Source organism: Hyperolius riggenbachi, chromosome 9, assembly GCF_040937935.1.
Source record: "Hyperolius riggenbachi isolate aHypRig1 chromosome 9, aHypRig1.pri, whole genome shotgun sequence".
In the NCBI taxonomy this organism is placed as follows: Eukaryota; Metazoa; Chordata; class Amphibia; order Anura; family Hyperoliidae; genus Hyperolius; species Hyperolius riggenbachi.
Window position 1 is genome coordinate 22,484,342 of NC_090654.1, and position 144,179 is coordinate 22,628,520.

The 144,179-nt window shown below is 46.2% G+C and overlaps 2 protein-coding genes across 2 annotated transcripts in view; both read left to right on the forward strand.

Annotated features, from left to right (window-relative positions):
- Positions 1-12,829: 12,829 nt before the first annotated feature.
- Positions 12,830-85,274, forward strand: TAB1 (TGF-beta activated kinase 1 (MAP3K7) binding protein 1). The gene is made up of 11 exons (XM_068252112.1): positions 12,830-12,875; positions 24,764-24,897; positions 28,160-28,313; positions 29,230-29,316; positions 32,696-32,834; positions 50,982-51,095; positions 64,437-64,548; positions 74,432-74,576; positions 75,508-75,730; positions 75,813-75,963; positions 80,700-85,274. Exons 1-11 carry the CDS (start codon positions 12,843-12,845, stop codon positions 80,908-80,910), a joined length of 1,503 nt encoding a protein of 500 aa, XP_068108213.1. The 5' UTR covers positions 12,830-12,842; the 3' UTR covers positions 80,911-85,274.
- Positions 85,275-139,495: 54,221 nt separating this feature from the next.
- MGAT3 (beta-1,4-mannosyl-glycoprotein 4-beta-N-acetylglucosaminyltransferase) overlaps positions 139,496-144,179 on the forward strand; it is a 93,040-nt gene continuing 88,356 nt past the window's right edge. Inside the window, exon 1 of the mRNA XM_068251419.1 lies at positions 139,496-139,911. The gene's annotated coding sequence lies outside the window, so the exon portion shown is untranslated. The remainder of the gene's footprint in view (positions 139,912-144,179) is intronic.

A 144,179-nucleotide genomic window follows, 5' to 3' on the forward strand; every position in this document is an offset into this window, starting at 1 on the left:
ATTTCTAGGTTGCATGCACATTTAGTTTGCGTTGTATTGCAGCTTGCTGCACGCTGTTTGCGTTCAATTTGCACACAATCCAGAAGGATGAGCGTGGAGATGCAAGACAGAAAATTCAGGGCAGCCATTTGTAAACGGTATTTATCCCAACAACCCACAGACCACTCACAGAATACTTGGATGAGCGGTGAAATGGCAGCGCACATGGGTGCTGATGGGACAACGCTTTAGATGTTGCTTAGGCTAGTTAAAAACTTGCTAGAAGCAATTATTAAGGGACCACTGTCGCAAAAAAAATGATAAATACATGTAAACACAAACAAATAATAAGTATGTTTTTTCCAGAGTAAATGAGCCATACAATACTTTTCTCCTATGTTGTTGTCACTTACAGTAGTTAGTCAAAATATGACAGAACTGACAGGTTTATGAGTAGTCCATCTCTTCGGCCCAGTGCACACCAAAAACCTCTAGCAGATCAGCAAAACGTTAGAGGTTTTTGAAGCAGACTTCAGAGCGATTCTAGGCATGTATAGAGAGATTTTCTAACCATGCCTAGAGGTTTTTGGAGCGTTTTTGTGTAGCAGATTACAAATATTATTACAGCAAAGCTATTACTGAACAGCTTCTGTAACAAAAACGCCTGGAAAGCTGCTCTGATCTGGTGTTTTTCAGAGCGGTTTTTCACTTTCCTATACTTTAACATTGAGGCAGAAACGCCTCAGAAATCTAAAAAATGCTGCAGCCCCCGAGTTTGCGCTTGTGAAAAAAACCATCCGCTCTGGTGTGCACCAGCCCATTGACTAACATTAGCCAAGCGGTTTCCCATCTGCAAACGCTTCAGGACCGCTCTGGTGTGCACCAGCCCTTCTCTAGGGATTCTCTGTATTTCATTTTTTTTCTTTAAAAATGCACTCCCTGAAGAGGATCTATACAAAGATGTAGCTCCCCCACTGCCAACACACCACACACACACACACACTACACACACACTACACACCACACCACACACACTACACACACACTACACACACACTACACACCACACCACACACACGTCTGCACACTATTCTGGCAGTTGGACTGCGCAAACACCGATCACTAAGTGCTTTTGAAGATAAAGAAAATCCTGAGAATCTGGATTTATGGTAACCACTGTAATAAAGGGGATACTAAAGGGAGCTGCAGCGTTGAAGAAGGAAACCAATATAATAAAAGAAAAGCTTATCAGGGACAATAATTAAGCAGACATGGGGAGAGCCAGGATTGACACAACTGACACTTTGAAGAGGCACATGGATCAGGGGCGTAGCAATAGGGGTTGCAGAGGTTGCGACCGCATCAGGGCCCTTGGGCCAGTGGGGCCCCGAAGGTCCCTCCCTCAACTACAGTATTAGCTCTCTATTGGTCCTGTGCTCATAATAATCACTTCTATAGATACATTGAATAGTAGTAATCATTAACAAGCTGCTCCCCATCCCCTTCTTGCACCTCTGACACTGTAGTTGCCATTGGCAGGTTTTGGTGCGCCGTATCAATTGTTATGTATAGAGTGCTTGGGGGGGGGGGGGGGGGGGGGGCATTTTAAAACTTGCATCGGGGCCCACAGCTCCTTAGCTACGGCACTGACATGGATTCTTGGATTCTCAGCCCTGCAGCATTAGTGGATTTAAACAAAGGTAGAAGAACTCGCACCTTGATGGGTTTGTGTGCAGAGCCGGGACAAGGTCCTCCAGCACCCAAGGCTGAGACACCAAAGTGCGCCCCTCCATCCCTCCCACCCCAGCCGTCACACACTGATTGCTATTAGACTAAGAGGCGCCCCAGGGCCCCCAACACCTTAATCTCTAGTTATCTGGCTTACAGTCACTGCCATGTATCCCCTTTTCTTATTTCTCTCTGCTTCAAACACAATAGGGGAATGATAGCTGAGTGAGTTGTGCGCCCCCTCCTCACTGAGGCTGGAGCCTCTCTCGCCTCTGCCTCGGGCCCACCCTGCGCCCCCTCCTACACAGTGCCCTGAGGCTGGAGCCTCTCTCGCCTCTGCCCCGCCCTGTTTGAGTGTCATACTAATGCAGGAGACACTAAAGCTGGCCATAGGGTTGTAGGGGACATTAACAGAAGCTACAGTAATAAAGGAGGCACTAATAAGGGCCATGGTAATGAAGGACAGACTAATAGTGGCCACCGTAATGAAGGAGAAACTAATGAGGGCCACAATATTAAAAGAGGGTCTCATGTGGATCACAATAAAGAAGGAGGCACTAATGAGGACCACAGTATTGAAGGAGGGTCTAATGGGGACCACAATAATGAAGGCGGGACTAATGGAAGCCACAATAATGAAGGCGGGACTAATGGGAATCACAATAATGAAGGCGGGACTAATGGGAATCACAATAATGAAGGCGGGACTAATGGGAGCCACAATAATGAAGGCGGGACTAATGGGAATTACAATAATTAAGGCAGGACTAATGGGAATCACAATAATGAAGGCAGGACTAATGGGAATCACAATAATGAAGGCGGGACTAATGGGAGCCACAGTAATGAAGGCGGGACTAATGGGAATCACAATAATGAAGGCGGGACTAATGGGAGCCACAATAATGAAGGCAGGACTAATGGGAATCACAATAATGAAGGTGGGACTAATGGGAGCCACAGTAATGAAGGCGGGACTAATGGGAATCACAATAATGAAGGCGGGACTAATGGGAGCCACAATAATGAAGGCAGGACTAATGGGAGCCACAATAATGAAGGCGGGACTAATGGGAATCACAATAATGAAGGCAGGACTAATGGGAATCACAATAATGAAGGCGGGACTAATGGGAATCACAATAATGAAGGCGGGACTAATGGGAATCACAATAATGAAGGCAGGACTAATGGGAATCACAATAATGAAGGCGGGACTAATGGGAATCACAATAATGAAGGCGGGACTAATGGGAATCACAATAATGAAGGCAGGACTAATGGGAGCCACAAAAATGAAGGCGGGACTAATGGGAGCCACAATAATGAAGGCGGGACTAATGGGAATCACAATAATGAAGGCAGGACTAATGGGAATCACAATAATGAAGGCGGGACTAATGGGAGCCACAATAATGAAGGCAGGACTAATGGGAGCCACAATAATGAAGGCGGGACTAATGGGAATCACAATAATGAAGGTGGGACTAATGGGAATCACAATAATGAAGGCGGGACTAATGGGAATCACAATAATGAAGGCGGGACTAATGGGAATCACAATAATGTAGGCGGGACTAATAGGAGCCACAATAATGAAGGCGGGACTAATGTGAATCACAATAATGAAGGCGGGACTAATGGGAATCACAATAATGAAGGCAGGACTAATGGGAATCACAATAATGAAGGCGGGACTAATGGGAATCACAATAATAAAGGCGGGACTAATGGGAATCACAATAATGAAGGCGGGACTAATGGGAATCACAATAATGAAGGCGGGACTAATGGGAGCCACAATAATGAAGGCGGGACTAATGGGAGCCACAATAATGAAGGCGGGACTAAAGGGAGCCACAATAACGAAGGCGGGACTAATGGGAGCCACAATAATGAAGGCGGGACTAATGGGAGCCACAATAATGAAGGCAGGATTAATAGGGAGCCACAATAATTAAGGCGGGACTAATGAGAATTACAACAATGAAGAAGGGACTAATGGGAGCCACAATAATGAAGGTGGGACTAATGGGAATCACGATAATGAAGGCGGGACTAATGGGAGCCACAATAATGAAGGCGGGACTAATGAGAATAAAAATAATGAAGCCGGGAATAATGGGAGCCACAATAATAGAGACACTACCGAGGGCCACAATATTAAAAGCGGGACTAATGGGAATCACAATAATGAAGGGCTCAGGCTGGGAGGAGCAGAGACAGAAGGGGACACTTAGGCCAGTTTTCCACAGATGGCTGGACTGCACACTTGTCAGGCAGTTCAGCCTCTATTCTACTGGCCACGAGGGCCTTTTCCTGCATTTCATGCAGCTGAATGGCAGCCTTTGGTAACACCAAGTGTCTCATCGTTTGATGCATAGTGGTGTTACCCGGTGGAGAAGCACGGTCACGGTCCACATGCAACTCTATAGGAGGGCTTCTTTTCCTGTGACTGTGCCAAGTGCACCTGTCACAATGCATCTTCACCACAATTTGCTATTTGCCACCAATGGCATAGTAATAGGGGGTGCAGAGGTTGCAACCGCACCAGGGCCCTTGGGGCAGATGGGCCCCATAGGACCCTCCCTCAACTGCAGTATTAGCTCTTTATTGCATCCCACTGGTGTCAGCGTCCCCCCACAATTTCCGTTATACATCGGAAGACTTTGTGTCTTGTGATCCTCAGGCGATTGGAAGCAGATCACAAAACTAAGAAAATTGTGTGCAGTGTGAAACCTCCCTAATGGTGGCCACAGGGAACACTAATGAGGGGCACAGTAATGAAGAGGACACTAATAGGGGGCACAGCAGTGAAGAGGACACTAGTGGGTTCCTCAAGAATCAATAATTGGGGCCACAAATAATGATGAAATGAACAAGGTCATCAGAATCAGAATCAGAATCAATTTATTTTGCCAAGTAAGTTTGCACCTACAAGGAATTTGTCTTGGCAGTTGCTTAAAGAGACTCTGTAACATGAAAAAGATCCCCTGGGGGGTACTCACCTCGGGTGGGGGAAGCCTCCGGATCCTAATGAGGCTTCCCACGCCGTCCTCTGTCCCACGGGGGTCTCGCCGCAGCCCTCCGAACAGCCGGCGACTGTGCCGACTGTCAGTTCAATATTTACCTTTGCTGGCTCCAGCGGGGGCGCTGTGGCGACTTTCGGCACGGAAATAGACGGAAATACCCGATCTCCGTCGGGTCCGCTCTACTGCGCAGGTGCCGGAAACTTGCGCCTGCGCAGTAGAGCAGACCCGACGGCGATCGGGTATTTCCGCCTACTTCGGCGCCGACAGCCGTCAGAGCGCCTGCGCAGGAGCCAGGAAGGTAAATATTACGTCACCGCTGCACGGAGGGCTGCAGCGAGACCCCTGACGGATGGAGGACGGCGTGGGAAGCCTCATTAGGATCCGGAGGCTTCCCCCACCCGAGGTGAGTACCCCCCAGGGGCCGTTTTGTCGTTACAGTTCCTCTTTAACAAACACAAACAAAAACAATACAAGGACAGACAGTGTGTATATTACAAGTCAAGGATATTATGCAAGTATAGTGGCAGTAAGCAATGTGAGAATTGTTCATGTTTAGTTCTGTGCTGATTACTTCCAGTCCTAGCAGCTCTAACGTGGTTCTGCATTTAGTATGGCTACCGCTTGAGGAAAAAAGCTGTTCCTGTGTCTGGAGGTTTTGGTAGCGATTGACCGGAATCTTACTCCTAAAGGCATGCGCTGGAAGATGGAGTGAGCTGGGTGAGAGGGGTCAGAGGCAATTTTGGTTGCTCTCTTTCTGCACCTGCTAGCGTAAAGATCCTGCAGGGAAGGTAAGCTACAGCCAATTATCCTTTCCGCTGTTCGGATGATGCGCCGCAGCCTCCCCTTTTCTAATGCTGAGCAGGAGCTGAACCATACAGTCATAGATGATGTTATGGTGGATTCGATGATTGCAGTGTAGAACTGCACTATCAAATTTTGAGGTAGGCCAAACTTTTTCAGCTGCCGTAGATGGTACATCCTCTGTTGTGCTTTCTTGACAATAGTGGCAGTGTTGTTGTCCCATTTTAGGTTGTGTGAGATTGTGGACCCAAGAAACTTGAATGACTCTACCTAGGTTATTGTGGATCCATTTATGGTTAAGGGGAGGTGCTGGGGGGGAGATCTCCTAAAGTCTATTATCATCTCCATGGTTTTGAGAGCATTTAGTTCCAAGTTGTTGCTGCTGCACCAGGAGGAAAGCTGTCCCACCACATGCCTGTATGCAGACTCGTCCCCATTTTGTATGAGACCAACTACTGTTGTGTCATCTGCAAACTTCAGAACCTTAACAGATGGATCTGTGGATATGCAGTCATTGATGTACAGTGAGTAGAGCAGTGGGGAAAGCACACAGCCCTGGGGTGCACCAGTACTGACTGTCAGAGAGCTAGATGTTTGCTTCCCAAGTCTGACCTGCTGTCTCCTGTCGGTTAAGAAATTGGTTATCCATTTGCAGAGGGATTTAGGTATGTGTAGCTGGGAGAGCTTGCTGTGCAGCAGTGATGGAATTATGGTAATGAATGCAGAGCTGAAATCTATAAATAAAATCCTGGTGTAGGTTCCTGGGGTGTCTAGATGCTGTAGTACATAATGCATACACATGTTCACGGCATCATCTGCGGATCTATTGGGCCTGTAGGCAAATTGCAGAGAGTCCAGCAGGGGATCTGTGATAGATTTCAGATAAGCCATTATGAGTTTTCAAATGCTTTCATGACCAGTGATGTCAGGGCAACAGGCCTGTAATCATTTAAACATGTAGGTTTTGATTTTTTTGGAATTGGTACAATAGTTGAGCTTTTAAAACAGGCCGGGACAGTTGAGAGTTCCAGGGATGCTTTGAGTATGTCTGTGAATACAGGAGCTAATTGATCGGCACAGGGTTTCAGACATTTTGCAGATATAGTCTGGCCCCATTGCTTTCCTAGTGTTTTGTCTTTTGAACAGTCTTTTTACATCTGATTGGCATATTGTTAGAGCATGCACATCTTGGGACAGGTTAGCAGATTGTGTCTGGCTTCCTGTGTTGTGTAGGTGCTGAGGCACCGCAGGGGGTGGAGACGTTGGCTGGCTGGAGGAGTTCTCAGTTTGCCTGCTGCAGAGATGCAAATTATGCAAATTGACTTGGTGTGTTTGGCTTTTGTTGCTAGTGTCAAACCTGCAATAAAATGTATTCAGTTCATTTGCAAGCTGCAGGTTATGTAGTGAAAGTGGAGATTTCTTCCTGTAGCCGGTAATTTCATGCAGAGATTTCCATATTGTGGATGAGTCGGCGTTAGAACACTTTCCTCAAGTTTTTTAGAATAATCTTTTTTTGCGGTGGTAATGGCTCTCTGCAGTTTGTATTTCGCAGCTTTGTAGAGGACTTTATCGCCTGTACGATATGCCCTTTCTTTATCGAGGCGCAGCTTCCTAAGATGTGATGTAAACCAGGGTTTATCGTTGTTGTACCTGGTGCACTTTTTTGTGGGGATGCAGGACTCTTCACAAAAGGTAATATATGATGTCACAGCGTCAGTGTATTCATTTAGGTCACTGGTGGATTCCAGTCAGTTAAATCAAAGCAGCTCTGCAGTTTTTCTACAGCTTCACTAGTCCATTTCTTAACTGTGGTCACTACAGGTTTGGCAGTTTTTAGTCTTTGGATGTATGTTGGGATAAGCTGTATAACCGCATGATCAGAGTTCCCCAAAGCTGCCCTGCTGACAGAGTGATACGAGTCCTTAGTCGTAGTGTAACAGTGATCGAGTGTCTTACCTTCTCTAGTTGCGCTTGTGACGTGTTGCCTGTATTTGGGGAGTTCTTTGGAAAGATTAGCACTGTTGAAATCCCCTAGTATGATAAAAAAAGAATCTGGGTACTCCCTTTCCACCTCAGTGATTTGATCTGCGAGATCTTGGAGCGCAGGCTGCATACATGTTTGTGGAGGGATGTACACAGCAACCAAAATAAATGAAGAGATCTCACGGGGTGAATAGTAGGGTCTGCAGTTTATGAAGAATGTTTCCTGCCCAGCCGAGCATGTCCTCTTAATAACTGTAACATCCGTGCACCATCTATCATTAATATAGAAGCAGAGTCCTCCACCTTTGGTTTTGCCAGAAGTAAGTGGGTCCCGGTCAGATCTGTAGAGTGTAAATCCATTAATCGGCAGAGCGTTGTCTGGAATAAGCTCAGATAGCCAAGTTTCTGTGAAGCATATAGCCGCAGAGAGATGAAAGTCCTTCTTTGTTCTGATCAGTAGTTGAAGCTCATCTAGTTTGTTATATATGGACCTGACGTTAGAGAGTATGATTCCAGGTAGTGGAGAGCGCAGTCCTCTGCGTCGAAAGTAGTGTTGGGCGAACACCTAGATGTTCGGGTTCGCGAACGTTCGCCGAACATCGTCGCGATGTTCGGGTGTTCGCGCCGAACTCCGAACATAATGGAAGTCAATGGGGACCCGAACTTTCGTGCTTTGCAAAGCTTCCTTACATGCTACATACCCCAAATTTGCAGGGTATGTGCACCTTGGGAGTGGGTACAAGAGGAAAAAAAATATTTGAAAAAGAGCTTATAGTTTTTGAGAAAATTGATTGTAAAGTTTCAAAGGAAAAACTGTCTTTTAAATGTGGAAAATGTCATGTTTCTTTGCACAGGTAACATGCTTTTTGTCGCCATGCAGTCATAAATGTAATACAGAGAAGAGGTTCCAGGAAAAGGGACCGGTAACGCTAACCCAGCACAAGCAGCACACGTGATGGAACAGGAGGAGGCGCAGGAGGAGAAGGCCACGCTTTTTGAGACACAACATCCCAGGCCTTGCATGAGGACAAATAGCGTGCGGATATAGCAATGCTTTTTGCCGCCATGCAGTCATAAATGTAATACAGATGAGAGGTTCAATAAACAGGGACCGGAAACGCTAACCCAGCAGCAGCAGCACACGTGATGGAACAGGAGGAGGCGCAGGAGGAGAAGGCCACGCTTTTTGAGACGCAACCCAGGCCTTGCATGAGGACAAGAAGCGTGCGGATAGCATGCTTTTTGCCGCCATGCAGTCATAAATGTAATAAAGATAAGAGGTTTCATAAACAGGGACCGGAAACGTTAACCCAGCAGCAGCACACGTGATGGAACAGGAGGAGGCGCAGGAGGAGAAGGCCACGCTTTTTGAGACACAACATCCCAGGCCTTGCATGAGGACAAATAGCGTGCGGATATAGCAATGCTTTTTGCCGCCATGCAGTCATAAATGTAATACAGATGAGAGGTTCAATAAACAGGGACCGGAAACGCTAACCCAGGCCAGCAGCAGCACACGTGATGGAACAGGAGGAGGCGCAGGAGGAGAAGGCCACGCTTTTTGAGACACAACATCCCAGGCCTTGCATGAGGACAAATACCGTGCGGATATAGCAATGCTTTTTGCCGCCATGCAGTCATAAATGTAATAAAGATGAGAGGTGGCAGTAAACACAATGTTATATAGTGTGGCTGAGCGAGGTACACAGAGTGGCAGTAAACACAATGCTATATAGTGTGGCTGAGCGAGCGGTGCACTACTGTTCCCAGCAGACACAGAGTGGCAGTAAACACAATGCTATATAGAGTGGCTGAGCGAGGTACACAGAGTGGCAGTAAACACAATGCTGTATAGTGTGGCTGAGCGAGCGGTGTACTACTGTTCCCAGCAGACACAGAGTGGCAGTAAACAGAATGCTATATAGTGTTTCTAAACGAGGTACACAGAGTGGCAGTAAACAGAATGCTATATAGTGTGGCTGAGCGAGCGGTGTACTACTGTTCCCAGGAGCGACACACAATGACTGGGGGGACCCTGGCTAGCGTGGCTGGAGCGCGAACTACCCTGCCTGCCTACCCAAAGCTAAACCCACAGACAAATGGCGGAGATATGACGTGGTTCGGGTATTTATTTACCTGAACCACGTGACAGTTCGGCCAATCAGAGCGCGTTCGGGTCCGAACCACGTGACCCGTTCGGCCAATCACAGCGCTAGCCGAACGTTCGGGGAACGTTCGGCCATGCGCTCTTAGTTCTGCCATGTGGCCGAACGGTTTGGCCGAACACCATTAGGTGTTCGGCCGAACTCGAACATCACCCGAACAGGGTGATGTTCTGCAGAACCCGAACAGTGGCGAACACTGTTCGCCCAACACTAGTCGAAAGCGAGTCTGGATCCCGGAGCGTTTGCCTCTTCTTCTAAGCCTCCCTGCCTGGTTCAGCACTGTAGCTCCACTGGTCAGAATCCCCAGAAGATCAAGAGTAGATGAAATATCCAGGGGTAGATTATATGTAGCCAAGTTCCGAATGGTCAGTAGTTGTTCACTGGTGATGGTTGTCCAGGTTGGGTTGCACAAGGCAATGTTGAAAAACAAAAATACATAAAACAAACATAAGAAGACAGAGCAAGCTGCTGAGGCTGCCATCTCCAGGCGCCTCCTCCTCCTCCTCCTGCTAATACAAGACAAAGGCCACTGCTGACACCAAGGGGTCTTTATGCTGAATGAGGCACTGTTGGGACCACAATAGCCAAGGAGTTGCTAAAGGAGTCCACAATAATAACGTAAGTAAGAATGGAAGCCACAATTGTGAAGGCCCTAGACAAGGCCATAATAATGAAGGAAGGACTAGTAAAGGCTGTAATAATGAAGGAAGGACTAGTAGAGGCTGTAATAATGAAGGAAGGACTAGTAGAGGCTGTAATAATGAAGGAAGGACTAGTAGAGGCTGTAATAATGAAGGACGTTCTGTTGTAGGCACAATAATGAACACAATAATGACCACGGAGGGACACATTAGTGAAAAGAACACTAAATGGGGCCTCAATAATGCATAGAACACAAATGCAGGAGTTGTAAAGGCACTGGCGGCTCCACACTGGGGCTTAACCGGGCTCAAGCCCCAGCTGACATCTTCTGATCCACCCCGAAAGCCCCACTCCCAGCCCACGACCAACCCCCCCCCCCCCCCCCCCGCCCTACAGTGGCAGAGCAGGAGGGGAAGCAGTGCTAGAAGGGGGAACGTGACGGGGAGGGGGGGCAGAGCCCCCCTCACCTGGGTCTCCTCCTTCTGCCTCACTCCTCCTCCCTCACCTGGGTCCCCTCCTTCTGCCTCACTCCTCCTCCCTCACCTGGGTCCCCTCTTATGCCTCTCTCCCCCTCCATATGTGCGGCAGCAAGCAGGCGGGCGGGGCGGAGAATTACTCACCTCGCTTCTGCGTAGTGAGGTGAGCAATTCTCCACCCGGCCACCTGCTTGCCGCTACATTTATGGAAGGGGAGAGAAGAAGAAGGGGGGGGGGGGACCCAGGTGAGGAAGGGGGGTTCTGCCAACCATTGTGCCCCTTTTGAGCCCCCCAAAAAATCTGAAGCTGGAGCCGCCACTGTGTAAACTTGGAAAGTTATAAATGGGTGGTAGAAAACTGCCTATAGGCACAGATGTCCTGGCACCCTAGACTTCACCCTCTATGAACCTACAAAACCCCCACCAAACTGCACCACAAGTGTGCTGGCTGGCCCAGCTGTCACTTCTCCCTTACTTCCCTTGCCCGTCATAGGTAGCTACAGGTGCCCCTTAGTATTAGGTAGCCAGAAGTGTCCTCAGTATTAAGTAGCTAGAGGTGCCCCCAAGTATTAGGTAGCTAGAGGTGCCCCCAACTAAAGGGAGATCTCATGAGTGGAATGCCGAGAGCTGGGTGAGTGACCTCTCATTTACATTCTGCTCAGGACTCTGCATAGGGAGGGAGGTAGGCGCTCAGGGAGGGAAGTGAGCTGCCTTTCCATCGTCAGGTGCCCGTAGGCACGTGCCTACAGTGCCTTATGGTAAATCCAGCCTTGCTGGGAGCACACTTGTGAATGTGATTTTACTGGCATATTGGAGGTTTGCAGCGCTCTGCCTTCAGTCTGCCTTTGTGATCATGTTTTTTTCACATGTGATTTTCTGTGGTCATTTGCGATCTTTCGAATTGTGGCAAAATACATTAAAATCGAGAATGTGAGTCATGCGGGAAAAGGCAAAGTGCTGTGCTGATTTTAAATTGCGTCAAAAAAACTGAATGCAAATGGTTACTGGGAAGGTCATTCAAGTCAGTGGTCAGTGCAGTGGTGTTGCATGTGGCAAAACGCGCCTGCCTTAAAGCGGATTCGAGATGAAAAACTAACTATAACAAGTAACTTGTCTATATATCTTATCTAAAGTTTAAATAGTTTACACAGCGCATCTGCCTGCAAACAGCTTCAATAGAATATGATTATTTCTTCCTGTGATACAATGACAGCAGCCATGTTGTTTGTAAACATTACACAGAAGCTGGCTTATCTGCATCTTGAGCATTCAGCCTGTGAAAAAACCTAATCCCCCTCCTCCCTCCTCCCCTCTGCCTCTGAAATCAATGGCTAGTACTACCTCCCCCTCCTCCTGCCCAGACTGAGCTCCCATGAATCCTTGCTACTGCCAAGGCTCTCTGAAAACCTGTGGGTGTGGCTTGTTTAGTTTATAGGGAATTAGAGTATTAAAACAAAAACAAAAAAGTTTTTGGCTTGTGGAATGCCCTATAAACAGGAAAGGAACACAATTATGCAATGAATAAAAGTTCACCTCAGATCCACTTTAAGATGGCCCTGAAACACACTGTGCATTCCTATTCACAAGGACACTATATAGTCTTAGTATGAAATCTGTTCTGAAAAAGGGCCAGTTAGCATTAGGCATATGTCCTTATTCGATTTCTTTTTTAAAATTTTCTCCTTGGAGTTAATTTTCTGTTTAAAATAATGTCTCAGCAGTCTGCAATAGAAAAAAAAAGTATCAAAAAGTGAAAAAGTAATGTCAAATCTTGCTGAGTATTTTATTGCTTGCTGGTTGCTTAAAATGCATTTTATTGATAAGGTGTGAAAATATAACCTAAGAAAAAACAGGAGAAAAGTTGAATTGAATAAGTGCCATTGCATCCCTGTTCTTTCTACTACAGTATAAGCTATGTAGTTGTGTCCTTTTGAGCCTGCTATTTCACACTGTGGCCACTAGATGTCAGTGTAGCACCGCGGAGGAACTTCGGGATCACGTTACTTCAATCAGCTGGCTCGTCACTTCCGGTCCAAGATGGCTGCGCCGAGAAGGAATCTTCTGCAGAGTGTAAGATGGGGTTTATGGGGCTGTTTGTGAATCAGATGAGTAGGACAAGACGGGGGGACCCCGAGGGCGGATCAGTGGGGTGGAGATGTCTCTGTGACAGTGACTGAGATATAACTGCAGGCATAGATGGGGCTGCTCAGGCAGTATGTTATGACCATGTTTACTGCATAGCAATTATATGAATTTAAATTGCATTTGTATGTCTGGATTTCTGTCAGTTGAAGTCGTGGATAGACCATCGGTAATTGTAATATCTCCTTCATTTGTGTCTAATCACAAGTTGTAATTTTATCTCTCCCTGTGTCAGCTGACTGCCATGGCAGGGGTGGCAGAAAGCTCATTTGAAAGCACAGGGTGTTAACAATATGTCTGCTTACATGAAAGCAGGAAGTAGACCCACTGCAGATTTATTGCAGGATTTGTATTACCTGTAACAAATGTTTTTTTTTAAAGAAAACCTGTAACATAAAGTACCCCTGGTGGTACTTACCTCGGGAGGGGGAAGCCTCTGGCTCTTATAGAGGCTTCTTCCGCCCTCCTCCGTCCCAAGGTGTTCTCGCTGGGCCCCTCAGAACGGCGGGCATGTAAATATTTAACTCGCCGGCGCAGTATCGGCTCGGGATCAGGCGGAAATAGCTGATTGCAGTCGGGTCTGCTCTACTTCCCAGACGCAATTCATCTGCGGCAGTAGAGCAGACCCGATTGGGATCGGCTATTTCCTCCTTAGCCCATCGGGGAGCCACGCCTGCGCTGGAGCCGGGGAAGGTAAATATTGCAGGCGCTACTGTAACACAGCTTGACTAATTGTCGGCTTTGGCTTCTGGGGGGCCCAGTGAGACCACCTTGGGACGGAGGAGGACCTCCCGAGGTAAGTACCCCCCCAGGGGCACTTTTTTTTGTTACAGAGTAAAAGGAACCAGAGACGAAGCACCATCGTGTATTTGACCATATATATCAAAGGGAACTTGACAGCAAACACCTACTCTGCTCTCTGTTTGATTCTTCTCTGCTATATCTGCATTTTATCAGCTCTGATAAGAATCCCCGACTGAGCATTCAGTCTGGCTTTGCCGGGAATGATTATAGCTGAGTCATTATAGCAGAGCCACAAGGGGGCAGGCTTGGGCTTGAAAAGACACCACAGAAGCCAGACTGAATGCTCAGTCGGAGATTTTATCAGAGCTGGCACACAAGCAGGCTGAGCAGTGAAAAATGAAACAAACAGCAGAGTAGGTGTGTACTGTCATGTTCCCATTGATATATATGGTAAAATACATGAGGGTGCTTCGTCTCTGGTTCCCTTTAAAGGTTGTTATGCTGTTGTGTAACTTTTAGAGCAGAGAGGACTTTCTTAGTTCAAGTCCGCTTTAAACTGCTCGGCTATGCTACTCTGCAGAAGGGGGAGGAGCACACCCCCATGGTCGTTATGGTTACATCACTAAGTTTTTGACATTGTGGGGCTGGCTATGGCAGCTGGCTGTCATTAGTAAGATTATTGCAGAATTGCCTTTGTACAGTGATAAAAAAAAAAAAATGGTTTTGTAGTGATCCAATGCTTTGTATTGAATTGCGAACCACTCAAACTGTTGCAGGACTGATTTAGGGAAATAGCTTTTGACAAACAGCGAGTGAAGGTCACAGGTAGCCTGACAGCTGTTTTGCAACCTCTCTGTGCTTCTTCCAAGGCCGTGTCTAATAATTCCGGGTTGTATGCAAATTTAATGTAAATTGCGTTCAGCTTGAAGTTGGGGTAATCATGAATGGCAGGAAGTGAAATTGATTGGCCAGATTCTGAGCTGGGCGCTAGTCTACTTTAGGGGACCCAGCAGGAAACCTCACAGTTCTCCAATCACAGTGCCCTCTACAACATGAAGCATTCTAATCACGGCTGTGGTGTTTGTACAAAAATCATCCAAATCCAGTTGCTCCGACTCCTTAGTCTAATACTTACCAGGGCTGTGGAGGTGGTACATTACTACTTGGCAATTACTATTGGGCCCCAGCCTTACACTAGTGTATTGAGCTGTAGGATTAAGCAATTGTGATTGGGGAAATCGCTCCTGTGGAATCACCACAATTACCTTTCATTAGATTAGATGTTTTAGATTCACTGGCAATTCCAAAGCGAAGGTGAAACCGCTCCTGTGGTCCAGTGTGTGACAGAGGAAGGGCGTACGTGCCTCTCTCTGTCCAAGATGTCACTATAAGGGGCCAGTACACTGGAACGTTTAGTCCCAGTGAAAGTGTAACTGTTGAGCATAAAATCAAAAATCAATAAGGATGCTGATCATGTAATCCAAAAGTTAAAATCTCTATTACTTTTCTTGTTTATAAATGATCATTCCCCAGTTTATCTGACTCTTATTTCGTACGTTGCTGCACAAAGGAATTTGCAGGGCATGCTGGGTTGTCTTTTTTTGCTTCTGTAAATTAGTTAAGTCTGAGGGGAAATAAAGAAGCAAAAAAAGACAACCCAACATGCCCTGCAACTTCCTTTGTGCGGCAACGTACCAAATAAGAGTCAGGTAAGCTGGGGAATGATCCTTTATAAACAAGAAAAGTAATAGAGATTTTAACTTTTGGATTGCCTGGTTAGCATCCTTATTACTTGTTTACCAGATAAAAAATAAAGAATTGATTTTATGCCTGACAGTTACACTTTAAAGGGAACCTTAACCGGCGAGGAAAAATAAATTCACTTACCTGGGGGCTTTCCCAAGCCTCCTGCAGCCGTCCGGTGCCCGCGCCGGTCCTTCGGTGCCCTCCGGTCTCCCTCCGCCGCTAAGTTTCGTTTTCGGACGACTGCCAGTCGTCCTCGGGCCACTTCCGCATTCCTAGTCGTAAACTGCAGTAAAGCGCGTCCGCATGACGCGTTTGGCGTCATGCACATGACACGTTTGGCGTCATGCGGACGCGCTTTACTGCAGTTTGCGACTAGGAATGCGGAAGAGGACGCTTTGCCCGAGGACGACTGGCAGTCGTCCGAAAACGAAACTTAGCGGCGGAGGGAGACCGGAGGGCACCGAAGGACCGGCGCGGGCACCGGACGGCTGCAGGAGGCTTGGGAAAGCCCCCAGGTAAGTGAATTTATTTTTCCTCGCCGGTTAAGGTTCCCTTTAAAGAGTACCTAAATTATAAATTACAGTTTGCCTTAAACCTAATAAGTTGCCAAGATATGTGAAATCACACATAATAATGTGTGATTTTCTCATTCCCAGTGTCCGTATTCCACATATGGTCTTGAAATCCCTGCCCCCAGTGTGAAATTGGTCCAGGGTGATTTTTTTTTTGCTTTCCAAACCATAAGTACGAATGATGCTTGGGGATTGATGTCATAACTCCACCCCCATGTCCTGCTCCCAGCCCACACCATGGTGAAAAGATAATTGATCTAATCCAGACAGACAGACACCTGAAATAAGAATTATAGCAGACAGACAGGATAAAACGGACTGCAGCTGTTCTCCTGTCTCTCCTCTCCTACACACTGTGCAAATGACACCACTGTGAAAAGTGATGTCTATTGGTCCAGGCAGGCATAGATCAGGGGATGGCACCAGGCTGGAGAGGACACAATGCTGAGGGTGTACTTGTAAAGCTTCAGCATTAGGATAAAGAAGAAATTGCTGCTACAGATATAAATGTGAGTCTGTTCTATCTATTGCAATGTGCCAGATCTAACACAGTGCATAGACTACATATATGTATTGCCATTCAAACCTTATTTTGTCCCAAGGTGCTCTTTAACCATTTAAGTACCAGCGGTCTCTGCCCCCTTAAGGACCAGAGACCGCTGGTACAGGAACGCGGAATCCCGTCGAAATACCAACAAATCGCCGCACATACCCGCTGTCATCACCAGTTTCCGGGACCACCAGGACATAGACTGTTGTCTCTATGACGGCAGAGTCGTGAGCCGGTCAGGAGGCGCCTTCATTGGCTCCTAACCGTGTCTATCAATGTAAGCCAATGGGAGTGGCTTACATTGATAGACCAATGAAACGGCTCCTGACCGGCTCACATGACAGCCGTCATAGAGACAAGCAGAGCCTGTAAGATGCATTAAGACTCATCGGGTTTGATCGGCGAGGAGCGGCGGAAACGGCAGATGCACGCAGCAGCGGCTAATTGAAATCTACGCCCTGCCAGCCAGGAACCCACCAAAACAGGGCGTAGATTTCAATTAGCGTGGTCCTTAAATGGTTAATATGGAGGGAGGGGAATTGGTGGTGGGAGGTGGGTAGTATTATACCTGTAAATAGACTTTATAAGGCGTTGGCGACTCTTATGGGAAGCATTCATGAATTGCCAGCTGCTGCCAGGGATTATGTCTTACTCTCATGGTACCTTTTATATGCATGGTTGGTTTCTTTCTTCCCACTCGAGGGGTACATTGCCTTGGGGTGATCCTAGTGTTGTATGGTTGCTGGAAACTGTGCTATAATGTGGGATACAAAGGAAAACATTCTGGGAGTGATTCTGGTGATTAAAGGACACCCGAGGTGACATGTGACATAATGAGATAGACATGTGTATGTACAGTGCCCAGCACACTAATAACTAGGCTGTGTTCCTTTTTTTCCCTTTCTCTGCCTGAAAGAGTTAAATATCAGGTATGTAAGTGGCTGACTCAGTCCTGACTCAGACAGGAAGTGACTACAGTGTGTCCCTCACTAATAAGAAATTCCCCTTCTTATCTCTTTCTTGCTCTCAGAGCCATTTTCTGCTAGGAAAGTGTTTTATAGTTGGAATTTCTTATCAGTGAGGGTCACACTGTAGTCACTTCCTGTCTGAGTGAGGACTGAGTCAGCCACTTGCATACCTGATATTTAACTCTTTCAGACAGAGAAAGAAAAAAAGGAACACAGCCTAGTTATTTGTGTGCTAGGCACTGTACATACTAGGGCTGCACGATTTTAGGGAAAAATCGAAATAGCGATTTTTCTCTCAGAAATTGCAATTTCGATTTTTCCTCGATTTATTTATTTTTTTTATTTTTATTTTTTTTAAATTTCTGCTTTTCGCACTTTGGGCGGGGGAGGGGCCTTGGGTTTGGCTCACGGTCTGCACTGCCCGTTCCGCTGTCTGTAACATCTTGCTTCTGGCCCCGCTGTGCGTGGATTGGCCAGAAGCAGTGAATATGTATAAGTGTTAATGAGCGGGGGGCGGATCCACTAAAGTGAGCGGCCGGGCACATCATACAGCATTACCTATCACTGGCTAGCGATGGAATGACGGCAGTGGTAGGCGGAGATGTACAGAGCATACAGCTCCGCCTACCGCTGCCGTCATTCCATCGCTAGCCAGTGATAGGTAATGCTGTATGTGCCCGGCCGCTCGCTCTAGTGGATCCGCCCCCCGCTCATTAACACTTATACATATTCACTGCTTCTGGCCAATCCACGCACAGCGGGGCCAGAAGCAAGATGTTACAGACAGCGGAACGAAAAACCGAAGGTACTGACGATCAGTAGATCGTCTTGCCTCGAACCACGGTTTCGGTTTTAAACCGAAAAACCGTGCAGCCCTAGTACATACACATCTCATCATGTCACATGTCACTTCGGGTATCCTTTAAGTACTTTGCTTACATACATCTGGCGCAATAAAAGGTTCAGAGAGGAGTCCTTGCTGGCATAGATGGCATACAAGATGCTAATAATTCTGAAGAGGCACATTTTTGGTTAATTTTTATGCAAATGTACGCAGCTTGGAAATGTGCCAATCAAAAATAACAGGTACTGCATTTGTCTGGTCCATTTCCCAACTGCATACAATTTGCATCAACTCGAAATGATGAGCATGACCATCCCTAGTTGCTGCGTTGTGATGTGTTCAGCAGCAGGGCCCTGAGACATCAATCAAGTTTTGAAAGCTGAACCTGAGTACTCTGAGAGATGGTGAAGTAAGGAAGCCCTGTAATGTTAAAGCAGGAAGAATATAAACTGATATGTTATCTGACCAGGATGTATTTATTTCTCATTTGGAGAAAGTTATCTCTTGTAAAACACGATCTGCCAAACTTTCCTGAACTCGAGAACTGTGCGAGTGTCACAGAGGATATTGGCCTTAATTCTGGTAGGCACGGTGGCGTAGTGGTTAGCTCTCTCGCCTTGCAGCGCTGGGTCCCTGGTTTGAATCCCAGCCAGGGCACTATCTGCAAAGAGTTTGTATGTTCTCTCTGTGTCTGCGTGGGTTTACTCCGGGCACTCCGGTTTCCTCCCACATTCCAAAAACATACGGGTAAGTAAATTGGCTCCCCCTAAAAAAATTGGCCCTAGACTACAGTACTTACACTACATAATATAGACATATGGCAATGGTAGGGAATAGATTGTGAGCTCCTTTGAGGGACAGTTAGTGGCAAGATATATATATATATATATATATATATATATATATATATATATATATATATATATATATATATATATATATATATATATATATATATATATATATATATATATATATATATATACACTGTACAGCGCTGCGTAATATGTTGGCGCTATATAAATACTAAATAATAATAATAATTAGGGTCCACTTCACCACATTTGCTGTATTTGACTACAAGCGGTAACAGCAGTCAGGGCTCATTCACACTAGGGGCCTTTTCTGTCTTTTTTCAAGAGCAGTCGATTTTTAAAATCGCCCACAAAACGCTCGTACAATGAATCTCTATGGGAAGGTTCATATCAGCAAAGCGCTGCCTGTACCATTTTTGGGGCGTTTTATGTATACTGGATGGTATAGGAAGAGCGCTAAACACTCACAAAACCGCTTTATGTGGTGATTCCATTCCAGTTTTTTTAGAATAAATACATTGTATTTATTCTTTTCTGGGTCAAAGAGTTCACTTCCTGACTTATGTCAGGGAGTGAATCTGCGTCTTATTGTCCAAATGTGAACGCCTGCCAATACGGATCTCCAACCCGCCGCAATGCTGGGGACTCCCTGTACTGTGCCCATGCAGAGGAGGACACAGAGGGACAAACAGAGGACACGGGGACACAAAGGTGTATAGAGGAGGACACAAGGGGGACAGAGGAGGACACAGAGGGACAAACAGAGGACACAGGGGGACACAAAGGTGTATAGAGGAGGACACAAGGGGGACAGAGGAGGACACAGAGGGACAAACAGAGGACACAGGGGGACACAAAGGTGTATAGAGGAGGACACAAGGGGATACACAGGAGGACACAAGGAGGACAGAGGAGGACACAGGGAGACACTAGAGGTACAAGACGGCGTAATCCACAAGATGCCACTTCACCATGGATGCACCAGGTTTAGTATATATATTTTTCCCCCTAGTTCTTGTTCTCTAAACCTAGGTGCGTCTTATGGTACGAAAAATACGGTAGCTATTCTGGTAGGTTTTAGTCATAATTTACTGCATTCGGCAAATTAAGTCATAAAATGTGGTGTTTTTTTTTTTACAGAAAATCTGAATTCTCATGAAAATTAGGGGGCAAGTTAGTACATAATTTACCGATCAGTTTAAGAACTGCCTGTACCTGGAGGTGAAGTCAATTTATATGCATTTTGCAGTTTTCAGAGTTCCTATTTAAAGTGAACCAGAGACTAAGCACCCTCATGTATTTACCATATATAAATTAGTGGGAACAACAGAGAAAACACCTACCCTGCTCTCTGTTTCATTCTTCACTGCTCAGCCTGCTTCTTAACAGCCCTGAGAAAATCCACAACTGAGCATTTAGTCTGGCTTTGCTCAGGAATCATTATATTTGAGTCATTATAGCAGAGCCAGAAGGGGGCAGGTTTGGGCTTCAAAAGACATCAGAGAAGACAGACTCAGCTATAATGATTCCTGAGCAAAGCCAGACTGAATGCTCAGTCAGGGATTTTATCAGGGCTGATAACAAACAGGCTGAGCAGTGAAGAATGAAACAGAGAGCAGGGTAGGTGGTTTCTCTAATGGTCCCACTGATATATATGGTAAAATTTATGAGGGTGCTTTGTCTCCTGTTCACTTGAAAGGGAAGATCCACGGAGTACTTAAAAATAATCCACTTACCTGGGGCTTCCTCCAGCCTGTGGCAGGCAGGACATGCCCTTGACACCGCTCCGGAGGCTCCCGGTCTTCTCCCGTGGCTCACCTGACTGGGTTCCAGGTCGGGCTCTTGTGCACTCCAACGTGCGTCTCACGCGGTCTTGCTGATGTCATCGGACGTCCTCCAGGATTTACTGCACATTCACAGAACTACTGCGCCTGCGCAGTACAGCCTGGAGGACGTCCGATGACGTCAGCGCGATCGTGTGAGACGCACGTTGCAGCGCACAAGAGCCCAACTTGGAAGCCGGCCTGGCCAGGTCGGGTGCGCCACGGGAGAAGAGCGGCAGCCTCCGGAGCGGCGTCAAGGGCACGTCCTGCCTGCCACGGGCTGGAGGAAGCCCCAGGTAAGTGGATTAGTATTGAACCCTCCCTTTAAGCTGTGTAATACAAAAGAATAGTAGAAAAAAACATTCAAAATATTTACTGGATTTTTTAAATAGGGGATGCCTATAAATACACTCTTCATAGATTGCTACACGATGAAATACACCCCCTAGGCCCTCCCCCAAAAAAGACTATTATTATTATTATTATTATTTTACCACATGCTTAACACATGCTTACCACTGAAATGCCGCATCTTTTTCCGCACTTTTTACCCCATTTTCGAAAATGCGGAAAAGTCAGAACTCCCAAAGAAAAGGAAAATATGGATTGTGGTATTTTACCAACAACAAAAAAATGTCCGCATACACCTACCAGAATGGAGGACATGGTATGACCCGTTCCACAGATGTCAGAGACGGGAAGGGTGATCTGAGCAGAAGGCTTAGCTGCCGGACCTAGAGAGCAGGTGCAGGAGAAATAATCCCACTGGCTTTCTAGGAGATCAATCCCACTTGGTTTAGTCAAAAGTGGCTTAAAGTGAACCAGAGACGAAGCACCCTTGTGTATTTTACCATAGAAATCAGTGGGAACATTAGAGAAAACATTTACCATGCTCTCTGTTCCATCCTCACTGCTAAAAGTGTCTGTTATCTAGCTGAGATAAGAATCCCGGACTGAGCATTGATTCTGGCTTTGCTATAATGACTCAGCTATAATGATTCCTGAGCAAAGCCAGCAGGGGGCAGGCTTGGACTTGAAGACAGCAAAGAACACAGTCTCAGCTATAATTATTCTGTAGCAAAGCCAGACCGACTGCTTAGTCGGGATTCTTATCTTAGAGGTGATAACAGGCAAATTAAACAGAGAACAATGTAGCAAAGAGCAGATTAGGTGTTTACTGTCATGTTCCCACTGATTTATAAGGTAAAATACATGAGGTTGCTTCATCTCTGGTTCTCTTTAAAGACAATTTCCCTGAAAAAAAAAAAGAGAAGCTTGTGATCAAGGGGCCCGCAGGTCTCTGCCATTTAAGGTGCCCATACATCTACTGATTTTACGGACCGTTCAATAATTTTGTTGAATAGAATGATAGTAGTAAAAAGTTTCTGTACCGTGTATAAATTATGTAGGTAGAAAAAAAAGTCTCGTAAAAGTAATATCTTGTAATGGCTAACTGATAGAGCTAAATGATGCAAGCTTTCAAGGATCTAGTTCCCTTCTTCAGGCATATTTCCAGATGTTAGCTGAAGTAAAGCACTGATGCAGGTAAATAGTAAACACAAAGATGGCAGTTGTGCTGGTTACAGTTTAGCAGTCAGGGCCTGTACACACTGCTGCGCTTGTGCTGCGTTTTTAAAATCGCATGCGATTTTTAATTTGCAAGCCCTTCATGAAAATAGAAAAATCGCATTGCACGAGTCTGTACAGGTCTTTGCGATTTTCATGATTTTTCAAAAGACCTTGCGATTCAAAAACGCATGCGATTTTAAAAGCGCAGCCGTGTGTACAGGCCCTTAGATGTCAGGTGATCAGCCGACTGGAGCCAGTGAGCTCATGCAAGTACACATGAAATCCAGCAGGTTTCTTCCTATGGTTCATAGCCCTTTGCTGCATGTGACCTTTGTGAGTATATTTCATTCTATTACACCCTCCAAGATACCAGTTATGTATGGCGCTATTGGGCCCGCAGCATCGGCAGTGTTGGACATACCTTCCACACAAACCCAACACTGTCCGGCCTCTATCGCCATCTGCCGACTCTTGAGCACGGCATACTTCCTGGTTCCTGTATGTCACATGACATACAGGAAGTATGCCGTGCATTACATCCTGCAGGAGAAGAAGTGGATAGACGGGCATCGTTGGACTTGTGCTGGAAGGTATATCCAGCACTGCCGCAGCTTGTGGGACACCGAGAGAGATCCAGAGGGTACACAAAGGGGAACAGAGAGACACAGAGGGCGAACAAAGCTTGGTTTGAAGGAAAACGTGAATCGAATCGAAATCGTGATTTTGGACAGAAATCGCTCAATTCAATTTTTATCTAAAATCGTTCAGGCCTAGCTCCTGCTATCTCTGTTTTTTTTCCTAAGGTGGTTTTCACCCCATACTTCCGTCTCTCTTTGGGAAAGGTGTAAAGGTGGGCATACATCTGGCAATGATGGGCAGATTTGACCAAGAGACAAATCTCACTCTGCTTGAATCTGATTAGAGAGAGATCGGTCAGCTGCCTACACACCACAGGATGATTGCCGATCAAGTTCATGCTGAAATCGATTCGGAATCGGCCTTGTGACGCCACATCCGGCCGCCTCGCCATCCCTCCTTATAAATAGTTACCTTAGGGACTGAACTCTTTAAATATTTATGTCAAGAGGGTATAACACTGTTACTTTATAAACTATGGGCTTGTAATTAGGGATGGACACAAAACTGAAAAAATGCACCTTTATTTCCAAATAAAATATTGGCGCCAAACATTGTGATAGGGACATAATTTAAATGGTGTAATAACCGAGACAAATGGGCAAATACATTTCATGGATTTTAGTTACAGTAGCATGCATTATTTAAAAACTATAATGGCCGAAAACTGAAAAATGATTTTTTTCCCCCACATTTTTTCCTATTTTCCCATTAAAACACATTTAGAATAAAATATCTCTTGGCATAATGTCCCACCTAAAGAAAGCCTAATTGGTGGCGAAAAAAACCAAGATATAGTTCATTTCATTGCGATAAGTAATGATAAAGTTATAGACGAATGAATGGAAGGAGCGCTGAAAGGTGAACATTGCTTTGGTGCTCAAGGGGTAAAACCCCTCAGTTGGGAAGTGGTTAAAATGCATGTAAACACATATAAATAAGAAGTACATTTTTTTCCCAGAGTAAAATGAGCCATAAATTACCTTTCTCCTATGTTGCTGTCACTTACAGCAAGTATTGCAAATCTGACATTACCAACAAGTTTTGGGTTAGTCCATCTCTCCATAGGGGATTCTCAGCATGGCCTTTATTATTTATAAAGTCATATCCCGGAAAAGGATTTATACAAAGATGCTGGCCAGCCCTCCTGCTCGCTGCACACTTTTTTTGGGAGTTGGACAGATCAACTGCCATTCACTGAGTGCTTTTGAAAATAACAGAAACTGTGAGAACCCCCCATGAGGAGATTGACTACTCCAAAACCTGTCGGTTCTGTCAGATTTCTATTACCTACTGTAAGTGACAGCAACACAGGAGAAAAGCAATTTATGTCTCATTTTACTCTGAAAGAAACGTACTTCCTATTTTTTTATCTGTTTACATGTATTTAAAATGTTATGATATTAGCGATTGTGGTCCTTTAAGATGTAATGGTGTGATTGGATGGGATGCGTGAAAAGCCGCCGTAGGAATATAAACGGAGGAATTTTTCTATCCGCTCGCTGACTGATGTCTGCTCTAATTCTGACACTCCGTCTTCATTTATCAGGAACAACTGAGCTGGACGGACGACTTGCCCCTCTGCCATCTGTCAGGCGTTGGATCGGCAACAAACCGAACGTATAATGCGGAGGGACAGGGGAAGGAGGAGCATCCCTGCGAGGACAACTGGCTGAAGTTCAGGTCCGCTGTGCGGTGATTTATCACTACTCACAAACCTCCAGTCATGTCTCCATCTGGCAGAGAGAAGCCGGCTCATCAATAATGAAGGAGGAAACTCTGCCCCAAACTCCCAAACATAGCAAAGTCTCCTCACAGCTCTGCTGATCACACTGCCCACACTTACATTACTAAACTATATAGCGCTGACATCTTCTGCAGCACTGTACGGAGTACATAGTCATGTCACTGACCTCAGAGGAGCTTACATTCTAATCCTACCATAGTCATAGTCTAATGTCCCACCATATTATTATTATGCATTTATATAGCACTGACATCTTCTGCAGCACTTTACAGAGTACATAGTCATGTCACTGACTGTCCTCAGAGGAGCTCACACTCTAATCCTACCATAGTTATAGTCTAATGTCCTACCATATTATTATTATGTATTTATATAGCACGGACATCTTCTGCAGCACATTACAGAGTACATAGTCATGTCACTGACTGTCCTCAGAGGAGCTCACACTCTAATCCTACCATAGTCATAGTCTAATGTCCTACCATATTATTATTATTATGTATTTATATAGCACTGACATCTTCTGCAGCACTTTACAGAGTACATAGTCATGTCACTGACTGTCCTCAGAGGAGCTCACACTCTAATCCTACCATAGTCATAGTCTAATGTTCTACCATATTATTATTATGTATTTATATAGCACGGACATCTTCTGCAGCACATTACAGAGTACATAGTCATGTCACTGACTGTCCTCAGAGGAGCTCACACTCTAATCCTACCATAGTCATAGTCTAATGTCCCACCATATTATTATTATGCATTTATATAGCACTGACATCTTCTGCAGCACTTTACAGAGTACATAGTCATGTCACTGACTGTCCTCAGAGGAGCTCACACTCTAATCCTACCATAGTCATAGTCTAATGTCCTACCATATTATTATTATGTATTTATATAGCACTGACATCTTCTGCAGCACATTACAGAGTACATAGTCATGTCACTGACTGTCCTCAGAGGAGCTCACGCTCTAATCCTACCATAGTCTAATGTCCTACCATATTATTATTATGTATTTATATAGCACGGACATCTTCTGCAGCACATTACAGAGTACATAGTCATGTCACTGACTGTCCTCAGAGGAGCTCACGCTCTAATCCTACCATAGTCATAGTCTAATGTCCTACCATATTATTATGGAAAAGTTTGTGGCCTGATTGTATCTCAGCAATGATGTGGACAATCTGTTGGAGCAGAAGAAACATTTTCACCATAGTTCTGGTTTAAAGTGAGAGGGATGTGGAGGCTGCCATATTTATCTCCTTTTAAACAATGCACATTGCCTGGCCGACTTGCTGATCCTCTGCCTCTAAGATTTCAAGCATGCAGATCAGGTGTTCCTTAAGTGAAGTCTGGCTGGATTAGCTGCATGCTTGTTTTAGGTGTTTGATTCAGACACTACTGCAGCCAAACAGATCAGCAGGGCAGCCAGGCAACTGGTATTGTTGATAAGGAAATAAATATGGCAGCCTTCCTATGCCTCTCACTTCCGATGGACCTTGAAAAGGAACTGTAGTGAAAATAGCGTAATGTATAATATTGCCTATTTTATTACAGTGTTCATGTATAAATCATTAGTCAGCATTTGCCCATTGTAAAAGCTTTCCTCACCATTTAGTCCTGTCAGATGATCTCTGCAGAATGTTTACTGAATTCTGAAGCCAGTACAAGGTATCCTCTGCGAGGGAAATTCCACATACCTAAAGAGCCTAGACTAAGCGTCACTGGGAGCACGGGAGCTACATACCAATATGCAGATAGATAGATAGAATTTTGTGGTCACTACTGATGCAGATCCAGCATGTTTTGGGACTTTTAAAAGGAAGTAATTAACAGTGTTATTTGACATTCATTAGTACTAAATCCATACCTTTTTAATATCAACATAGTTAAAAGTTTGCATTGATAAACAAGTACAGTAGTGAAAACCTTAACGGGAAAAACTGCATTTTCAGTTGAACATCAGTTACAATACATTCCGGATTACAAACCCTATTTGTGGACAATAATAATGCTGCTTCATGGTTGGGAGATGCAGCCCAGCTGCCTGTAAAGCTAACCAAGAGCAACAATCTAATTTGATAGAGAACAGTACGATTTAACCACTTTGCATCCAGACCTTTTTTCCCACTTATTGACCAGAGCAGTTTTGACAGTTTAGCTATGTCCTTATTTAATCAAAAATAACTTTATCCCTACTTATGACACAGAAATGAAAAATATATTGTTTTTTTCAAGACAAGGCTTTCATTGGATGCCATGTTTTCCCTCGAACAATTTTGTTTTCTATGAATTTTAATGGGAAAACAAAGAAAAAAATAGAAAAAAACATTTATTTCTCAGTTTTACCAATTCCAGTTTAAAAATAAAAAGTGCTACTGTAGATAAAAAACACAAATTTTGTTTGGCTATTCTTACTGCTTATCACAAAACTTAGATTATGTTCCGGTCACAATTTATAGATAAGATATTTGATTCTGAAATAATGTTACAGAGTGTATTTTTCACTATGAAATGAGAAAATAAAAGTATTTTTAATAGTAAAAATCACTCATTAGCTCAGGGAACATATATTCCCTTTCACCAATTTGTGCTGCATCAGATAGTGCCAGAGGTGTGCACAAGAGCAAGCCCAATCCTGCACAGCACTGCTTCTGCTACAAGACGTATATCTAATGACCTGTAGATGAAGTGGTTAGAGGGCTGAGGACTAGGCTCAACACGTTTCGTGAAACTTAGTCCTCTTCCTCAGGATGTGTCTGGCCCTAACTTGGGTTTTTCAATATGCTATGTATAAACACACTTCACATAAACCAATAAGACTCCAAGGGACACAGAGGAGATATTAAGGTATCTGGGCAAGGGGAAACTGCATACCAGAAAGGAGAAGAAGGGGGAGGAGATGGGAAGGGAAAGGGGGAAGAGATATGAGGGAAGGAGGAGAAAGGGGAGAGGAAAAGGGGTAAAAAGAAGGAAGGAGGAGAGTTAGGAGAAGGGGAAAAGAGGAGGGAGGGGCTAGAAAGGACAGGAAAAGGAGGAGGCAAGGAAAAAGGAGAGGTTGGTGAGAAAAGGAAGAAAGCCAGGTATAGCGGATGGAAGGGTGCAGAACCTCTATAGAAGTCTCTTATACATACAGTATTTCATTATACGGTGTAATAACTTGATGCAACGGCTTTGTGTCTGCAGGGGAGAGAATAATATCTATCTGTACGGTGTCTTCAATGGCTACAACGGCACCCGAGCCACAAACTTTGTGGGCCAGCGCCTGTCGGCGGAGCTCCTCTTGGGACAGCTGCATGCGGACGCCACGGATGCTGAGCTGCAGAGAGTTCTGTTACAGGTGAGTATGTTTTCATACGTTTTGCAGTCTCCTGCTGGACCTGTATGCTAGAGAAAGTAAACCAGTCCTTTGTCAGATACCTGTAGTAAACATTAGCAAGGTGTTGAAACTGAGCTGAGACGTACAAAGAGCTGAGAAGTGATCACTAGATAGATTTTAATATATAAGTACAGCAGCTATGCAAAAAACTGCAATGGCAGCTTTTAGAGCAGATAAACTACCCTGGAAAGTAATTTGCAGACAATATTGTGCACAAAAGTAAATATAACTGTATGGGTAATAAAAAGTAGGAAAAGACATTTTTTAGAATGTTATATTATGTTTTTTCCCACTTTAATATACTGCGTATAATAAAGAGGAACTGTCGCAAAAATCTTAAAATTTAAGACACATACAAATAAGAAGTAAGTTCTGCCTGAGTAAAATGAGTCATAAATTACTTTTCTCCTATGTTGCTGTCACTTACAGTAGGTAGTAGAAATCTGACATTACCGACAGATTTTGGACTAGCCCATCTTCTCATAGAGGGGTTCTCAGGGTTTTCTTTATTTTTAAAAGCACTCAGTGAATGGCAGTTGCTCCGTCCAACGGCCAAAGTAGTGTGCAGCGAGCAGGGAGGCTGGCCAGCATCTTGGTGTAAATCTTTTTCAGGGAATGTCTTTTTAAAGAATAAAGGCCATGCTGAGAATCCCCCATGAAGAGATGGGCTAGTCCAAAATCTGTCGGTAATGTCAGATTTCTACTACTTACTGTAAGTGACAGCAACATAGGAGAAAAGTAATTTATGGCTCATTTTACTCTGGGAGAAATGCACTTCTTAGTTGTATGTGTTTTAAATTGTAACATATTCACGACAGTTCCTCTTTAATATTTATCTCGACCTGACATTTCTGTTTGCGCACCTGCTCTCTTCTAGGCATTTGATGTTGTGGAACGGAGTTTCCTGGAGTCCATCGATGATTCTTTAGCAGAGAAGGCCAGTCTCCAATCACAGCTCCCAGAGGTAACGATATAGATCAACAATGTATTAGGAGGAACAGAGAAGAAAAATAGGACCTTTCAGTGTAATGTTTACACATAGATGAATGTGTACAATACTCTTGTTCTGATCTGTTTTCAAATATACAGACAGTTTCCAGTAGATTAGATCATGATGTCACATTTCGTGTATATTGCTCATTGCACTTCAAAGTTTTGCAGAGGCCTACGCGCGCTCCGCACCCCAGAGGATCATGAAGGTGAAATATAGTACTGCACGTGTTTGGTAAACCGTCTAATAAGACTCTGCGCATCTTGCGAAACAGAGTTCACTTCTTAAGGCGTTAGAGATAGGATTTGTCTTCCAAACCAAATAGTTTGCATTTAAAGTGTATCTGAGATGTAAGCCTATGAAAGTTTTATACATACCTACGGCTTCCTCCAGTCCCGTCCGCACCGATCTCTCCCACGGCGTCGTCTTCCGCCTCCTCGTTTTTCTTGTAGAAGCCCCATTTGCTTGGCCAGTCACGGCGTACTGTGCATGCCCGGGCCGCGTGCGTGCACTCCGCTGCGCTCCTGTCGCCGGAAGCGCTCTGCGCATGTTTACTTTAAGCTTCACAACTTGCTATTGTCTATAAATATATATTTTCTATAGCAGAGAGAGGACTATGTCCTGTGATGTAATTGCCATGGTCCTGTATTGCATAGTGTGTACGCATCATTCTGCATCCCTCTCCTGTATAGCATAGTGAGTACACCTCATTCTGCATCCCTCTCCTGTATAGCATAGTGTGTACACATCATTCTGCATCCCTCTCCTGTATTGCATAGTGAGTACACCTCATTCTGCATCCCTCTCCTGTATAGCATAGTGTGTACACATCATTCTGCATCCCTCTCCTGTATTGCACAGTGTGTACACCTCATTCTGCATCCCTCTCCTGTATTGCACAGTGTGTACACATCATTCTGCATCCCTCTCCTGTATTGCACAGTGTGTACGTATCATTCTGCATCCCTCTCCTGTATTGCATAGTGTGTACACATCATTCTGCATCCCTCTCCTGTATTGCATAGTGTGTACACATCATTCTGCATCCCTCTCCTGTATTGCATAGTGTGTACGCATCATTCTGCATCCCTCTCCTGTATTGCATAGTGTGTATACATCATTCTGCATCCCTCTCCTGTATTGCATAGTGTGTACGCATCATTCTGCATCCCTCTCCTGTATTGCACAGTGTGTACACATCATTCTGCATCCCTCTCCTGTATAGCATAGTGTGTACACATCATTCTGCATCCCTCTCCTGTATAGCATAGTGTGTACACATCATTCTGCATCCCTCTCCTGTATTGCACAGTGTGTACACATCATTCTGCATCCCTCTCCTGTATTGCATAGTGTGTACACATCATTCTGCATCCCTCTCCTGTATTGCACAGTGTGTACACATCATTCTGCATCCCTCTCCTGTATAGCATAGTGTGTACACATCATTCTGCATCCCTCTCCTGTATAGCATAGTGTGTACACATCATTCTGCATCCCTCTCCTGTATTGCACAGTGTGTACACCTCATTCTGCATCCCTCTCCTGTATTGCACAGTGTGTACACATCATTCTGCATCCCTCTCCTGTATTGCACAGTGTGTACGTATCATTCTGCATCCCTCTCCTGTATTGCATAGTGTGTACACATCATTCTGCATCCCTCTCCTGTATTGCACAGTGTGTACACATCATTCTGCATCCCTCTCCTGTATAGCATAGTGTGTACACATCATTCTGCATCCCTCTCCTGTATAGCATAGTGTGTACACATCATTCTGCATCCCTCTCCTGTATAGCATAGTGTGTACACATCATTCTGCATCCCTCTCCTGTATTGCACAGTGTGTACACCTCATTCTGCATCCCTCTCCTGTATTGCACAGTGTGTACACATCATTCTGCATCCCTCTCCTGTATTGCACAGTGTGTACACCTCATTCTGCATCCCTCTCCTGTATTGCACAGTGTGTACACCTCATTCTGCATCCCTCTCCTGTATTGCACAGTGTGTACACCTCATTCTGCATCCTTCTCCTGTATTGCACAGTGTGTACACCTCATTCTGCATCCCTCTCCTGTATTGCATAGTGTGTACACATTATTCTGCATCCCTCTCCTGTACTGCATAGTGTGTACACCTCATTCTGCATCCCTCTCCTGTATTGCACAGTGTGTACACCTCATTCTGCATCCCTCTCCTGTATTGCACAGTGTGTACACCTCATTCTGCATCCCTCTCCTGTATTGCATAGTGTGTACACATCATTCTGCATCCCTCTCCTGTATTGCACAGTGTGTACACCTCATTCTGCATCCCTCTCCTGTATTGCATAGTGTACACATCATTCTGCATCCCTCTCCTGTATTGCATAGTGTGTACACATCATTTTGCATCCCTCTCCTGTATAGCATAGTGTGTACACATCATTCTGCATCCCTCTCCTGTATAGCATAGTGTGTACACATCATTCTGCATCCCTCTCCTGTATAGCATAGTGTGTACACATCATTCTGCATCCCTCTCCTGTATAGCATACTGTGTACACATCATTCTGCATCCCTCTCCTGTATTGCACAGTGTGTACACATCATTCTGCATCCCTCTCCTGTATTGCACAGTGTGTACACCTCATTCTGCATCCCTCTCCTGTATTGCACAGTGTGTACACATCATTCTGGATCCCTCTCCTGTATTGCACAGTGTGTACACCTCATTCTGCATCCCTCTCCTGTATTGCATAGTGTGTACACATCATTCTGGATCCCTCTCCTGTATTGCACAGTGTGTACACCTCATTCTGCATCCCTCTCCTGTATTGCACAGTGTATACCTCATTCTGTATCCCTCTCCTGTACTGCATAGTGTGTACACCTCATTCTGCATCCCTCTCCTGTACTGCATAGTGTGTACACATCATTCTGCATCCCTCTCCTGTATTGCACAGTGTGTACACCTCATTCTGCATCCCTCTCCTGTATTGCATAGTGTACACCTCATTCTGCATCCCTCTCCTGTATTGCATAGTGTACACCTCATTCTGCATCCCTCTCCTGTATTGCATACCGTGTACACCTCATTCTGCATCCCTCTCCTGTATTGCATAGTGTGTACCCATCATTCTGCATCCCTCTCCTGTATTGCACAGTGTGTATACATCATTCTGCATCCCTCTCCTGTATTGCACAGTGTGTACCCATCATTCTGCATCCCTCTCCTGTATTGCACAGTGTGTATACATCATTCTTCATCCCTCTCCTGTATTGCATAGTGTGTACACATCATTCTGCATCCCTCTCCTGTATTGCATACCGTGTACACATCAATCTGCATCCCTCTCCTGTATTGCAGGGCGCAGGACACCAGCAACTCCCCAGCCAGTACCAGAAGATTGTGGAGAGGCTGAACACTCTGGAGAAGGAGATCTATGGAGGAGCGATGGTGATTGTGGTGCTGATTGTAAACACCAAACTGTACGTGGCCAATGTCGGTAAGTCACAAATTCTACTAAGAAAACAGAACTTTGTTTTTTATTAAGTTTGTTTGTTTCTTACGGTAAAGTAGATAGTGGCAACTGTGGTGAAAATTTTGAGGGTTTTTTTGGTCCATTGTATTTACTTTTTAAACCGTAAGTTTCTTAACTTAAAGGGACCCTGAGCAGATGCTAAATCAAAAGTTCCGCTTACCTGGGGCTTCCTCCAGCCCACCGTAGGCCGATAGGTCCCCCGGTGTACTCCTGGCTCCTCTCCCGGTCCCGGCTGGCGGCTCCGTTTATTATACGGCTTTGGTCTGAAGTCGTCAGGGCTGCATCCCGTTTGGCTGATACTCTGTCATCACGCCGGCCAACTACACCGCATCACGCCGGCCTGTGTGAGTCCTGCGCATGCGCGGTTCAATGTTAGAGAACTGCGCATGCGCAGGACTCTCTTGCCGGCTCGGCGTGATGACTGGGTATCTGCCAAACGGGAAGCAGCCCTGATGACTTCAGACTGAAGCTGTGCAATAATTGAGCTGCCAGCGGGACCGGTAGAGGAGCCAGGACGACTCCGGGGGACCTTGCGGCCTACGGTGGAAGCCCCAGGTAAGTGGTACTTTTTTTATTTTATCACCTGCTCAGGGTCCTTTTAACTAATGGCCTCACAAACCGGATTGGGAGATTTGGGCGCACAGCCTGTGTTGCCATAGACCACAATGTACGTTTGCAGGAATTCTATATATTAGATGTACCAGATCCTAGCACGTGCGCACTGCAGGCGGGCTCCGAGGAACCTCAGGAGTCTCGGCGTGGAAACGGAGGGACGGGGGAAGCCTTTGTAAAATCCAGAGGCTTCCCTCTCCCAAGGTAAGTATCTACGGTTTTGCCTTAAAGAGAAACTGTCACCAAGGATTGAACTTCATCCCAATCAGTAGCAGATACCCCTTTTCCCATGAGAAACCTATTCCTTTTCACAAACAGACCATCAGGGGGCGCTGTATGGCTGATATTGTGGTGAAACCCCTCCCACAAATGTCAGCACCTCACAGCATAGCTTTTTCTAGCTGCCAAAAATTCAAGCAGCATCTCCTTCCAGTGACATCACTTGCCAGCAGAAAACCATGTCACCATGTAATAAATGCCAGAATGTAAATCAGGAAGAGGAAAGATTTTAAAATGGGCAAACACTGACTAAATAATTTATACATGATTATTGTAAAAACTAAGCAATTTTTTATTAAATTATTTTCACTGGAGTTCCTCTTTAAAGGAATACTTAAGTCCGCAAAAAAAAATGACTTTTACTCACTCGGGGCTCTCCTCAGCCCCCTGCAGCTGAGCGGTGCCCTCGCCGTGTCCCTCCGATGCGCCTGGACTCTCGGGCGGCCACTTCCGGCGTAGCCGTCACTGGCCGACAGGCTGCGAACCCGGCTTATTAGTGATTAGTGATTAGGTGACGGCCAAACCGGAAGTGGCCGCCCGAGAGTCCAGGCGCATCGGAGGGACACGGCGAGGGCACCGTTCAGCTTCAGGGGGCTGAGGAGAGCCCCGGGTGAGTAAAAGTCATTTTTTTAGCTGACTTAAGTATTCCTTTAAAGAGGAAATGTAACCAAGAATTGAACTTCATCCCAATCAGTAGCTGATACCCCCTTTCCCATGAGAAATCTATTCCTTTTCACAAACAGATCATCAGGGGGCGCTGTATGGCTGATATTGTGGTGAAACGCAGTAGCGTAGCTGAGGAGCTTGGGGTCCCAAGCACTCTATTGATATGGAGCCCCAAAACCAAGGACAGCTGCAGTGTCAGAGAGGGGTAATCAGAGTGAGGAAACAATTTATTAAAGAGAACCCGAGGCGGGGTTCTGTGAATAAAATCCCCATACAGAGGCTGGGTCTGTCTATAGAGCCCAGCCTCTGTTGCTATATAGATTGCCCCTAAGCCCCCCCCCTGCGCTCTGTAACCCCCCCCATAAAACACAGTCGCGCTGCCGACACGCAGCTTGTCAGAGTGCGCTATGTTTTCCTCTCTCCTGTCAGTCTCTCCGCTCCCCGCCTCCTGAATCGCTTCGGTCCCCGCCCACGTCCCTTCCCTTGCCGCTGATTGGAGGGAAGGGACGCGGGCGGGGACCGGAGCGATGCAGGAGGCGGGGGAACAGCCAAGACTGACAGAGGAGAGGTAAACACAGCCGCACAGCGCGGCTGTGAGTTATGGGGTCTGACAGCGCGCAGTGGGGGCTTAGGAGCGATCTACATAGCAACAGAGGCTGTGCTCTATAGACAGACCCAGCCTCTGTATGGGGATTTCATTCCCAGAACCCCGCCTCGGGTTCTCTTTAAGGATTACCACTATGCAATAGGTGTTCATTATCAGCACAGCACCAATAAAAAGCTAATAAGATGGATGGAGGGCCCCTAATGGGCCCCTCAGGCTTAGGGGCCCCGGTGTGGTTGCAGCCTCTGCATTCCCTATTGCTATGCCACTGGTGAAACCCCTCTTACAGTGTGATGTCATGACCATGGTCCTGACAGTTTGCTGTCTGTGAACCTCATTGCATTGTGGGAAATAACAGCTGTTTCCAACTGCCAAGCACGCAGTATCTCCCTCTGTGCATAGAACTCTCAGTAACAAACATTCCGTACAGATCACCTGGCAGAACTAAAGATGCCACCACTAGTGATAAATTCCAGAACGTAAATCAGGGAGACTAAAGATTTTAAAATAGGCAAACACTGTCTAATCTATAAAAGAATAAAAAATAAGCAAATGTATTCATTGTTATTTTCACTACAGTTCCTCTTTAAATAAGTCCCAAATTTGCTTTAAAGAGGAGCTGTCAGCCATACCATCTCAGAAAAAAAACCCACATATAGAAGTCGATAAATACTTGCTCTACTTACATAAGGGCCCGTTTCCAATAGGAGAGGTGCGATGCGGCTACATAGCCGCATCGCACCGCAGGTGTCCTGAAACACATGCACGCCAGTGGAAGAGTTTCGGTGCGATCCGATAATCTGCAGCATGCTGCAGATTTTTACTCGCTCGCATGCAGCCGCGTCCCATCTCCTCCATGGACTTCCGCATCGGGAGATGCGGAAGTGATGCGATGCGGCTACGTAGCCGCATTCGCATCACTTTACAGTGGAAACCCGCCCTAACATGTATTGCACTGTCCACGTTTAGTGATTTTTTTTTTCTTTTTTACAGTAAGAAAAGAGAAAATCCTTCTTAGCATTTCCCATTTTATTTGTAGCTATTTTGAAGCCAATCCTGATGTCATTTCCTCCCTTACTCTGCTCTGTCTGATTGTGTATGCACTCCCCGCATTGTCTCAGCATGAGAAATATAGGCCAATCAGAGAGGAACAGAGGTGTGGGAGGGGAAAACAGGACGGAAAGAGGCTTCAGCCAATCAGGGTGCATAAGTTAAGTCTGTGGGGAAAGTAGAGAAGCAAAAAAGGACAACCCAGCATGCCCTGCAACTTCCTTTGTGTGGCAATGTACCAAATAAGAGTCAGGTAAGCTGGGGAATGATCATTTATCAACAAGAAAACGAATAGTGATTTTAACTTTTGGATTGCCTAGTTAGCATCCGTATTACTTGTTTACCAGATAAAAATAAAGAATTGTTTTTTTGCCCGACAGTTACTCTTTAATTATCCCTGGTTTTCAGCATCAGAAACACTTTTTATACATTGCTGTATATTGAATGTAGGCCTGCCCCCCTGGTGATGCTTATGATTGGATTAGTTTGTGGGACATTATCGTATCTGTCATCCTAAGTAGCCAGCACTCGTTCTCACAAAAACTCGAATGTGGTCTGCTGTGAACTTCAAAGGAACAAAGAAAGCTCCAGTGGCGGCCCGTACCAACTAATGGGGTGAAGACGGGGACGGCCGCCCCGCCCTCCCACAGCAAACAAACAGCCAAAATAACAAAACAATCTCCGTCATCAAGGAAGTTTAGCTGAAAATAACAGGCGTGCCACACCCGAGCCTGGAAACAGGAATTTACTATTCTCATTTTCCTTTTATGTACTCCTAATTGACCTTTGATAGGAATTCTTGCAGGCGGCCCCACCTAAATAATTATGAAATTCGTGCAGACCAGATAATGCGGCTTTTGTTAGGCAGCTGCGGTTTTCTAGCAGTTAAGCTACGTACAGGTGATGGATTCAGCTCGGCCAAGGCGGACGATAATGGGCGCCTGTGCTGAGAATCTGGCATGTGTGCATTGGCTCCCGATCCCCATATATGACGAGCAGCTCCCACCCTTACCAACAGAGCAAGTCAGTGTAGCCTCAGCCCTGCAGTGTCACCCCGAGTGAGCACGAGTCCTGATCCTTCTCGGGCCGACTGTCCTTGACGTGTATGAGGCTTTTGTGGTGATTTGCAATGTGGTACTACGGTACTGTGCTCACTGTATTTTTCGGACCATAAGACGCAGAGCGTGTGTGTGTGTTTGGGGGGGGGGGGGGGGGATGGGGGCAGGTTAGTGCGTCTTATGGTCCAAATAATAATAATACTGCGCCTGATGTTCTCACACTGAGATCACTGCAGCCCCCCCCCCCCCCCCCCCCCCGCAGGCGAACCTTCACATCACTGGCGCAACCGCTGTACCAGCCAGAACGCTGCATATTCCGCACACCTATGCTATCATCCTGGGATATACCATGCTATTGTCACATGTATGTTTGCTGCGGTTTCCGCTCTCTTATCTGGGACTGCTCAGCCACATTGCGAAGTGCTTTTCCCATTGACTTGTAAAATCGCAGCGATCGCGCTTTTTGGAAAAAATGGCAATCGTTGCAATTTTGCAAGGACTTTACTGCATTATTAGTGCAAGTCAATGGGAAAAGCATTCTGCAGCGTGGCTCAGCCCTGCCTACGCCATCCTGCTGTAAGAGGACATTAATGGAACCTCCTCATGCTGTCATCCTGTGGTCCCAGGGTTGGTGAGTCACTGAAAAGGGAGCGCTTGATTTGCTCACAAGCTTGCTTTATACACTTACCAGCTGCACAACGGACTGACTTATTGATGGAGTTGATTTTCGTTGCATATATGAAGCAGAGCTTTAGTATGAGACCTTTGGAGCTGGATGGAATGTATTGTTTCTACTTGAAGTAGTAAGCACCTGTCATCTGTCATGGATAGACAGCTTGCAGGGAGATGCTCCACAACACGCCGGTGCGCCATGGAGGCACCAGGTTTAGTATTTGTTTTTTACCCCTGGTTTTAGTCCTCTAAACTTCGGTGCTTCTTATGGTCTGAAAAATATGGTACTTGTTTAAAGGATACCCGAGGTGACATGTGACATGATGAGATAGACGTAGGTATGTACAGTGCCTAGCACACAAATATCTAGACTGTGTTCCTTCTTCTCTTTCTCTGCCTGAAAGCGTTAAACATCTGGTATGTAAGTGGCTGACTCAATCCTGACTCAGACAGGAAGTGACTACAGCATGACCCTCACTGATAAGAAATTCCAACTATAAAACACTTTCCTAGCAGAAAATGGCTTCTGGGAGCAGGAAAGAGATAAAAAGGGTCAATAGTTGATTGATTTTAGCTCTGGCATACTTCAATGAATGTGTCATTGAACAAAAACAATAAAAACCAGTAAACACTTAAAAAGTAGATTTAAATATAAAATAAAACTGTGGGATATCTTAAAAAGTCATTTTTAGGAGGAGGATAGATAATAATTTCATTTGTTTTTCACCTCGGGTGTACTTTAATAAGATAGTACTTTCTAATTACCTGTATATACTTGAATTCAACCTCGTGTATAAGTCAACTCCAATATTCAACCCTATTAAGCTGGAATTTTTTATTGACTCAAGTATAAGTCTACCCAGCAAAGTTAATGGCTGCACTTGGGGCTCAGGAGAGGTTAATGATTTCACTGCATACAGTATTGCAGCTATTAACCCCTCCTGTCCCTTAAGTGCAGCCAATAACTTGTCCAGACCCCAAGTGTAGCAATTATTCACTCCGTTTTATGCAGCCCAGTATCCCCCCCCCCCCCCCTGCCCCTTTCCTTGTTAGCTGTTGTGGGCAGGACTTTCGGACCTGTGTTTTCTTGGCATTTCCTTTCCTCAAAGTATCACTTACCACAGGGTAAATTGCTGCAAATGGGAATGTCACTATTAGTACACACATTACTCAGTGTGCTCAGTGTTGCCTGTGACTCGTGTATAAGTCGACCCCCATACTTTTTATGAAGTGAATCAGACCTAAATTTCTAGACCTATACTCGAGTAAACATGATTGAAATTCACACAATGGGGTTGACAATGCTTTTTGAATCCAGAGCCTTCCCTGTCCATAAGTATCTGCTTTTCTTTTTATCACACACTTCACATGTACTTTAAAAGCCTGGCTGGTTTCCTGTCAGCAGGTAGATGTCTTACAGCTCCTTACCACTTACTTCCTGTGAACTGCAAGTCCCGCCTCCTCCTGTAGATGCATGATTTTTACTGGTCCAAAACCACGACACACAGGAGGACATACCCATTGCCCTTGTTTGTACAGTAGGAGGAGGTGCCGGGTGGGTTTTACATTTCGTGCATTCAAAGACACTTTATCGAGACCCACGAACTGATGAAGTGCATTTGTATGTATGAAACATAACGGCTTGTAAAATCAAGGGTAGGAGTACATGCCGTCCATGTCCGATTTTGTCAATGCACGTGGCGTATTAAATATTTATAATCTGCCGTTACACCCGCTGAGGAAGAACAAAGTCATTAGGATTCTGGACAATGATCCAAGTCTGCTGAAGCCAGGAAGGTGAAGTTCTCCTCCTCGCCACAGAAAAAATAGGCCATGGGGGCCCAGGGGGGCTTTTTTGCCGACCCGTGGCTGCTTGCGATAGTACATGAAAGATGGTACGTGACGGATGCGTCTTTTTATGTAACGTAACAATAAATGTCATCTGCCAGATGTTGGCCGCTAGAAAAGTAAAGAGGTTTCTGCCGTCTAAACGTACCCTATAAATGTCAGAGTGGCTTTATTTCATCTCCCGTTCAGAAGTCCAGCATGAAGTCAGAGGAGCCGTGTCATTATTTACTGATGGGTTATAGTAATGGCTTATTAAGTAAAATAACAGGATTTTTATTTAAGGTACACCTGTAGAAAAAAAAAAGAAAAGCTCCTATGAGGTACTGACTGACCTCAGGAGGGGGAAGCCTCAGGATCCAAATTTTCCCCTGTCTTCTTCACCCTTCGGGATCCAGCAGTGGCTCCCTCGAAAATTCCCCAACAAGCACTGCGCAGGTGCAGTATCGTGCAACAAGATCTACCTTCGGAGATCCGGCGCAGTATCGGATTTCCGATGGGCTCTGGCAGAAATAGCAGAACCCAGAACGGGTTGTGAAGGTGCAACTCACCTGTGCCTGCGCAGTAGATCAAACCCAATGGGGCGTGGCCATTTCTGACTGAGCCCAATCGGAAAGCTTCTACTACGCCTGCACTTGAGCCTAAAAGGTAAATATTGACGCACATTGAGTTCAGGGCTTCTAGTGCTGGATCGCCAAGACGGGGGAAACCTCATTAGGATCCAGAGGCCTCCCCCAGCCGAGGTAAGTATCCCCCGGGGTCTCTTCTTCTGTTTTTTTCTTCAGCCTCTATGAGGCTCTCTCTCCCTCCCTCCTCCCCTCCGGTGCTTGATTTGGAACAGGACGGCGATCCATCCTGTTCTACCTCTCATAGGCATCAGCCTATAAGAGGACGGCGATCCCCGGCCAATCAGAGGCCGGGGATCGCCGATCTCGTACAGAGCTGCTGGAGACCGCAGCGCTGTACGCATGTAAACAAAGGGGATTTCTTTCCTGTTACGTTTACAAGCAGCCTGCTAGCCTTGCTTTGTAAACACAAGTGATCAGAGGGAGTTTCTGATAAGCAGCTAGGCAGGGAAATAAATGGAAGAGGAGGAATATATTATAGACAAAAGGAAATCCCAGCATTCAACTCTTTGGCACTGACTACTAAAGGGCCAGTGCTCCTAAAGTATGTGATAACTACAAACCATAACAGCAGAAAAAGTTTTGAATGTAGGATTAGCATCTTTATCACTTAATACACTCAGACCAGTTGCTGTTGAAATTTGATTTTTATGGTGACGATCCCGCTTTAAGCTGCAGAAACATCTGAAGGGAAACAGGATGCACCTGAGCTCAATTTTGAGCTTCATGGCAAAGGCTGTGAATACTTATGTACATGTACTTTCTCATGTTTTAATAAATTTGCAAAAAAATTCCAAGTAAACGTTTTTCGAGTTGTCATTATGGGGTGTTGTGTGTAGATTTCTGAGGGGAAAAAATGAATTTAATCAATTTTGGCATAAGGCTGTAACATAGTTGTCATTTAAAGGGGAACTTCAGCCTAAACAAACATACTGTTATTAAGTTACATTAGTTATGTTAATTAGAATAGATGGGTAATATAATCTTTTTATCCACCCTGTTTTAAAAGAACAGGCAACTGTTTGTGATTCATGGGGGCTGCCATCTTTGTCATGGGGGCAGCCATCTTTTTGGTTGAAAGGAGGTGACAGGGAGCATGAGACACAGTTCCAACTATCCTGTGTCCTGATAACCCCTCCCAGCTGCACACGCTAGGCTTCAAATGTCAAATTCAAAATGTAAAAAAAAAAAAAAAAAATTGCACCAAAACAGCAGAACGAGAACAACAACATCAGAAATCCCATCATGCTTTGCACAGCATCAGGGGAAAAATGCCCGGGTAGTTTTCTTCTGTGCAGCTAAAAATGAGGCTTGTGTAAGAGAAACAAAGTTCTGATGCTGTGAAACTGTAAAGAAACACCAAGCCTTTTCAGTGCTGCTGAGTCGATTTTTAGTCTGGAGGTTCACTTTAACTATACTTATAGCAGCCATAGCAGCAACCATTAAAGCAGACCTCAGAACTTCCTCTCTGTTCTAAAAGATAAGCAATAGCATAATAGCCTTGAAAGAAAATCATTTCTTTGTTGCAGCTGATACAAATCCAGCAATACATCTGCAGTGTCTACTTCCTGCTTTCATGGAAGCAGACATAGGGTTAACATCCTGTGTTAACAAATTGGCTGCTCTGCCAAGGCAACCAGCTGACACAACTGAGAGATCAAATTACAGTTGTTATTAGTCACAGATGAGGGGGGATTATACAGGCTAAACACTCTAAATACATACAGGGTGCATTTCTCCGTATACCCTATCTTCCAGTGAAAGAGTTCAGGTCCTCTTTAAAGGAAACCTGTAAGGACTTTAACCACATCATGACCACACGCTTACACCCCCTAGTGACCAGGCCATTTTTCACAAATCAGTGCTGTGCAGCTTTGACAGCTTGCTGCACAGCCATACAACTCATCACACAAATGAATCTTACCTCCCATTTTTTCCTTTAGTTTTTTTTTTTTTAATTCATAAAAATGACCTTTAAAAAAAAAAAAAAAAGCACTTTTTACTTTATTTCCCCTTCCCCAATCGTCCCTAGATGGCGATCGGCGCACAGTCCTATGCCTACAAGGTATGGGACTGTGGCAGGGATTAGATTGTGCGGCCATCTGAAGGACCCATAGCTGGCAGACTTAACGCTGCTGCCGCCTCCCTGCCCCTGCAGGGGATGGCGCTTAAGCGAAAGCTCCTTCCCTGAAAATCTTGAGCATTTACTTACCTGGGGCTTCTACTGCTCCCCCTGCAGACATCCTGTGTCCATGGCGGGACAAAACGATCCTCTCTGTGGCTAAGTTTTGTTATCGCTGACTTGCAAGTCGATGGCCACTGCGCTGCGCGTCCTTCTTCGCACTCCCGTCACGGGGAGTGTCCTGCACAGGCGCAGTACGAGAGAACTTCATACTGTGTCTGCGCAGGATGCTCCCTACGATCCGCGTGGCCAGGGCCGGATACAGGCTCAGTCGCCGAAAACGAAACTGAGCCGCAGCGCGGGACCAGAGGGGATCGTTTTGTCCCAGGTACAGGATGTCTGCAGGGGGCCGGTAGAAGCCCCAGGTAAGTTAAACTCTTTTTTTTTTTTTTTTTTTTTTTTTTTTTTTTTTTATAGTTCTTACAGGTTTCCTTTAAAGAGAACCAGAGATGAAGCACCCTCTTGTATTTTACCTTATAAATCAGTGGGAACATGACAGTAAACACCTAATCTGCCCTTTGTTTCATTGTTCTCTGTGTAATCTGACTGTTATCACGTCTGATAAGAATCCTCGACTGAGAAGTCAGGCTGCTCCGTCTAGCTTTGCTACAGAAAGATTATAGCTAAGTATGTATTCTGTGGCGTTATTTCAAGCCCAAGCCTGCCCCCTTGTGGCTTTGCTATAATGACTCAGCAATAATCATTCCCAGCAAAGCCAGATTTAATTGCTCAGTCTGGGATTCTTGTGACTGCTGTTAAAAGACACTTTTAGCAGTGAGGAGGAAACAGAGAGCATGGTAAGTGTTTTCTCTAATGTTCTTACTGATATATATGGTAAAATACACAAGGGTGCTTCCTCTCTGGTTCCCTTTAACCTCCCTGGCGTTATAATTATTTCCAGATTTAGGGTCTAAAAGCCATGCAATTTTTTTCACAAGCTTTTAGACCAAAAAACATGCTACAGAGAGATCTGCGGCAGCTCCTGCATATAACTCACTCAGGCACGGGATTACCGCTCTGAGCTGCGGATTTCCGTCCCGAGCCTGACTCGGGATTACCGCTAGGCAGGTTAAGCCAATGAGGTTTTGCTCATCTGCCACCTCTGCTTTTCCTGATCTAGATGCAGATTGAGGAGGTTTTCCCTTCTCTTTACACAATCATTTGACAAGATCTTGGCAGTGCAGTCCCCTTCTCCTTCCGTCGATCCCATTCTCCTGCTTCTCCGCCCTCTCCCAGGCAATGCAGACCTCAGCTACGGGAGGGAGAATGCTGTAGGCAAGGCTAGCAGGCTATATAGATCTCTGCTGCGGGAGGAGAATGCTGTAGGCAAGGCTAGCAGGACATTCCGCAGATGCAGAGAGTTAGCTGCTTTGTCTGCTGTGCACAGAGCCGGTATTGTCAGAGGCTGGGCTGGGGCAACACAGCAGCTTGTTGATGAGCACCTTCTCAGCTCTCTCCAGGACTTTATTCCAGATCTGGGCTTTCAGTCAATCTGTACAACAAACAACAAAAAAACACAGAACATTTATATCGCGCTTTTCCCCTGGCGGACTCAAAGCGCCAGAGCTGCAGCCACTAGGGCGCGCTCTATAGGCAGTAGCAGTGTTAGGGAGACTTGCCCAAGGTCTCCTACTGAATAGGTGCTGGCTTACTGAACAGGCAGAGCCGAGATTCGAACCCTGGTCTCCTGCGTCAGAGGCAGAGCCCTTAGCCATTACACTATCCAGCCACTACAATCTGTAAGGTCTTGGACCCACTAGGAATTGCAATCGCGATTACCTGACACTTCTGATTAGCGTTTTGCGCATTTAAAAAAGAAAAACTTTATTATACTTACCAGGTGTCTGACTTCTGTCCCTAGCCCTGCCCCGTAAATGAAGAGGTCATAGGCGCTTATCTAGGACCAATCAGAGAAGCTCCTATGACCTCTTCTTTTTTGGGGGTCGGGGCTATGGACGGAAGCAGGAAATCTGGACACCTAGTGATTATAATAAAGTTCATATCAATCGTAATTACTCGCCTAGTTCCATTTAACTTCTCAACCAACCTCCAGAGTCCATTGTCACTAGTTGTATATCATTTAGTTTGTATGACGCTTTGTCACTGGTACAGGGAAGACATTTATCATCTGCCATTAGTCTACCCAAATCTACATCCTGCCAAGCTCCTGTAGAATATTACTATCTTACTTGAGTGTTGACACTTCCTCATTTTGTTGTATGATCTGAAAAATATGGCAACATCACATCCTCTTCCATTCACCAGGTCATTACCAAATATAATGAAGAGAACTGGACCTTGTACTGATCCTTGTGGGACTCCACTGCTAACAGTTGCCTTTTTGAGGAAGATCCATTTTTTAGTACTCTTTATCCTTCTGCACCTCGGCAGGTTCTCTGTCCATATGCACACAGCTTTACCGATAATGTGGCCATACATCATGCGATTTTGGCGGCCAATAACACGTAGGCTGATTACCAATTGATTTCAGCATAAAAATCTTTCAAGAATCGGCCTTCTGACGTTGCCTTGCAGCCCTGACAAAATGTTACATGGACCTCCTGGTGCCTGGGCATTAATACTTTACCTGTGTTACAGACTACTCAGCAAGCTCATGGTGAACCAGTATTCCTAGGAGTGTGTAAGGAGCTACAAAGGGACCAAAAAGCCTTCTTACTAAAATGTTAAACAAAACAAAAGTTTGCCTTGTTAAAACAGAAGGTATTTGTGATTAGTCAGGTTGGAGTGAGCATATGAGGTCTCCCACAATGCATCACTGCTGAATATGCAAATCATGCCTTGTTGTTACTATATGCTAAAGACACCTGACACCTTTAACCACCTTAGCAGTATGGACGAGCTCAGCTCGTCCATTACCGCCAGAGGGTGCCGCTCAGGCCCTGCTGGGCCGATTTTAATGAAATAAAAAGCAGCACACGCAGCCGGCACTTTGCCAGCCACGTGTGCTACCTGATCGCCGCCGCTTTGCAGCGATCCGCCGCGAGCAGCGGCGAAAGAGGGTCCCCCCAGCCGCCCGAGCCCAGCGTAGCCGGAACAAACAGTTCCGGCCAGCGCTAAGGGCTGGATCGGAGGCGGCTGACGTCCATGACGTCACTCCGCTCGTCGCTATGGCGACGAGGTAAGCAAAACAAGGAAGGCCGCTCATGGCGGCCTTCCTTGTTATTTCTGACCGCCGGAGGCGATCAGAATTACGGATCGGGAGCGCCCTCTAGTGGGCTTTCATGCAGCCAACTTTCAGTTGGCTGCATGGAATAGTTTTTTTTTTAATTTAAAAAAACCCTCCCGCAGCCGCCCTGGCGATCTTAATAGAACGCCAGGGTGGTTAAGTGGATCTGAGATAAACCTTTACTCATTGCATAATTATGTTCCTTACATACAGCACAGTTTATAGGGCATTCCTCAAGCCAAATCATTTTTATAATACTCTTAATTCCCTATAAACTATTATTTAAAAAAAAAATCCTCACCCACAGCTCCTCCAGTGCCTTGGCACTCTCAGACTCATGTAGCAAGGGCTTATGGGAGCTTAGTCTGGGCAGAAGGAGGTGTTACTAGCCAGAGATTTCAAAGACAGAGGGGAGGAGGAGAGGGGAGTGAAGTTTTCACAGGCTGAGGAGAGGAGATACAGAGCAGCTTGTCTGTGTGTAATGTGACAAACAGAACATGGCTGCTCTCATTGTATCATAGGAAGAAATAATCATATACTGTTGAAGCTGTTTTCAGGTAGATTTGCTGTGTAAACTATAAATTGGTCGAATCCTCGATACGGCATGCTGTTGGTGGCACCAATTTTCATCAATAATTATCGAATCTGATGGTCGATCGGCCGCCAAGTTGAGAGATGTATGTCCACCTTTAGTATCTGCATCCTCATCTTGTGTGTTTATCCTCAGACGTGCGTTTACTCAACCCACGTCGATTCTGTGAAATTGGATTATTCAGTGGCTTATAATTTGGACGCTATCCCTCAGGATTTCTTCAAACATTTCACACTCTGCCAGTGTTAAGCCTACAGGTCTGTAGTTTCTCATTTGGGATTTTTGGCTTTCTTCTTCAGTAAAGGAGAGCAGGGTCAGTGCCAGTTACAGAACAGTTACTTCTGCATCTCTATTTACTGCAGAAATATGAAGGAATTTGCGGCGTGGTGACAACAACCTCAGGAGAGGAGACCCGAGCGAGATACTTTCATCTCTCCCTTATGTGGTTTCTGAAACGCTTACGCCACTGTTTGGTGTCGCGGTGCTCTTTTATAGTCAGATGAGATTTTCAAAAAGAGATTTTCAAACAGCTATTTTACCCTGGATTCCTGTAAGAAATACATTCATCAAGTGAAGAAAACCTTTGCTTTATTTCGCAAAGGATGAGAAAAAGAGAGAACACCAAGAGCCCAATATAGTGTAGTATGTACTGGTAAGGTATAATTGATAGAGTAATAATATTAATTTAATACTCACAAACCAGGGTTACCAAGTAGGCAACCACTGTCAAAGCAGGTGGGGAGATTGTCCTGACCCCACTAAGGATTAAAAAGTCGCTCTCTGTAGATTGGAGAAGGAAGGGTACAACCCTCCACCAAGGGTGGACTTGATGTAGATAATAGGATAACAGAGGCGCCAATAGGATAAAAAAACACTAAAAGAACTTAAAAACCCATCTTGGTAATAGAGGAGGCAGTGGTGGACTCACCCCCTCCAAGCAGAACACACGACTGTGGATTTTCAGTCAAAACAATTTTATTGGATACTCCAAATAAAGTGCAACGCGTTTCACGGGATACAAACACGCTTCATCAGGCAATAACAGATAGGAGTAAACAGCATCTGCCAGTATCATCAACACTGAGCGCCTCTGAGACAGAGGCAGATGCTGTTTACTCCTATCTGTTATTGCCTGATGAAGCGGGTTTGTATCCCGTGAAACGCGTTGCACTTTATTTGGAGTATCCAATAAAATTGTTTTGACTGAAAATCCACAGTCGTGTGTTCTGCTTGGAGGGGGTGAGTCCACCACTGCCTCCTCTATTACCAAGATGGGTTTTTAAGTTCTTTTAGTGTTTTTTTATCCTATTGGCGCCTCTGTTATCCTATTATTTGCTTTATCTCGTTAGACTTCATTCCAAAAACCTTCTAAGTTTGAAGCCTCTGACTTCTTCTTGACTTCTCTTTGGTCTTGTTTTGAGAGATGTCGGGATCTCAGAAGTGTAACGTGTTATGGAAGGAGAAGTTGCTTTAGATATTGGATTTATTTTTGCTCATTCCTGCTGCAGACACCCGGGATTGCACATGTACCTCTTCTCCGTTGAGTGCACATCTTTTTGGCATTTTGTCCTTGAGAAAGAGACATGGGGTTGTCTCGAAACAGTGGAACATTTCATTATGCAGCATTAAAGATTGTATATAGTGCCGATCATTTACTCCACATTCTTTATATCTTTCACTCTAAAGCTGGCCACTAACGGTCCAATTTCTAGCGAAAAATCGTTCGAGCGATCAGAAATTCTGATCGGACGACAAATCGTTCACTACACCATTAACTAACCAATCATTGCTTCCTATCTATCACGACCACCAAGAAAATCCAAATTTTCGTTCGACGAAAATTCATTCGGGCGACATTTTTTTCACTCGTTCATAATCGATTGTGTCCACCAATGGAGATTATTCACAACCAATCCAATCAGAATTTCTGATCGCTCGAACGATATTTCGCTAGAAATTGAACCGTTAGTGGCCAGCTTAAGGAACACTATGATGTAGCTTCAGAAAAGTAACTCCTTTTCATGTGATGAGTTAAGTCGCCCATACAACTAGCGATGTATGGGAAAATCGATCGTGAGACAGAACTCTCTCTGATCAAATCTGATCAGAGAGAGATCTGTTGGCTTCCCGTACACCACAGACCGATTCTCTATAGATTTCAGCATTAGGGATGCCTCCTGCCTGGCCGCCTCCTACCGCGACGCCTATGTTAATAGCCACGATTGGCCATGGTCACAGCACGGGCTGTGAGGGCTTGGTAAGCAATGAGAACACACAGGTAGTTCTTAAAGAGGAACTCCAGTGAAAATAATGTAATAAAAAAAAAGTGCTTCATTTTTACAATAATTATGTATAAATGATTTAGTCAGTGTTTGCCCATTGTAAAATCTTTTAAATCTCTGATTTACATTCTGACATTTATTACATGGTGGCATTTTTACTGTTGGCAGGTGATGTAGCTGCTGCATGCTTTTTTGGCAGTTGGAAACAGCTGTAAACAGCTATTTTCCACAATGCAACAAGGTTCACAGACAGGAAACTGCCAGGAGTACCACGGTCCTCAGAGTTTCTTGTGGGAGGGGTTTCACCACAATATCAGCCATACAGCTCCCCCTGATGGCCTGTTTGTGAAAAGGAATAGATTTCTCATGTAAAGGGGGTATCAGCTACTGATTGGGATAAAGTTCAATTCTTGGTCGCAGTTTTTTTTTAAATTAAGATGTTGATTGAGCTGCAAAGTGCAAATCTATCACAGCCAGGTCAGTATTTACTCTTTTATGTTGAGAAAGAGATCTGTGTGGCCCCAAAACATGGGCTTATTGCCTCTTACTTTGTGAGTAAAAACGGAGTGCTTGCAGGACCTATTACTGTATTCTCTGTGGGAGATGTCCCCTCTGTCACTAGGACAGGGGCAAACATGAAATTCTAGTTTTTATTTTTCCCCCCAAAAAAGCAAACAAAAAGTCAATAAAGCTTAGCTTTTAGTTAACCACTTTCGGTACCAGCAGTCTCTGGCCCGCTGGTACTAAATACAGAGGCTTGCCGGCGTCACGCCACACGGAATCGTCACCTCAGCCCAGTGCCGGCACTATGGCGGCCGAGCTCTGGCGATTTAATTTGCTCTTGACCCTGTGATCAGTGTGAGCCAATGACGGGGTCAGAAGCCTATGAAATCTGCTCCTGATCGACTCACAGAGCTCTGCTGTCATACCGAAGGCAGAGCGAGTGAGGTGCAGCGGCGAGAGAGCGGTGGTAGCGGCGGGAGCATCGGCTGGGTAAGTTGAAATCTACTTCCTGTCAGAAGTACCGTAAGCGGTCCCAAACAGGTTGTTGATTTAAACCAACGCGGTCCGGAACAAGTTAAAGGAGAACTGTAGTGAAAATAGAGCAATTAAAGGGATACTGTAGGGGGTCAGGGGAAAAGGAGTTGAAGTTACCCAGGGCTTCTAACGGTCCCCCGCAGACATCCTGTGCCCGCGCAGCCACTCCCCAATGCTCCGGCCTCCGGTTCACTTCTGGAATTTCAGACTTTAAAGTCTGAAAACCACTGTGCCTGCGTTGCCGTGTCCTCGATCCCGCTGATGTCACCAGGAGTGTATTGCACAGGTCCAGTATGGTCTGTGTCTGCGCAGTACGCTCCTGGTGACATCAGGGGAAGCGAGGACACGGCAACGCAGGCGCAGTGGTTTTCAGACTTTAAAGTCTGAAATTCCAGAAGTGAACCGGAGGCGGGGCCGGAGCATCGGTGAGTGGCTGCGTGGGCACAGGATGTCTGCGGGGGACCGTTAGAAGCCCCGGGTAAGTTCAACTCATTTTCCCCCAACTCCCCTACAGTATCCCTTTAATAAAATAGCTTATTTTTTGGGAAAATATTCTTTTTTGAAATTATTTAGTCAGTGTTTGCCAATTGTGAACATTTCCTCACCCTGATTTACATTCTGAAATGTATCACAGGCGGTGACATCCATAGTCCTTCCTAGGTAATTTCTGCAGAACGATTTGTTTCTGAGAATTCTAAAACGGTACAAAATATACCTGTTCTTCCAGACTGCTTTGGTAGGAGAACTCCGCAAAAGCTTAAAGCGGATCCGAGATGAAAAACGAACTATAACAAGTAACTTGTCTATATATCTTATCTAAAGTTTAGATAGTTTACACAGCAAATCTAGCTGCAAACGGCTTCAACAGAATATGATTATTTCTTCCTGTGATACAATGAGGGCAGCCATGTTATGTTTGTCACAGGATGAGGGCTGGAGATGCTATCAACTTGCCTGTGTGTAAATTCAGTCCCCTCTCCTCCTCCCTCCTCCCCTCTGCCTCTGAAATCCCTGGCTAGTAACATCCTCCTCCTCCTGCCCAGACTGAGCTCCCATGAGCCCTTGCTACAGTGCCAAGGCACAAAAGGGGCTGTGGGTGAGGCTTGTTTAGTTTATAGGGAATTAGAGCAAAACAAAAAAGCATTTGGCTTGAGGAATGCCCTATAAACTATATGAAAGGAACCCAATTATGCAATGAGTAAAAGTTTATCTCGGATCCACTAGGCTAGACTAATCCTCACTGGGAGGAGGTGTCACAGACCAATGTTCAGCAATATATGGATGTAGGTGATGATGCCGATGCTGTAAGAGTGGGTATCCTGAATAATTTCCAACATTCTACTATGTCATTACAGGGCCTCTTTAACAAAAGTAAACCTGTTTGGAGTGTAAATGCTCACAGCTATTTTGTTTTCTAGGCACCAATAGAGCCCTTCTCTGTAAGTCCACGGTGGACGGGCTGCAGGTTACACAGCTCAACGCAGACCACACGACGGAGAACGAGGACGAGATCTTCCGCCTGTCCCAGCTCGGTATGTAGATTGTATCCAAACCTGAATAAAAAAAAGTGAAATACTTACTACAGTAGAGAAAAGCCCCTGGATAGCCAAGAGCAGGGTTGTCAAACTCAATCATTCAAGGGGCCAAAATCTAAAACATAGTCTAAGTCGCTGGCCAAATTGTTTATTAAAATGCAAAATCTTTAGAAAAATGTCAAACTTAGTGATGTAACTATAGCGACTATGGGGGCTGCTCCTCCCCCTTCTGCAGAGTAGCGCAGTGGAGCAGTTTACTATTTACCTGCTCTAGTGTTTTTTCGAGTCTGTTTCGATCTTCCTGATAGTCACATTGACTATGCTGCATACATCTGGCGCTTGACGCATGTCACATGATCGTGGTGGGGGGGGTTCCTCTTCTGCAGAGTAGCGCACTGGAACAGTGTAATAGTTACCTGCACCAGTGCTGCTTTGGGTCTCCTCTGGTCCTCCTGACAGCCACATGCTCTGTCCTGCATACCTCAGGCTCCTGAGGCACGTGACGTGATCTGGAGAAGGTGTCAGGAAGAACAGAAGAGAAAACATATCACTGGAGCAGATAAACCGCACACTGCTCCGTTGCACTACTCTGCTATGGGGGAGATGGGTGCGTGTGTAGGTGAGTGTGTATGGTTTACCAGTTACCCAGGGGGATGGGGACTCAGGGGTGGCTTGGATCAAGGAGGGGGTCCCATGGAGTGTTGCCGTACCCCACCTCAAACTGACAATGTTTGTCAGAAACACTGCCACCGGTGTGCTCCTTTGGACTGGAAGGCAGTGTGCTGTTGTGTTTTTGTCTTTTTTTTTTTTGCTGCTTACAATGATGGACATTGGAAGCTCTTGGGGACCACATAAAATGGCAAGGAGGGACACATCCGGCCCGCGGGCCTTGTGTTTGACACCTGTGGTCTAAAGCCTAAGTTCTTAACTAGAGAACTGCAAACTTGGCTCTCCAGCTGTTAAGGAACTACAAGTCCCACAATGCATTTGCCTTTATGAATCATGACTGTGGCTGTCAGACTCCTGCAATGCTGTGTGGGACTTGTAGTTCCTTAACAGCTGGAGAGCCAAGTTTGCAGAATACTGCCCTAAGGGGTACTTCCGATGGGTCCAGGAGGTACTTGGGCTTGATGTAGTTAATTAAGTATAACAAATTTATAGTTTTTGAAAATAATATTCCTATATAAACACCAAATTAGTATTTTAGGTAATAAAAAGCAAAAGTAAATGCCTGGAAACAGTTTAGAGACAATTACTGTGTAACACTATTGGATATAGCTTTGTGACGGGGTACTTGGTGAGCATAGATTTTCCATAGGGATACATACCAAAAAAATGTTGAGAAACATTGGTCTAGAGCACAAGTGTGAAACACAAAGCCCGGCCAAATGTGGCCCTCCTTACCATTTTATGTGAATGAAGAGCTTCTAATGTCCATCCTTTCTGTCCGGCGGAGAACACCGGTGAGAGTGTTTCTGATTGAAACATTGTCAGTTTAACCACTTTGTCCTCCTTGACGTAGTTCTACATCAAGGAGGACATGTGCGCTCCCGCGGCCGATCGCGCGCGTGCTCCCGGCCCGCGGTTCGTTAGCCCAGGAATCAATGAATCGGGCCATGGTGCCCGATTACTGATTTCTCTCCCCTGCAGAAAAAGCGACAGCTTCCCTCGGAAACTTCGCTTTTTCTGACTCCTATGTCCCTCTAAGCGTACATTGTACGCTTAGAGTGACGTACGTTGTTACGGCTGCGCACGTACTGAAGCCGCCGGAGGAGGGTTTGAGCTTGCCTTCGTCACTTGCAAGCCAAACTTTGCTTCAGCCACCGCCCACAAAACACTCCCGCTCCCTTCAGCCCACTCCCTTCAGCCTCCCAGCACAGTTCATCCGTGGATGAGACGCGCAGGCAGGCGGAGGCTGAGACATTATTGGATTATCTTTTATTGGAAATTAAGTGTTTGGGGCGGTGGCTGAAACGGAGGGTTTGGCTTGCGAGTGACGAAGGCAAGCTCAAACCCTCCTCCTGCGCTCTAATACGCGTGCGCAGCCGTACCTCAACGTACGGAAGCGCGCATTGCAGACCAACTTCCCCCTGCGTTCCATATAAAGGAAATGGGAAGTTTTGCTACTGACAAGCCAGTATAACTTCCGTTGCACGAAATACTAACGGCCCGGTGAAGAGTTTTGAAGAAAAAAAAGATGCAATCCTGCTCCGTTTATACTGCGGAACAGCGGCAGGTAGGCCATTTAAATCCATATAAGTCCTTTAAGCCGACGTGCAGTAATAACTCACCCTAGTGGCTGCAGCTCCGGTGCTTTGAGTCCAGCTGGAGAAAACGCAATATAAATGTTCTGTGTCTTTATTGATAAGATTTTCCCTGGATCTCTTGCCTGAAATAAGTATACCGATCCTGGATTCAGACTGGAGATGGTCAAGTTGGATGATACAAATCCTGGCTTGCTTGCAAATTTAAAGGGAACTTCAAGTGATAAGAATACGGAGACTGCCATCTCCATTCCCTTATACAGCCCTGCAACAAGCATGCAGCCAGTGGAGTCACAGCCCTGCAACAAGCATGCAGCCAGTGGAGTCACAGCCCTGCAACAAGCATGCAGCCAGTGGAGTCACAGCCCTGCAACAAGCATGCAGCCAGTGGAGTCACAGCCCTGCAACAAGCATGCAGCCAGTGGAGTCACAGCCCTGGAACAAGCATGCAGCCAGTGTAGTCACAGCCCTGCAACAAGCATGCAGCCAGTGGAGTCACAGCCCTGTAACTAGCATGCAGCCAGTGGAGTCACAGCCCTGTAACAAGCATGCAGCCAGTGGAGTCACAGCCCTGCAACAAGCATGCAGCCAGTGGAGTCACAGCCCTGTAACTAGCATGCAGCCAGTGGAGTCAGAGCCCTGTAACTAGCATGCAGCCAGTGGAGTCAGAGCCCTGTAACTAGCATGCAGCTAGTGGAGTCACAGTCCTGCAACAAGCATGCAGCCAGTGGAGTCAGAGCCCTGTAACTAGCATGCAGCCAGTGGAGTCAGAGCCCTGTAACTAGCATGCAGCCAGTGGAGTCAGAGCCCTGTAACAAGCATGCAGCCAGTGGAGTCAGAGCCCTGTAACAAGCATGCAGCCAGTGGAGTCACAGCCCTGCAACAAGCATGCAGCCAGTGGAGTCACAGCCCTGCAACAAGCATGCAGCCAGTGGAGTCACAGCCCTGCAACAAGCATGCAGCCAGTGGAGTCACAGCCCTGCAACAAGCATGCAGCCAGTGGAGTCACAGCCCTGCAACAAGCATGCAGCCAGTGGAGTCACAGCCCTGCAACAAGCATGCAGCCAGTGGAGTCACAGCCCTGCAACAAGCATGCAGCCAGTGGAGTCACAGCCCTGCAACAAGCATGCAGCCAGTGGAGTCACAGCCCTGCAACAAGCATGCAGCCAGTGGAGTCACAGCCCTGCAACAAGCATGCAGCCAGTGGAGTCACAGCCCTGCAACAAGCATGCAGCCAGTGGAGTCACAGCCCTGCAACAAGCATGCAGCCAGTGGAGTCACAGCCCTGCAACAAGCATGCAGCCAGTGGAGTCACAGCCCTGCAACAAGCATGCAGCCAGTGGAGTCACAGCCCTGCAACAAGCATGCAGCCAGTGGAGTCACAGCCCTGCAACAAGCATGCAGCCAGTGGAGTCACAGCCCTGTAACTAGCATGCAGCCAGTGGAGTCACAGCCCTGCAACAAGCATGCAGCCAGTGGAGTCAGAGCCCTGTAACTAGCATGCAGCCAGTGGAGTCAGAGCCCTGTAACTAGCATGCAGCCAGTGGAGTCAGAGCCCTGTAACTAGCATGCAGCCAGTGGAGTCAGAGCCCTGTAACTAGCATGCAGCCAGTGGAGTCAGAGCCCTGTAACTAGCATGCAGCCAGTGGAGTCAGAGCCCTGTAACAAGCATGCAGCCAGTGGAGTCAGAGCCCTGTAACTAGCATGCAGCCAGTGGAGTCAGAGCCCTGTAACTAGCATGCAGCCAGTGGAGTCAGAGCCCTGTAACTAGCATGCAGCCAGTGGAGTCAGAGCCCTGTAACTAGCATGCAGCCAGTGGAGTCAGAGCCCTGTAACTAGCATGCAGCCAGTGGAGTCAGAGCCCTGTAACTAGCATGCAGCCAGTGGAGTCAGAGCCCTGTAACTAGCATGCAGCCAGTGGAGTCAGAGCCCTGTAACTAGCATGCAGCCAGTGGAGTCAGAGCCCTGTAACTAGCATGCAGCCAGTGGAGTCAGAGCCCTGTAACTAGCATGCAGCCAGTGGAGTCAGAGCCCTGTAACTAGCATGCAGCCAGTGGAGTCAGAGCCCTGCAACAAGCATGCAGCCAGTGGAGTCACAGCCCTGCAACAAGCATGCAGCCAGTGGAGTCACACCTGAGTCACTGCATCTGATTTGCATGCTCATTCTGGACAGGTGACTAGACGCAGAGCATCAGCAGAGAAGTCTGGCATTCGTCATTAGAGGATGAAGATGGCAGCCTACGTACCCCCCTTCGCTTCAGGTTTCCTGTGTGCAGCCATTGTGCGTCTCTCAAATGCACTTCCTGCTGTTTTTTTAATTGGCCCATATCCAAGCTGCATTACCCTTGCATGTAAACTGAAATTATTTGCATGTCATTGACCATCTTTAGATTCAGAATATCCTTGAACACTTTATAATCTGTGCTGAACAGGCACCCCTGCTGTTACTGGTGAGGATCTGCTGAGGAAAGAGGATTCATGAGATGCTCATAGTTTTGAGTTGATGCAAAGTTTATGCAAATGTATGCAGCTTAAGGTGGTGACCAATCAAAAGGTTGCATAAAATGAACATGAAGTGACCAGCATCACATTGACAATCTCGATTACGGAGTTCTGATGTTTGTCTCGACTTCCTGCTTTTAAAGCCAAGCCACATCCTGGCCACACCTTCTCCCACTCAACCATAAACTTCCTGTAGTGACTCCACCCACCAGCTCTCTGGTGATCTCATTACCTGAGGAGGTAAGACTGCCTAGTATGCAGCCTTGCTACCAGAATAAAAAGACAAATGGAATAAAGAATAAATATGTTCAGCTTCATCGACCACCTCATCAGACTTAATCTGTTGTTACGGTTCTCGACCCCCTAATATCTTACAGGCACCTCATAGTCCTTTAAATGACATCTTCTGGTTTTTAAACACATTTCACAAATCTGTGTTTTCTAATCCCTGTGTAAAGATATAGACTATTCCTTCAGCAAATACAATATTAAACCTACATATAGTATTCATCAGAAAATAGCAAATGTTTGATGGGTTTCATCTGAAAACGGTGATGTTTAGCCAAGGCTATGATGTCACTCAGCCTTCTGCCCCAGAGCATTCTGGGATATCAACTTATGTTACTGCTGGGGAGGAGAGATGCATAGAGAGCGCACTTCTCTTGCGCAGACTGGCCGAAAGTTATGAGACCCGGTACCGGGAGGGCCCAGTACCCGGGAGGACGGCAACGTGGGAGGGATCAGTGCTCCTGGGGCCGGTGGGAGCCCCAGGTATGTATAAAACTTTTAATTGATCTCGTCTCTGGTACACTGTTATATTCAGTACAGTTCCTCTTATGGGAGTTCTTTTTTCTTCCCTCTTGAAATGTCTGCCTTTCCTCACCAGGCCAAATGACAAGCAATAACCATTTAATAGACTGTAGCCTCTGCAGCTTTTCATGCTAGGGCTTCTGTAAGCAGCATGGGTGAAAAACTGAATTCTACGCAGTTATGCTGGGTTCTTTTTTCACATTTTTCTTTATCAGTTTCAGACTGAGCTGTTATTGAAATCTCAGGTTTTTTTTCCACAGAGGTTATGATCCGTCATAGTAGCTGAGAATGTTTAGAGGTACTGCCTCTGTCTGTGAAGCATGAGGTCATGCTTTTGACTCCTAGGTCAGAAAGAAATAAAAATATTGTTTTAACAGATTATTTTAGAGAAGTTACTTTAAAAGGCACTGTTGTGACACATACTAGAATACAGTAAATTATTCAGGATACCTACGTTTATGTTAATAATCCTGAGTTCAGCATCAGAAACCATAATTTTATCTATATATTGCTGTATTTTAGCCCCGCCTTCCCACTGATGCTTACAGTAGGCTTTTCAGCTATGCGGAATTCTCCTCCCAGAGCATTCTGGGAGACCAGGTTGCATTTTTTTTTTACTGGCTTCAGAACTCTCACTAAACAAACATTCTACAGAGCTGCACCTGACAGTACTAAAGATGTCGCCACCTGTAATACATTTCAGAAAGTAAATCGGGGTGAGGAAAGAGTTTACAATGGGAAATTGCTGACTAAATAATATTGTAATACGAATATTGTAAAAAACACAAAAAAACCCACATTTTAACTACAGTTCCTCTTTAAAAGGAACCTAAACCCAAGGAAATCAAGAGTTTCACTTACCTGGGGCTTCTACCAGCCCCGAAGCCGTCCTGTTCTGCGCCGGTCCTCCACGATCCTACGGTCCCCCCGCCACCACTTAGTCCCGATTCTGCCAGTCCACTGCACCTGCGCGACCCTGACCGCGCGCATCCTCTTACATGTTCACACCGGCAAGAGCGTCCTGCATAGGCACAGTAAGAGAAAACCTCTCGCTGAAGTGAGTGTGTACGAGAATGTGTGCTGCCGCGCAGGTGCAGCAAACCGCCGACTGATCAGTTGGCAGAATCAAAACTAAGTGGCAGCAGATGGAAGGGAGGATCGTTGAAGACCGGCGTGGGCACAGGACGGCTTCTGGGGCTGGTAGAAGCCCCAGGTAAGTGAAACCTTTTTATTTCTTCGGGTTTTGGTTCCCTTTAAGTGTACTTAAAAAGAAATCTTGACTTTCCCGAAGTGATATTATCTGGTGTTTGGTGCGCTTATAATGTGCCCGATCTGCCGCTCTGGTTGTGTGTCATCTATTGTTCCCCTGCCTTGGAGTCGCCCTGACCCAGCGTCACACTAAAGAACGTTCAGCTCAGAGAACCTGAAATATTGATGCGTATTCATCTCATGACTGATGGTTCTGTGATGGAAGTTGCCATCGGTACTTTTTATAAAGTAGTTTTGAATCAGGATGATACCATTTATTGGCTGACTTAAAAGGATAAGAGTAACCTGTTCCCCAGCTAAATTGGCACACGGTGAAGGTGGCGTCGCTAAGCCAAATCCTGACCGATAGCGGGAATAGTCTGTGGTGTATGGGCAGGCAACTTGATCTCTCTCTCTCTCTCTCCCCCTCCCTCCCCCTCTGATCAGATTTGATCAGAGACAGATCTGAGTCATGGTCGATCTGCCCATACATCACCTATTGTATGGACACCTTTAGACTTCCACTGCCGGTTACCTATAAGCAGTAGGGGGCCGGCCCTCTGGCCGCTACAAGTTTGCATGTATAGCAGGGGAGAGATGGCAGCGCATCCTAAATCCAGGCCTGAGTGACTACCAATAGAGGCATGCAGAGCACCCTAGAGGCAACATACACACCTTGTATTCCTGAGTGACTACCAAGAGGCGTGCAGTGCCACCCCTAGAGGCAACATACACGCCTTGTTTTCAAAACAGATGCTAATTATGCACTAGATCCCTAAGCTCTGAATAAAAACTGAATGCAAACATAACAAATGGGAGCAGCTAGCCATAAGGGAAACTTACATTTTTTAGACAGCAGAGAGGTGGCAGCGCTTCCCAAGACAGGCTGCATTGAATGACTAACATTAGAGGTGTGCAGAGCTAGTTAGCATCTGTTTTGAATAAAAGGTGTGCATTTGCCTCTAGGGGGCTCTGCATGCCTCTTGGTAGTCACTCAGGAATACAAGGTGTGCATGTTGCCTCTAGGGGGCACTGCACGCCTCTGTTGTAAGTCACTCAGTTGCCTCTAGGGGGCACTGCAAACCTCTTGGTAGTCACTCAGGAATACAAGGTTTGTATGTTGCCTCTAGGGGGCACTGCACGCCTCTGTTGGAAGTCACTCAGGAATACAAGTTGTGTATGTTGCCTCTAGGGGGCACTGCACGCCTCTGTTGGAAGTCACTCAGGAATACAAGTTGTGTATGTTGCCTCTAGGGGGCACTGCACGCCTCTGTTGGTAGTCACTCAGGAATACAAGGTGTGTATGTTGCCTCTAGGGGGCTCTGCACGCCTCTGTTGGAAGTCACTCAGGAATACAAGGTGTGTATGTTGCCTCTAGGGGGATCTGCACGCCTCTGTTGGAAGTCACTCAGGAATACAAGGTGTGTATGTTGCCTCTAGGGGGCACTGCACGCCTCTGTTGGAAGTCACTCAGGAATACAAGGTGTGTATGTTGCCTCTAGGGAGCTCTGCACGCCTCTGTTGGAAGTCACTCAGGAATAAAAGGTGTGTATGTTGCCTCTAGGGGGCACTGCACGCCTCTGTTGGAAGTCACTCAGGAATACATGGTGTGTATGTTGCCTCTAGGGGGCTCTGCACGCCTCTGTTGGAAGTCACTCAGGAATACAAGGTGTGTATGTTGCCTCTAGGGAGCTCTGCACGCCTCTGTTGGAAGTCACTCAGGAATACAATGTGTGTATTTTGCCTCTAGGGGGCACTGCACGCCTCTGTTGGAAGTCACTCAGGAATACATGGTGTGTATGTTGCCTCTAGGGGGCTCTGCACACCTCTGTTGGAAGTCACTCAGGAATACAAGGTGTGTATGTTGCCTCTAGGGGGCACTGCACGCCTCTGTTGGAAGTCACTCCGGAATACAAGGTGTGTATGTTGCCTCTAGGGGGCACTGCACGCCTCTGTTGGAAGTCACTCAGGAATACAAGGTGTGTATGTTGCCTCTAGGGGGCACTGCACACCTTGGTTGGAAGTCACTCAGGAATACAAGGTGTGTATGTTGCCTCTAGGGGGCTCTGCACGCCTCTGTTGGTAGCCACTCAGGAATACAAGGTGTGTATGTTGCCTCTAGGGGGCACTGCACACCTCTGTTGGAAGTCACTCAGGAATACAAGGTGTGTAGGTTGCCTCTAGGGGGCTCTGCACGCCTCTGTTGGTAGCCACTCAGGAATACAAGGTGTGTATGTTGCCTCTAGGGGGCACTGCACACCTCTGTTGGAAGTCACTCCGGAATACAAGGTGTGTATGTTGCCTCTAGCGGGCACTGCACACCTCTGTTGGAAGTCACTCAGGAATACATGGTGTATATGGTGCCTCTATGGGGCTCTGCACGCCTCTGGCAGTCACTCAGATGCGGCCTGGTTTTATAATTGCGCTGCCATCTCTCCCCTTTAAAAAATAATTTGTAAACCATTTTATGGCCAGCTACTCCCAGCTCCACACTATGCTTGTTGGGTAATTAGAGGTTAGGGTCCCTTCCAGAAGGATGCCTGCCCTCATTGCGGTGGAAGGGTCCAGTACAGAATGCTTTGCATGCAAACTGTTTGTGAAAGCTAATATCCTCCGTTTGTGTTAATTGGCTGCATCTGTTTTGAATGCAAGTGGTGTACCCTGCCTATAATTAGGCTCTGCACACTTATGCTGCTAGTCATTCAGATGCAGCCTGTTTTGGGAGGTGCTGCCACCTCTCCCTGCTGTGTAAACTTTGCATGGATGAAAATCCCATGCAGATACGCCAGATTTCATATCCACATCTCCATATCCGTTTCACGCTGAGCTATCCCCTCTGAATTTGGTTTGCTTACAGTGTGTTGCGGATCGTTCAGAACAGCAGCTTATTTTAGAGAAGTGATTTGTTTACTAGCAGCTCTCAAGAGGGAGTATTAAAGTGACCCACCAGACTAAGAATCTACTCCGCAGGACTGAAAAGGCCTGGTGTTTTACAGCATCAGAACTTTGTTTTTCTTACCTAAGCCCCATTTTTAGCTGCACAGAAGAAAACTACCCGGGCATTTTTCCTCTGATGCTGTGCAAAGCATGATGGGATTTCTGATGTTGTTGTTCTTGTTTTGTTGTTGTGGCGCAATTTTTTTTTTTTTAAATGTTGAATTTGAGATTTGAAGCCTAGTGAGCACAGCTGGGAGGGGGGATCAGCACACAGGACAGTTGGAACTGTGTCTCATGCTCCCTGTCACCTCCTTTCAACCAAAAAGATGGCTGCCCCATGACAAAGATGGCAGCCCCCATGACAAAGATGGCAGCCCCCATTAAATCACATACCTTTACCTGTTCTTTTAAAGCAGTAGGATTAGTCATGCTATGCCAGGGAAAAAAATACACCTCTATCTATCTATCTATCTATCTATCTATCTATCTATATATATATATATATATATATATATATATATATATATATATAGTAGTTAAATACTTGATCTACTTGCATAACACATATATTGTACTGTCCACGTTTTGATTTCAGTGAATTTTGTATAGTAGATGAAGATAATTCTGTTCCTGGTGGGAACCATGTCTTTTGCGTACAGTTTGAGGCTAAATCCTGATGTCATTTCTGGTCTTAACTTTTTTTTCTTTTCTTCTCCAATCGCTGAGTCACCTCAGCCTTGCTTGTAAACACGAGCAGAGGATGTGTTTCAGCTAGGCAGGGAAATAAAGGAAAGAGGAGGGATATATTATAGATAAAAAGAACCCCCAGCATGCAACTGTTTGGCACTGACTATTAAAGGGCCAGTGCTCCTAAGGTATATGATAACTCCAAACCATAACCGCAGAAAAAGTTTTGAATGCAGGATTAGCATCTTTGTCACTTAATACACTCAGATCAGTTGCTGTTGAAATTTGATTTTTATGGTGACAATCCCACTTTAAAACAGGGTGGGTAAGAGATGATATTACCTATCTATTTTAAGTAACATAACTAATGTAACTGAATGGCAGTATGTTTGTTTAGGCTGACGTTCCCCCTATAACTTTGGCAAAGTGACATTACTGGACGTTCTGTGCATTCATTGTGTGCCCAGCCCGGAGCTCTGCTATGTGGCAGCTATTGTTTCCCAGCCTGGAGGTCACCCTGACCCAGCGTCATGCCAAGCAAAGTGCTGAGAGATGGCGAAGGGTGGAGGTTTATTCATAGGGTCAATTCTATCCTTATGGGGTACACATTGCTTTGCATCTAGTGATGTATGGGCAGATTATTATTATTTAGTATTTATATAGCGCCAACATCTTCCGCAGCGCTGTACAGAGTACATTGTCTTGTCACTAACTGTCCCTCAAAGGGGCTCACAATCTAATCCCTACCATATACAGACATATGACTATGTATCATGTAGTGCATGTTTCATAGTTTGTGGCCAATATAAGGGGAAGCTAATTAACTAATCTGTTTTTTTTTTGGGGGGGGAGGAAACCAGAGTGCCCCGGGGAAACCCACACAGATACAGGGAGCACATACAGACTCCGAGCAGATAGAACCCTGGCTGGGATTCGAACCGGGGACCCAGCACTGCAAGGCCAGAGAGCTGGACCATGAGACAGATCTCTCTCTGATCATATGATCTGATCTGTGTGCTGCTCATACACCACAAACCGATTACCGATTGATTTTAGGATGAAATCTATCCGGAATCAGCTTAGCGACTCCCACTGCCTGCCTGGCCGCTCCCCCTTGTAAAATGTCCCCGCCCCCACCTTGGTGCCTAAGCAGTGTAAATTCTCAGCTGTACCACTGGTGTGACTCCTGGGCCCGTATGCAGTTAGCTTTTTCACCTAAGTTATCTCCGAGGAGATAACTTTCATCTTCCCTTTAAACTAAATTTTCAGCATTTTACAATTTAACAAGTACCCAAAAGTAGGTGAAAAAGTTCTATTAAATATATATTGCATATTTTCTTGCTTGTTAGTGGCTTAAAAGGCATTTTATGACAAGTTATGAAAATATCACCCAGGAGAAAAAGTGAATTGCATATGACCTCTGGTGTCTTCCGCCATCACCCCCTTGTCTGCCGTTACCATGAGCACCACCACGTGGCCCGTGCATGAAGTCACCTACAAATGCCCGGTGGCACACCGGGGTGATGGCGCAGGACTCCCGGAGTCACGCCAGCGGGACTGGAGAGAATTTACTCTGCCCGTGGGCACCGGGGGGGACATTGTACACTTGCTGGGGACAGCGGCTGGAGGTCCGTCACGTACGATGGTCATTGTGATACTGAATGCCATTACTGCCACTCACCCAATCTACCACGTCTGATCTGGATTTTCCAGCATGCTTGATAGATACATTCGACCGATTTCAGCCAGAAATTTATTGCATCATCGATTTGGGCATGCTGGAGTCGGAGCAATTTTGGGTACCCGGAGTCGGAGCTGGAGTCGGTGATTTTATAAACTGAGGAGTCGGATGATTTTTGTACAAAATCCACAGCCCTGGTCAGTATTAGACTGAGTCGGAGTCAGTCGGTGATTTCATAAACTGAGGAGTCTGAGTCGGAATATTTGTGTACCGACTCCACAGTCCTGGTTGCCAGGCTGGGGAGTCAGTACGAAAATCATCTCAGACTCCTCAGTTTACGAATCCTCTGACTCCTCTAATTTGCATATAACAATCTTGGTGATTGGAAGTATGTAACATAAAAGGCATCTCATCACTGCCAAGGCTTAGGAATTTTAAAGCTATATTGAGATGGCATCTGCTTTTGGGAACAAAAAGCTCCTGGCCAGGAAGCTGACACTCTACTCTTGTCACCCATCCTAGCCTGTCATTGTAGACATGAATGCTCCAGTATGTTGTCTGTATAATAAGATTCACCGGAGCCCCATATCTGCCGAGTTCCAGCGTGTAGCTCTGCCACCTTGCAGAAAAAGGCCTCTACCTTTTCTATATCTGATATAAAAAATGCCAGGGCCATTTTCTGCAAGGGAGCAGATCTATGCACCGGAACACTCACCCTTTCCCTAGGCCCGCTCTCTGAGATGGTCAGGAGACTATTTAATTGGCTCCTGACCCCATGATCACTATGAGTCAATCTCATTGGCTCACATTGATCACAGGGTCACGCGCCAGTGAAATCGGTCGTCATAGCGACAGCAGAGCGAGGGGCCTGTTGCAGTGGGTGGTGGATCTGTGTGGCGAGTTGTCAGTAGGAGCCATTTTTTGGTACCAGCAGTCTCTGGTCTTAAGGGACTAGAGGCTGCTGATATGCAAGTGGTTAAGATCTCAGGTTTTCATCGATGCACAGCTTGTATCCTATCTAGTCCAGCCTGATGTATTGTCATACTGCTTTTTATGTCCTATTTCTGTACTTTTATGCTGCTTGTGAAAACTTTTGCTTCTTTCTCTTTAGTTTAATAAAACTTACCATCTCGTTGATCGTCTTTGGTGGACTTTGGGTTAAAATCGGTTTCTGTTGCTAATGGACCCTTTTATGGCTCATTTCTATAGGTTTGGATACAGCCAAGATAAAGCAGGCCGGTACGATGCTGGGCCAGTCCAGCACCCGCAGGATCGGGGATTACAAAGTGAAATACAACTACAATGACATGGAGTTACTAAGGTGAGAGACACCATTCTTCTATAGGGAGGTCTTGTATGGCCACTAGGGGTCTCATGTATTGAAATAAAAAAATGTTGAGCTGCTATATAGAAACAGACAGACTCCAGTTCTCTCTCGGGGTCTGGTTCAATTAGAACCATCGCTAATTTTAGGTCTGCAGATATTCGGACGCATTATTGGGTTATTGATACAGTGCCATGGAAAAATATCTAGTATATGATTGGCGGGAACCACATGGTGTGCACAGCAAGACATTAGCTCCTCCCAGTAGTCACTGACCCCCTTCCCTGTCTGGCTGTACAGCTATATAGTAGGCTGTCTGTCTACCTCAACACCAATGGTCACTGTCACAGATGGGGCTATGATGCTATCCTCCATGTCACACTGTGTACATCGGCACCAGTTAGCAAAAGGAGCAGCGGGCGGCTGTGATTGGCCGGTCTGGTGCCAGCACCCCCACCTGATTAATCACGTTGCAAAGCTCCCCCCGATTGGCCATGGTGATCTCTCACCGGTGTTGGGATTTTACCGTAGCATGCCTCACCTGCTTATGATGTCATGGGGAAGGGGGCAGGTGACACTGGTTGATTAAGGATGGGTATTCAGGGATGTGTGGATGAGGAGGGTAGTGTGTGTGTGTGTGACAGGGAGGTGGGCGGGGGAGAGAGGAGAGCAGGCAGGCGCCAGGTGGCCAAAACTGTTTGTCCAAACTCCGCCCCCTAGATTTTGCAGCCTGAATCCCATGATTCAGGTGGCTTTATGGTAGGACCGCCCCTGCCTGGATGTCAAGTCTGCACGGGCCACTGCTCAGGATAGCCATGTTGACGGGCTCATTGGTCCTGGCAATAAAAGCCTTTTAGAATAAGTAGCTAAAGGAACTTAGGCCTAGAGATGTGGCGAACGGTTCCCGAACTGTTCGCCCGGCGAAAATCTCTGTAAGTTTTACTACTTCCGGGTCGCTCTGACCCGGATTAGTACGCCTGCGCTGCCCGGTGGAGCGCGTCCTCGATCGCGCTCCTGTTGCCGGGCACTTTCTGCGCATGTGCGTGACGTCATGAACGACGTCACGCTCATGCGCAGAGAGTGCCCGGCAACAGGAGCGCAATCTAGGACGCGCTCCACCGGGCAGCGCAGGCGTACTAATCCGGATCAGAGCGACCCGGAAGTAGTAAACCCTACAGAGATTTTCGCCGGGCGAACAGTTCGCCACATCTCTACTTAGGCCAGAGGCAAATTTTTAATCATAGTTTAAAAAAAGAAAATAATGGAAATAATATCCATCAAAACCAATAAAAAAAGAAAAACACAGAGAGCCCAATATAGTGTAGTATGTATTGGATCTGATGTATAGTGTAAGTAAGTAAATTGATACTCACAAACCAGGGTTACCCGATAGGCAACCACTGTAGATGCAGGTGGGAAGATTAGACCTGTCCTCACTCAGGATTAAGAAGTCGCTCTCTGTAGATCGGAAAGAAGGGGGTATATCACCCCTCCACCAGGGGTGGACACAGGTATCGCAGGAATTGAACAGAGTCACCAACAGGATAAAATATGCTAAAAACTTTAACTTACCTCCTCAAAGCAGACATGAAACTGTCAATTTTTAAAGGTTTAGATTGATTAATATATCCCCCCTCCCCCCCCCAAAAAAAACCGGTTGCAACGCATTTCGTAGGTGTGGTCCCGCTTCATCAGGCAATAGGGGATGGAGCATACAGCAACAAGTGTCTATGACTCAACAGAGGCACAATTTTAGAGTTTTTGTATATTTTATCCTGTTGGCGCCTCTGTTCAATTCATGCACTATCAAAACCAATGTTGTCGTTAATTGAACAGAAGGCAATAAGTGATGGGAGTTGCCGAATAATCAGCAATGTGTAATGCTGAAGCTGCTTGTTTTTCTGCAACGTGCAAATAAAGTTTTTTGCAGAGGCATCACAAGCATTGCATAAGTCGCTGAATCGGCCTGTATGATGTTTGCACCATGGAGGGTGATAGTTTACTTCCACGGGGGTGTACTGGAATGGAATCCGGCTCCGGGTTTTACAGCAAAACAATAGTTTGCCTTCTTAAAACAGAAGGTACTTGTGATTATTCAGGAGTGAGCTTTTGAGATGTCCCACAATGCATCACTGCTGAATATGCAAATCCTCCTTTGTTGTCCCTGTAAGCTAGCCACACCTCCAAAACAGCTGGTTTGCAATTATGTGTTAATTGTACAGAGCAACAATAATCCAACATGCATACAGACTGTTTCGGATTGTTTGATCCTCATCAGTGCATGGCATGGATTAATGTGGCTCTATGGGGTAGGACTTAAAACACCCAGAGTTATAGATTACCCAGCAGGCTCATGGTGAAGCAGAACTGGGAGTGTGTAATGGGCTATAAAAGACCAAAAAGCCCTCTTACTAAAATGTTATGCAAAACAAAAGTTTGCCGCCTTAAAGAGGAACTGAAGAGAGAGATATATGGAGGCTGCCATGTTTATTTCCTTTTAAGCAATACCAGTTGCCTGGCAGCCCTGCTTATCCTCTGCCTCTAATACTATTAGCCATAGCCCCTGAACAAGCATGCAGCAGATCAGGTGTTTCAGACTTTAAAGTCAGATCTGACAAGACTAGCTGCATGCTTGTTTCTGGTGTTATTCAGATACTACTGCAGAGAAATAGACCAGCAGGGCTGCCAGGCAACTGGTATTGATTAAAGGGAAACAAATATGGCAGCCTCCGTATACCTCTTACTTCAGTTCCCCTTTAAAACAGATTGCGGACTGTTGCCTGTTCTTTATCTTCCGTTTTCCCCCTCATTTGATAGCTGCAGGAGGCCGTTGTGTAATGACTCTGCACATGTATAAATATTTAGCATTTCTGCGGTTTGTTTTGGTGCTGTAATCCTCTCAGGTTAAACTGGCACTTGTGTTTACGATAAAAAGCGTAACATAACACAAAACCAAAACACAATTGCGGCATTTGGCTGGAATCGCCTGAAACACGTTTGATTTAAAGATCTTGTCAGACCGGCTTCAAAGAATCCCGTTTTCCGATCGGACTCCGCAAACCGTGCACTGTTATTAAATTCCTTCTTTCATCTCGTTTCTTATCGTGGTTGTTTCACTTCTGATGTGTAAATTTGCTCTGGCCATAGCTTTGCGGTATTTCTAGTCTGCCAGCAAGTGGCAGCGTGCCAGTAAGAGTAGGAATGCTTACGGGTAGATGTCTGGCTTTATATACGTGTGTGTGTATATATATTGCGGTGTTCTGCTTCTTATCGTGTGTCAGAATGGTAGGATTTATCTTAGGTGTGCCAGGAAGCGGATAAGAATGCAATAGCACAGAACGTTTCACAATAGATCATTCAGCGAAGATTGTTTTCTCTTGAAGTAAACCTGAACTCTTTCACAGGACAGAAGGAAAGCACAGAGAAATGTGCCCTGTATTTATTTAGAGAGCTTAGCCTGTCAAATTACAAGTCGTAATTTAATCTCTCCTCTGTGTCAGCTGACTGCCATGGCAGATGAGCTTATTTGAAAGCACAGGATGTTAAAGGTAACCATACACTGGTCGATTTGCCATCAGATTCGACCAACTGATAGATTCCGCTCTGATCGATTGTGAATCGATTTCAGCCTGAAACCGATTCACCATCTGCTGAGCTGCCGCTGTCCCCCCCCTCCTGCATACATTACCTGAAGCCTGGTCCCGGGCATCTTCTCCACATCCCGCCATCCGCGTTTCACTTTCTGTCACTCCAGTGACAGCGAAAGTTCAAATAGAGCGCCCTCTATTTGTACATCCGCTGTCACTGCAGTGACACAGGAAGTTATACACTGATGCCACTGGATGCCCTGATGCGGAGAAGATGCCAGCCGGGAGGTGATGTGGAGAAGATGCCAGCCGGGAGGTGATGTGGAGAAGATGCCAGCCGGGAGGTGATGCGGAGAAGATGCCAGCCGGGAGGTGATGCGGAGAAGATGCCAGCCGGGAGGTGATGCGGAGAAGATGCCAGCCGGGAGGTGATGCGGAGAAGATGCCAGCCGGGAGGTGATGCGGAGAAGATGCCAGCCGGGAGGTGATGCGGAGAGGATGCCAGCCGGGAGGTGATGCGGAGAGGATGCCAGCCGGGAGGTGATGCGGAGAGGATGCCAGCCGGGAGGTGATGCGGAGAGGATGCCAGCCGGGAGGTGATGCGGAGAGGATGCCAGCCGGGAGGTGATGCGGAGAAGATGCCAGCCGGGAGGTGATGCGGAGAGGATGCCAGCCGGGAGGTGATGCGGAGAAGATGCCAGCCGGGAGGTGATGCGGAGAGGATGCCAGCCGGGAGGTGATGCGGAGAAGATGCCAGCCGGGAGGTGATGCGGAGAAGATGCCAGCCGGGAGGTGATGCGGAGAAGATGCCAGCCGGGAGGTGATGCGGAGAAGATACCAGCCGGGAGGTGATGCGGAGAAGATGCCAGCCGGGAGGTGATGTGGAGAAGATGCCAGCCGGGAGGTGATGCGGAGAAGATACCAGCCGGGAGGTGATGCGGAGAGGATGCCAGCCGGGAGGTGATGCGGAGAAGATGCCAGCCGGGAGGTGATGCGGAGAAGATGCCAGCCGGGAGGTGATGCGGAGAAGATACCAGCCGGGAGGTGATGCGGAGAAGATGCCAGCCGGGAGGTGATGCGGAGAAGATGCCAGCCGGGAGGTGATGCGGAGAAGATGCCAGCCGGGAGGTGATGCGGAGAAGATGCCAGCCGGGAGGTGATGCGGAGAAGATGCCAGCCGGGAGGTGATGCGGAGAAGATGCCAGCCGGGAGGTGATGTGGAGAAGATGCCAGCCGGGAGGTGATGCGGAGAAGATACCAGCCGGGAGGTGATGCGGAGAAGATGCCAGCCGGGAGGTGATGCGGAGAAGATACCAGCCGGGAGGTGATGCGGAGAAGACGCCAGCCGGGAGGTGATGCGGAGAAGACGCCAGCCGGGAGGTGATGCGGAGAAGACGCCAGCCGGGAGGTGATGCGGAGAAGATGCCAGCCGGGAGGTGATGCGGAGAAGATGCCAGCCGGGAGGTGATGCGGAGAAGATGCCAGCCGGGAGGTGATGCGGAGAAGATGCCAGCCGGGAGGTGATGCGGAGAAGATGCCAGCCGGGAGGTGATGCGGAGAGGATGCCAGCCGGGAGGTGATGCGGAGAAGATGCCAGCCGGGAGGTGATGCGGAGAAGATGCCAGCCGGGAGGTGATGCGGAGAAGATGCCAGCCGGGAGGTGATGAGAAGATGCCAGCCGGGAGGTGATGCGGAGAAGATGCCAGCCGGGAGGTGATGCGGAGAAGATGCCAGCCGGGAGGTGATGCGGAGAAGATGCCAGCCGGGAGGTGATGCGGAGAAGATGCCAGCCGGGAGGTGATGCGGAGAAGATGCCAGCCGGGAGGTGATGCGGAGAAGATGCCAGCCGGGAGGTGATGCGGAGAAGATGCCAGCCGGGAGGTGATGCGGAGAGGATGCCAGCCGGGAGGTGATGCGGAGAATATGCCGGGAGGTGATGCGGAGAAGATGCCAGCCGGGAGGTGATGCGGAGAAGATGCCAGCCGGGAGGTGATGCGGAGAAGATGCCAGCCGGGAGGTGATGCGGAGAGGATGCCAGCCGGGAGGTGATGCGGAGAAGATGCCAGCCGGGAGGTGATGCGGAGAAGATGCCAGCCGGGAGGTGATGCGGAGAAGATGCCAGCCGGGAGGTGATGCGGAGAAGATGCCAGCCGGGAGGTGATGCGGAGAAGATGCCAGCCGGGAGGTGATGCGGAGAGGATGCCAGCCGGGAGGTGATGCGGAGAAGATGCCAGCCGGGAGGTGATGCGGAGAGGATGCCAGCCGGGAGGTGATGCGGAGAAGACGCCAGCCGGGAGGTGATGCGGAGAAGACGCCAGCCGGGAGGTGATGCGGAGAAGACGCCAGCCGGGAGGTGATGCGGAGAAGACGCCAGCCGGGAGGTGATGCGGAGAAGACGCCAGCCGGGAGGTGATGCGGAGAAGATGCCAGCCGGGAGGTGATGCGGAGAAGATGCCAGCCGGGAGGTGATGCGGAGAGGATGCCAGCCGGGAGGTGATGCGGAGAAGATGCCAGCCGGGAGGTGATGCGGAGAAGATGCCGAGAGCCAGCTTCAGGTAATGTATACCTGCGTCGATCGTACGCCGCTAGCGACGCGCTCCCTACCCGCGGGAGATCGGCGGTAATTTCCCGCACGGAGCGATCGACGGGACCGATCTATTTCGGGATGAAATCGATCGAAGTTTAGCGTGAACGATTTGACAGCGGATTCAATCCCAGTGATCGAATCTGCTGTCGATCGGCGGGTAATCGGCCTAGTGTATGGCCAGCTTAACGCTATTTGCTTCCTTGAAAGCAGGAAGTCGACACTGCAGATTTATTGCAGGATTTGTATCGGCTGTAACAAAGAAATGTTTTTCTTTAAAGGACATTATGCTGATGCTTATCTTTTAGAGCAGAGGAGAAGTTCTGAGTTCAGGTCCGTTTCAATGGACTCGCGAGGGCAGAAAATAAATGCAGTTTTATTTACCTGGAGCTTCTTCCGTCCCCTAGAAGTAATTTGGGTCCCTCAGCGCAGCTCTAGTCCTCTCCCGGGTCCCACTACCAGGATCGCTGACACCCGATGGGACGGCCCCTTCTGCGCGGGCGCATGCGATCCCACTTCATCAGGAGCATACTGCGCTTCCACAGTAGTCTTTGCTGACTCATTACACTCCTGATTGCGTGGGGACCACCTAGAGGCCTGGAGCTGCACTGAAGGACCCACTTAAAGAGGAACTCCAGCCTAAACAAACATACTGACATTAAGTTACATTAGTTATGTTAATTAAAATAGATAGGTAATATAATCTCTTACCCACCTTGTTTTAAAAGAACAGGTAAATGTTTGATTTCATGAGGGCAGCCATCTTTTTGGTTGAAAGGAGGTGACAGGGAGCATGAGACACAGTTCCAACTGTCCTGTGTCCTGAGCACCTCTCCCAGTTGCTAGGCAACGTGAATAACAACATAGGAAATCCCATCATGCTCTGCACAGCATCAGGGATTTTTTCTCTTTGATGGGTGGAGCTTAGCTAAAAATGCAGCTAAAAATGATGCTTTGGTAAGAAAAACAAAAGTTGTAGATTTTTAGTCCGGAGGTTCACTTAAACTTTTAGGGGCTTAAAAGTGGTCTTTAAAGTGTACCAGAGACCTGTAAATGCAAAGATTGTTTACTTACCCCGGGCTTCCTCCAGCCACATAAGCACGAATATATCCCTTGCCGTCCTTCCGCGGTCTCCCGTCCAACCGCGGTCAGCCCCGATAACTGGCTCAGTCGCATCGATCTGGGTCTACTGGTCTGCACGGACCACCTGCACATGGGCAGAACACACCACGACTGACGCGACTGAGCCAGTTACCGGGGGTTGATTGCGGATGAGCAGAGGCACTCAGGAGGACGGCGAGGGACACATCCATGCTTATGTGGCTGGAGGAAGCCGCGGGCAAGTAAACAATCTTTGCATTTACAGGTCTCTGGTACACTTTACAGACCACCGGTACATTTTAAGGTGGCCATGCATGTAATGATTTTATGGCTTGATCGACCATCCAGTTTGATAATTTTATCGTGTGAGATGGAAGTCTGTCGCAACATTTCCGCCCGATCAATGATTCGACCAATTTTGGCAGGAAATCGGTTGAATGCATCCTTCGGACATGCTGAACAATCTCAGTCCGTGCATGGCAGTAATGCGGTGCAATATCGAGACTACCGACCTAGGGGTTGGACTCCCATCCGCTGTACCCCAAGTGTTAAATGTGTCCACCCTCCACCCCCCAGTGCTGCAGAAGATGTCAGTGCAATATAAGTAATAATAATATGGTAGGACATTACACTGTGACTATGGTAGGTTTAGAGTGTGAGCTCCTCTGAGGACAGTCAGTGACATGACTATGTACCTCTGTAATGTGCTGCAGAAGATGTCAGTGCTATATAAATACATAATAATAATATGGCAGGACATTAGACTATGACTATGGTAGGATTAAATTGTGATCTCCTGAGGACAGTCAGTGACATGACTATGTACTCTGTAAAGTGCTGCAGGAGATGTCAGTGCTATATAAATACATAATAATAATATGGTAGGACATTAGACTATGACTATGGTTGGATTAGAGTGTGAGCTCCTCTGAGGACAGTAAATGACATGACTATGTACTCTGTAATGTGCTGCAGAAGATGTCAGTGCTATATAAATACATAATAATAATAATATGGGAGGAAATTAGGCTATGACTATGGTAGGATTAGATTGTGAGCTCCTCTGAAGACAGTCAGTGACATGACTATGTATTCTGTAAAGTGCTGCGGAAGATGTCAGTGTTATATAAGTTAATCATAATATAGTAGGACATTAGACATTAGACTGACTATGGTAGGGATTAGATTGTGAGCTCCTCTGAGGACAGTCAGTGACATGACTATGCAAGAAGTTTTAAATCAGGATGATACCATTTATTGGCTAAAAAAAGAATTAGGCTAGGGCCACACTAGCTCCGGGTGCGGGACGCATCCGCGGTCCGGGCTCCGATTTTCAAAACCCGGAACGCAAACGGATCCGTGCTGCCTTTTTTGCAGCACACGTTTTGGATCCGCTTGCGTTTTTTGTTTTTTTTTGCTAGAGGGGGTAGCAGCCAGGACGGGGGGCTGCGGGCAAAGCGGCGGGCAAAGCGGCGGCCAGGGGGGGGGGGGGGGGGTCACATCCCCCCCCCCCCCCCTTGCTCACCTGGGTGCCCCCCGTCCCCGCTCCCCCTCCAGCTCGCATATAATGTAATAATTTGTACCTAATGAAGTTCGGAGAGCCGGGCACTTCCGCCCACACCGCTCGCCGTCACTTCCTGCGATGCCGCCCACTGTATTTCAGTGGGCGGCATCGCAGGAAGTGACGGCGAGCGGTGTGGGCGGAAGTGCCCGGCTCGCCGAACTTCATTAGGTACAAATTATTACATTATATGCGAGCTGGAGGGGGAGCGGGGACGGGGGGCACCCAGGTGAGCAAGGGGGGGGGGATGTGACCCCCCCCTGGCCGCCGCTTTGCCCGCAGCCCCCCGTCCTGGCTGCTACCCCCTTCAGCATGGCGGCCCCCTCCTTCACCATGGGACACTGGAAACTGATCCGTTTCCAGTGTCCCAAAATGTCAGTGAAGAGGGAGGCCCGTTTCCCCATTGATTTTCACTACCCGTACGTGTATACGGGTCCGTGAAAAATGCTGCAAGTCCGGACTCAGCGTTCCGGGTTTAAAAACGTATTCCGCGGATCGCACGCGGATACGTTTTTAACTTGAGTGTGTGCTGTTCCTATTTTTAACATTGGTATCCGTGGCTACGTTTTTCGTCCGGGACAAAAAACGTAGCTACGGATACGTTTTTAAATTAAGTGTGAACTAGCCCTAAGAATAAGCGAGCTTTCGGCTTTAAGCCCGATAAAGGCTGCAAAGCCGAAAGCTCGCTTACTCTTATTCTTTTTAGTTAGCCAATAAATGGTATCATCCTGATTTCAAACGACTTGCTTTTACTGATGGCTAACACGGTACAATACCCTACTGCCACTACTGACATGACTATGTACTCTGTATAGTGCTGCAGAATTCATTAGACTTTAACCACTTTGTATTACAAAATTGGCAGAAATCTAAAGTGACGCAGTAATTGTAAAGTCACTTTTATTATCTGTATCAAAAACTCTGTCAGGGATTCCAAAGATGATTAGTGAAGAAAAAAACGTATTGCCCATCTTCAGGGTTCCTGTGCCAAAGCTTGTAGATACGATCACTAAGTTTTCACTGACATATGTCATTGTTTGTCTTCAGCACAGCCAAATCTAAACCAATCACAGCAGAGCCAGAAATCCACGGCTGTCAGGCATTGGACGGGATCACGGGGTTTCTTGTGCTGATGTCGGAGGGGCTGTACAAGGCTCTGGAAGCGGCACACGGCCCGGGACAATCCAACCAGGTACGGCAAACGGTTATTACTGCACATAGGTCAGTCAGATTTAATTGAAATTTCATACAAATTGTATGAAACTTGGGATTGGACGAATCCAGTTTGTCAGGGAGTACATTTCATTGGCTCAACTCGAAGCTGCATACAATTTACAGTCATCTGTATAGATGCTGGAATTATCCGTTGTGTTGGTGTTTGCATTCCGAGCATTGTTCATGTGCGGCCACCATATGAAATGGGGAAGAAGTGCAGTGTTCTCCCCAGGCTTTTAGCCGGGTGCTCCACCCAGCTAGTTTTGGTGACCACCCGGCTGTCATCGGCTCACCTCCTCCTGTGCTGTAAGCAGAGTTGTGCAGAGAAGCACCGGCCCTGCATTCTCATCTCGCTCCACCCGGCTACTTTTTCATGCCACCCGGCTGGAAAAAAATTTCTGGGGAGAACACAGAAGTGCCGGCTGGAGGAGAACAGCTCTGGAGCTCTTGTCGTGGCCAGCGGTGGGAGACAACATGGCGTTCATTCCGATCGGGCTGCTGCAGACAGCGCGTCCACCATCCAAACGGAGATCACGTGCCACCATCCAGATGGAGGTCACGTGAGGTCATGTGCCACCTTCCAGACGGAGGCCACTTGCCACCGTCCAAACGTGACCTTGTTTTGGATGGTGGGCACGCGCCTAGTATCCCAGAATGCTCCTGGAGGAATATTTCATATGACTAAATAGCCTAGGCCTCACTGGGAGGTGGGGCTACACACCAATATACAGCTGTATACTGTATAGCTATAGCCTTTCTGATGCTGACACCAGGAAAATTACTGTAAAAGTTGGTATCCTGGATAATTTACTCCTCCTAATATATGTCACTACAGGGCCTCTTTAATGCATGGCAGCCTATGAAATAATGTATTTCTCTTTGAAATTGTAATTCCTGTTCACCTTCAGGAAATAGCGGCGATGATTGCCACGGAGTTTGCCAAGCAGGCGTCTCTGGACGACGTGGCCCAGGCGGTGGTGGAGAGAGTGAAGCGGATTCACCACGACACGTTCCTCAGCGGCGGCGAGCGTGCGAAGTTCTGCAACAAGCATGAAGACATGACTCTCCTGGTTCGGAATTTGGGCTACCCGTTAGACGAAGCCAACACACCGACCCTGACGCCCACCCAAGGTGCGTATTTGTTTATTATCGTCTTGGAGATGGATTGCTTTTCCAGCGTAAGCTTTCTCCATGATGCTCTGCTTGTTTTTAGGAGGACGGGTGTACCCAGTGTCCGTGCCGTACTCCAATGCGCAGAACACCAGCAAAACCAGCGTCACCCTCTCCCTGGTGATGCCGTCACAAGGGACCTTGGTGAACGGAACTCACAGCAGCTCTACTTTGGATGGTGCAACTCCCACCATGTACGTAAATATGTTTAACCTCTTGAGGACCGTAGACTTACACCCCCCTAGTGACCAGGCTATTTTTTACTATTTGGCCACTGCTGCTTTAAAGAGGAACTCCAGTGAAAATAATGTAGTAAAAAAAGTGCTTCACTTTTTACAATAATTATGTATAAATGATTAAGTCAGTGTTTGCTCATTGTAAAATCTTTCCTCTCCCCAATTTACATTCTGACATTTATTACATGGTGACATTTTTACTGTGGGCAGGTTATGTAGCTGCTACTAGCTGTTTTGGCTGTTAGAGACAGCTGTAAACAGCGAATTCCTGTCTGTGAACATTGTTACATTGTGGCAGTTTGCCCAGAGTACCGCGGTACTCAGAGCTTCTTGTGGGAGGGGTTTCAGCACAAAATCAGTAATACAGCGCCCCCTGATGGTCTGTTTGTGAAAAGCATTATATTTCTCATGTAAAAGGGGGTATCAGCTACTGATTGGGATAAAGTTCAATTCTAGGTTGGAGTTTCTCTTTAAGGGCTCGCTGCAGGGTCGTACAACTCATCACACAAGTGATTCCCCCCTCCCCTCGCCCCTTTTCTGCCCACCAACAGAGCTTTCTGTTGGTGGACTCTGATCCTTGCCGCTCTGTCTGTTTATTTTTTTTGTGTATTTATATGTTTTTATTTTTAAAATTAAATTTCAGTATTTTTTTTTTTTTGTATTAACTCTCCCTCCCCCCACCAGCTAATCACAGCAACCGGCTGCCATAGACATCAGCCTATGAGAGCCGATCGCTCCTGAGCCTCCCAGGGGGACAGTCGAGTGACACGGCTGTCCCCAGTACAGCGCTGTCTTAGATCGCAGCACTGTAAAATATAAATAGATGGTGATCACCGCCGGGAGTCTGATGACAAATCGGCGCGCGCGATCTCCTGCAAAACCCCGCCCTAGGACTCCACGCCAATTGGCAAAGATCGGTCTTGGGGCTGCCGCCGTGTTCACGCCAATCGCCATGGAGCGGACGGCAAGTAGTTAACAACTTAAGATTCCGTGACCTGAGTCTTACGTCCTAATTGCCCACCCTGAATATTTCAGGACATGAGACTTGCATCCTGCATTAAAAGCAGCCGCCACGCGCTCGTGCATGCGCGCTCCCATCGTTGCAGAACGTGTTTGTGCACATGCGTATACCTTTTTTAATGTGTGATTGCTGCTATTTGCTACAGCAGCAATCCTTCACTTTTAAAGGTTGAAAAAATACAAATTAGTTTAAAAAGATGTTTTGAGGGTGTCAGAGTAGAAAATGAAATGTGTTTTTTTTTAGGTTTTTTTTTAGTGTTAACCCCTTCCTAGCCTATGCACCCCACGTGTTACCTGCACTTGACTTTAACCACTTCAGCCTACAGTGTTGTTCACCTTATGCATCCGAGCAACTTTCACCTCCCATTCATTCTCCAATAACTTTATCACTACTTATCGCACTGAAATGATCGATATCTTGTTTTTTCCGCCTCCATTTAGGCTTTCCTTGGGTGGTACATTTTGCTAAGAATTATTTTATTCTAAATCCATTTTAACAGGAAGATTAAGAAAGAAATTGAAAAAATTCATTATTTCTCAGTTTTTGGCCATTATAGTTTTAAATTAATACATGCTACCGTAATTAAAACCCATGTATTTTATTTGCCCATTTGTCCCGGTTATTACACAGTTTAAATTATGTCCCTATCACAATTTATGGCGCCAATATTTTATTTGGAAATAGAGGTGCATTTTTTTCAATTTGCGTCCATCACTATTTACAAGCTTATAATTTAAAAAATTATATTAATATACTCTCTTGACATGCATATTCAAAAAGTTCAGACCCTTAAGTAACTATTTTATTTTTTTTTTATTTTTTTTTTTGTTATTAAAAATCTTATTTCGGTATTTTTGGTGTGAGAGGTAAACAGCTAATTTTAAAGGAGAACTGTAGTGAGAGGGATATGGAGGCTGCCATATTGATTTCCTTTTAAGCAATACCAGTTACCGGGCAGCTCTGCTGAGCTATCTGCCTGCAGAATAACACCAGAAACAAGCATGCAGCTAATCTTGTCAGATCTGACAAAAATGTCAGAAACACCTGATCTGCTGCATGCTTGTTCAGAGTCTGTGGCTAAAAGTATAGGAGGCAGAGGGTCAGCAAGATAGCCAGGTAACTGGTATTGCTTAAAAGGAAATCAATATGGCAGCCTTCATATACGTCTCACTACAGATCTCCTTTAAATGTAATATAATGTATTTATTTAAAGAGACTCCGTAACAAAAATTGCATCCTATTTTTTATCATACTACAAGTTCCAAAAGCTATTCTAATAGGCGAGAGTTCGGGGCCCCAATGTTGTACAAATGTATCGCTCTGCCGTTGCCTAGTGATGCTTCTGTACAGTATCAGAACATGTTGGTGGTAGAATGAAATGAAAAATATATAAAAAAAATCCACAACCAGATCTTTCACAAAATCATATCTCCATCTGCCCATTGCCAGCAATGCAAAACTCCATGCTACAATGGCATACCAGTGGATACAGAAAATGTATATTGAGGGATGGAGGGAGTGCACTAATAATAATAATCTACATGGGATCCAGTATGACCGCATATGTTACCAATCCCATATACTGTAGAAAGTATCTGCATTCCCTTTCTGTATTTCAGTACAGCATGAGGTGACAACTTGTTAACTATGCAAAAGAGCTTGTCCAACAGCTTATCAAATTCAGTCCAGTTTCCAGAAAAGTAAATAAAAGCTAAAAGGCTAATATCTGCCAAATTATAGAGATAATAAGGTTTTACTGCAGGAAAGGGTCAAGTTCAAAGGGTCATTATTTTTGGTACGTCATGATTCTCATTCACTGGAATGAGAATCCCAAAACACAATTGCCAAAAAATGACGGAATGCTGCAAGGAGATTGCAATCTCGTTTTGCTTTGCCGAGAGTGAAAGGGGCCTAAAGTGTACCTTATGTGACATCATGAGATAAACACATATGTACAGTGGCAAGCATACAAATAACTGGGTTATGTTCATTTTTTTCTTTTTCGGCCTGAAAGAGTTAACCATTCAGGTATGCAAGTGACAGTCAGAACCCAGTCAGACTATAACCCTCACTAATAAGGCCATGAGAAGCTTTGCTGGCAGAGGACAGCTTCTGACTGCAGGGAATAGATAAAAAAGGCCAGTAGTTCATATATTTGTGTAAAAGAGTCAGTTTTAGGAGAAGGAGGATGGAACAATTGTTTCTCATCAGTTTATTTTCACTTTAAGGGCAGGAATGTCAACACTTAGAATGGGTTCACACTTGTTTGTGCGGAAAACGCACACTTCCTTTCACATGCATATAGTGTGTAAGATTAGGACTTAACATAGACGTGTTTCTCATTGTTTTAAATGTCACTTTAATGTCCGTTTAAAGGGGAACTGAAGTAAGAGGCTGCCATATTTATTTCCTTTTAATCAATACCAGTTGCCTGGCAGCCCTGCTGGTCTATTTCTCTGCAGTAATATCTGAATAACACCAGAAACAAGCATGCAGCTAATCTAGTCAGATCTGACAAAAATGTCAGAAATCCCTGATCTGCTGCATGCTTGTTCAGGGGCTATGGCTAATAGTATTAGAGGCAGAGGATCAGCAGGGCTGCCAGGCAACTGGTATTGTTTAAAGCGGATCCGAGATGAAAAACGAACTATAACAAGTAACTTGTCTATATATCTTATCTAAAGTTTAGATAGTTTACACAGCAAATCTAGCTGCAAACAGCTTTCATAGAATGTGATTATTTCTTCCTGTGATACAATGACAGCAGCCATGTTGTTTGTAAACATTACACAGAGACAGGCTTATCTGTATCTTGATCACTAAGCCTGTGAAAAAACCTAATTCCCTTCTCCTTCTCCCTCCTCCCCTCTGCCTCTGAAATCAATGGCTAGTAACACCTCCTCCCCCTGCCCAGGCTGAGCTCCCATGAGCCCTTGCTACTGCCAAGGCTCTCTGAAAACATGTGGGCGTGGTTTATTTAGTTTATAGGGAATTAGAGTATTAAAACAAATACAAAAAAGTATTTGGCTTGAGGATTGCCCTATAAACAATAGGAAAGGAACACAATTATGCAATGAGTAAAAGTTCACCTCGGATCCAAGGAAATAAACATGGCAGCCTCCATATACCTCTCTCTTCAGTTGTCCTTTAAATACTACAAGCTTTCATTTTAAGGGGACCCTGAACACACAAAAAAACCAAACGCCATACTGAACTTTCCTGGGGCTTATTCCGGCCACCCGTAGCCTGTGAGGTTCTTCAGCGTCCTCTGGGCTTCCTCTCTTCTCCCGCTGGTGGCTCCGTTAGCTCTGCGACCTGGCCGGGAGTTGTGAGGAACCGCGTATGCGCCCTTTGCCGTAAGCGTTCTGCACATGCACGGTTTATTCTTTCGAGAACCACGCATGCGCAGCATGCTCATGACAACAGGCGCACGCATGGGCCTTGCATGTGCAATTGCGCACGACTCCCAGCTAGGTTGCGCGCTAACTGAGCCACCAGCGGAAGAATGGAGGGTGCTCAGAGGACGCCTTAGAACCTCATGGACTACGAGGGGGGGGGGGGGGGGTAAGTTCACTATTTACTTGTGTTCGGGGAGTTGTGTTTAAACTTATTTGCTATGGTCTTCTCTCACTAACATTATTTTCTTTATCTGATTTTTCCACTATCTCTCTAGGCAATCGCCGAGTGCTACTCTCCAATCCACCAATACTCACACTCAGAGCAGCAGCTCCAGCTCAGACGGTGGACTCTTCCGATCCCGCCCATCCCCCTCCCTTCAGCCTGACGAGGACGGCCGCGTGGAGCCCTACGTGGATTTCACGGAATTCTATCGACTCTGGAACATGGAGCATGGCGACCCCTCGCCTGCTGTCACTGCGCAGTGAGCGGTACATCGAGTTCCGATAACGTGTCTTCCAATCTGCCCTGACTTTCTGACATCTCAAGATGAAAACAAACTCGTAGCTAAGTAAGCAGCCACCCATTTATTTAAAGTTTGCTGAGACTTGGCTAACTGTTGGAAGATGTGAATCAAGGGTTCTTCTGCCACCATCTCAGCCAGATGGAGGACACCAAAATAGAACAGTCATTTTTTCTTCTGATTTCTTGACCACACTTTGTATTACAGTTTGTATGACGTGCACATGCATTAAGTATTATACTACAGGCGTGTTGGCACTACTCCCCCTGTGTACATTTCCTGGGCTGTTTTTCAGGGCTGTGGAGTCGGTACAAAAATCTTCCAACTCCGACTCCTCAGTTTATGAAACCACCTACTCCAACTCCGACTCTGGGTACCCAAAATGGCTCTGACTCCTCGATTCCGACTCCTTAGTCTAATACTTACCAGGGCTGTGGATTTTGTACAAAATCATCCGACTCCCCAGTTTATGAAATCCAGCTGAAGAAATCCAGCTTTATATGACCACTGAAGAAATCCAGCTTTATATGGCCACTGAAGAAATCCAGCTTTATATGGCCACTGAAGAAATCCAGCTTAATATGGCCACAGAAGAAATCCCAGCTTTATATGGCCACTGAAGAAATCCAGCTTAATATGGCCACAGAAGAAATCCAGCTTTATATGGCCACTGAAGAAATCCAGCTTTATATGGCCACAGAAGAAATCCAGCTTAATATGGCCACAGAAGAAATCCAGCTTTATATGGCCACTGAAGAAATCCAGCTTAATATGGCCACTGAAGAAATCCAACTTTATATGGCCACTGAAGAAATCCAGCTTAATATGGCCACAGAAGAAATCCCAGCTTTATATGGCCACTGAAGAAATCCAGCTTAATATGGCCACAGAAGAAATCCAGCTTTATATGGCCACAGAAGAAATCCCAGCTTTATATGGCCACTGAAGAAATCCAGCTTAATATGGCCACAGAAGAAATCCAGCTTTATATGGCCACTGAAGAAATCCCAGCTTTATATGGCCACTGAAGAAATCCAGCTTAATATGGCCACTGAAGAAATCCAGCTTAATATGGCCACTGAAGAAATCCAGCTTAATATGGCCACAGAAGAAATCCAGCTTTATATGGCCACTGAAGAAATCCAGCTTTATATGGCCACTGAAGAAATCCAGCTTTATATGACCACAGAAGAAATCCAGCTTTATATGACCACAGAAGAAATCCAGCTTTATATGGCCACTGAAGAAATCCAGCTTTATATGACCACTGAAGAAGTCCAGCTTCACAAGGCAACTTCAGAAGTCAAGTTTCCTATGGCCACTGAAGAAATCCAGCTTCATATGGCTTCTTCAGAAGATCTGCTTCATATGTCCACTTCAGAAGTAGAGCTTCATATAGCCACTGAAGTAGTCCAACTTCATAAAGAGGTCCAGTTTCAAGTGACTTGTAAGTACCGGCAGCAGTGTTTTCCCAGCCAGTAAGTGAAGAAGCAGTGAAACTGTCCATAACTGTAACATGTAGCATGACCTTCAGATCTTTGGGGTCATGTCTTCTTGTGCATCACTGATGATACTGGTGTTCGAAACACCTACAGACCAAAACAAATGTTCAACAACACCTCTGTAGCTTGGCAACAGCGCTGAGCATCCTCAAAGCTGAAACTTCAACAAATAAGTCTAGTAATTTAACTTACTTGCAAAGTGTGCAATAGGGTTTGCGGCCTACAATGCCGCACTTCTGGTGTGAGACGCTTCAAGGTTTGTCTCTATATCTCAGCAGGTATAGAGACGATAATAAATTCAACAAATCGCAGCCCACAAAGTGCAGACTTTCTTTTAGCAGCCCGTACATGGATGTTGCACGTGAAGGACCGTGCCCTGCGTTTTGTGCACCGGTCAACCCTGGAGACCATCACCAGAAACCCCTGAGCAGCCATTTTGTTTTTTGGGACTGTCAACTTTGTCAACAGCTGATGCCACATAAACACACGCGTTACACCCGCCCATCCCACAGACACGTGTGGCTGCGGCTTTCAGTTTCATGACTTGCGGCCTTTCAGTCTCTAAGATGACCTTGCGCTAGGATGATATTCAAAGGATACTCGAGTCCTAATGAAAGTGCCCACTTTAATCTACCTGGTGCTTCTTCCAGTCCCGTAGTCTTCTAGCTCCCTCGTTGACCTCCCGGTCCCCTTTTTTGATCTACTTTGCAGCCTGGTAAAGTCCGTGACTAAGTCGCACACTACTGCGCATGCGCTGAACCGGAGTCACGCCTCCTTGATTGCACTCTCGTTGCTGGGAGCGTTCTGCGCATATGCAGTTTAAGACTCGGAGCAATGCATGCGCAAAATGCTCCTGACAACTGAAGCGTCTGCTGGGTCAGCGCATGCGCAGTAGTATGCAACTTAGCTAAGTACAGATGATTAAGCACTTGGCTATGGGGTAGGAAGAAGCCTCAGGGAAGTAAGAGGGACACTTGCATTATGATGCCGGGTATCTTTTGAGACAAGAGACAGGTCCTCTTGCCTCGTGTGTCAGCTTATCGGCACTGTTTTCCATGTGTGAGTTTTATGGCGGAATTGATGTGTTTGCACAGCCGGAGACCATGAAGACCACATCCTTGTTCTTTCTGCTTTGCCGGCTTCTGAAGTCTAATACAGGAGGTGCCACAGTCTGGTCCTTCCTCGGTCTAAAGGAGGGAATCAACCAGAAAGTTTTTTTCACATCGTATACAACTAAGGGAAACGGAGAGGCTGAGAAAACGTAGGTTCGAAGCAACTCAACTCTGCATACGCTGTTCACCTGGTATTGGCGTGGTTGTAGCTGCAATGCTATAGTCCGCGGCCGCATACCGGTAAGTCGGGTGCCAGCAATAGCTGAACCCTGAGTTAAGTCCTGTGACTTGGAGGGGGCATAGTATTTAAAGAGACACTGAAGCGAGAAAAAAACAAATGATACAATGAATTGGTTGTGTACTATGAATAATTACTAGAAGATTAGCAGCAAAGAAAATATTCTCATATTTTTATTTTCAGGTATATAGTGTTTTTTTCTAACATTGCATCATTCTATAATATGAGCAGATTACACAACACTCAGCATTCAAAATGATTCTTTCAGAGCAGTCTGTGAACTAATGACCTCTCCTCTAGCAGAGAAAATAAATTTGTTCACTAACAGTTGAGATAATAAAAGTCAGAAGACAGCCCTCTCCAGGACTTTGAAAGTGGTAGAGCTTAATGGCTTTTTTGCATAGAGATAACAACTGGAGTTTCTGAACTCTTCCTGTACTGGAAACAATTAGATTGATGTATCTGATCTTAATGTTGTATTTCTTAGCTGTACTACACATACAAATCATAATATCATAATTTTTTTTCGCTTCAGTGTCTCTTTAACACTGCTGGGAATTTCAGCGGCAGCAGGGTTTGGCGTAATTCGGCTGTAATGTAGCCCAACTGCCCGGCGGCGTTCTAGTATGTACGCGGTCAGCAAAGGTGGTCAGTGAGATGCTAATATTTCCAAGCTGTGTGCAGGTTTTATGCAAATGATATGCAGTGTGGAGCTGGACCAATCGAATACACTTCCTGTCGGTATTGATGGCCCAGTTCCATGCAGCAAACTATTTGCACGAAAGAAAACCCGTAACTGTAATTGAGGGAAAGGCTAGATTCTTGCCTCCTTTTAAACAATACCAGTTGCCTGGCAGTCCTGACGATCTTTCATGCATCAGTAGTGTCTGAGCACTAGGGATGGTCAGAGAGATGCAAATTCTTCCGAGTTGATGCAAATGTATGCAAATATATGCAGTTTGAGAATGGACCAATCAATTTAAACCAATCATTGGAAAATCGATGTATGGTGTGTGCCTAGCATTATAGATGCCTGTGTTAATTTTAATTAACCAGGCGGCGAAGTGATCATTTGGGCGCCGGCCAGTACACAGCACTTAATGGTTGTAGCTTGTCGTAGGTGATCAACTATCGGTCATTTGGGCTCCAGGTTTCCAGGTTAGTATTAGGCACTTACCGGGGGGAGGGGGGTCAAGGTTAGGCATTAGGTGGGGAGGGTTAAGGCACTTACAGGGGATGTTAGGCAAGGGCTTGCGTATATATACACGCCGTGAGCTTGGTGCAGGGCAGGCTGATTGACTGCTCCCCCTGCTGCCACTCAAATCCCTGGTGGCGTGAAATAACAAGTCATTGTAACCGGAGAGGTAAGTAACTTGGGGTATTGCCACTTAGCAAAGCACTAGTGCTATGGCGGCGCTACGTTTCGGCGATCGGCCCTAAGCCATCTGCTTCGTAGGCAGACTTTTAGGCACTGATGAGGGGGTTGGGCAACGGGGTGGGGGTAGGCACATCCAGGGGTGTTAGACATTAGGTGGGGGTAGAGTTAGGCATTAGGTAAGGGGAGTTAGGCAATAGGCCATGGGGCTAGGGTTAGGCAGTTGCAGGGGGCTTAGGTATTCGTTGTGGGAATTAGGGTTAGGCAGTAAGTGGGGTGGTTAGGGTTAGACACCTACAGGGAGGTTAAAGAACAACTGTAGTGAGAGGTATATGGAGGCTGCCATATTTATTTACTTTTAAGCAATACCAGTTGCCTGGCAGCCCTACTGATCCTCTGCCTCGAATACTTTTAGCCACAGCCCCTGAACAAGCATGCAGCAGATCAAGTGTTTCTGGCATTATTGTCAGATCTGACAAGATTAGCTGCATGCTTGTTTCTGGTGTGATTCAGACACTATTGTAGCCAAATAGATCAGCAGGTCTGCCAGGCAACTGGTATTGTTAAACAGGAAATACATATGGCAGCATCCATGGTCTTCTAACTTCAGTTGTCCTTTAAACATTAGGTGGGGAGGGGGTTAGGGTCAGGCAATAAGTGGGGAGGGGGGTTAAGGTTAGGCACCTGCAGGGGGTTGGGCATTAGGTGGGGGGGGGAGTAGACCCTTAAAGTGGAGTGTTCCAGTGAGAATGGATGCCAGAGTGAAAGATGTCATTTAAGTAATTATCATTTGTAACCACCTGGGGGCCAACTGATGCGACGACTTTGCAATACGCACTGGGAGTGCAATTAAAAGCATTGTTCAATAAATGTATAACAATAACAACAATTAAAATTTGTAAAGCGCTTTTCTCCCATAGGACTCAAAGCGCATAAGTATGGCTCAGGCCAATCATTGGTTGATTGGTAAATTGTGGTACGGAGGAAGGACTCTATAAGTCTGGAAATGCCAGACTGGCAGGTGGCTTTTCAGTCTGGACTTGAATAACTCCAGGGAAGGGGCTGTCTTTACTGGGTATGGAAGGGAGTTCCAAAGAGTAGGGGCAGCATGACAGACATAGCTCCCCCCAAAAAAAAAAATTTCTATCCTATCTTTTATTTTGCAACAATGGCTGATGCAGCAGGATACAAGCGAATGACATTGTCTGATCCAACAAACTTGTGTGAAGAAATAGACATTGAGACTTACAATAAAACTAAAGCTCAATTAATCCAGGACTTATTGCAACTGGATACCCCGCCGGATCAGATGCTGGGAGAGCACCCTGATGTTTCAGAAGGTACCGGACCTGGCTTTGCTGGGAGTGAGTTGTTGAAACGAATTGACACACCTCCAGCCCCAGGTGGAGACAGAACCGAGTCTGAACTGATCGCAATAAATGCTGAGGAGCATGGTAACCGGCAGGAACCCGACCATGCAAACCTTTCCTGTGTTCCTGATGCTGGAATGCAGCACGCCTTACTAAGACTGTCGGATACAAATCCTTAGTTGTACCTGCAGATGAAGAGAACCTGTCAGAGAACACGCTCATCATGCAGAGTGGCAGGCCGACAGAGAGGAAAGAGAAGCTGACCGGGCGGAGCGCCAAGCTGCAGGCCGACAGAGAGGAAAGAGAAGCTGACCGGGCAGAGCGCCAAGCTGCAGGCCGACAGAGATGAAAGAGAAGCTGACCGGGCAGAGCGCCAAGCTGCAGGCCGACAGAGAGGAAAGAGAAGCTGACCGGGCAGAGCGCCAAGCTGCAGGCCGACAGAGAGGAAAGAGAAGCTGACCGGGCAGAGCGCCAAGCTGCAGGCCGACAGAGATGAAAGAAGTGGATCGGGCGGAGCACCGGTGGCTAGCTGAAAGAAAGGCGTCAGAGAGAGAATCTGCCACCGACACGATCTTGAGATGGCCAAACTGCGAGCATAGGGCCAAAATCCCTCGCCAAGTGTTCCGGAATCCAGGCCCACAACAGGCCCGTTTGGGACTCCAAAGATTAAGTTCCCTGAAATGCAGAAGGGAACAGACCGCTCAGCACCGTGTTACAGGTCTGGCCTATTCAGACGAGTGACCACATTGCTGATTGTAGCGATAGTCTGTGAGATGCACATCATTTTGTCTTGCATGCAAATATTATGTAAATTGTATGCAGCTTGGAATCCCACCAATCGAGCGCACTTCCTGCTTATATTGATTGGCCCTCTCCCACGTTATTAGCATCTCATTGGCTAGCTAGCTATTTGGCAGCTGGGGCGAATTGCAGTGAAGACTTAAGGTACATACACACATCCAATTTAGATTGGCCAATTACTGACTAATTTTGGCAACTCCGTGTATTATGAGGGCCAACATACTTTGAATACTATGAACAGATTGTATAGGTAAGCTCTCCTACTACATAAGGGTGGTGAAATTGTCCAACCATTGGCCAATCAAAATTGGACGTTGTGTACCAGGCTTTGGAAACTGTCAAACTTTTTTATTGTTGTCTTTGACCCCTGCTGCTTAAACCTCCACTCACACAGAGAGGAAGGGACGGGGATTTCTCCAGTGGGGACACAGACCAGAGTAAAAGGCTTTATTAGTCATTTGGGGAGTATTAAAGGACAACTGAGGTGAGAGTTATATGGAGGCTGCCATATTTATTTCCTTTTAAGCAATACCAGTTGCCTGGCTGTCCTGCTGATCCTCTGCCTCTAATACTTTTAGCCGCAGCCCCTGAACAAGCATGCAGCAGATCAGGTGTTTTCTGACATTATTGACAGATCTGACAAGATTAGCTGCATGCTTGTTTCTGGGGTTATTCAGGCACTACTGCAGCCAAATAGATCAGCAGGGCTGCCAGGCAACTGGTATTGTTTAAAAAGACATAAATATGGCTGCCGCCATGTTCTTCTCACTTCAGTTGTCCTTTTACATGCTCAGGTTTTTGTTGCTGAGATTTTTATTGGAAATCCAAAGTCACAGAATGCGATACACACAGTATAGACCATAAAATAAGTATATGTATATATGTGTATGATATCATTTGTTTTGTTATGTTGCCTCTGTTCATGTGTCATGTAAGCACAAAATAAACTATTTTTGGAAGCAACGTGTGTTGAGTGCTGAATATACGCAAAGTATGTACAATATTTTTTGTAACTCTGAGGCCGGTTTTACACTCGACAATATTATGACTCTGCGTCAGAGTTCGCCGACAGGTTCATATGCATAGCCCCGCCCCCTATTCAGTGACTTACTTCCTGCTGGGCAGGAAGTACGTCACTGGGATTCCCGCCAGTCGCTCAGCCCCGAGCATGCGCAGAAGACCCAGACTGACGCGACCGAGCAAGATTACAGGGACTTGATAGCCAGAGAACGGAGGCAGTCGGGACGACAGCGAGGGACTCAGCGGCGCATATGGGGCTGGAGGAAGCCCCGGGTAAGTATCAAATCTTCCTGTAGTCACGTCTCAGGTGCACTTTAAAGAGAATCTGTAAGGAAAAAAGTGGCCTTATAGGATACTTACATCGGGAGTAAAGCCTGTGGCTCCTAATGAGGCTTCCCCCATCTTTTTCACCCTCCGGGATCCAGTGCTGGCAGCCACCGAAAATCAGACGCTATAGAGGCTTCAGCATGCAGCAATATTTACCTATCCGCGCTCCTGTGCTGGCGCAGTACAAGCTTCCCTTTCCCCTCCGGCTCACCTGCGCAGTAGAGCGGACCCGATCGGGTTCGGCTATGTGAGCCGGAGGGGAAGCTTGTACTGCGCAGGAGTGTGGATAGGTAAATTTTGCTGTTCGCTGCCAGCACTGGATGCCTGAGTCTGAGGACAGGCAATGCCTCATTAGGATCCACAGGCTTCCCCTGCCAAGGTAAGTACTCCATAGGGGCAATTTTGTTCCTTACAGGTTCTCTTTAAAGTGACCCATACATGAGCGTTCTTAAAGATTTTTACTTAACCCAGGGCTTCCTCCAGCCCATAAGCACAGATGCGTCTCTTGCCATCCTCCGTTAAGCCGCGATCAGCTCCTGGTATTCGGCTCAATCTGACTCGGTGACGTCAGCCGGGGTCTTCTGCGCTTGCACATAAGGTCCACGCATGCACAGAAGTCCCCATGCTGACGTCACTGAGCCGCATACTGGAGCTGATTGCCGTTTACCGGAGGCACGCGGGAGGACGGTGAGGGACGCATCCATGCTTATGGGGCTGGAGGAAGCAAGCAAGTAAAATCTTGAACGCTCGTCTCTGGTACTGCAGAAATTTTAAGCGGACCCCCTACCCCACTACCCCCCCCCCCCCCCCCCGACCCGCTCAGGGCCGTTTCGGGGGGCTGGAGGGGTCACAGCATGAGGGAAAAGCTATGGCCACACTTGGCGGGGAGGGGGGACAGTCCCCCCCTCCCTCACCTCGGGCTCTCCCCTCCAGCTTCAATAACCATATGTGTGCAGGGGCGGTAAGCGGCAGCTACATACCTTCCGTGCGTTCCAGCGCGGATGCTTCTCTCTCTAGTGTCTGACGCGACTTCCTGTTTTTACAGGAAATACCTGTATAAACCCTGAGTGGGCCCCAAGGGGGGGGGCCGGGCTCCCCCGCTGGCGCATTGGCGGCAGCCCCTATTGTTACGCCCATGGGTACATGTTAAGGCTTGTATATTCTATTTTGCTGTCTCTAAGGTGGCAATAATCCGTGAATACTAGCCCAGCAATGTTTGCATGACTCAAATAAAGAAATTATAAATACAAATGTCCCAATCTTGCATGCATGAGCGCAGTACGGAGTCACTCGTCTTTGTAAGTGGGGGACAAGCTCTTCCAAAGCCTGCCTGAGGGTGGCAGAAGACCTATTCGACCTGCTGGTCAAATAACATTACGGGAGGGGGAGGGAATGACAGCACTGGAACAGAGAGTGGATACTTAAAGAGAATCTGTATTGTTAAAATCGCACAAAAGTAGACATACCAGTGCGTTAGGGGACATCTCCTATTACCCTCTGTCACAATTTCGCCTCTCCCCGCCGCATTAAAAGTGGTTAAAACAGTTTTAAAAAGTTTGTTTATAAACAAACAAAATGGCCACCAAAACAGGAAGTAGGTTGATGTACAGTATGTCCACACATAGAAAATACATCCATACACAAGCAGGCTGTATACAGCCTTCCTTTTGAATCTCAAGAGATCATTTGTGTGTTTCTTTCCCCCTGCATCTCTCATGCACTGAAGTTTCAGGCTGCTCTTTTCTTCCTGCAAACAGCTTTGCCCTTGTCTGTAATTCTTCAGTATGTGAAAGCCCAGCCAGCTCAGAGGACGATTTATCCAGTTTGTAAAAGATAAGAGAGAAGAGAGAAGCTGCTCTAATCTAAATAACACACAGGCAGTGTGCAGAGAGGGGCCTGGAAGGGGGAGTTCATAGCAGAACCACAACACTGAAGAACTTGGCAGCCTTCCAGACACAGGCTGACAAGTCTGACAAGAGAGAGATAAGTTGATTTATTACAGAGACTGTGATAGTACAAAGTGCTGCAGTAAGCCAGAACACATTAGAATAGCTTTTGGAACTTGTAGGATGATAAAAAACAGGATGCAATTTTTGTTACGGAGTATCTATTTTTTTTTTCCAGGGTCACTTCAGGGTTAGTTTAAGTTCTGCCGTGGGGGAGGGAACAGGATGGGGATCAGACAGCATGGAGGGCATTCCTGATAACTCCACTTGTGGACCCCAGGGGAGAAAACAATTGGCCTATATCAATGTTATGCTACTCTAATATGCTTCTGCTAGCGTGCGTGATTACACAACATGAGTCCGCCTTTCTCCAGTAGAGACCATAAAACATATTCATAGTACATTGTCAGAACAGCACCTGCAATTACAATGAAAACCTGCTGATCTCTTTGGCTGCAATCAGGCCCGGTCCACGCATGATGCTAAGTGAGGCGACTTCCTCAGGCGGCAGAAGTCTGGGGACAGCAACAGGGAGAAACAGGAAGTGTAGAGACTACCTGGCCATCCTATACTGGGGGCACCTATACCTGGCTAACCTATACTGGGGGCAACTACCTGGGTAACCTATACTGGGGGAAACTGTACCTAGCTACCAATACTGGGGGCACCTATACCTGGATACCTACCTATACTGAGGGTGTTTTTGTGGGTGGCTCGGGTGCTGGGGGGGGCGCATCCTCGCAAGTTTGCCTAAGGCAGCAAAAAGTCTAGAACCGGCCCTGGCTGCAGTAGTGGCTGAATCACACCTGAAACAAGCATGCAGCTAATCCAGTCTAATTTCACTCAGAGCACCTGATCTGCATGCTTGTTCAGGGGCTGTGGCTAAAAGTATTAGAGATACAGGATCAGCAGGAGAGTCAGGCAACTGGTATTGTTTTAAAAGGGAAAAATTCCTTTTGAATCCTTCTCAGTTTAGGTTCCCCTTCAACCAAGTTACACTCAATCCAAAGTTTTACTGTATCAGGAATTGAGACAAAATCCTGGTCATGCTTTTATCCAGCGCCCTGGCCGGCTCCCCCTCTAGTAACCGTAGAAATGTTTCAATGCCGTTGATTCACAATAGGACCTTCTGAAAGTTCTGGCTCTTTCTGCTGGTCTTTTTTGGAACTAGCTGTAGATGTACCTTTAAGAAGGTCTCCGATTTCCCAGCTGACATTCTGCAGGCTGAATAGAAGTGTCCCGACTTGCAAGGCTTGGATGGAATCCTTTCATTGCTAGGAGGCCACTCAGGTGTGTGGAGTATTGTGGCTGTCTGAATAAAGCAGATTATCTGAAAGCTAAAGGGCCTGTTCCCTGTCTCCCTACAGTAGTCTGCCTCATTGGGGAAAAAGGTTACACCATTGCGGAGATCACTTCCAGGCTTGTCGCCAGCATTCTAAAAGTCACGGTATAATGAAAGGTCAATGGTTCAGATTTATCTTATTTTCATGGACTACTTTTAAGGCTGCTAACCAGCCAACCCCGCCATTGCCACATAACACTGATCCTTCGCTCAGTCCACTGGCAACCCATAAAATAAATGCTATTTGAGATTGGCTTATTGACATTTACAGGGAACCTGAACCAAGTAAAATTGTATAAAGGATTTCTGTCACAAAAATCTTAAAATTTAAAATACGTGTAAACCTATAAAAATAAGAAGTATGTTTCTTCCAGAGTACAATGAGCAAGAAATTACTTTTCTCCTATGTTGCTGTCACCTACAGTAAGTAGTAGAAATCTAACATTACTGACAGATTTTGGACTAGCCTATCCTCTTAGGGGGGTTCTCAGGGTTTTCTTTATTTTTAAAAGCACTTAGTGAATTTACATGAGCTTAGTGAAGCTTTTACATAAACTCCTCCTGGTGCTCCGACACCACCACTCTCCACAAGGCCTGCACTCCTGATGTTGAGATCTTTGCTATAAACTGCAGGCCTCGGTACTCCCCTAGGGAGTTCTCTTCCCTTGTCCTCGTGGGGGTCTACATCCCTCCCGACGCATGCTCCAAGACTGCCCTGCAGGTACTCAGTGACTGCATCTCGTGCTGGGAAACAGCCCACCCGGAGGCCCTGTTCATCATCTTGGGCGACTTCAATAAGGCGAACCTTCGGCATGTGTTGCCCCGCTACCGGCAGCACATCACCTGTCCTACCAGGAACTGTAACATCCTGGACCACTGCTATACGGTCCAAAAGTGTGCTTACAAGGCCATCCAAGGAGCCCCCCTTGGGAACTCTGACCACAACACGATACACCTGATCCCCACCTACAGGAGGCTCCTGGAGACCTCAAAGCCCATCGTCAAAACCTCAAAGAAATGGACAGAGGACGCCAAACTGGAGCTCCAAGCTTGCTTTGAAACCACCGACTGGTCGGCCCTGGAGGCACCCACCCTTGACGAGTAGGCCGAGAATGTCACCTCCTACATTAGCTTCTGCGAAGAAGCGTGTATTCCGTCTAAGTCTTTCAGAGTCTATCCCAACGACAAGCCCTGGTTCAACGACAGACTCCGCCGGCTTCGTAAACGCAAAGAGGAAGCGCACAGGTCGGGCTCTTCAGTGGAATTCAGAGAGGCCAGGCACGCCCTGAAAAGAGAACTGCGTTTGGCAAAAAGGGCCTACGCCGAAAAGCTGGGGCTCTGCCTCCAGTCGACCAACACACGGGAGGTATGGAAGGGCCTGAGAGCAGCCACGAACTTCAAACCGGCTCCCCAAACGGTGACCCCTAGCACCCGACTGGCGGAGGAGCTCAACGAGTTCTACTGCAGGTTCGAGAAACCTCCCAACCAGCCCGCGAGCCAAACATCTCCGACCCCCCCCTCGGGTGAACTTGTCGCCCTGGCACCGGGTGCTGTTCAGGAATCAGAGGTACTCCGGCACCTCCGCAGGCTGAACCCCAGGAAATCTTCCGGCCCTGACGGTGTGTCGTCCATCTGCTTGCGTACCTGTGCCGATCAGCTAGCCCCTGTGCTCACCTCCTTATTTAAGCAGTCATTATCTGGTGGTACAGTCCCCTCCTGTTTTAAGAGGTCTAAAATTGTACCGGTCCCAAAGAAAACAGGCAGTACTGAGCTAAACAACTTCCGACCAGTGGCCCTAACCTCAAATATCATGAAGCTCCTCGAGCGGCTGGTCCTTGCCCACCTGAAGAGGTCCACGGACTCCCTTTTAGACCCACTCCAATTTGCTTATAGGACTAACCGATCCGTGGAGGACGCCATCAATGTCAGCATGGCTCACATCACTGAGCACCTGGACAGCCCCGCCTCCTATGCTAGGATCCTGTTCCTAGACTTTAGCTCAGCGTTCAACACGATCTGCCCAGACATCCTGATCACCAATCTGACGCAGCTCGGAATTGATCCTTCTCTCCGAGCTTGGATCAAGGACTTCCTGACAAACAGAACGCAACAGGTGAAGCTTGGCAACTACTACTCCAGCGTCCGGACCACAAATACAGGGGCCCCACAAGGCTGTGTTTTGTCACCTCTGCTGTTCTCCCTCTATACCAACAACTGCATCTCATCCGCTGACTCTGTGAAGGTCATCAAGTTTGCAGACGACACCACCATCATCGGCCTTATTGGTAGCAACGGGGAGCATGAGTACCGCAGTGAAGTCGAGAGAATATGCAAATGGTGCAGCGACAACAACCTGGTCCTCAACACAGCAAAGACTGTTGAACTAGTCGTTGACTTCAGGAGAAACCCTCCCCCCCCTCCCACCTGTCCTCATTGGAGGGACAGAAGTCTCTATGGTATCATCGGTTCGGTTCCTCGGCACGACTCTCACTAACAACCTGAAATGGGGGCTTAACACCACCAAAATTCAGAAGAAATCCCAGCAGCGGTTGTTCTTCCTGCGCCAACTGAAGAGATTTGGCATGCCCAGGGAGCTGCTGACCAGCTTCTATACTGCCACCACAGAATCTATCCTCTGCTCCTCTGTAATTGTCTGGTATGCAGGCGCAACGGCAAGCGACAAACACAAGCTGCAGAGAAGATCATCGGCTCTCCTCTTCCTCCTCTTGATCTCCTCCACTCTTCTAGGATGAGAAAGAGGGCAACCATGATCTCCCGCGACCCCTCCCACCCAGGCAGCCACTACTTCAGGCTCCTCCCATTGGGCCGCCGCTACAGGACTTTACCATCCAAAACTACTAGGCGGAAGAACACCTTCTTCCCCCAGGCTGTTCGGCTACTGAACTCTAACCTTCCCCGGCCCGGCCTGAATCTCTAACTGCCGGGTCGGTCAGCCGACTCCTGCCTCTGCCTGCCCTGGTTCTTTATCTGGAAAGAGACTGTGGACGTTTTTAGTGCACCTTATTATTACCTGACTGCCCTGCACAGCAGTGATATGGCCAGAACGGTCCTGACCACTGCATTTCTATTTTTGTATTTGTATATCGTATGCGTTTGTATCTGTCTTTCTCTGTCTGTCTTTACACTGCCTATGCCATGTGTAGCACAAATAATTCCGATTACAGCTCTTGCTGTACTTGGCGAAATAAAACTGATTCTGATTCTGATTCTGATTCTGAATGGCAGTTGCTCCGTCCAACTGCCAAAAAAGTGTGCAGCAAACACGGAGGCTGGCCAGCAACTTTGTATAAATCTTTTTCAGGGAATGTCTTTATAAAAAATAAAGGCCATGCTTAGAATCCCCCATGAAGAGGTGTACTAACCCAAAACCTGTCTGTATTGTCAGATTTCTGCTACCTACTGTAAGTGACAGCAACATAGGAGAAAAGTAATTTATGGCTCATTTTACTCTGGAAGAAATGTGCTTCTTATTTGTATGTGTTTTAAATTTTAAGATTTTTGCGACAGTTCCACTTTAAAACAAACACATGATGCACCTCCAAATAAATATTACATACTGAACTCGCCATCAGTTCCTCCCAGCAGCTCACCATTTTCTTCTAACCATGATCCCTTCCAGCTCTGACTAGATTTTGTCAGTACTGGGGGTAGAAGGTGCCCAAAAATAAGTAATGGGCAACATGGTGGCATAGCGGTTAGCGCTCTTGCTTTGCAGCGCTGGGTCTCCGGTTCAAATCCCAGCCAGGTCAACATTTGCAAGGAACTTTGTTTGCCCCCCCCATGTCTGTGTGGGTTTCCTCCAGGCACTCAGGTTTCCTCCCACATTCCAAAAACATACAGATACGTTAAATAGCTTCCTTATTTAGGTTAAAAAAAAGACATACGTCCATCGAGTTAAACCAGAGTACAAAGTACAACACCATCCTGCTCCCTCACATATCCCTGTTGATCCAGAGGAAGGCAAAAAACCCTTACAAGGCATGGTCCAATTAGCCCCAAAAGGGAAACAATTCCTTCCCAACTCCAGATGGCAATCAGATAAAATCCCTGGATCAACATCATTGGGCATTACCTAGTAATTGCAGCCATGGATTTTTTATTATTATTTTTTACAGGTGCACCTGTGTTGCCCCCCCTGTGTGTATTATTGAAATCCCACAGGAAAGTTGGCATCCTAGTCACATATTAGTGGTAGGGCCCCTTTTGATTGTAGTGGGACCTCAACGAGGTGAAAGGGTCTAGTAAGCAATGCCTTTGCAAGCAAAACCTTTTTTGAAGCGAACATCTTCCATTGGTGCAACTGAATGCAGAATTATGCAGATAGTGCAACTGAAGGTACATTTCATGCAAGTTGTTTTTATCAATACTAGAGTTCAACCTTATATACCGGTATGTAGTTGAGAGCCTCCCTTAATTTTGAGGTGTTTATTGGGGTCAGTTCAGCCCTTGCATAATTTGGTACTGCAGTTTGAAAGTACGTAATGAGCCTCTAACAAGGGCGTAGCAATAGCCATAGCAGACATGGGGCCCTGGAGCATATGTAGAGCGGACCCGACAGAGACCAGCTATTGACGCCTATCTCTGTGCTGAGAGCTGCAACAGCGCCCCCCGCTGGAGCCAGGAGAGGTAAATAAATCAGCACTTAGCGGTGCTTGTCGAGGGAGGATTCTGGGAAACTTCGGGGAACCAGTACTGGACTGCCTGCAGCTACAGGGGAGGGGGAAGCCTCATTGGGATCCAGAGGCTTCCTCCTCCCGAGGTGAGTACCCCCCAAGGGGAACTTTTTTTTGTTACAGGTTCTCTTTAATGTATTCACCAGGAAGGTGGTATTGGGCACAGTGGCGGGGGGGGGGGGGGGTTGGACCACCCCTCACCTGCTCCCCCTCCGGCTATTAAAGGGAGCCAGAGATGACTGATTCACACAAAATAAACATATCAGTCGATAGTAAAGAATAAATGCTCTACCTGATAATTTCACCACTCTGGTTTGCCTTTTTGAGTGTTTTTTTATCCATTATTGCTCCAGGAAAAATCCAATATGGCCGCTGGCTCATATCCCTTCTGCTTCCAGGTTATGAGTTGTTCTGGATGTGCTGTCTAGGCTATATGAGACTAGGCTGCTATTTAGACTATATGAGAAAGGCTGCTGCAGCCTTTCATCTGTGTGCTTTCATTATTCTGGTGTGCTGTGTGGCTGCCTGTAGGAAGTGTCTCTCATAGAAATGAAACTGCATACAGTAGATAATAATGATGACTGCACAGTGCACACAAATCACACAGCAGCCACACTTGTCTGTTGTTTCAGAGCTTCTTTCTCAGCAGAGCAGCCCCTCCCCTGTCGTCAGAGCTCTGAGTATGCAAAGCAGGAAAGTTGAGCCAGGAGAGGGCAGGCGTGGGCTTGAAAAGACTCCACAGAAGACTGACTCCGCTATAATGATTCCAGGTCAAACCTAGACTGAATGCTCAGTCGGGGATTCTTATCAGAGCTGATAACAGACAGATCAAGCAGAGAAGAATGAAACTATAAGCAGGGTAGGTGTTTACTGTCATGTTCCCACTGATAAATATAATAAAATACATGAGGTTGCTTCGTCTCTGGCAGCGGCGAGCGTACCTGTATATTGTCAGGCAGCGGGTGGGGATAACTCACTTCTTCTACTTTCTAGCGTACATTCCACTCTTGTCACTTCCTGCAATGCCACCCACTGTACTGTAAGTGGGCGGCATTGCAGGAAGTGATGACAGTGGAATGTGGAAAAGGTGAGTAATCCCCGGCCGCTGCCTGACACTATACCGATACGCTCGCTGCTGCATTTAATAGCCAGAGGGAGAGCGCAGATCGGGGGACTCAGGTGAGGGGGGGGCTACCTATTCTGGGGGGCGGTTATTATACTAGGGAGCGGCAAAAAGTCTAGAACCAGCCCTGTATATATCCTCATACAAGTAGTCCAGCACATCCTAATAGCACCCTAAAAGCAGCGGCAACCCCGCCCATGGGAGTACTGCAGATGGGGTTGCCGGTAAGGATGCTCAAATTCGAATTCAGGAGATACCCGGATAGTTGCTATCCAGATATCTCCCAGTAAACCTGGACGGGTGGGGTGGGGGGGTCAAGCTTACCTGTCTGACGTCTTCTTCAGTCCGTCCCTCGACGCCTCCCGCGATGCGGTCCACGCGCATCACGTGACTACAAACACTTCTTCCTTCAACCCGAAAGAAGTAAGTGTTTGTAGTGACGTGACCGCCGTGTGGACCGCATCGTGGGAGGCGCCAAGGGATGGACCGAAGAAGACGTCAGACAGGTAAGCTTGACCCCCCCCCCTCCCCGCACAGGTAACTGGGAGATATCTGGATAGCAACTATCCGGGTATTTCGCGAATCCGAATTTGAGCATCCCTGGTTGCTGGTGCTTTCAGGGTCCTAATAAAGATTATGCCCTCCCTGGCACCGCCACTGAATACTGGACGGAGAACCAGGGGATGGCAGCAAATACTGATACTGAGACAAAGAATACTGTGCAATAATGTTTAACACAAGGCACATGCATGCAAACCACAAAGCAGGAAAAAACAATATTTACAATCACTCTATATACAGCCTGCGTACAAGGAAACCACTAAACCTCTGAACCTATCACACCGAATACATTTATACACAGGATAAAAACAGGGAACACCAAGAGCCCCAATAGTGTAATTCGTACTGGACAAGGTGGCAATAAGTTTGTATTGCTAAATACTCACAAGTCAGGGTCACCAGCAGGCAACCACTGTAAAGGCAGGTGGGGAGATTGTCCTGACCCCACTCAGGATTAAGAAGTCGCTCTCTGTAGACAGGAAGAAAGGGCAGCAACCCTCCACCAAGGGTGGACTCAAAATTGTATACAATGAACAGAGGCGCCAAAAGTATAAGATTAGATTAAATGAGCTTAAAAACCAACTTAAATGGCAAAATTGAAGGAGGAAGTGGTGGTCTTACCTCCCTCAAGCAGACACGACAACGACTGCGATTCAGACAGTCAAACACATTTATTAGGAACTCCAAAAAGAAATGCAACGCGTTTCGCAGGTTCAACCCCGCTTCATCAGGCAATATAGGGAGGAGTATCAAACAATCTGCACAAGGATTCAAATTAAGCGCCTCAGTTCTCTCTCTCACAGAGGCGCTTAATTTGAATCCTTGTGCAGATTGTTTGATACTCCTCCCTATATTGCCTGATGAAGCGGGGTTGAACCTGCGAAACGCGTTGCATTTCTTTTTGGAGTTCCTAATAAATGTGTTTGACTGTCTGAATCGCAGTCGTTGTCGTGTCTGCTTGAGGGAGGTAAGACCACCACTTCCTCCTTCAATTTTGCCATTTAAGTTGGTTTTTAAGCTCATTTAATCTAATCTTATACTTTTGGCGCCTCTGTTCATTGTATACAATTTATACACAGGAAATACTGTATATACAGTCCTGGCCGAAAGTTTTGAGACTGTCAAAATTATTAGTTTTCACAAAGTTTGCTGCTTAACTGCTTTTAGATCTTTGTTTCAGTTGTTTATGTGATGTACTGAAATATAATTATAAGCATTTCATACGTTCCAAAGGCTTTTATTGACAATTACATGAGATTTATGCAAAGAGTCAGTATTTGCAGTGTTGGCCCTTCTTTTTTCGGACCTCTGCAATTTGACTAGGCATGCTCTCAATCAACTTCTGGGCCAAATCCTGACTGATAGCAACCCATTCTTTTATAATCACTTCTTTGAGTTTTTCAGAATTAGTTGGTTTTTGTTTGTCCACCCGCCTCTTGAGGAATGACCACAAGTTCTCAATGGGATTAAGATCTGGGGAGTTTCCAAAATTTCAACATTTTGGTCCCCGAGCCACTTAGTTATCACTTTTGCCTTATGCTCCATCGTGCTGGAAAATGCATTGTTCTTCACCAAACTGTTGTTGGATTGTTGGAAGAAGTTGCTGTTGGAGGGTTTTTGGTTCCATTCTTTATTCATGGCTGTGTTTTTTGGCAACATTGTGAGTGAGCCCACTCCCTTAGATGAGAAGCAACCCCACACATAAATGGTCTCAGGATGCTTTACTGTTGGCATGACACAGGACTGATGGTAGCACTAACCTTTTCTTCTCCTGACAAGCCTTTTTCCAGATGCCCCAATCTGTGCCTGATGTTTTTTTGGGAGAGAAGTGGCTTCTTTGTTGCCCTCCGTGACACCAGGCCATCTTCCAAAAGTCTTGGCCTCACTGTGCATACAGATGCGCTCACACCTGCCTGGTGCCGTTCCTAAGCAACCTATGCACTGGTTGCACTCCGATCCCGCAGCTGAATCCTCTTTAGGAAACGATCCTGGAGCTTGCTGGACTTTCTTGGACGCCCTGAAGCCTTCTTAACAAGAATTGAACCTTTTTCCTTGAAGTTCTTGATGATACTATAAATTATTGAATTAGGTGCAATCTTAGTAGCCACAATATCCTTGTCTGTGGAGCCATTTTTATGCAACACAATGATGGCTGCATTCGGTTAACAATGGAATATCAATGATTTCAAGCATCACCCTCCTTTTAACAAGTCAAGTCTGCCATTCTAACCCAATCAGCCTGACATAATGATCTCCAGCCTTTTGCTCGTCAACATTCTCACCTGAGTTAACAAGGCGATTACTGAAATGATCTCAGCAGGTCCTTTAATGACAAAAATGAAATGCAATGGAAAGATTTTTTTGGGATTCAGTTAATTTTCATGGCAAAGAAGGACTATGCAATTCATCTGAACACTCTTCATAACATTCTGGAATACAGTAGATGCAAATTGCTATTATAAAAACGTAAGCACCAACTTTTCTAATTTCCAATATTTTGGACAGTCTCAAAACTTTTGGCCAGGACTGTACATCCAGGTGCAGTACAGAAGGTAACAGGCAAAGGGCAATGTCACACTCAGGACAGAATACAAGGTTCAGCAGGAGCAGATCTGTAGGCATGGTGAAGCCTAGGAGAACTCACAGAGAAGCATGTGACCAGTTTGATCAGCTTCATCATGATACTCCGCCCATAACAAGAGTGGATATCATGATACCCCGCCTATAACAAGCGTAACCATCATGATACCCCGCCCATAACAAGTGTAACCATCATGATACCCCGCCCATAACAAGTGTAACCATCATGATACCCCGCCCATAACAAGTGTAACCATCATGATACCCCGCCCATAACAAGTGTAACCATCATGATACCCCGCCCATAGCAAGTGTGGCCATTATGATACTCTGCCAATAACAAGTGAGGCCATCTTGATACCCCACCCATAACAAGTGTGGCCATCTTGATACCCCACCCATAACAAGTGTGGCCATCTTGATATCCCACCATAACAAGTGTGGCCACCTTGATATCGCACCATTACAAGTGTGGCCATCTTGATACCCCAGGGCCATCATGATACCCCGCCCATAACAAGTGTGGCCATCTTGATATCCCACCATTACAAGTGTGGCCATCATCAGTGATCATGTCCTCACCCCCAACAATTATGGCCATGAGAAGATGTGTGGCAATGTGTGGCCGGATAGTGTACTGTTAAGGGCTCTCCCTCTGACACAGGAGACCAGGATTCGAATCTTGGCTCTTCCTCTTCAGTAAGCCAGCACCTATTCACTAGGAGGCCTTAGGCAAGTCTCCCTAACACTGCTACTGCCTATAGAGTGTGCCCTAGTGGCTGCAGCTCTGGCGCTTTGAGTCTGCCAGGAGAAAAGCGCGATATAAATGTTATTTGTCTTGTCTAATTTTTCTCTTGACGACTGTTGAACAAAAGGCAAGGCCATGCCTGGCTACACATCCTTAAGCAGTGGCTGGATGGTGTAATGGTTAAGGGCTCTGCCTCTGACACGGGAGACCACCAGGGTTCAAATCTCGGCTCTGTCTGCTCAGTAAGCCAGCACCTATTCAGTAGGAGACCTTAGGCAAGTCTCCTTAACACTGCTACTGCCTATAGAGCGCGTCCTAGTGGCTGCTGCTCTGGCGTTTTGAGTCCGCCAGGAGAAAAGCGCAATATAAATTTGTCTTGTCTTGTAAGAGCTCTATTGAGCACATCACAGTGCAGCTCAGTCCTCTGTTGGCCATCCTTGGATTCCTCCTACTCCCCTCTTATACCTCTAATGCAGGGGCGTAACTAGAGGGGAACAGCCAGGGCCGGCTCTAGACTTTTTGCTGCCTGAGCCAAACTTGTGAGTATGCCCCCTTCCCCCGCCCCCAATTTGGAATGATCGCACAGCACCCGACAATTCACAGCGGGGCTCAGAGCTGTGGGGATCCCAACTACTCACCTTCCCTTCCCCCAATACAGGGGACTATACTTCAGATCGGGTGTTTGTGTGGCTACACTTGTTATGGGTGTGAAGATCCTGATGGCGGCACTTGTCTTATGACCCTTGTGAGATGGGCCCCAGGCTGTGAAGGGCACCAGGGAGAGGCAGGGGGAGGGGTGGGATCATTGAGTGACGCCATGAATTGTAGTTATGTTGCTGCTCTAATGCCTGGATATTTGTTTTCCGTAACCACCTATAGTTTTCTTTCTACAATGTAAAAACACTTTGTACATTACAGAATATTATTGTTATTAGCTGGAGTGCTGTGAATCAGAAATCAAAGGAGTGTAAATGACAAGCTTCAGACAGACAAACACTTGTTGGAGGTGCAGCACAGAGCCCCGCCCAGGGGCCAGTGTGATGTCACATGCAATACATCTGAGGAGAGGCAGCAGAGGACATTAACCATTTCAGCCCATGGGGATTTTTCACCTGATAGACGAGAGGAATGTTCACATGTCAGCACTCCTCCCATTCATTCCCCAATAACTTTATCACTGCTTATCACAGCAAAATGATCTATACCTTGTTTTTTCCGCCACCAATTAGGCTTTCTTTGAGTGGTACAGTATGCTAATAATTATTTTATTCTTAATGCATTATAATTTGAATAATAAGGAAAAAAAATGAAACAAAAATAATTATTGTTCAGTTTTCAGCCATTATAGTTTGAAAATAATTCAAGCCACCGTAAATCCACACATTTTATTTGGCCATTTGTCCCGGTTATTGCAACGTTAAAATAATATCTAGTATAATGTATGGTGACAATATTTTATTTGGAAATAAAGGTGCATTTTTTCAGTTTTACATCCATCACTAAATTTTAGCCCATTATTTAAAGGAAGACTGTATTGGGGTCGGGGGAAAATGAGTTGAACTTACCCAGGGCTTCTAATGGTCCCCCGCAGACATCCTGTGCCCGCGCAGCCGCTCACCGATGCTTCGGCCCCGCCTCCGGTTCACTTCTGGAATTTCAGACTTTAAAGTCTAAAAAACCACTGTGCCTGCGTTGCCATGTCCTTGATCCCCCCCTGATGTCACCAGGAGCATACTGCGCAGGCACAGACCTTACTGGGTCTGAACAGTATGCTCCTGGTGACATCAGTGGGAGCGAGGATACGGCAACGCAGGCGCAGTGGTTTTCAGACTATAAAGTCTGAAATTCCAGAAGTGAGCTAGAGGCGGGGCTGGAGCATTGGTGAGTGGCTGCGCGGGCACAGGATGTCTGCGGGGGACCATTAGAAGCCCCGGGTAACTTCAACTTATCTTCCGCCGATCCCCTTCAGTATTCCTTTAATAATTATATGCCCTCTTGACATAGATATTTTTATTTCCCCCCCCCCCCTAAAGTCAGTAGGTGTATTTTACTATTTGGCCACAAGATGTCCCCGCCGAGCAAAATTCTATGTAGCGTACAAGTACCCTACATAGGAAACAATGTGTTGCTACATTGTTACTAGGGAAGTGACACAGGCTTCCATCGTAAACCTGTGATCTCAGTGGTGGCGGGAGATTATTAACAGTGTTTATTCTTACAAAGAGCTGCCGTGCTATCTCCCGCCTCTGATTTCCAACGGTTTCCGCCACCCGATCGTTAAATTTATGAATGGGAATAATGTTCCCATTCATAAATGTAACGATCGGACGGCGAAAACCGTTGGAAATCAGTGGCGGGAGATAGCACAGCAGTTCTTTGTAAGAATAAACACTGTTTTTGAACAAAAACAGTGTTTATTCTTGGCGGTAATGTACGGATTGGCACAGGGGCCAATCTCCCCCTGCTACCGGTAACAGCGCAATCACAGGCATCTCCTGCAGATCACCTGCAAACCCCCCCAAACTGCAGGGATGTGACTAGTGCGTCCCTGCGGCTCTGGCAGTTGCCACTGCGGACGTCAAGCTCATGTCTGCGCAGCATAAATGGTTAAAGTGGATCCGAGATAAACTTTTACACATTTCATAATTGTGCCCCTTACATATAGTTTATTGGGCATTCCTCAAACCAAATACTTTTTTTTTTTGTTTTAACACCCTAATTCCCTATAAACAAGTTCACCCACAGCCTCTCCATTGCCTAGGCATTCTGAGACCCATGTAGCAAGTGCAACAAACACAATTGCTAACTTCCAGCCAGAGCAATATCCTGCCTCTATCTGGCCAGCAGACGCCAGTCAGCCAATCAGGTGCACTGTCATACACCCTTTGCCTGCTGTACCATACCTAGCAGGAATTACATAGATTAGCATTCAGGTGGGAGGCTTTGGTTGAACTGGTGGTAAAAAAAAAAAAAAAAAACTGCTACCATGGAGACAGCTGGAATTGGAAGAGTGTTTTTGTGCTTCGACAAAGTTTTTTGTTTTTTTTTCAACCATTAACTTTTTTAGCAACAACGTTTTGCCAGGAAGTTATCGTAGAGTAAAAATAGATGAGTTTCCTTTCAAAACGTTCTCCTTTCCTTGTCCAGCGCACTTGTGTGGAGAGCAATTTCAACAAAACACAGAACTTTTTCAGGCGGACAGATTGGCAAGTTACGCATCTGCAGTACAATAGTCTGTACGAAAACAATGTGTCCATTTAAACAATACAAGCGCACAAAACAGGGCGGGTCCACCAGGAAAGGAGCAGCCAGTCAGTCATTCATTTGGTTTCCCTTACATCACACAGCATTATAAATGGAATGCAAGTAACAATTCTCTACCGAGAGCATAGACCTGGCCCACAAACGACATTGGCTCAAATGATTGCAGATAAGCATGGGCAATGCACAGTAATAAAAATGAGGGAATCATTTAACTTGTTCACCACGAAGGGGCTTTTCCCCTTATGGACCAGAGCAATTTTCACATTTCAGTGCTTATATCCCTTTCATTCGCCAATAACTTTATCACTACTTCTCACAACAAAATGATCTATACCTTGGTTTTTTCGCCAACAATTAGGCTTTCTTTTGGTGGTACAATTTCCTAAGAATTATTTGATTCTAACTACATTTTAATGGGAATAATGAGAAAAAAATGAAAAAATCTTTATTTCTCAGTTTTTCGGCCATTATATTTTTTATATAAAACGTGCTACTGTGTATAACACTCTCCCATTTGTCCCGGTTATTTCAACATTTAAAATAACATCCAGTGAACGCGGCATGAGACTTCTATCTACGCACGTGGGACTTAAGATGAAGTCCTGTAGGGTGTAGCTTTCACTAACAGTCCAATTTCTAGCAAAAATAAATTTCGAGCGATTGGTAGTAAATAATCTCTGTTGATGGGCACAGCCAATTACGAACGATTATAAAAACAATCGTCCGATTGAATTTTCTTCTAACCAAAATTTGGATTTTCTAGTTGGTTGTGATAGATAGGAAGCAAATATTGGTTCGTTGATGGTGCAATGAACGATTTCATTTCTGGTCAAGATTTCTGATCGCTCGAACGATTTTTCGCTAGAAATTGGATCGTTAGTGGCCACCTTTAGTTACTCAAGGTTTAGGTAAACCTTATAAGTCTAGTTGTAGAGTCCACAATAGTTCAGGTTATAGGCTAGTAAAAAAGAACACAGATAAAAAGTCAAGGTTACTGTCAACTGTCAGTCATACTATCTCAGAAAAAAACACATATAAGTAGATAAATACTTGCTCTACTTACATAACAGATGTATTGCACTGTCCACGTTTTGATTTTAGTGATTTTTCTACAGTAAAATAAGAGAAAATCACTTTTAGCGTGCTCCCTGTCACCTCCTTTCAACCAAAAAGATGGCTGCCCCCATGAAATCAAACATTTGCCTGTTCTTTTAAAACAGGGTGGATAAGAGATTATATTAATATCACCTAGGAGAAAACTTTGGAGAAAAAGTAAATTGGATCGGACTCTTCGCCTCAAATACATTTAAAGTATCCTAAGCCTGGATTTGGTAAATATACATTAGCCTTCTATAAGGTGGTCCACTAGCCAGCCACCCTATATAATATATTTCTTTCAATTCAAGAATTACAACAAATTTTTCTGATTGATTGTAAAAATCTGACCAATGTACCACAAATGAAAAAAATAATAATTGAAAACTCAGAAAAAAATGTGCTTGGTTCTATAGATTAAGAAATTGACAAATCTCCCCCACACCATTACATTTTCATAAAAATGTATCCGAAAAAATCCTCCTCTCCTGATCGACTTATAGCAAAATTAAAAAAAAGGAAATTTGACCATATTTTTCAAACGAATAAAAAAAAAAACTATGTAATTTGGAAAGTGTGTGTGTGTGTGTTTAGTGTGTTTGTGTGTGTGTGTGTGTGTGTGTATGTGTGGTGTGCATGTGTGTATGGTGTGTGTGTGTAGGTGTGTGTGTGTGCGATGTGTGTGGTGTGTGTGTGCGATGTGCGTGATATGTGCGTGGTGTGTGTGTGTATGGTGTGTGGTGTGTGTGTGTGTGTGGTGTGTGTGTGTGTAGGTGTGTGTTTGGTGTGTGTGTGTGTGTGTGTGTGTGTGTGTGTGTGTGCGATGTGTGTGGTGTGTGTGTGTAGGTGTGTGTGCAATGTGTGTAGTGTGTGGGTGGGTGTATGGTGTGTGTGTGGTGTGTGTGTGTTTGGTGTGTGTGTGTGTGGGTGTAGGTGTGTGTGCGATGTGTGGTGTGTGTAGGTGTAGGTGTCTGTGCGATGTGTGGTGTGTGTAGGTGTAGGTGTAGGTGTCTGTGTGTGTGTGTGTGTCTGTGTCTGTGTGTGTGTGTGTGTGTGTGTCTGTCTGTGTGTGTCTGTCTGTGTGTCTGTCTGTCTGTGTGTCTGTCTGTGTGTGTGTGCTGTAATATTTTTGCTTCGTCCAGAGATATGAACACATTCAGCATCATTGAAAGCTTTCACTAACAGTCCAATTACTAGCAAAAAATCGTTCAGGCGATTGGTAAGTCTGATCGGATTGGTTGTAAATAATCTCTGTTGATGGGCAAAGCCGATTACAAACGATTATAAAAACAATCGTCCGATTGAATTTTCGTCTAACCAAAATTTGGATTTTCTAGTTGGTTGTTATAGATAGGAAGCAAATATTGGTTCGTTGATGGAGTAGTGAACAATTTCATTTCCGGCCACCTTTAGTTAGTCAAGGTTTAGGTAAACCTTATAACTCTAGTTATAGAGTTCACAATAGTTTATGTGTTAGGCTAGTAAAAAGTACACAGATAAAAAGTCAAGGTTACTGTCAGCTGTCAGTCATACTATCTCAGAAAAAAACACATATAAGTAGATAAATACTTGCTCTACTTACATAACATATGTATTGCACTGTCCACGTTTTGATTTTAGTGATTTTTCTACAGTAAAATAAGAGAAAATCACTTTTAGCATTTCCCATTTTAAGTGTGGCTATTTTGAAGCCAATCCTGATGTAATTTCCTCCCTTACTCTCCTCTGTCTGATTGTGTATGCATTGCCCGCCCTCCACTATAGAAAGTGCATTGTCTCAGCATGAGGAATATTGGCCAATCAGAGAAGAACAGAGGTGTGGGAGGGGAAAACAGGCAATCAGGCTGCATTAGTTAAGTCTAAGGGGGAAGTAGAGAAGCAAAAATTGACAACCAGCATGCCCTGCAACTTCCTTTTTTGTGTACCAAAGTTTGTGCGTACCAAATAATATTTAGGTAAACTGGGGAATGATAATTTATCAACAAGAAAAGCTATAGTGATTTTAACTTTTGGATTACCTGGTTAGCATCCTTATTGCTGGTTTACCAGATAAAAATAAAGAATTCATTTTTAATTTTATGCCAAACAGTTACACTTTAAGGTTGTTTTACTGCAAAGGTGAAGGCTCCTCGGGGGCGGGTCTACAGTTAGGGAAGATTTAAAGAGGAACTGTAGTGAAAATAACGTAATGAAGGAAATCGCTTATTTTACAGTATTTATTTAGAAATGATTTAGTCAGTTTTTGCCCATTGTAAATTTTTGCCTCTCCCGAATTTACATTCTAAATTCAATCACAGGTGGTGATGTCTTTAGTCCTGTCAGGAATGTTTGTTTCTCAGAATACTGAAGCCACTAAAAATAATGCCTGGTCTCTCAGAATTCTCTGGGAGGAAAATTCTGCATAGCTAAACAGCCTAGGCTAAGCAACACTGGGAGGGCGGGGCTACATACCAATATACGGCATTATATAGCTATATGAAGTGTTTCTGATTCTGAAACCAGGAACATTACCGTAAAAGTGAATAATTTACTGCATTATACTATATGTCTGTAATGCTGGGGGGGTCATACTTTCTGACCACCCAGCACAACAAGGCTAAGAGATGGATAATGGAAGAGGTTGCACAGGCTGCCCAGAGCAACTGCAGCTCTGGGCTTCCGATATCAAATAAAACACAATGGCTGCGCAGTGCGATGTTGCGCTGCCTTAGTTCGCACTGTGCTGCCTTAGCGATAGCAAGCATTCAGACAGGTACAAGACAGGACTATAGATTGGAGCGTAACTAGTAGCAACCGCAGCTCACAGTCACGTCCACAGACGCAGAGCAAGCAGGCTAACAACAGTCACCAGCAAGCATCCACCCAGGCAAGACTACAGGATAGAAAGTAACTAATAGCAACTGCAGCCTATAGTCACGTTCCCAGAAACTAGAGTAGCAGGAATACTACCAGTCACCAACGTGATGATGGCAGAATCCAAGCTATCAGGATAATGGACTTCACTGATCCACCGCGGATGCAGCGAACGTCCATCAGGCATGGAACTAGGCAATACACAAGAAAAATAACAAACGGCTCAACTAATGGATAAATATATATTAGCAAGTCTGCATATATATTTATCAAGAACTAGCTAAAGCACAAGCAATAAGGTCGCATAGAACTACAATAACAGATCTATACAGAGTAACAAGGTGCCCAGTAGATCAGCGTACTGACTACTATGACGGGCGGGGTATGAAATGGGAGGCAGACTTTTATGCTGGCATCAGCCAATGGATGCAGGTATGCAAATCTCCACACAGCTGAATGGTAATCACTCAATCCTGAGCTGGTTTGATTACCATTTGCTAGCTGGCTGTGAATGCAAAGGACTCCCATAGGAAATACATGCAGTATTATGTAACAACATGCATGCAGGAAATCCAGGGCTATGTGGCCGCAGCTCAGCTGCAACAAGCAATTGGTGGAATGATAACAGCATCCTGCCCAGAACTGCAGAGCGATTGCAAATGACAATGAGACTTATTGCGAATGCACAACCGAATGCAAGCAGATAAGCCAGAACTGTCCATTTGCAGCTCCACTGCAACTGACAGAGTACGCTACAGGAGGGATCCTTACAATGTCACTACAGGGCCTCTTTAAGGAGAATGTTAGCAGAAAAGAGGAAGGTTAGTGTCTGGAAGATACAAAAACAATACAGAAATGGGCTGACAGCAGTGGTATGCACATCAAATTGGTAAAGATAGACAATGATTTATTAATAAAATAATACACAAAAAAGATGCAATAATAACCCTTAAAGTGAACCTGAACAGTGAACACAGAACTTCCTTTCTGCTCTAAAAGATAAGCAACAGCATAATACTCTTCAAAGAACTGCAATAGAGCAGTGATGCCCTGGGAGACATCTCAAGCTCACTCCAACCTTAATTATCACAAATTCTTTCTGTTTTAACCTCCCTGGCGGTAAGCCCGTGCTGAGCACGGGCTATGCCGCGCGGGAGGATTTCTCAGGCCCTGCTGGGCCGATTTGCACACTTTTTTTTTGCAACATGCAGCTAGCACTTTGCTAGCTGCGTGTGCACTCTGATCGCCGCCGCTCCGCGCCGATTAGCCGCCGCCACTCACCGCGCCGCCCCCCCCCCCCCAAACCCCGTGCACTGCCTGAGGGGTTGATCGGGACTCCCAATGACGTCTCGATGACGTCATGCCGCCCGTCGCCATGGCGACGGGGGAAGCCCTCCAGGAAATCCTGTTCTTTGAACGGGATTTCTTGATTGGAGATCGCCGGAGGCGATTGAAGAGGGTGGGGGGATGCCGCTGCACAGCGGCTATCATGTAGCGAGCCCTGGGCTCGCTACATGATTTAAAAAAAAACAAAACTGCACTGCTGCCCCCTGGCGGTTTTTAATAGACCGCCAGGGGGGTTAAGAAAGCAAACTTTTGTTTTTCTTTGCATTTTAGTAAGGGGGATTTTAGGACCATTGTAGTCCCTTACACACTCCAATGAGTTCTGGGTCACCATGAGCTTGCTGGTTGGTCTGTACCTCTCGGTGTTACAAGCCCTACTGCATAGAGCCAAATTAATCTATGCCATGCACTGATGAGGATCAAACAATCCGAAACAGTCTGTATGCATGTTGGATTATTATGGCTCTGTACAAATTAACAAGCTGACACATCATTGCATTCCAGCGGTTCTGGAGGTGTGTTTAGCTTCTAAGGGTAACAAATAATGGTTAATTTGCATATATTCAGCAGTGATGCACTGGGAGACATCTCAAGCTCACTCCAACCTGAATTATCGCAAATTCTTTCTGTTTTAAGAAAGCAAACTTTTGTTTTAGGACCATTGTAGTCCCTTACACACTCCAATGAGTTCAGGGTCACCATGAGCTTGCTGGTTAGTCTGTAACTCTTTAAAGAAATACAGTTTTTGTTACAGCTGATACAAATCCTGCAAAAAAACCTGCATTGTCTCAACTTCCTGCTTTCATGGAAGCAGACATATTGATAACATCCTGTGTTTGAATTACCATTTAGCTGCTCTGCCGTGGCAATCAGCTGACACAGCTAACAAGATTAAAATAATTACAACTTGGAGGAGGAGCAGGAAGAAGATGATTGTTTTTTAGCTTCCAAAAAATTACATTTTTGCTCTTAAACATTAAACACAATGGGAAACAAAATACAAAACATAAAAGACAGGTCAAAGTCACTTGAAGGCATATTTACATTTCACAGAAGCTAATTTGATAATATTGCTGATTCAGTTGCAGGCCAGATTATCAGATTGTCTTGTAATAAAGTAATTGCTGTTCAAACAAAGGGAAAAAAGTGCCTCCCCTCCCCTGCCCCCCCCCCCCCCTCCCCTCCAAGATATTGAACGTGTGTATGAGGCGTAACCTAGTTTGTTAGAAAACGTGAACTCATTGCAGACGATCTGATGAGGATTGTGTCTATTTTCTTTTCTCCTTTCTTTTCAAAAAGTGGAGATATGAAAGGAAGTACCCCTGAATCCCTGGTTATATGTCTAATGGTGAGTACACACTATGAGATTTTCTGGTCGATTTACTGGCAGATCGATTATTTCCTACATGTCCGATTTGCTTTTCGATCGATTTCCAAGCATTTTCCGATAGATTTCCGTGCACTCTAATAGGAAATCGATCGGAAAATGCTCGGAAAACGATAGGAAAGCAAATCGGACATGTTGGAAATAATCGATTTGACCGTAAATCGACCAGAAAATCTCATAGTGTGTACTCCGCATAAGGTTGTCCACAGGAAGGTATTAAAAAGCATACTCAGAAAATGCTCCTGCATATCTTGACTGCAGCTAGAATAACCATAGTGACCAGGGGCGTAACTAGACATCACTGGGCCCCCCTTCGAAACTTTGGATAGGGCCCCCCCCCCCCCCCCGCGAGTACTTTGGATAGGGGCCCCCCACCCCCCTCGCTTTCTGTACAGGAAAACTGAGGGCTAATGTGTTTTCCCCATGCAGAGAAAAACACTTATGGTGGCCATACATGGTACAATAAAAACGTTTGATTATCCCGTTTATTCGATCTAAATGATCGAATCAAATGAAAGTTAAAAATGTTTTTTTTTTTCGATCAAGAAATTTGAACGATTATCCTGTTTTTTCCAGAAAAATCAGATTGGACATGCTGGAAAAATTCGATCTAACGGAATAATCGAACTAAATGATCTAATTAAAACAAATGAAAAATTGTACCATGTATGGCCACCTTTAGACTTAAAGAGACTCCGTAACAAAAATTGCATCCTGTTTTTTATCATCCTACAAGTTCAAAAAGCTATTCTAATGTGTTCTGGCTTACTGCAGCACGTTCTACTATCACCATCTCTGTAATAAATCAACTTATCTCTCTCTTGTCAGACTTGTCGGCCTGTGTCTGGAAGGCTGCCAAGTTCTTCAGTGTTGTGGTTCTGCTATGAACTCCCCATCCAGGCCCCTCTCTGCACACTGCCTGTGTGATATTTAGGATTAGAGCAGCTTCTCTCTTCTCTCTTATCTTTTCCAAGCTGGATAAATCGTCCTCTGAGCTGGCTGGGCTTTCACATACTGAAGAATTACAGACAAGGGCAAAGCTGTTTGCAGGAAGAAACAAGCAGCCTGAAACTTCAGTGTATGAGAACAGGGGGAAAGAAACACACAAATGATCTCTTGAGATTCAAAAGAAAGGCTGTATACAGCCTGATTGTGTATGGATGTATTTTCTATGTGTGGACATACTGTACATCAACCTACTTCCTGTTTTGGTGGCCATTTTGTTTGTTTACAAACAAACTTTTTAAAACTGTTTTTAACCACTTTTAATGTGGCGAGGAGCGGCGAAATTGTGTCAGAGGGTAATAGGAGATGTCCCCTAACGCACTGGTATGTTTACTTTTGTGCGATTTTAACAATACAGATTCTCTTTAAAGGATATGTCAGGCAATCTATGCTAGCCTCAGATCTACTTACCCGGGGCTTCCTCCAGGCCCTTGCAGCCGACAAGGACTTGTCGCAGCTCTGTTCCCAGTACATACACATACATACACACACACAGCCTTAATATTTTACTACATGAGATGAGAGCACATGCTGTATAGAGGAACAACAATGACATACTAAAGATAAGATATATTCACTAACTTTAGCAAAGCAATCAGAATGTCATTGATTGATACTGTTATTACAGGATCTGGGAGTCCAAGGAAGACAACAAGCTCTCAATGAGGCAGCAACAGTCAGACATCAATCTTTCCTATTCCACTGTGTCCAGTAATCAGACACCATAAGGTCACTACAGTGTGTGTGTGCGTGTGTGTCTTCTGAGAGACAGTCTACAACTTTTTTTTCCAACTGTGACTCCTTTGTTTGTTATGTTGTACATGAAGTCATCAGAACTGCTGCAGTGTGAGACAGATGTTTTTTTTTTTTACGAACCCTAGGGAGCAGGGACAGTGTACAAATATAAAGTGTGTATGATTCCTTATCTGTGTAGTGGACACATGCAGTCAATATAACAATGGTATGAGAGTAGCTAAGTGCCCATAGCTGTCAGTCTCTCAAACTTTTCCCCCCACGGGGCCCCCTGAGGCGTCTGGGCCCCCCTGCGGAGGCATCCCTTGCGGGGTCTATGGTTACGCCCCTGATAGTGACTAGATGGAAGAAAACACATCCTCCAACAGTTCAGGAAGTAGTTCAAAAAATTAAATGTCAGGGTTATGGAACACTCAAGTACAGAGTGTACTTGAGTGTGCGCATTCAAAAATGAATAGACCAGCTTGGCTAAACTAATGAACCGATAAACACGAGAAAAGGAGCCTTTTCTTGTATTTACAGGGTTATGGAACAGCTCATGGCTGAGACTCGTGAGCGATCGGAACGTTTTACAAAAATTTGGGACCTCTGGGATATAAACTGTGAGAATTCTTTCGGATAACTTCACATTGAGGTACCATCATGGAAGGAGGGGCATATTATTACCATATAGCAGTTGGTAGAGAGGATCAGCACGCTCTCTTTTCTTTTCTCTAATTTTTCTTGTTTCACTTCATTTTCTTTCTTGTGTTTTATTTTTCTTTTCTTTGTTTTCCCCTGTCTTACTGTAGGTTTACGGTATAAGAAACAGGTTCTCTGTGATGGTGGATGTTGATGTTTATATTACTAACTCTATTATGTTTATAAGTCCTAGCGGATTCAGAATTAAGTAAAGGTACATACTCTCCTCACGATGCAGGAAGATGGATCCAGCGACGCCTCCGTGCCGACGAGCGCTCTCCCGATCCATTTCCCTTCATCTCCCTTCACCTTCATCTTCCATCCTCCAAAGTTACACGATGGGCACGAACAAGACTTCCATCAATCGTGGGACTTTGCGTGGGAGTCGTCCGAGGATCTTAAAGATCCTATCCGCTGTGATGGTTGTTACTGTCATGCGACGCTAAGTAGTGTTGGGCGAACAGTGTTCGCCACTGTTCGGGTTCTGCAGAACATCACCCTGTTCGGGTGATGTTCGAGTTCGGCCGAACACCTAATGGTGTTCGGCCAAACTGTTCGGGTTCGCCCGAACTGCTCAATGGCCGGCCGAACAGGGCCCCTGTTCGGCCGAATACGGCCCCCCTATGGGGTCGCAGGCATAAGGGGGGAGCATGCCCCGATCGCGGGGGGGGGGTCGGAAATTCCCCCCACCCCCTCCGCTAGCGCTCCCCCCTCTGCCCGCTTCCCCATAAAAAAAGTTTAATGCAAGTTAAATAGTACCGGTGGCTGGCAGTGGAGTGAGGAGGAGGAGTCAGAGTAGGAGAGTGACGCGTTGAGGCCGGGCAGCGGGCGGTTCAGCGGTAGTACCCTTGTGGTACTTCCGCCCTTTCTCTGACCTCACGTCCTCTACGTGATGACGCATACGAGGGTACGCGTGACGCGTACCCTCATATGCAGAGGACGTGAGGTCAGAGAAAGGGCGGAAGTACCACAAGGGTACTACCGCTGAACCGCCCGCTGCCCGGCCTCAACGTGTCACTCTCTTACTCGGACTCCTCCTCCTCACTCCACTGCCAGCCACCGGTACTATTTAACTTGCATTAAACTTTTTTTTATGGGGAAGCGGGCAGAGGGGGGAGCGCTAGCGGAGGGGGTGGGGGGAATTTCCGACCCCCCCCCCCCCGCGATCGGGGCATGCTCTCCCCTTATGCCTGCGACCCCATAGGGCCCCCAAAATGGGCATGTTCGGGGGTCCCATAGACTTCCATTGAGTTCAGGGTTCGGGCCGAACATGCCGAACATCCAGGTGTTCGCCCAACACTAACGCTAAGCAACGTTCGCGTAATCGTGTGCCTGTCCCCACCTCACAAGGTTGTGAGAATGACAGCTCATCATTCAAAAAATTGCTATAAAGTAAACAAGCCTCGCCCACAGCTCCTCTACCACCTAGGCATTCTGAGTCCCATGGAGCAAGTGCTCATGGGAGCTCAGTCTGGAGAGGTGGAGGCTTTTCCCGAAGGAGGAGGAGGCATTACCAGTCAGAGATTTCAGAGGCAAGGGGGCGGAGAAGGGAGGAGAAAGGAGTGGAGTTTTCACAGGCTGAGGGGTGGAGATGCAGAGCAGCTTGCCTGTGTGTAATCATGACAATCAGAATATGCATTCTCTCATTGTATCACAAGAATCAATAATCATAAATAATCATATACTGTTGAAGCTGTTTGCAGCTAGATTTGCTGTGTAAACCATCTAAACTTTAGATAAGATATATAGACAAGTTACTTGTTATAGTTAGTTTTTCATCTCGGATCCGCTTTAATACTGAGAGTACCTCTGGCTATCTAATGCTAAAGAACACCTGTACCTATGAGAAATAAGGGAGAAGTGACAGCGGGGACAGCCAGGACACTTGCGGAGTGGTTCGTTGGAAGTTTGTACATTCATGGAGGGCGGGGTCTAAGGTGCCAGGATATCTGTGCCTATAGGCTCCTGTGACGTACTGTAAATCCAGGCTTAATGGGAGGAATCATTTTTACACGACAAATTAAACTTTAGGTATTGCCACTTCGGCTGATGTTTTGGGACAAGTCGCCCGGAACAGAATGTATCTAGTTCTTAAAGGGGCACTATGGCGAAAATTTTTAAAATTTAATATATGTGCAAACATAAACCAATTAAGAAGTACTTTTTTTCCAGAGTAAAATGAGCCATAAATTACTCTTCTCCTATGTTGCTGTCATTTACAGTAGGTAGTAGAAATCTGACAGAAGCGGCAGATTTTGGACTAGTCCATCTCTTCATCGGGGGATTCTCAGGGATTTATTTATGTTCAGAAGCACTTAGTGAATGGCAGTTGCTCTGTCCAACTGCCAAAAAACTGTGCAGCGAGCAGGGAAGCTGGCCAGCATCTTTGTTTAAATCCGTTTTAGGTAATATCTTTATAAAGAATAAAAGCTGGGATTCTGGGAATACCTTATGAAGAGATGGACTAGTCCAAAACCTGTCCGATTTCTACTACCTACTGTGAGTGACAGCAACACAGGAGAAAGTAATTAATGGTTCATTTTACTCATTTATTTGTCTAAGTTTGCACATATTTTAAATTTTACAATTTTTCGCCATAGTGCCCCTTCAATAACTAAAAGTCTCTCTCGGAGTGCAGAATTTGTCATTTGTCAACACCTACATTTTTTTCTCCGCTGCATGTTTACAATGCGTTCCTTTATGTTATCAGAGTGGGCAGAAGTATGAAAAAAATACCCTGAGTCACTTCGAGGAAATGCACTATTTAAAATATGTTCCTGCGTGGGATAAAATGAACGCACAGGCCAGCCCCATGCTGATATTAATCTGTTTATTCCTGGACCAGAGGCAGGACTTGAGTACGCAACCAAAATTCAGTATAATAATATTCATGTAGGTTCCGCTTGCTTCTGTTGTACAGCGAGGGCTTAGCGGCCGTTTCACTCAGGAAACTTAGCTAGGTGAGATAAAGAGATACCCACAGGACAGAAACTTCAGTTTGTGGTGTTGGAGAGAGAGACAGGAGACAGAATACTGGTAGAGGATGTTACACAACTATAAACAGAAGCGCTGCTTGCTCCACTCATCGCTGTGGTGAGTCCGTCACCACAACACTCGCTACAGACGTGTAGCCTGACGGCGGAAAGGGTCAACTCTGCCTTAAAGAAGCAAAAAGGTTCCCCTGTTCAAACTGCCACCAAGCAGAGGCGGGACAAGGTCCTCCAGCACCCAAGGCTGAGACACCAAAGTGCGCCCCTCCATCCCTGCCACCCCAGCCGTCACACACTGATTGCTATTAGACTAAGAGGCGCCCCAGGGCCCACAACCTCCCCAACACCTTAATATCTAGTTATCTGGCTTGCAGTCACTGCCATGTATCTCCTTTTCTTATTTCTTTCTGCTTCAAACACAATTAGGAATGACAGCTGAATGAATTCTGCGCCCTCTCCTACACTGCGCCCTGAGGCTGGAGCCTCTCCAGCCTATGCCTCGGCCCGGTCCTGCCACCAAGTCCCTTATTCAATTCACTTTTTATCCTGAGTTTTCTCCAAGTTGATATTTTTACAATCTGTCATAAAATGCCTTTTAAAAAGAGACCCTGTATCAAAAAAAAAAAGTCCCCTGGAGGGTACTCACCTCGGGAGGGGGGAGCCTCAGGGTCCCAATTAGGCTTTTCCCCTATCCCTGTAGCAATTCAGCGCTGGCTCCCGAAGTGTCCCGCAATCCTGGCTCGACAAGCCTGACTGGCTTGATATATTCACCTTCCCTGGCTCCAGCGGGGGCGCTGTTGCAATTCTCAGCACGGAAATAGACGGAAATAGACGATCTGTCGGGTCCGCTCTACTGTGCAGGCACAGGGGACTTGCACCTGCGCAGTAGAGCGGCCCGACAGCGATCAGCTATTTCCGCCTATCTCCGAGCGGAGAGCCGATACCGCGCCTGCGCTAGTGCCGGGAAGGTAAATATTTACATCCCTGCTGTTCGGAGGGGCACAGCGGGACCACCGTGGGACACAGGAGGACGGGGGCAGCCTCGATAGGATCCGGAGGCTTCCCCCACCCGAGGTGGGTACCCCCAGGGGAACTTCTTTTAGTTACAGGTTTTCTTTAAGCCACCAAGAGGCAAGAAAGTACACCGAATAATTTTGACAGTACTTTTCACCTACGTTTGGTATGTTTTCCATTACAAAGTGCTGAAAAGTTATTTTAAACAGATGATTAAAAATTATCTCCTAGGAGAAAACGTGGGAGAAAAGGTTAATTGCATATGGGCCCAAGTCCCTTATTCAAATTGCTTTTTCTCCTGAGTTATATCCTAAGTAATATTTTCAAACTTACGTTTTAAATCACCAGCAAGCAAGAAAATGCTTAAAGTAGTTTTGATAGTACTTTTTCACCTACTTTTTGGTATTTTTTCAATTGCATTGTGTTAAAAAGTTACTCTAAATAGAAGATGAATAATTATGTCCTAAGACAGAGGCCAGGCCAGATTTATCAAAGCATTAGCGACAGTTTTTTCTTCTTAAACTGTTCTAACCAACAGAGGAACTGTTCTGCATGATAAAAAGAAACCTACTTAATAGCAGCAGTTTACCGTGGATTTCTAGAGCTGCACTACAGTTAAGAAAAGTGCAAATCCATCCCTAAACTGCTGCAGATTAAAGAGAACCCGAGGTGGGTTTGAAGAATATTATCTGCATACAGAGGCTGGATCTGCCTATACAGCCCAGCCTCTGTTGCTATCCCAAACCCCCCTAAGGTCCCCCTGCACTCTGCAATCCCTCATAAATCACAGCCACTCTGCTGACAAACAGCTTGTCAGAGCTGGCTGTGTTTATCTCTATAGTGTCAGTCTGCTGCTCTCCCTGCCTCCTGCAGAACTCCAGTCCCCGCCTACATCCCTTCCCTCCCTGCTGATTGGAGGGAAGGGATGGGGGCAGGGACCGGAGCTATGCAGGAGGCGGGGGAGCAGCTGAGACTGACACTACAGATGTAAACACAGCCTCACAGCATGGCTGTGATTTATGAGGGATTGCAGAGTGCAGGGGGACCTTAGTGGGGTTTGGGATAGCAACAGAGGCTGGCTGTATAGGCAGATCCAGCCTCTGTATGCAGATAACATTCTTTAAAGAGACACTGAAGCGAAAAAAAAACTATGATATTATGATTTATATGTGTAGTACAGCTAAGAAATAAAACATTAAGATCAGATACATCAGTCTAATTGCTTCCAGTACAGGAAGAGTTAAGAAACTCCAGCTGTTATCTCTATACAAAAAAGCCATTATCTTTACGACTTTCAAAGTCGTGGAGAGGGCCGTTTTCTGACTTTTATTATCTCAACTGTTAGTTAACTATTTACTTTTCCTCTGGCAGAGGAGAGGTCATTAGTTCACAGACTGCTCTGAAAGAATCATTTTGAATGCTGAGTGTTGTGTAATCTGCACATATTATAGAATGATGCAATGTTAGAAAGAACACTATATACCTGAAAATAAAAATATGAGAATATTTTCTTTGCTGCTAATCTTCTAGTAATTATTCATAGTACACAACCAATTCATTATATCATATATTTTTTTTCGCTTCAGTGTCTCTTTAAACACACCTCGGGTTCTCTTTAAGAAGTGCTTAATAGCAGTTCTACAGATAGTGCAGCAGTGCAGGATATAAATGATTTGTGAAGTGCTCCTCCCCCCTGCTGCCTGGTGTCCTGTGAAGCTGTGCTGGGCATTGGTGCAATACAGCAGATGTATTGGTTACCTCAGCAACAGCAATTCCCCACACTGCACTACCTGAGAGACCTTCCTAATTCCTCCTCTTTCTAACAGTTTAAAAAGGAATCAGCACTATTTAGTGATTTCTTAAGATGTCTGAGACAGTTCTGCACGGATTTCTAAAAACCTACTAATATTTTGTTTCAGACACTCTTTATAAATGTCCCCCAGTGTTTCTGAAACCTGTCCTCGTGGCACCCCAGCGGTGCTTATTTTGCAGGCATCCTCACCTATGCACAGGTGGGGTAATTAGTGTCTCAGTTACATGGAATCCACCTAGCCTGAGACACTTATTACCCCACCTGTGCATAGGTGAGGTTGTCTGCAAAACATGCACCATTGGGGAGTCACAAGGACAAGTTTGAGAAACACGGGCCTTGGAGAAAACGCAGGAGAGAAAGTTAATAGCGTATGGGCCCAAGTCCCTTATTCAATTCACCTTTTCTCCTAGGGGATCATTTTTCATCTTTTGTTCAATATAACTTTTCAGTACTCCGCAACTGAAAAGTACCGACAAGTAGGTGAAAATGTATTGACACAATTATTCGGAGTATTTTGTTGCTTGCTGGTGGCTCAATAGGCATTTTATTGATTAGGTGTGAAAATATACCCTATGAGAAAAAGTGAATTGAATAAAGGTGCGTACACACGTCGGATTTTTCCAAACGACCGGTCGTTTGGACGTCTGAACATCCGGTTGTTTGGACGTCAAATTGGGCGTGTGTACAAACGGTCGGTCAGCTGATAAGACTAGATTTGAACAATCCGCCAAGAGGATCCGTCACAACCAGTCTTATCAGCTGAATGACCGTTTGTACACACGCCCGGTTTGATGTCCAAGCGAACGGTCATTTGGAAAAATCTGACATGTGTAAGTACCTTAACCTGTTGCCGACTGCTCCATGCCAATTGGCGTGAGCTGTGCGGCAGCCCCAGGACCGCTCCACGCCCACTGGCGTGCGTGAACGGCTGTCTATGGGGCTAGCAGGAGATCGCGCGCAGGCTGCGTGTGCATCTCCTGCTCGGGGGGTGGAGCTCCGCCCCGCCTTCAGTGTAGTGTTGGGCGAACAGTGTTCGCCACTGTTCGGGTTCTGCAGAACATCATCCTGTTCGGGTGATGTTCGAGTTCGGCCGAACACCTGGCGGTGTTCGGCCAAACTGTTCGGGTTCGCCCGAACTGCTGAATGCCCGGCCGAACAGGGCCCTGTTCGGCCGAATACGGCCCCCCTATGGGGTCGCAGGCATAAGGGGGGAGCATGCCCCGATCGCGGGGGGGGGGGTCGGAAATTCCCCCCACCCCCTCCGCTAGCGCTCCCCCCTCTGCCCGCTTCCCCATACAAAAGTTTGACGAAAGTAAAATAGTACCGTGGTGGTGGCTGGCTGCTGCACTGGCTGGCTGGCACTATGAAGTGACTGAGGAGGAGGAGTCGGAGTAGGACGCGTTGAGGGAGGCCGGGCAGTGGGCGGTTCAGCGGTAGTACCCTTGTGGTACTTCCGCCCTTTCTCTGACCTCACGTCCTCTGCGTGATGACGCATACGAGGGTACGCGTAACGCGTACCCTCGTATGCAGAGGACGTGAGGTCAGAGAAAGGGCGGAAGTACCACAAGGGTACTACCGCTGAACTGCCCGCTGCCCGGCCTCCCTCAACGCGTCCTACTCCTCCTCCTCCTCCTCAGTCACTTCATAGTGCCAGCCAGCCACTGCAGCAGCCAGCCACCACCACCGGTACTATTTTACTTTCGTCAAACTTTTGTATGGGGAAGCGGGCAGAGGGGGAGCGCTAGCGGAGGGGGTGGGGGGAATTTCCAACCCCCCCGCGATCGGGGAATGCTCCCCCCTTATGCCTGCGACCCCATAGGGCCCCCAAAAGTGGGATGTTCGGGGAGTTCGGGGTTCGGCCCGAACATGCCGAACATCGCGGCCATGTTCGGCGAACGTTCCCGAACCCGAACATCCAGGTGTTCGCCCAACACTACTTCAGTCTCCGAGCGGGACACAAGGAAGCGATCCGCTATGATAGGCTGAAGCCTATCACAGCCGATCACGCTGATAGGCTGGCGGGGGGGGGGGGGGGGGAAGGAGGGAGGGTTATAAAGTTAATAAAAAAGCAGGATTTTATTGAAAAATAATATAAATATAATAAAAAAAAACACTTGGGGGGGGGGCGATCAAACCCCACCAGCAGAAAGCTTTTTTGGTTGGGAGAAAAGGGGGGGGGGGGGGGAATCACTTGTGTGCTGTGTTGTACGGCCCTGCAGCTTGGCCTTAAAGCTGCAGTGGCCTATTTAACTAAAGATGGCCTGGTCAATAGGGGGGGTTAACACTGCGGTCCTCAAGTGGGCCCAAGTCTGCCAAAAATACTTGTCTCTGAAATGAATAGATAACATATTAGCTAAGCTTCTTGGAAACCATATGGTATCCACAGCAGTCTTTTATGCAGCACAATTGTCAAACAACTTTTGTTGTGAAACAAGTTGAAACAACTAAAAAAAGTATTTTGCTATTGTTCAAACAAGGAGTTTTGATTTAGGATGATACCATTTATTGGCTAACTTAGAGATGTTCTATTGCTATTGTTCAAAAAGCTGATAAGAAGTCAATCCAACTGTCGGCAGCTAACAACCCCTGAAGACATAATGGTAGTTGCCGGCATTGCCAAACCAAAATTTGTGAGCGTTCAAATGTATGATTTACATTACATTCCCACCAGAGATAATATCCCAGGTGTAGCACCTAATGTATCACATGATCATGTGTACAAGCATCGTATGACGCCAAACGGCCGTTGTGCTGCACTGGACCCATCTGCACCCACCTAGAGGCTCTCCTACCTCTCTTGTTTTACCGGACGCCACTCAGGCATCAAGTGTTTCTTGTATCATCAGCTGTTATATAAGAAACCCAGCTTTGGATGATGCCCAATTGCTTGTTTGTTCTTTGCTTCCTTGAAGTTGATCGTTTTTTTTTCCACAGTCAACACATCCCGGGGAGAGACAAAGCTGCAGATGGCAAGAGGGTGAGTGAGTCCCGATACATTTTTTTTGCTGCCTGCTGTTTCACAATAGACCAGATCCCCCAATTACTGTTTTTCGGAATATACAGTACAGACCCCAAAAGTTTGGACACAGCTTCTCATTCAAAGAGTTTTTTATTTTCATGACTATGAACATTATAGATTCACACTGAAGGCATCCAAACTATGAATTAACACATGTGGAAGTATAGTACATAACCAAAAAGTGTGAAACAACTGAAAATATGTCATATTCTAGGTTCTTCAAAGTAGCCACCTTTTGCTTTGATTACTGCTTTGCACACTCTTGGCATTCTCTTGGTGAGCTTCAAGAGGTAGTCACCTGAAATGGTTTTCACTTCACAGGTGTGCCCTGTCAGGTTTAATAATTGGGATTTCTTGCCTTATAAATGGGGTTGAGACCATCAGTTGTGTTGTGGAGAAGTCAGGTGGATACACAGCCGATAGTCCTACTGAATAGACTGTTAGAATTTGTATTATGGCAAGAAAAAAACAGCTAAATAAAGAAAAATGAGTGGCCATCATTACATTAAGAAATGAAGGTCCCCAAGTGCAGTCTCAAAAAACCATCAAACGCTACAAAGAAACTGGCTCACATGTGGACCGCCCCAGGAAAGGAAGACCATGAGTCACCTCTGCTGTGGAGGATAAGTTCATCCGAGTCACCAGCCTCATAAATCGCAGGTTAACAGCAGCTCAGATTAGAGACCAGGTCAATGCCACACAGAGTTCTAGCGGCAGACACATCTCTAGAACAACTGTTAAGAGGAGACTGTGTGAATCAGGCCTTCATGGTAGAATATCTGCTAGGAAACCACTGCTAAGGACAGGCAACAAGCAGAAGAGACTTGTTTGGGCTAAAGAGACACTGAAGCGAAAAAAAAATGATGATATTATGATTTGTATGTGTAGTACAGCTAAGAAAAAAAACATTAAGATCAGAAACATCCGTCTAATTGTTTCCAGTACAGGAAGAGTTGAGAAACTCCAGTTGTTATCTTTATGCAAAAAAGCCATTAAGCTCTCCGACTAACTTAGTCGTGGAGAGGGCTGTTATCTGACTTTTATTATCTCAACTGTAATTGAACTGTTTACTTTTCCTCTGCTAGAGGAGAGGTCATTACTTTACAGACTGCTCTGAAAGACTCATTTTGAATGCTGAATGTTGTGTAATCTGCACATATTATAGAGTGATGCAATGTTAGAAAAAATACTATATACCTGAAAATAAAAATATGAGAATATTTTCTTTGCTGCTAATCTTCTAGTAATTATTCATAGTACACAACCAATTCATTATATCATATATTTTTTTTTCGCTTCAGTGTCTCTTTAAGAACACAAGAAATGGACATTAGACCAGTGGAAATCTGTGCTTTGGTCTGATGAGTCCAAATTTGAGATTTTTGGTTCCAACCACCGTGTCTTTGTGTGATACAGAAATGGTGAACGGAGGGTCTCTCCATGCCTGGTTCCCACTGTGAAGCATTGAGGAGGAGGTGTAATGGTGTGGGGGTGCTTTGCTGGTGACACTGTTGGGGATTTATTAAAAATTGAAGGCATACTGAACCAGCATGGCTACCACAGCATCTTGCAGCGGCATGCTATTCCATCCGGTTTGCGTTTAGTTGGACCATCATTTATTTTTCAACGGGACAACGACCCCAAACACACCTCCAGGCAATGTAAGGGCTATTTGACCAGGAAGGAGAGTGATGGGGTGCTGTGCCAGATCACCTGGCCTCCACAGTCACCAGACCTGAACCCAATCGAGATGGTTTGGGGTGAGCTGGACCGCAGCGTGAAGGCAAAAGGGCCAACAAGTGCTAAGTATCTCTGGGAACTCCTTCAAGCCTGTTGGAAGACCATTTCAGGTGACTACCTCTTGAAGCTCATCAAGAGAATGCCAAGAGTGTGCAAAGCAGTAATCAAAGCAAAAGGTGGCTACTTTGAAGAACCTAGAATATGACATTTTTTCAGTTGTTTTACGCTTTTTGGTTATGTACTATACTTCCACATGTGTTAATTCATAGTTTGGATGCCTTCAGTGTGAATCTACAATGTTCATAGTGATGAAAATAAAGAAAACTCTTTGAATGAGAAGGTATGTCCAAACTTTTGGGGTCCGTACTGTAAGACGCTCCAGAAAATAGGACAAACCTAGGTTTAGAGGTAAAAAAACGGAGAAAAAATATACTAAACCTGATGCGTCAATAATGCTTGAGCGTCTTGTAGATGTTTTCCCCAATTATTGTCCTCCTGTGTCCCCATGTGTCCTACTCTGTCTCCTTCTGTCCACCATGTGTCTCCTTCTGTCCATCATGTGTCCCCTTCTGTCCCCCTTTGCTCCCCCTGTGTGTCCCCTCCGGTCCCCCTGTGTCCCCTCCTGTTCTCCTGTGTCCCTTCCTGTTCCCCTGTGTGGTCCTCCAGTCACCCTGCTTCCCTCCTGTTCCCCTGTGTAGTCCTGCAGTCCGTAACCCCACCCTCCCCCGGGTCTCCGGGGGACAAGGCAAGGAGTCCCCGACGGCTCTGCGGTTCTTATCGGTGGGCAATTGTAAGTTGGTGACTCCCTTTCTTTGGAATATAGGACGCAGGGACTTTTTCAACCAATTGTTTTGGGAGAAAAGTGCATCTTATCAAAAAATACGGTTATTGGCTTGCACATACAGAATAGAACAAATGATGTGAAAGCTCAACATCACAAGAAATGAACACGAAAGCGGTGCTTTCACTTTATGCTCACGGCGGTGCTGATCTATACCATGAAAGACGTAAAGGTATCCCCAGGGAAGCACCCTCGGGAAAACACATCTTGAAGCCAGACACAACATGAGTCAGATAAGATGGTGTGTGCTGGAGGAGAGACTGGGGCCACTGGGGACTCCACCAAGCTGTCACTGAGATGGGAAGCCTACTAGACTGGCCAACTGAGAGCTGGGAAATGGCTTAATGAGTAGTATTAGAAGGTTATTCCTTTGTGGGCTTTTAGCAACATCCATCTTGTTGTAATGGGAAGTTAGACACTTACCTTGGTGGTTGGAAGCCTCTGGATGGTCCACATTGTGGAGTACATAGTCATGTCACTGACTGTCCTCAGAGGAGCTCACAATCTAATCCTACCATAGTCATAGTCTAATGTCCTACCATATTATTATTATGTATTTATATAGCACTGACATCTTCTGCAGCACATTACAGCGTACATAGTCATGTCACTGACTGTCCTCAGAGGAGCTCACACTCTAATCCTACCATAGTCATAGTCTAATGTCCTACCATATTATTATTATGTATTTATATAGCACTTACATCTCCTGCAGCACATTACAGAGTACATAGTCATGCCACTGACTGTCCTCAGAGAAGCTCACAATCTAATCTTACCATAGTCATAGTCTAATGTCCTAACATATTATTATGTATGTACTTATATAGCACTGACATCTTCTGCAGCACATTACAGAGTACATAGTCATGTCACTGACTGTCCTCAGAGGAGCTCACACTCTAATCCTACCTTAGTCATCGTCTAATGTCCTACCATATTATTATTATGTATTTATATAGCACTTACATCTCCTGCAGCACATTACAGAGTACATAGTCATGTCACTGACTGTCCTCAGAGGAACTCACAATCTAATCCTACCATAGTCATAGTCTAATGTCCTGCCATATTATTATTATGTATTTATATAGCACTGACCTCTTCTGCAGCACTTTACAGAGTACATAGTCATGTCACTGACTGTCCTCAGAGGAGCTCACAATCTAATCCTACTGTAGTCATAGTCTAATGTCCCGTCATATTATTAATTGTGAGATTCTAACCTTGTTAGAGGGAAGCCTCTAGATCCTCAGAGAAACTCACAATCGAATCCTACCATAGTCAGTTATCGTGTTATGTTCCTACTGCAGTCCAGGGGTGTAGCAATAGCCCCTGCAAGGGATGCAGCTGCAGGGGGGCCATTAGGGGGAGATGTCTGAGAGGGGGGGCCCTAGATCAGGGGGACCTCCATGGCCATTTTTAAGGGCAAGAGAGGGGCGCAGTGCAGGAAGGGGGAACAGCAGGCACATACAGCAGCGGAGAGGGGGGCCCGACTCCCCCTCCATCACCTGAGGCTTCCATCAGTGCTCCCCCCCCTCCACCAATGACAGCTGGGGAGGGCCCATCCAAAGTTTTGCAGGGGGGCCAAGGAATTTGTAGTTACGCCCCTGCTGCAGTCTAACACCAATTTTTTATTTTTTTTTTATCTGCGTGTTTTTAAGGTGTGGCAGGAAAGCTGAATACGCAGAGGAAACCCACGCTAGCATAAGGAGCATATACCAACTCTGTGCAGATTTCAAACTGTGTGTGGATTTCACACACATATGATGTGGCCTAGGTGTGTTTTTTCACACACACAGTAGTGGTCACTCAGTATCCTATGACAAGGCAGTACACTCACAGGGCCAGATTTATCAAAGCATTACCGACAGTTTTTTCTTCTTAAATAGTTCTAACCAGCAGGAGGAACAGTTCTGCATGATAATAAGAACATTCCTAAAGTCTACTTAATAGCGGCGGTTTAGCATGGGTTTCTAGAGCGGCACTACAGATAAGAAAAGTGAAAATCCATTCCTAAACTGTCACCAATTAAGAAGTGCTCAATAGCAGTTCTACAGATAGTGCAGTAGAGCAGGCCAGGCATGATTTGTGAAGGGCTCCTCCCCCTGCGGCCAGGTGTCCTGTGAAGTTGTTCTTTGCTTAATCCCTCCAGTTCTGGACATTGATGCAATACAGCAGATGTATTGGTTACCTCAGCAACAGCCCTCCTATTTTACAACAGTTTTAGAAAGAAACTGCGCCGTCTAGTGATTTCTTAAGATGTCTGAGACAGTTCTGCACTGATTGCTAAAAACCCATCAATATTTTGTCTCAGACATTCTTGATAAATGTCCCACACAGGGCCGGTTCTAGGCTTTTTGCTGCCTTAGGCAAACTTGTGATGATGCGCCCCCCCCCCCCCACCCCCACCCGATTTAGAATAATTGCACAGCATCTGACAATTTGCTTTGCTTCATTTAATGTTCTCACATGACATGCTGCAGCTCAACACAACAGCACACTGGTTGGTTTTTTTCTAAAACTGTTCTAACCAGCAGAGGAACTGTTCTGTATGATAGTAAGGAACTTCTCAAATCCTACCTAATACCGGCAGTTTAGCATGGATTTCTAGAGCTACACTACAGTAAAGAAAAGTGTAAATCCGTCCCTAAACTGCTGCAGATTTAGAAGTGCTTCATAGCAGTTCTCCAGATAGTGCCGCAGTGCAGGCTAGGCATGATTTGTAAAGGGCTCCTTCCCCCTCACTCAGAGCCTGCTGACAGCAGATGTGTTGGTTACCTCAGCAACAGCAATTTCCCTCACACACTGCACTGCCTGAGAGACCTTCCTAACTCCTCCTCTTCCTAACAGTTTAAGAAGGAATCTGCACTAGCTAGTGATTTCTTAGGATGTCTGAGACAGTCCTGCACGGATTTCTAAAAACCTACTAATATTTTGTCTCAGACACTCTGGATAAATGTCCCACTGTTGAGTCTCGTTCTCTTCCTACTCTGTCTACATGCTGTTAGTGTAAACACAGTAGAAAAATGCTGCCACTGTAATCTCTACCGCCTCATGCAAATGTTTCACCTTGATTCATGAGAGAACCGGCCCTGTACACTAAGCATTCTGTGACACTTAATTGACCACTAGCAGGAAAAAAAATGTAAAATACATGTATACACAACCATATAAGATGTATATTTCTCCCAGAGCAAAATACACTACAAATTACGATTTCCTATATTGCTGTCACTTACAGTAGGTAGTTAAAATCTGGCAGATCTACCAGGTTTTGGACTAGTCCATGTGCTCATGGGAGATTCTCAGCATTTCCCTTATTCCTTACAACAGCACTCCCTGAAAAGAATCTATACATAGACGCCAGCCTCCTTAGCACTTGCACACAATTTTAGCAGTTGTTCTTAGCAGCTTCCATTTAGTAAGTGTTTTTGAAAATTAAAGGGAACCTGAGAGGGATATGGATGTTTCCTGTTAAACAATACCAGTTGCCTGGCAGGCCTGCTGATCTCTTTGGCTGCAGTAGTGGCTGAATCACACACCTGAAACAAGCATGCAGCTAATCCAGTCTGACTTCAGTCAGAGCACCTGATCTGCATGCTTGTTGAGGGGCTGTGGCTAAAAGTAATAGAGACACAGGATCAGCAGGAGAGTCAGGCAACTGGTATTACTGTAAAAGGAAAAATCCATATCCTTCTTAGTTTAGGTTCCCTTTAAAGAGCCCTTAGAACCCACGTGTGTATTTGTACTAGTCCAAAATGAGTCAGATTTTTACCACCTACTGTAGGTCACAGCAATATAGCATAGCAGGTAAAAGTAATGTACAGTACATTTTACTCTGGTACTTTACATATCTATGCACACACACGTATTTGAAATTTCACAGTTTTTCACAATAATGGCCTTTTAATCTCCTTCGACATATGCTGGCTAAGTGGCCGTACACTCTGACGTTTGTGGTAGATAAGGAAAATGTCTTGTCACTATCTGTCCCTCAGAGCGGCTCACAAACAATAATATCCTATGTACTCTGTAAAGTGCTGCATGGTGGTGTAGTGGATAGCACCAGGGCCGGCCCGCTCATGAGGCGGGGTGAAACTTTTGCCTCAGGCGGCACATTTTTAGGGGCGGCACCCGCCCGTCTGTGGGTGCGGGGAGCCGGCCGCCGAGCTGGAGGGGTAGCGGGCAGGACGGGGGTATTGGGCCTAGCGGCGGGGTGGGGGGGGTCGGACCCCCCCCCCCTCCCTCGCCTGGGTCCCCCGATCTGCGCTCCCCTCCAGCCTTAAATAGTTAAGAAGCAGCCGCTACTCGTAAGAGGCACGGGCGGGGTGGACTCACCTGTTCCTCGTTCCAGCGTGCGCTCCACTGACGTCACTTCCTGCAACGCTGCAGGAAGTGACGTCAGTGGAGCGCACGCTGGGAAGAGGTGAGTCCTCCCCGCCCGTACCTCTTACGAGTAGCAGCTGCTTCTTAACTATTTAAGGCTGGAGGGGAGCGCAGATCGGGGGACCCAGGCGAGGGAGGGGGGGGGTCCGACCCCCACCCCCACCCCCCACTAGGCCCAATACCCCCGTCCTGCCCGCTACCCCTCCAGCTCAGCGGCCCCCCTTTTTCAAAATTTGCCTCAGGCGGCAAAAAGTCTAGGGCCGGCCCTGGATAGCACTCTCACCCTGCAGAGCTGGGCACAGGGCCGGTTCTAGACTTTTTGCTGCCTGAGGCAAACTCCCCCCCCCACGCTATAGCTGCAGTGAGCCCCCCCAAAAAAACACCCTTAGTATAGGTAGACAGCCAGGTATAGGTGCCCTCAGTGTTGGTAGCCAGGTACAGTTGCCCCCAGTATAGGTTAGCCAGGTACAGGTGCCCACAGTATAGGTTGGCCAGGCACTCTCTTCACTTCCTGTCTCTGCCTGGTGCCGCCCGCAGACTTCTGCCACTTGGCATCATGGGCGGACCGGGCCTGGCTGTGTAAATCCCAACTAGGATATTATTGTTTGTGAGCCCCTCTGAGGGACAGATAGTGACAAGACTATACTCTGTAAAGAGATGCAGAAGAAGTCAGTGATGTATAAACACTACAGTAGAATCCTTTTATAGTAAACTCCAATGGACCGGGAAAAGTGGTTTACTATATCAGAAATTATCATAATACAGAACAGCACATAAACGTTACTATAGTGAAGGATCTTAAAGGACACCCGAGGTTAAGAAAAACAAATGAAATAAACAATTGCATGTATCCTCCTTCTCCTAAAAATGACTTTTTAAGATATGCCAGTTTTATTTTACATTTTTATGTCCCCCTCGTAGACACAGGAGCGGATCGCTGTGATATGTGGGGGGTGATCTGACCCCACCAACAGAGAGCTCTGTTGGTGTGGAGAAAAAGGGGGGATCACTTGTGTGCTGTGTTGTGCGGCCCTGCAGCGAGCCCTTAAAGCTGCAGTGACCATTTTTGTGAAAAATGGCCTGGTCTTTAGGGGGGGGGGGGGGGAGGGTAAAGCCTATGGTCCTCAAGTGGTTAAACAGTAAACACTTCCCTCACTGACTGCAATGCCGGTTACTGAAGAAGAAGTGAAGATGCAGTATTGCGAAAACAGTCGTGATGCAAACACTCCAATTTCTAACTCTCGTCTGCTGGCAAAGAAAGCTTTGAAAGATGCCAAGACAGATTATCAGCTATGGAAAAATAAAGAAAATTAAAAAAAAAAATGGCTGATCCTGTAGAGATTTACAGCACAAGTCTTTATGGGAAAGGCAACAATAAGCTGAAACCCTATATTCCAATTATTTATTACTTGCAAATCTATACATTTTACAAATACAAATAAACTCATTCTCACCTTCATTATTAAATATTCTGACCCCTGAGGACACCATTAGACCGAAACTGGTTGGGTGGAGAGCAGGCAGCACCGATATAAGACACTCATTTTTGTGTTTTGGGGCGAAATTCATTCCTGAAGGGCTCTAATACGCAAGGCCGTTAAAGAAAACCTGGAGTGAGTTAAAAAAAAGTTTGAGATTTACCACAGTAGTGGGGGAAGCCCCTGGATTCGCCGACAGCCCACCCTCCAGCGCTGGGTCCCTCTATAACTTAAAGCGAACCTCCAGACTAAAAATCTACTCAGCAGCACTGAAAAGGCTTGGTGTTTCTTCAACAGTTTCACAGCATCAGAACTTTTTTTTCTTGCACAAGACTCATTTTTAGCTGCACAGAAGCTAAGCTCCACCCCATCAAAGAAATCTGTCCGGGCATTTTTCCCTTGATGCTGTGCAAAGCATGATGGCATTTCTGATGTTGTTGTTCTAGTTACGTAGCGTGTGCAGCTGGGAGGGGTGATCAGGACACAGGACAGTTGGAACTGTGTCTCATGCTCCCTGTCACCTCCTTTCAACCAAAAAGATGGCTGCCCCCATGAAACTACAAACATTTGCCTGTTCTTTTAAAACAGGGTGGGTAAGAGATTATATTACCTATCCATTTTAATTAACATAACTAATGTAACTTAATGACAGTATGTTTGTTTAGGCTGAAGTTCCTCTTTAATAAAATTTGGCAAATAGGTTTCTTCTGGCTAAACTCCTAGACATGGTTAGCTTATCCGTACTGGGCATGCACGGGAAAAGTCTGCGCATGCCCAGTAGGATGAATCATTTGTGCATGGAGGAAAAAGCCATTCACGACTAGTTTCGGCATACTAAGCATACATGGACCTTATTCACGCATGTCCAGTCTAGATACTCATTTCCACAGCTGGGAGCGCAGTCAGAAGATGAGGAGAGACCATGGGCTGGAATCGTGGTGTCTAAAAGCATCTAAGAAAGCCTCTGGAACATCCACTGATTTCTCACTACTCAAACAGAAAAATTGACAAGTGTATGGGTACCTTTATAGTCTGACATGGAAATTACTTCAGATCAGTTCTAACATAACGAAAAACCTCAGCAAAATCCACAGAAGTGCCACAGCAGTTTCCAAAAGCATCAATTCCAAAAACAAGCTGCCAGAGGTACGACCTGTTTCGCCCCTTGAAGGACCCTGATGATGCCATAAGGGCGAAACCGGTCAGGTTGGAGCTTTGTGTGTTTTACACTTGTTTTTGATGCAGTGTATTTCTATAGGATACTGTGCTCAGGGAACCGCAATGTAAGTTCTTAACCTTTCTGTCTTAAAGCAAATAAATTCTATAACATGGGTTTATTACTAACAGAGCCTTCTGTCCCTTTATTTCAGGTGGGTCTGGAGTCTGTAGTATTCACCTGGTGACGGCAAGGCTACTGGATGCTACATAGTTACATCGTTATTTGGGATGAAAAAACACATACGTCTATCGTGTTCATCCAACGTATCCAGGAGAGTCTTTGTTCAAGGTTTTGGAGAAGATTGTATGTTTACTATTGGATTTCCGGAGTATTACTAATGCGCTGATTTTTTTCCTGTGACTTATAGCAAATAAACTCACTGCTCAGTAAAGTGTCTAAAGGTATGGTAGGACATTAGACTATGACAATGGTAGGATTATATTGTGAGCTGCTCTGAGGACAGTCAGCGACGTGACTATGTACTCTGTAAAGTGCTGCAGAAGATCTCAGTGCTATATAAATACATGATAATAATAATATGGTAGGAGATTAGACTATGTCTATGGTAGGGATTAGACTGTGAGCTCCTGTGAGGACAGTCAGTGACAAGACTATGTACTCTGTTTAGAACTGCAGAAGATGTCAGTGCTATATAAATACAAAACAATAATATGGTAGGACATTAGACTATGACAATGGTAGGATTATATTGTGAGCTGCTCTGAGGACAGTCAGCGACGTGACTATGTACTCTGTAATGTGCTGCAGAAGATCTCAGTGCTATATAAATACATGATAATAATAATATGGTAGGAGATTAGACTATGTCTATGGTAGGGATTAGACTGTGAGCTCCTGTGAGGACAGTCAGTGACAAGACTATGTACTCTGTTTAGAACTGCAGAAGATGTCAGTGCTATATAAATACAAAACAATAATATGGTAGGACATTAGACTATGACTATGGTAGGGATTAGATTGTGAGTTCTTCTGAGGACAGTCAATGACATGATTACTTACTCTGTGAAGTAGCGATAGGAGCGGTCACTGTGGTGGATCCACAGCAGCCTGTATGACAAGATAAGACCTGGAGCCAAATGGTTAAGTATAGTTGGATACAGGACTAGCTCAAATAGAAAGAAGAGTAGTTATACTTACAAAGGTGGGTTGCAGAACCTACTGCGAACTGGATGGTCGCTTCAAGGATCCTTACTGGCTGTGGATAGCACCACACCAGGGGGAAGACTACTTCCAGAGGAGGTGTGGTAAGCAATGATGAGGGCTGGAGGCGCTCAAAATATGACACAATGAACGTAATGATAAAAAGATAAAAACTATAAAAATTAGGTATCCTACCTCTCCAAGTGACACAACCCAGACAAAAAAGGGTTTTAGATCAGGTCGGATTGTCTGGGTTGTGTCACCTGGAGAGGATACCTCATTTTTATACCCTTTATTATTGTAAGGAATGTACCTGTTAATCATGAGAGCGCTGCCGAGACCCGGGCAGAATCTGTCACTGCCAGGTCTCAGCGCTTGTTCACCACCGCCGGCCCTGCCGGTGACTCACAGTTCACACACACTGATAGGCGGAGGGCGCGTTTGCAGTACGCCCTCCGCAAGGGTAAACAGTAGTCAGCTGACCCGCTCAGCTGACAGGAGCGGTGTCAGCTGATCTCTAGCTGATTATGCCTTGCTGTGTGATTGGTTGAGCGGAAGGTGGCCGGCCACTGATTGGAGAATGACTGCTATTTAAATCTGCAGAGTTCTACCAGTCATCGCCCGTGATAAACATAGCTTGGCTTGTATTGGACTACTCTGTTGTATTTAACCTCTGCTTGATTCCTGGATTATGCCTTGCCTGCTGCCTGGACCGACCTCTGCTTGATTCCAGGATTACCCTTTGATTGCTGCCTGGACCGACTTCTGCTAAGTTACTGGATTTCCCCTGATTGCTGCCTGGACTGCCCCCCTTGCTTGTTTACTGGTTACTCCTTTGCTTACTGTTTGGATTACCTGTTACCTTTGGACTTGTTTGTCATCTCACTACTGCTAACACATGACATGACGTTGATAGCCTCATCCTTCTGAATCAAGGTAATAACCCGTGTGTTACTGCTGAACTGTTTTCTAGCCTCAGTGGTGACCTCTGGTGGTACTCTGGCTTCCTAGACCTCAGCTGCTATACCTTGCACCTCCAAGGCCTGGGTGTAACCGAAGTCGGGCAGGTGTTATTTCCTCACCTCCTGTTCAAGCGGGGGATGCGCCACACAGGGTGAAGAAGGTGGGGATAGATTGGGACATAGCAGCTGAAAGAAAGCAGATCTGCCAGGCATTACAATTATTTTATCATTACGTTCATTCTGATACTGATTCTGATACTGGCTCCCACTGGCTACCTATTCCATGCTATCTATGCTGGCTGCACCTATTCCTGGCTATTTATACTAGCTGCACCTATTCCTGGCTATCTATACTGGCTGCACCTATTCCTGGCTATCTATACTGGCTACACCTATTCCTGGCTACCTATACTGGCTGCACCTATTCCTGGCTATCTATACTGGCTGCACCTATTCCATGCTATCTATGCTGGCTGCACCTATTCCTGGCTATTTATACTGGCTGCACGTATTCCTGGCTACCTATACTGGCTGCACCTATTCCTGGCTACCTATACTGGCTGCACCTATTCCTGGCTATCTATACTGGCTGCACCTATTCCTGGCTATTTATACTGGCTTCACCTATTTCTGGCTATTTATACTGGCTGCACCTATTCCTGGGTACACCTATTCCTGGCTATCTATACTGGCTGCACCTATTCCTGGGTACACCTATTCCTGGCTACCTGTACTGGCTACACCTAATCCTGGCTATCTATACTGGCTGTACCTATTCCTGGCTACACCTATTCCTGGCTACCTATACTGGCTGCACCTATTCCTGGCTACCTATACTGGCTGCACCTATTCCTGGCTACCTGTACTGGCTGCACCTATTCCTGGCTACCTGTACTGGCTGCACCTATTCCTGGCTACCTATACTGTGTGCACCTATTCCTGGCTACTCTTATTCCTGGCTATTTACACTGGCTGCACCTTTTCCTGGCTATCTATACTGGCTGCACCTTTTCCTGGCTACACCTATTCCTGGCTACCTATATTGGCTGCACAGATTCCTGGCTATCTATACTGGCTACACCTATTCCTGGCTATCTATACTGGCTGCACCTATTCCTGGCTACCTATGCTGGCTGCACCTATTCCTGGCTATCTATACTGGCTGCACCTATTCCATGCTATCTATGCTGGCTGCACCTATTCCTGGCTATTTATACTGGCTGCACCTATTCCTGGCTACACATACTGGCTGCACCTATTCCTGGCTACCTATACTGGCTGCACCTATTCCTGGCTATCTATACTGGCTGCACCTATTCCTGGCTATTTATACTCGCTGCACCTATTCCTGGCTATTTATACTGGCTGCACCTATTCCTGGCTATCTATACTGGCTGCACCTATTCCTGGCTATTTATACTGGCTTCACCTATTTCTGGCTATTTATACTGGCTGCACCTATTCCTGGGTACACCTATTCCTGGCTATCTATACTGGCTGCACCTATTTCTGGGTACACCTATTCCTGGCTACCTGTACTGGCTACACCTAATCCTGGCTATCTATACTGGCTGTACCTATTCCTGGCTACACCTATTCCTGGCTACCTATACTGGCTGCACCTATTCCTGGCTACCTATACTGGCTGCACCTATTCCTGGCTACCTGTACTGGCTGCACCTATTCCTGGCTACCTATACTGTGTGCACCTATTCCTGGCTACACTTATTCCTGGCTATTTACACTGGCTGCACATTTTCCTGGCTATCTATACTGGCTGCACCTATTCCTGGCTACACCTATTCCTGGCTACCTATATTGGCTGCACAGATTCCTGGCTATCTATACTGGCTGCACCTTTTCCTGGCTACACCTATTCCTGGCTATTTACACTGGCTGCACCTATTCCTGGCTACCTGTACTGGCTGCACCTATTCCTGGCTACCTGTACTGGCTGCACCTATTCCTGGCTACCTATACTGGATGCACCTATTCCTGGCTACCTGTACTGGCTGCACCTATTCCTGGCTACCTGTACTGGCTGCACCTATTCCTGGCTACCTGTACTGGCTACACCTAATCCTGGCTATCTATACTGGCTGTACCTATTCCTGGCTACACCTATTCCTGGCTACCTATATTGGCTGCACCGATTCCTGGCTATCTATACTGGCTGCACCTATTCCTGGCTACACCTATTCCTGGCTACCTATACTGGCTACACCTATTCCTGGCTACCTATCCTGGCTACACCTATTCCTGGCTACCTATACTGGCTGCACCTATTCCTGGCTACCTATACTGCCTACACCTATTCCTGGCTATCTATACTGACTGTACCTATTCCTGGCTACACCTATTCCTGGCTATCTATACTGGCTGCACCTATTCCTGGCTATCTATACTGGCTGCACCTATTCCTGGCTATCTATACTGGCTGCACCTATTCCTGGCTATCTATACTGGCTGCACCTATTCCTGGCTATCTATACTGGCTACACCTATTCCTGGCTATCTATACTGGCTACACCTATTCCTGGCTATCTATACTGGCTGCACCTATTCCTGGCTATCTATACTGGCTACACCTATTCCTGGCTACCTATACTGGCTGCACCTATTCCTGGCTATCTATACTGGCTACACCTATTCCTGGCTATCTATACTGGCTACACCTATTCCTGGCTATCTATACTGGCTGCAACTATTCCTGGCTATCTATACTGGCTACACCTATTCCTGGCTACCTATACTGGCTGCAGAGACGGGACAAGGTCCTTCAGCACCCAAGGCTGAGACAGCAAAGTGCGCCCCCCATCCCTCCCACCCCAGCCTTAACACACTGATTGCTATTAGACTAATAGGTGTCCCAGGGCCCCCAACCTACCCAACACCTTAATCTCTAGTTATCTGGCTTGCAGTCACTGTCATGTATCCCCTTTATTTATTTCTTTCTGCTTCAAACACAATTGGGAATGACAGCTGAATGAATTGTGCGTCCCCTCCTACACTGCGCCCTGAGGCTGGAGCCTCTCCAGCCTCTGCCTCGGCCCGGCCCTGACTGGCTGCACCTATTCCTGGCTATCTATACTGGCTGCACCTATTCCTGGCTACCTATTCCTGGCTACACCTATTCCTGGCTACCTATACTGGCTGCACCTATTCCTGGCTATCTATACTGGCTGCACCTATTCCTGGCTATCTATACTGGCGGCACCTATTCCTGGCTATCTATACTGGCTGCACCTATTCAAGGTTACCTATACTTTTTGCACCTATTCCTGGCTATCTATACTGGCTGCACCTATTCTAGGGTACCTATAGTGCAGGCAACTATTCCAGGCTTCCTATACTGGGGGCAGCTATCGCAAGCTACTTATACTGGGGGCAGCTATTCCAGGCTTCCTATACTGGGGGCAGCTATTCCAGGCTTCCTATACTGGGGGCAGCTATTCCAGGCTTCCTATACTGGGGGCAGCTATTCCAGGCTTCCTATACTCGGGGCAACTATTCCAAGCTACTTATACTGCAGGTAACTATTCCAGGCTACCTGTACTGGGAGCACCTATACTTGGCATTACCTGCTGTGGCACACTTAGCATGCCACACACACACACGCCTTTGCTTTTTTGGGGGGTGGGGAGGGGGGAGTGGCGGTGGTGTAATTTAATACCCAGCACCGGGTGTCAGATGACCTAGGTACACCACTGCATTAGGTTATGGTAGGATTAGATTGTGAGCTCCTCTGAGGACAGTCAGTGACATGTATGTACTCTGTAATGTGCTGCAGAAGATGTTAGCGCTATATAAATATATAATAATATGGTGGGGCATTAGACTATGACTATGGCAGAGATTAGAATGTGAGCTCCTCTGAGGACAGTCAGTGACATGACTATGTACTCTGTAAAGTGCTGCAGAAGATGTCAGTGCTATATAAATACATAACAATAATATGGTAAGACATTAGACTATGGTAGGATTAGATTGTGAGTTCCTCTGAGGACAGTCAGTGACATGACTATGTACTTTGTAAATTGCTGCAGAAGATGTCAGTGCTACATACTGTAAATACATAATAATAATAATAATATGGTAGGACATTAGACTATTGTAGGATTAGATTGTGAGCTCCTCTGAGGACAGTCAGTGACATGACTATTTACTCTGTAAAGTGCTGGAGATGATATCAGTGCTATATAAATGCATAATAATAATATGGGAGGACATTAGACTATGACTATGGTAGGGATTAGATTGTGAGCTCTTCTGAGGACAGTCAGTGACATGACTATGTACTCTGTAATGTGCTGCAGAAGATGTCAGTGCTATATAAATACATAATAATAATATGGTAGGACATTACACTATGACTATGGTAGGATTAGATTGTGAGCTCTTCTGAGGACAGTCAGTGACATGACTATGTACTCTGCAAAATATGCCAATGTGTTATGTAAACACAACAACAATATGGTCAGTCCCCACACTAAAGAGCAAATGACACCCCAAACAAAATGAAATAAAATGCAGAATGCAGCAGCAATGGAGCTGGAGAGATGCTGCTCAGTGGAAGAAGTGCAATGATGTGATGCAGGATGCTTGCTGGCAGCTGCCTCTTATTTCACTTGATTTTTACTTATCAGGAGAGGAGGGGAGGAGCCTGTGAGTGATGAGGGGGGAGCAGCAGACCCTCTGCAGATAGGCCAGGAGGAGAGGAGGAGGGAGAGAGGGGGCAGGCAGGCTGGCAGAGATGGGGGGGACTGCAGGGATGAGGAATAGATGGAGAGCAGCAGCAGCAGTAGCAGAGGATGCTGCTGCGGGGATGTCACAGGCAGGGTGACACCAGGAGGAGGACACAGCAGCAGCAGCAGCAGCAGCACAGGAGGAGGAAGACACAGCAATAGCAGCAGCGGCTGCAGCAGAGGAGGAGGAGGAGACGCAGCGCGCGGAGGCACACAGCGCAGAAAAGCGAGGCCGGCGGGCGCACTGCACTCTGGTGGGATTCGCAGCCCAGCCCGGCTTCTATTGTTTATCGGCTGAGAGGAGGAAGAAGCAGAGGGACACCCCCTCCCCATACACACACATGGCATCTCAGGCTGGACCCCCCGGGGTCGGGAGGGGGCCGCTGGACGCGAGCCCGGGCCCGGCTGGGGGTTATTAGCGCCCGCCCGAGCAGACTGAGGATCCTGCGCCGCCTGGGAGCAGCTCTGCGATGGGTGAGTGGGGGGCCATGAGGGGGGATGCGGAGGGGGGAGGAGGGGGGTTTCTGGCATGTCCACCACCCCCTTCTCCCCCCCTTCCCCCACCAGCAGCACTATATGTGTCAGCATGAATGCCTCATCTGTGTGAAGGGCAGCCCCGGCCTCTGAGGGGCTTCCCTGATGGGATTAGCATGGATCATGTTGAGTCTGCTGGGGGATGTGTGTGAGGTCACCTATGTGGTGGACCATCGCAAGTGACTGGCGGATGCTAGAGGCTGCAAGACGCTCAGGTTTCCATGGCAGTCGATGGGTGGCACGCTTGATCCATGGCCTAATACACACGGGCAGATCTGTGATGGTCCTTTCAGGAAATCAACATACTGGCCAATGTTTAAGGTTGGATTAAAGTCCGGAGTTAGCCCTTCGAACAATCAAGAGCCCTAGTCAACCTTTCAGGCAATTGAGATCCCAGGTCAACCTTTACGGTACTTGAGATCCCTGGCCAACGTTTCAGGCAGTTGAGATCCCTGGCCAACGTTTCAGGCAGTTGAGGTCCCTGACCAACCTTTAAGGCACTTGAGATCCCTGGCGGACCTTTCAGGAAGTTGAAATCCTTGGTCAACGTTTCAGGCAGTTGAGATCCCTGGTTAATGTTTCAGGCAGATCCCTGGCCAACCTTTCAGGCAGTTGAGATCCTAGGCCATCCTGACCATCCTTTCAGGCAGTTAAGTTCCCTGGCCTGTGTTTCAGGCAGTTGATATTCCTGGTTAACCTTTTAAGGTAGTTGAGATCCCATGGTCAACCTTTCAGGCAGTTACGATCCCTAGTCAACCTTTTAGGCAGTTGAGATCCCTGACCAACCTTTCAGGCATTTGAGATGCCTGTTTAACGTTTCAGGCAGTTGAGATTCCTGGCCAACCTTTCAGGCAGTTGAGATTCCTGGCCAACCTTTCAGACAGTTAAGATCCCTAGTAAATATTTCAGGCAGATGTGATTTCTGGTCAACCTTTTAGGCAGTTGAGATCCCTGGCCAGCCTTTCAAGCAGTTGAGATCCATGGCCAAACTTTCAGGCAGTTGACACAGTTGAGATCCCTAGTAAACATTTTAGGCAGTTGCGATCCCTGGTCAATTTTTCAGGCAGTTGAGATTCCTAGCCAACATTTCAGGCATTTGAGATCCCAGCCCAGTGTAGATTCCTGACCAATGTGTCAGGCAGTTGAGAACCTTGGGCAAACTTTCAGGCAGTTGAGATCCCTGGCTAGTGTTTCAGGCAGTTGATACCCCTGACCAACCTTCCAGGCAGTTGAGATCTCTGACCAACCTTTCAGGTAGTTGAGATCCCTGACCAACCTTTCAGGCAGTTGAGATCCCTGACCAACCTTTCAGGCAGTTGAGATCCTTGACCAACCTTTCAGGCAGTGGCCTGACTTTCCAATCATTTGCTCCCAACAATATCCAATATAATGTCCCATTATATTGATCGCTCACCATCCCTATACATTGCGTGAGATATCCATGATCGATTGATGATTTTTACCCCCACATCCAATTGCTTATCAACCAATAATAGATTATTTCTTTATTTTTTGTATGACTCTGCAAAAGAACTAATTTCTCATCCTCGGACATCCCAATTGTTTGATCAGGCCACTGATCAGATTGTCTCTGAATATCTGCTTGTGTGTACTAGGCCTAGTAAAATGACCACTTCTATACAGATTCAAACCCAAACTGAAAGAGCAATCAATAAATTGTGATTCTTTTTAGGTGGGAAATTTTAGATCTTTATAAACATTCAGACGATTGTTTTGGATTCTCCTGCTGTTGTTTTGCAATGGATAGTTTAAAGAAAGCCTAAAGGCAAGGAAAAATAATCCAGTCTAAAGGGCAACTGTAGTGAGAAGAATATGGAGGCTGCCATATTTATTTCCTTTTAAACAGTACTAGTTGCCTGGCTGTCCTGCTGATCTATGTGGCTACAGAAGTATCGGAATCATACCAGAAGCAAGCATGCAGCTAATCTTGTCAGATCTGACAGTAATGTCAGAAACACCTGATCTGCTGCATGCTTGTTCAGGGTCTATGGCTGAAAGTATTAGAGGCAGAGGATCAGCAGGATAGCCAGGCAACTAGTATTAAATAAATATGGCAGCCTTCATATCCCTCTTGCTGCAGTTGTCCTTTAAATTACCTGGGGCTTCTACCGGCCCCTTGCAGCCGACTTGTGCACGCGCCATGCCAAACCGATCCTCCGGTCCCCCGCAGCGACCCAGTTTTGTTTTTGACGACTCAGCCATCGATGCAGCGACCCAGTTTTGTTTTTGACGACTCAGCCTGTCGATGGCCACTGAGCCTGCACGGCTTCCTCACTCACGCTCCCGTCGTTGGGAGCACCCTGCACATGCGCAGGACGCTCCCAGCGGTGGGAGCATGATAGAGGACGTGCACAGCCAGGGCCGCGCAGGCGCAGTGAGTTGAGTCACCGAAAACGAAACTGGTTCGCTGCGGGGGACCGGAGGATCGTTATGTCACAGCGCGGGCACAGGGCAGCTGCAAGGGGCCAGAAAACGCCTCAGATATGTTAAACTGGATTTTTTCCCTTGACTTCAGGTTTCCTTCAAGAAGATTGCGTTGAAATCTCGACCTATGTGGCCAGCGTTCTAGCATGGTCCTCTTCTGCCGATCCTGATGTACGTTACATGGGATCGCGAGCTCCCGTCTCCATCGGCGATTAAGTAATCCCCATGCCGACCGCGTTGCGTTGAAGGCTCAGCCTGCAGTGTCGTTAGGAGCATTCTTCCGCTTGAGCGGTTTCATGTAACCGTCCTTGAAGGATTTTTATTTATCATGCTTGGGAATCTTGTACCGTATATACGCTCCTCATGCGCAATAAGTTACTGCGGGATTGGGGTGCCCCTCCCTGGCACGGGCGCCCGTCGCCCTGATATTGGATGACCTTGTGACACAGGTGCATCGTAGTTTTTCATGAATTAATCATTTGTGCGTTTAACACTTACACGGCTGCCAGGCGGCTGTTCGGCAAACCGGTGGCTTGTAGGTGAATGAGAGGCCCCTGGGGGCATAAACATTCAGGCTCTTCCTATTACTGTACGCTAACAATGGCATTACGTGGAGGCATTGCAGAGGACAGGTAATGACCCACTGCTGTCAGTCCAGACGTCCCTCTCACCATGTATCACAGGACATGGTAGGGATGATTCTAAGCTTGTCAGGTTTCTCAGGTCTTGTATTTTTTTGTTGTCGTGTTTTGGAAGAATAGCTGCTCTTTTATCTGTTTTGGTTTCCGTGGCGTTGCATCTCTGTGTAAAGAGCACATTCGCAATACAGTGTTTATCGCCACAGCGATCAGTAACGTGTGTGTGTAATGCTTCTCATGAGCTGTAAGTCATTTCAGTAACGTTCTGTATTGTCAGATGAGGTAGAGTACTCTGCATGTCAGTTTCAATAGATACGGTAAGATTTATTATTATTAATTACTGGTGTATTTATAAAGCACTGACATCTTGTGTGTACAGAATACCCAGTCATGTCACTGACTGACCTCAGAGGAGCTCACAATCTAATCCCTACCTTAGTCATAGTCTAATGTCCTGCCATATTATTATGTTTTTATATAGCACTGACATCTTCTGCAGCACTTTACAGACTGCATAATCATGTCACTGACTGTCCTCAGAGGAACTTACAATCTAATCCCTACCATAGTCATAGTCTAATGTTCTGCCATATTATTGTTATGTATTTATATAGCACTGACATCTTCTGCAGCACTTTACAGAGTACATAGTCATGTCACTGACTGTCCTCAGAGGAACTTACAATCTAATCCTACTACAGTCATAGTCTAATGTCCTGTCATATTATTATTATGTATTTATATAGCACTGACATCTTCTGCAGCACTTAAATGGTACATAGTCATGTCACTGACTGTCCTCAGAGGAGTTTACAATCTAATCTCTGCCATAATCATAGCCTACTGTCCTACCATATTACTATTATTATTAGTTTATACAGCACTGACATCTTCTGCAGCACTTTACAGAGAACATAGTCATGTCACTGGCTGTCCTCAGAGGATCTTACAATCTAATCCTACCATAGTCATAATCTAATGTCCTACCATAGTATAAACAATTTTTTTTTCATGTTCTTGTAGTTTGTTCTAAACTACGTACAACGGGTTATACAATACTGTACTGTACTGTAACAACAAAAAGAAGCGAATAAAAAACAAGTAATGTATAATTTGTGCATGGAG

Excerpts from the sequence above, each read along its gene's own strand:
- TAB1 (XM_068252112.1), top strand. The coding sequence starts at position 12,843 with ATGGCTGCGCCGAGAAGGAATCTTCTGCAGAGT. Across the intron at positions 12,876-24,763 it reads GAAGGAATCTTCTGCAGAGT|GAACAACTGAGCTGGACGGA; the intron begins GTAAGATGGGGT and ends TTCATTTATCAG. Across the intron at positions 51,096-64,436 it reads CTTCCGCCTGTCCCAGCTCG|GTTTGGATACAGCCAAGATA; the intron begins GTATGTAGATTG and ends TCATTTCTATAG.